Consider the following 144,179-nt stretch of genomic DNA (forward strand, 5'->3'; position numbering starts at 1 on the left):
AGGGGATGTCCTAACACTATGGAATCACTTTGTCGGATTGCTAAGGCTGTTGCTGCAACTGATTTTAAGCACGCAGGCAGAGCCTGGGCTACTGGGTCTAATGTACTCGAAAAATAAGCACATGGCTTATGTGAACCTGCTTGGTCTTGTGTGAGGACAGATAATGCTGTGCCATCACGTTCGGTAACAAAAAGTGTAAAAGCCTGTGTGTGTTCCAGAGTCCAAGGGAGGACAGTCGAAGTCGCTGCCTCCTGTGTTGTCAACTGTATAAGTGGCTTGGCTAAAAATGCGTCCTGGGGAATCCATTGCCTGCAGTAGGAGGTGAGGCCAATGAAGGCCCGCACTTCCTTTTGTGTCGTGGGGTGCAGTAAGTGTGCAATTAACTCGATGCGGTCAGGTGTTAGCTGTCTTCCCCTCTTGGACAGCAAGTGCCCAAGGTACACCACTTGCTGAACACAGAATTGTAACTTTGAAGGGGACACCTTGTGTCCCTTGTCAGCTAAGAAATGTAAAACCGTCAGTGATGCATGTTCACATTCAGGTTCGCTACGAGCGGTGATCAGCAGATCATCGACGTACTGCAGCAGGGCAGTGTTAACTGGCATGAGAATACTGTCAAGTTGTCTTTTCAATGCTTGGCTGTAGATGCTGGGGCTTTCTGTGAATCCTTGAGGTGCGTGTGCAAATTTGAAGCTTCGGCCATTTAAACAGAATCCGAAAAGGTATTGGCTCTCCGGATCAATGGGGACACTGAAGAAGGCGTTCTTGAGGTCAATTACAGTAAATAACGTCGCCTCTGAATCAATAGCAGTCAATAAGGATGAGATGTCGGGGACCACAGGGTACTGTGGCACAATGCATTTATTTAATTCTCGCAGATCAATCACCAACCGATAGACTGGTGGTGCATTTGGGTCAGTACGTTTAAGAATCGGAATGATAGGGGAATTACATAGATTGGAGTCGGTTTCTACAACCACTCCCTGTGCAATGAGCTCTTCAATGATTTCCAGTAAAGCCACTACAGCATCGGGTGGTAACTTGTATTGTCGGATTCGGGGCAGTACAACTCCTGGCTTGAGTGTCACTCGGTATGGTGTAATGCGCATACAACCTACATCAGTTGGGCCTTTCGCCCACAAATGTTCTGGTACATTTTTCAATCTGTCATCAAAATCTCGTAATACATAGTGACCTTTGAAGTCACGTAAAAACAGTCTAACTCCTTCCGGAGAACAACATATTACAGCTCCTAGAGCCTTCAGTGTCTTGATGCCTAACAGGTTTTCTGGACATGACTTCGTGAGTAATAGGTCTGTAGTACGTGACAATGGACCAACTGCTAGGGGAACAGGTTTCGATACTTCATTAACAATAGGCTGTCCTGAAAATCCAAGGGAAACATTCTGTGAGCCTGAGAGGGGTGCCCCTGGAACCTCATCGTGACTTATTGTTGTTCGACTTGCCCCTGTGTCAATCAAAAACTTTCTATCCTTTCCTAATACTTGGCTATGTACATAAGGACCCTCTTCATCTACAGGAACCTCAATGAGAGGCAAGCCAACCTCCCTCTCTAGGCTGTTTCATGAGTATCGCTGATAATCGGGGTAATCAGATTGTGCATACTGGTACATCTGCTGTGAAACTTGCTGTGTCGCGGCAATGGGCTGTGGACGTGGTACCGCTACTGTCTGTCCTGTCTGTTGTGGAGCAGGCATTGGCTGGGCGTTCTGTGGAATATGTTGCTGAACTTGGTGTTGGACCTGGTCCTGTCTAGGCTGACGTGGTCTCTCTTTAGTTTTTCCTGTTGCTATATTGTATTTCAAAACCGTACATTCATTCACATAGTGACCTGGCTGTTTACAATAGTTGCATGTCCCTTTAACGGGAGCCGCCGTATTATTTGACTGTGTCATACCCTTTTTCTGACCGTCAGCTGGAACTGACTGAGCAACTAACATTTTCATTTTCGTATCTTTCATACGCCTCTGTTCGTGGTCCTGTTCTTCCCTAATTCTATTCTGGTGGTACTGTAACATTTGTAACATTTGGGATGGCGTATTTGCTTGCCATGTGCTTTCGACTTTATATACACGGTTCTTAACCTGTGGCAGGGAATTCTCGACTAATTTGGTTACAAAAAGGTGCGGGTATGACTCGCTACTTGGTTTCAGGCCACTATTAATAATAAAACATTTCTCGAATCTAGAATAAAAATCACTAGTGTCTTCATCGTGTTTCTGTTTACAGGCTGAGATTGCATCCCAGTCTTCCTTTTTCGTTGTCAATAATCTTGGCAAAACCTGTACAATTAATCCTGGTAATGCTTTAGCTTTTGGCCCAAGGCCTAACCCTGGAGTACGTCCATTTTCCTCGTCTTCTATTTCGGTCCAATTAATCTTTTTTTCTCCCACCTCCCATTCTTTCTCTTTGAGTTTCTCGTAAATGCCAGCAGGCAACAGTACTTTTAACATTTTCATAATATCTGAGTACGTGTAGTCACCCATGAGTAGCATATCTTTAATTTCTCGGTGAAAACCTGCAGGGTCTTTATCGTGACAGGGTACTAGTTTCTTCATTTCTAGCAATTCTATTTTAGTGAGGGGTGTATATACAAATACACGTTCTAATGTGTTATCGTCTTTTCTGACCGGATGTACTTCCCGTAAGGGATTCTGTCTATCAAAGTAAAACATTTTTCTTTCTGAAGGTGGTGGAACTGACATAAACTGTGGTTGCAGAAAAGCACTATACTTGTGTCTATGTTCTAGAATTTCTTTAATTAAATCAGTACCTAGGCCTCTCCATCTATTAGAGAGCAGTTCTACCAATATGTCCGGTAAGGGACCTGGATCAGAATGTTGGCTCTTAAACAACGTAATGAGATGCTGAATCATGTATACACTAGCTAATTTTTGTTCCTCAGGGGAAAGGTTCAAAAACGTCTGAGCTACTGCATCATCATTATATGTACTGGAATTGTCAGCCCATTGTACGGCGGACCGGGCTAGTTCTTGTTCATCCATGGAATTGAGTACATGGTACCCCATTCGATCTTGAAGTATTTTATCGGTAGCCTGAAACATATGTTCAGGAGAACTCGGATTTGATATGGCAGAGAGAAAAAGTCTCTTGCTTTCTGGCCGTATCGGACGTATTGTATTATTAAAGGGTCTTCCCTTACCTACATATGCTATCATGTCTCTAGCTGGTAATTGCGATGTTTCTGCTGTGGTCTCTGGTTGTTCGTCCTCCTCCGAGGATTCATTCTTGTCTGTATCTATTTCTCTTCCAGGCTTCCTTCTTTCATGTATTTGTATTACTGCTTTTCGGATCCTTCTATACATGTTGTCTATACAACTCTGTTTATCATGCTTTCCGTCTGCTATATTCTGACCCCACTTGGTTAGTGCATCCATCTCTTCCTTGTCTACACCTGGCCTATCTTGTTCTCTTATTAAGCAGTTTATGAAGAAGCGCAATATACAACCTTGAGTGTCAACTTTCTGGTATGCCATGGCCTCGCCAATGCTTTCCGGACCTTCCCCCGTTTGGACAAAATGATATATTCTGTCTAGATGTTCAATCATTCCTGGTAATAACATTAAATAGTTTGCAACTCGTCGTAAACGTACTGATGCTAGCATCATCCTATCGTTTTTACCGGGTACTGGATCATATCTGCAGTCTGTGAGGGGCTCTTTAAGTAATTCAGAACTCGCTGTTTGAGGTGTACGTTGCTTTGCTAAATCCCTGAAAGTCAGTCTATGAGTTGGCGGCGGGGTCCTAAAAATACCTCCTGTCGCACCTCCTGAGGTGCCAGGTCCAAAAGGATTTAGTGGATGAATGCCAGGAAGAACGAGAGGGGAAGTAACAATAGGTGCGGGAAGTGTTGGGGGAACAGGCGTAGGACGTTGAATGGGTGGAGTTTGTTGTTGCGGACCTGGGGGTAGATTATCAGGGGGTAGGTTGCCGTCAGTAGGTGGTACATGGACGCGTGCATCTGTATATGCGGGAGCTACATCGTCTAAATAGGAAGAAAGGAATATGTCCTTTGCGGTCTTGTGACGTAATTTAGTCGGAACCAATGGAGGGGGCAGATCTTTCGGTATTTCCGGGGTGGCCTTAGGTAAACCCTCGGCCAAAAGAGGATACATACCATTCGCAAGAGTATTTCGTTGTCGGTCTACTTGTTCTGCTCTAACTCGTATACCTTCTTCAATTAATTCAGTTTCTCGGGCTTTTTCTGAATCTTCTCTATGTTTTTCTGCTTTTCTGAATTCTTTTTCTGTTCGTTTATGCGATTCTTTACGCCACAATTCTATGGCGTCTTTCTGAGATTGTCTGGCTTTCTTTTTCCATAGCGCTTCTTCTACTCTCATGATGCAATCTGCATCCCATGTCCCTGTAACGGGCCATCTGTATTTCTCTTCTAGGTTCTTAGTATAATCGGCCCATAAATCTAGGTACAGTATGGCATCTAAGCCGTGCTTATGGTACATAAAATTTCCAGGAGTGTCCCTGGGTGGGACAGGAATTGCTTCCTCTAGTATCCCTTTCCTTGTTCCTAGCTGTTTTAATTTGGAGAACAGTGGCATCTTGATATTCGGTACTTGATACTTACTTGAACCTGAACACACTTTTGACACAGAAACACAGTAATGTATATCAAACAGTCACTCATACCACAACATTAATCACATAGAAACATTTTGAACACATTTTGACTAAGCTTGAATTCTATAACGAAAACAAAAATTGAACTGTTGAAAACACTAGTTACTTGATATACTGCTAAACTGTACAGATACACCGCTAAAACAGTGCAGACCGAGTCTGTGTACCCAAACCCGTCTTGACCGGATGCATAGTAATGCACCCGTCTAGATGCGTCCCCAGCAACGGTACTCACCGGGAAGCACGGAACGGAAGGCCTCGGAAAACTCGTCTGGACTGGACCGGCCTGTACTCGACTCGTGACGTCACAGGCACGTCGGAACTGGTGGGCCTCTAAACACCTCGGATCTTGCTCTCTTGGCTAGGCTCTGGTCGGGATCCTCCGCACTCCTTACCGCCTCGTCTGGGTGTCGATCGCAGTCTCAGTCACCTCCGTTGGCCAGAGGGAGATACAGGAAATCCTGCGGGTACGCGTAATTGTCCGTCTTGGCTGTGGCAGGGGGCTAGGTTTGCAACGCACCGCCGGCGCGTAAGGTGGGGGAGGGGTCCCTGTTCGGGCGCCAAATTAATGTGGTAAATAAATATTTACCGTCTGAATTTCTATGCAGTAAAGTTCAATAAAATAACTCAGTCGAAAATAAGAGGCAAAATCCGTGATATCGGAGTTTCAAAATGGTTTTTATTCCATAAAATGGAATGGTTCGAACCAGGGTATCATGTTCCTTTCACCATAAAGGATCAGGAAGGGATAGAGCATACTTTATTGACAGAATACATAATTTATAGTAAATGCATATAATGGTGATGAATACAGAAGGCGTAACAGCTGAGAGAAACGAGATAAGAACACATGTGCGTAACAGAAAGGCGTGCTCGAGGGCGTACACAGGGGTGTGTGCTAGAAACGTCACATGAAAGTGTCACAAGTGGGTGGATACATAGTGGAATCTTGCAGTGTCAGCAGAAATCTGTAGCAAGGATGCGCGCGCAGCAGCATGACGTGTGACTGACGTGATGTTGGAGGGTGCAGGGGACTTGACATTTAGCACTAGAGGAAAAAGACAGAAGTCTGGCATGTCAGATCGACTCGTTCCTAAATCATATCTGATATCTTGTGTTTGGGGAACTATATTATCTAGAAGGAAAAGGTCTCTCAGGCAGAGGCTACTCTATACTGACTATTAATGCGTGCATATGTGACTACGTGTCTGCGTGTAATGCGAGGGGCCATGGACCTACCATGGTAACAGGAGCAATGAATTACTTGCATGGAGACAGAGAGGCCGGGCCCTTTGCTCTGCAGCCGGGGAAATGTTTATCTATTCTGCTAGACTGGAATGTGCTTTCGAGGAGCTGAGCTCAGCTATACTGATAACTTGAAGGCAAAATACTGTCTTTGGCAGGCAAGCAGGCCGAGCCGGGCACCGCTCGCCGCGCAGGGAGTAGGACAGAGGTCAGGGAGGCATCCCACGTTGCAGCTTTTCAGGAGGCAGAGAACAGAAAGGGCTCGATGGCAGAAATCAGGGCCTAGCTCTGCAGGGCTAGGAAAAACGTGAAAGTGCACCATGAAAAGACGTTGGCAAGGCATACTTAGGAACAGAATTATCGATCCATTCATGGTGGATCTGAAAGAGGACATGTTAACGTTGGACGCAAATGTATTTGCGTCTTCATAGCAGGTCGAGGAGGGAAGTTACATGCACTTTAAGCTCGTACATGGAGACGGTGGGGTTCACGTTAGGGGATACAATTGACTATAAAAATTTATATTACCTCAAGAGTTACCATTAGCTAGTTAGTGTAAGAGTTTACGTTAGATATTTACTGTAAGTGTTCGCGTTAGATAGTTAGTGTAAGAGTTATGGTTAGAGAGTTAGTGTAAGAGTTAGCATTACATACTTAGTGTAAGAATTAGTGTTAGTTACTGTAAGAGTTTGCGTTAGCGTTAGTGTAAGAGTTAGGGTTAGAAAGATAGTGTAAGAGTTAGGGTTAGAAAGATAGTGTAAGAGGTAGTGTCAGATAGTGTAAGTTAGCTTTAGATAGTTAGTGTAAGAGTTAGAGTTAGATAGTGTAAGAGTTAGGGTTAGATAGTTAGAGTAAGTTAGCGTTAATCAATCAATCAGCGTTTTGTAAAGCGTGTTACTCACCTGAGAAGGACTCAAGGCGAAGGGAGGGGGATGCAGCTCCGGATCAGTTGAAAAGCCAGGTTTTGAGGCTCTTCCTGAAGGTGTGCAGAGTAGGGGACCGTCTGATGTTGACTGGGAGCTCTTTCCAGGTCTTTGCAGCGTCGTAGAAGGCTCTTCTACCTCCTTGGGTTCTGCGGATGCGTGGAGTCACTGTCAGGGCGAGGTTAGCGGAGTGGAGGTTCCTTTTGGGTACGTGGAAGGCGACTCTCTCGTTGAGGTATTTGGTCCGATGTTGTTGAGGGATTTGTAAGCGTGGGTGAGTAGTTTTTTTTATTTTTTTTAAATATTTTTATTTGCAGTTTCATGAAACAAACAAAACAGGCATGTCACATACAATCACCCTCCACTTCCCTCCCACCATCCACCCTCCTCCCCCCTCCCACCTGCACACGATCTCCTCTTCATCTTGACAGGTCTATACCTTGTTTGTGCACAAATCCCTAAAGTGTGGAAATAAAAACCCCCTTCCAATTCCGCCCGTCCTCAGCCAGTGTAGCCAGGTGCCTCGCCCAGCTTAGTTTACAGACCCCCATCCAGCCCATGGTATCGGCGTCATTTCCCCCAAACTCTGTTGAATTTCTTGGGGCATTGTACGTGACTCTCTCCGCCGCCATGTACAGATCCATGGCCCTTCTCCAGTCATCTAGACTCGGCGGCATGGGGGCCACATCCCTCTTAGCCACCACTAATGCCAAAACTACAAATATGAGAAGTGGGCGACCCAAGTCCACGCCATTTGTTACTCCCAGCAGCACTAATTTGGGGTCCAACGGCAAATCGACCTCCAGCACTTCTCCCAGCTCCCCCAGAACCTCGGCCCAGTATGCCTGTATTATGGGACATGTCCAAACAGTATGGTAGAAGTCTACCTGCCCGAGCCCATCTTAAACAGTTGGTGTCTCTAGCCCGGCCCATGCGATGTAGCCGCACCCTGTCATAGTACACCCTGTGTAGAATTGTGTGGGTGAGTAGTTTTTAGGTTAATCTCTTCTCAACGGGGAGACAATGGAGGTCTCGTAAGTGCTGGGTCATGTGCTCGTGTCAAGGGGTTCAGAGGACGAGTCTGGATGTGGTATTTTGGATGGTTTGGAGCTTGTGAAGCAGGGTTCTGTTTCTTCCAGCATAGAGGGAATTGCCGAAGTTCAGTCTTCTATTTACAATTTCATGGGTGACTGTCTTTCTGCTTTCGAGGGGGATCCACTTGAAGGTCTTGCGGAGTATGCGGAGGGAGTTGAAGCAGGTGGAGGTGACGGCATTGATCTGGTGGGTCATGGAGAGGGAAGAGTCTAGGATGATGCAGAGGTTACAGGCATGGTCTGACGGAGTGGGTGGGTTTCCGAGGGTGGGAGGCCACCAGGTGTTGTCCCAGGCGGTGGAGGAGGGTCCAAGGACAAGGACCTCTGTCCTCTCCGAGTTGAGCTTTAGGCAGCTGTTGTTCATCCAGGCTGCGATGTCTTTCATTCCTTCCTGGAGCCTCAGTCTGGATACTATGCTGAGTCCATGCTGTCTGATGATGGAGGCGAGGAGGGCCATGTAAATGTTGAAGACCGTAGGGATGAGCGAGGATCCTTGTGGCACTCTGCAGTTGATCTCTGTGGGTTCAGAGAGGAAGGGTGGGAGTCTGATCCTTTGGGTTCTACTGGAGAGAAAGGAGCGGATCCAGTTGAGGGTGGTTCTTTGTATACCCGCCTCGTGGAGTCTGGTTGCGAGTGCGGTGAGTGATGGTGTCAAAGCCTGTGGAGAGGTCTAGTAGGATGAGGGCCGCAGTGTGGCATGCGGATGTTGCCGGTGGTGGCAAAGAGGGTGGTCTCGTGCTGTGGTTGCTGCGAAATCCGGACTGGGAGGAGTCGGGGATGGCGTTTTCTTCGATTAAGGTGGTCAGTTGGGCATTGATGAATATCTCAGTGATTTTGGCTGCGTAGGGAAGGAGAGAGGGCCGTAGTTCATTAGGTCCGCCGGGTCGGCGAGGGTTTCTTGAGGAGGGGCTTGTCCTCTGCCTGCTTCCAGATGTTGGGGAAGATGCTAGATTCGAAGGAGGCATTAAAGGTCCGGCCTAGCTCGGGGGCTATGGTGGCGGCGGCTCTGTGGTAGATATTCAATAGGTAGGGGAAGTCGGGGCTCCTGAGTAGGTGTTCTTCATGGTCATGGCGGTGTCTTCGGTGGTGGCAGGTGTTCAGGTGGTGATGGTGGGCTGGTTGTTGGTGGTGGGGAGGGGGTTGGTGTCTGGAGTGTGTTTGCTGATGTTGTCATAGAGGGCCTTGATTCAGGTGGAAGTAGGAGCTGAGCTTGTTGCAGAGGTCCTGGGATGGTGCGAAGTCCATGGCTTCGCTGGAGGGTTTGGTGAATTGCTGTATGACGTTGAAGAGTTCTTTTGAGTTACTGGTGTTGGTGTGGATTTTGTTCTTGATGAAGGTCCGCTTGGTGGCTCTTATGCGCTGGTGGTATTCAGTCATGGCTTTCCTGTAGGTGTTCTGATCTTAGTGGTTTTCCTGTTCCTCCATAGGTTCTCGAGGCATCCTCAGGAGCGCCTGGCTTTTTGGAGGTGGAAGGTGAACCAGGCAGGTTGGCGGAGGGGTGTGAGCTTGACTGCGCAGCTGGAGATCCAACTGTGTAGTTCTTTGGCTGTGGAGTTGGCGTCGCTTGTGGCAGAGGGGGGTCATGGAGGAGGGTGTGCTGGCGTGTTCCTCTGTGATCTTACTCCAGTTCCTTCATGGCAGGCACAGGGCGGGTTTAGGTGCGGTGATGGTGTTGAAGTTTAAGTGTACACAGTGGTGGTCTGCCCGGAGAGGCTGTGTGGCGTGGCTGAAGTGGATGTTTGTCCCTGCTGCAAAGATGGGGTCGAGGATGTGTCCATCTCTGTGGGTGGGGGTGGTGACGAGCTGTTTCAGTCTGAGGTTGGCAAGGTTGTCAAGGAGGGTGGTGGAATCAAGGTTGCTGTGGTTGTCGAGGTGGAAGTTTCGGATGTCCGATGAGCATGTAGTCCGTGTAGGCCATGGCGTGGGGTGCAACAAGGTCGGCAATGGTGGTGGCGGAGGAGGCACGAGGCCCGGGAGAGTCTGTAGACGAGGGTCCCGCGCAGTATGGTTCTGGGGCTGGTCTGGAAGTGGAGGTGCTCTTTGTTGGAGAGGGGGGTACTTGTGCTGGAGATAAAGAGTCAGAGGGAGCTCCTGTGCTCGAGGGCGAGTCCTCCTCCTTGGCGGTGGGGGAGGTCCTTACTCTGGATCTTGTATCTGTCGGGGATGGCAGTGGCGATGTCAGGAGCAGAGGAGACATTGGTCAATGTTTTGGTGAAGAAGGCGATATCTGGCGAGAGGGTGTTGAGCAGGTTCCAGTTCTCTATGGCGTGTCTGTGTATGGAGTGCAGTTAGTGTAAGAGTTAGGGTTAGAGAGTTAGTGTAAGAGTTAGGGTTAGATAGTTAGTGCAAGAGTTAGGGTTAGATAGTTAGTGTAAGTAAGCGTTATATAGTGTAAGAGTTAGTGTTTGAAATGTTCTAAAATTATAATTTGGCACCTCAGAGCAATATTCTATGTGAGGCCGGGAGGCTCAGATTATGCTTCTCTACCAAAGAGCTATTCTGCATCATGAAGGAACTCTCCAACCACAGCGCCAATGACATCCCACCCTCACAAGATCTGTGCGACTCACTGGACACCACCTTCCATCGCAAGATCACGGACATCCACGACAGCTTCAACATCACGACCGCCCCGACCACGGCAGACCTCGCCCCACCACGAACACCACCTGCACCAACCGCCTGACCTCCTGGTCCCACGTCAATGACGACGAGACACGCAAGATCATGAACTCTATCCACTCAGGATCACCATCTGACCCCGCCCACACCACGTATTCAACAAAGCCAACACAACCATCGCACCCCAACTACGGAAGATCATCAACATCTCCTTCGGGACAGCGACATTCCCAGAAAGATGGAAACATGCATGAATCAACGCCCTCCTCAAGAAGCCCAAGGCGGACCCCAAGGACCTCAAGAACTTCCGTCCCATCTCTCTGCTCCCCTTCCCGGCGAAGGTCATCGAGAAAATCGCCAACATGCAACTAGCCCACCATCTCGAGGACAACAACATCTTAGACCCGTCACAGTCCGGATTCAGACATAACCACAGCACCAAAACCGCTCTCATCGCCGCCACAGACGACATCAGGCACCAACTAGACAACGACGAAACTTCAGCCCTCATCCTCCTGGACCTATCAGCCGCCTTCGACATGGTCTGCCACCGCACACTAAAGACATGCCTCCAAGAAGTCGGAATCCAGGAAAAGGCCCTGGACTGGACCACATCCTTCCTCTCCGGCAGAACACAGAGAGTCCGCCTTCCACCCTTCCGATCCGTAGCCACCAACATCATCTGTGGCGTACTCGAGGGCTCATCTCTCAGCCCGACCCTGTTCAACGTCTACATGGCCCCGTCGCACAAGTAGCCCGCCAGCATGACATGAAGATCATCTCCTACGCCGACGACACCCAGCTCATCCTCTCCCTCACCAATGACCCGCACACCGCCAAAACAAACCTCCACGCGGGAATGAAGGCTGTTGCCGAATGGATGAAGAGCACCGTCTGAAACTCAACTCTGACAAGACGGAGGTCCGTATCCTTGAACTAACCCCCTCTGCCTGGGACGACTCCTGCTGGCCGACCACACTGGGAATGGCACCGTCACCCACGGACCACGCAGGCAACCTAGGATTCATCCTCGACTCCTCCCTCTCCATGTCGTAGCAGGTCAACACCATCTCCTCCTCCTGCTACAATACCCTCCACATGCTCCGCAGGGTCTACAAGTGGATCCCGTCCGAAACCAGAACAGTGACCCAAGCCCTCGTCAGCAGCAGGCTAGACTACGGCAAAATGCAGGAATCCCAGCCAAACACCTACAATGACTGCAACGCATCCAAAACGCAATCGCCAGCCTGATCCTAAAAATCCCTTGTCGCAGCCACATCACCCCCCACCTACGAAACCTGCACTGGCTCCCCGTTGACAAAAGAATCACCTTTAAGTTCCTCACCCACGCACACAAAGCACTCCACAACACCGGACTAACCTACCTGAACAGCAGACTCAGCTTCTACACCCCCACCCGCCAGCCTCGCCCTCGCCGCCAAACACCCGCATCCAACGAACAACTTCTGGTGTCAGATCCTTCTCCTTCCTCGCCGCCAAGACCTGGAACACCCTCCTGGCCCAGCTTCGGCAGACCCAAGACCTGCTCACCTTCAGAAAGCTCCTCAAGACCTGGCTCTTCGAGCTGTAGCAGCTCCCCTTCCCCTCAGCGCCTTGAGACCCTCACGGGTAAGTAGTGCGCTTTACAAGTATTCTGATTGATTGATTGATCTTTTTCTTTTTTTTACTGAATTTTCACAGCTGACAATCATAATGCAGTAATCTCAAAAGACAGATTTATATACTATATATTAGTAACCACAGCCACCAATCACTGCCCTTTATTCTCCTCAAATATGGCCGGAACCATCTTCACTGCCTCTTTTTCGCTACTCAGCAGCCAAAATGAATGCAGAAGTATTTTATTGCAGAAGTTAATGTAGGAATACGCCCCTTTTTGACATGGTCACCCCTACTTTCTCTAGTATTTGATGCGATTTTGACTGGAAGTGCATTGGGTTCCTGCTAACCAGGTTCCCATTGCCAGATCCCTTTCCCAAAACTGTTCTCACAAATGGCAATACCTTTAGCACCCTCTGTAAGTCCTTAGTAAATGGTACCCCAGGTACCTAGGGCAAGGAGGCTGAAGAGGGTACCTAAGGGCTGCAGCATATATTTTGCCACCATAAGGGACCCCTCAGCAAAAACATACATACTGCCACTGCAGGCTGCAAGTCTTGGTGCAGACAAAAGTGAAAACACCACTTCGCTCACCTCCCTGTGTGCCAAGCCAGCATACACTGCATGCAGTGTGGATAAGTCAACCCTACAGCAGGACTTACAGCCCTAAGGCAGGGAGCACTAAGGGCCACATGTATCAAGGTACCCATTTGCGATTCTGAAATAGCGATTTTTAAGAAATCGCTATTTCAGAATCGCAAATTGGTATGTATGTATAAATTTGCGAATTCTTAGTATTCCTTAATTGCGATTAGCAAATTGCGAATCGCAATTAAGGAATACTTTCCCATTCATTTCTATGGGCCAGGAGGCCCATAGGAATGTTTGGGAAGGTATTCTCAATTTTGGAATTTGCAATTTGAAAATCGCAAATTGAGAATAATTTCAAGGGTGCAGGGGTGTCCAAAGGAAACCCTGTTGCACCCCTGAAATAACCATGGGTGCACATGTGGCGCACATACATGCCCTAAGGGCATGTGGCGCACATACATGCCCCAAGGGCATGTATGTGCGCCACATGGCACTTTGAAAAATGCAAAAATTTGCATTTTAAGGAATTCGCAAATTACCACCAACTTGAAGTTGGTGGTAATTTGCGATTCCTTAAGGACAATTTGCTATTTTTTTCTGCTTCATACATTGCATTTAAGGAATCGCAAAATTTGCGATTCCTTATTTTGCACCAGATTTTCCTTTATACATACCATTTTGCAAATTCGCATTCGCAAACACCGAAATTCTGCGTTGGTCAATTCCATTACTGCCAGTAAAAGTGAATAGGGAAGCCGTTTTAAGTACATGTGCAGAACACTGGTGAAAACAAGTTCCCCAACTACATGATGGTATCAAACATCTCGTATTAATACGCCCACGCTGATTCCAGTGGTGATTTATTAATACATGCACCCAGAGGGCACCTTAGAAAACCTACCAACTACCAGTGTGCTACGCGGACTGGTCCTAGCCAGCCTGCCACCACAGACAAGGTTCTGGCACCCAAGGGTGACGGCCTTTCTCTTAGTAGGACTGAAACAAAGCCCGCTCAGGCAGAGGGTGTTTACAACCCCTCCCACAGGATGACCTGTGAATTAGCATTCCAAGGCAGGGAGCTTCAAAGAGCCCACCGCCTCTGGGAACCTGGCTTCGCTCCCAGGAGAGGATGCTGATCCCCCTTGGCCAGGGTCTGCTCGGCACCTGGACAAGGTGGGAAAATTAGTAGTCAGAAAGGTTTGTTCACCTTCAGGATAGTTCCGCCCCTAAGATGGGCTACCTGAGTGAACGTGAAATCTCAGAGTCATCTTTGTGATGACAGAATTAGGAACTCTGGGTCAGGGTAATGCCCACTTCCGTCAGGACTCTTTGGCTACTACCCATCACTCCCCTAAAACCAGTATTTAGGGGAGCCCCCGGCACCATGAAATGAGATCCTGATGACCTGAAACAAGAAGACGGTTGTGAAGATTCGCAAGAAGGAACAGAAGACACTAACTGACTTGGTGCCAACCGGGTTGCTGTCCTTGACGACTGCGACAAAGACCACTTGTCCTGCAGTTCCTGTGGCTCCAGAAGCCTGAGAGAAGTGCCAGCACTTCACCCACAAACCAGGATCGCCCATGGAGCAGCAGAGCTGCTTCCCTGCATCCTGCAGGCACCCAAGCAGGACTGAGAGGACTCCGGACACCAAAAACCCAACACGGCATGCACCGTTGGCGAAGAGGACCAAAGGTGTCCTTGAGCATCATAAGAGCCGAGTCCACCTTCTGATTCAGCCTGACTGGCCTCCCAGTCCAAACCCGAAGCCTTTTTTCAACCAGACCGATCCCCGTAGATTAACATTGGGCACCAGATGCTGTATTGCACCACTGCACCCGGCCGTCCTAGTGCCCCTGGGGGTGACCGGTTGGTGCGGCCTTGGACCTTGCCCCATACTCACCTTAAGTCCAAGGGAGTGATCAGGTGATTTGCTGTAAGGAACTTGTATGCAGCATTTGTTTTTCCTCCATAGGATAGCATTGACACTTATGAAAATTGCACAGTTACCTGATCGTATTGATTCTGGTGCCTAAATATATATCAAGATATGTGTTATTTTTATAAATTGGTGTGGCTCTCCTTATTGAGTCGTGTGTACCATTTATTGACTCTGTGCGTGGATCGCAGATGTCCGACACGCCTCTCTGCCAAGCCTAAAGCTGCTCGACCTCACTACTCCAACTTGAGATTGCTAAAGCAAACCCCATCCACTCATGACCATGCACAGTAGACCTCTTTTTGGTATACTATATAAAGAGCCAGTTTCCCACAGTTAGCATTCATATATCTATTTGTGGTCAGATCTTCTTATATACGCTTATGTACAGTGTATTTGCTTCTTGATTGATTCTTTTATTTGATTGTTAATGTAATTGAAAGAGAAGCTGCTACACTTGTCTGCCGAGCGATGCGATCAGTGGGAAATTGCCACAGCGTTTTCATCTGTGGAGCAGTAGATTGGGTCAGACTGCACCCTCTCTGATCGGAGGAGCGTACCCACTACTGTCTGCTTTGATGCACGCGCCCCAGTGTGCCCTCTCTGATCGGAGGAGCGTATCCACTACTGTCTGCTTTGATGCACGCGCCCCAGTACTCACTACTCCAACTTGAGATTGCTAAAGAAAACCCCGTCCACTCATAAGGGAACCCCTGGGCTCCATGCACAGTAGACCTCTTTTTGGTATACTTTATAAAGAGCCAGTTTCCCACAGTTAGCATTCATATATATGGTTGTGGTGATATCTTCTTATATACGCTTATGTACGGTGTATTTGCTTCTTGATTGATTCTTTTATTCGATTGTTAATGTAATTGAAAGAGAAGCTGCTACACTTGTCTGCCGAGCGATGCAATCGGTGGGTAATTGCCACAGCGTTTTCATCTGTGGAGCAGTAGATTTGGGTCAGACTGCACCCTCTCTGATCGGAGGAGCGCAGTCTTCTACTGCCTGCTTTGATACACGCGCCCCAGTGTGCCCTCTCTGATCGGAAGAGCGCAGTCTTCTACTGCCTGCTTTGATGCACGCGGCCCAGTGTGCCCTCTCTGATCGGAGGAGCGCACCCTCTACTGCCTGCTTTGATGCACGCGCCCCAGTGTGCCCTCTCTGATCGGAGGAGCGCACCCTCTACTGCCTGCTTTGATGCACGCGCCCCAGTGTGCCCTCTCTGATCGGAGGAGCGTACCCTCTACTGCCTGCTTTGATGCACGCGCCCCAGTGTGCCCTCTCTGGTCGGAGGAGCGTACCCTCTACTGCCTGCTTTGATGCACGCGCTCCAGTGTGCCCACTCCGCTTTGCACGAGCGATAAGCCCATGGCCGAGCTGTGATAATTAGACCAACAAGAAACGTTCAATACCACCTCATACACTGAACGGGGAACACTGAGGGCCTCATTTACCAAGAATTGGCATCCAGCAGCATTGCGAGTCTTTTTTGTTGCCCTGCTCTGCACCAATCGAAAGGGCAGGAATGCACCGTACAGGACACAGTGCATTACTGGCCTTTCAGGCGCACATTTTGCAGCCGAGCGCCAACACAGACACCCTTGCACCATGGTGCACTGGGGTCTATGTCGGCTGAAGAACGTGGCACACAGGGAAAGAGGAATAAAAGAGGAGAAATGAAAACATTTCTCCTCGTTATGCCTGCTTTGGGGAGGTGTAAGGTTTTGGCATTGCCCCAGGTTTACTTGAGTGTCTAAATCTGGGGCGGTGTCAAAATAAATGGGTGTTTCGTGGGAAAACCCACAGCAACACCCATGGAACGCCTCCTTGATGCAGAGTAAGCCAACGCAGCGCTTTGGGCAGCCAAGCCTCACTCCATATCTATGAAGCGTTTTGCGCGGCCTAGCCTTACTCCATATCCATGAAGCGTTTTGCGCTGCCTAGCCTTACTCCATATCTATGAAGCATTTTGCGTCGCCTAGCCTTACTCCATATCTATGAAGCGTTTTGCGCTGCCTAGCCTTACTCCATATCTATGAAGCGCTTTGCGTCGCTTAGCCTTACTCCATATCTATGAAGCGCTTTGCGCTGCCTAGCCTTACTCCATATCCATGAAGAGCTTTGCGCTGCCTAGCCTTACTCCATATCTATGAAGCGTTTTGCGTCGCCTTGTAGATATGATTCAGAGACCTGCACCACCCGAGCTTTAAAAGAAAAAGTGACGCTCCGGCTGGGCAGGGCTCTTGTAAATGAGTCATCAATAAATCAATGGGAGAGCTAGGGTTTGTAGGGCGCGTCCTGTCCCCAAGGATAATCTGAAAAAACAATGTGGACTAGCCCACTATGTGTATGCGTTTTTGCAATTAGTCACCCCTGATGGTGGCCTGAATGTTGGACCCATAAGGTGTTGTTAAAAGACCCCTCACACACCAACCTGGTTGGTGTCATGCTTCATCATCGGTGTCCCAACCAGGCGGCCGAGTGCCACCTGGTTGTGCTTCAACGCCTGACTACAGCGGAGCGGGTGTTGTGCAACAGTGTGGTGTGAGTGAAGGTGAGTTTTATTAAAAAATACCTCTGCCTAGTATTTTATTGTTGGCGACCCAGGGTATTGTTCTAAAATATGTGATGCAACTAGTTCTAGGAGTAATTATCCTCTTAGTTGTCTGAAGTGATGCGGTCTACATGTTTCAGCCCCCTCAAGGTAGTTACTGGGGCTTTCGTCAGGACCAAAAGTGAAAAGGTGAATGGCAAAAATGTGGCTACGTGATAGTGTTTTTTCTTACACACGCACTAAGGTGTGTAATAAAACTATTTGAAAATATTTAAAAAGAGGGCAGTGCCGGCGTACTTACAGACACTGTTCTGTAGCGAAAAAATTCCTGTAAGGAAGAGAAAGATAGTACACAACATGCATGATAACGCAACCTAAAATGCAAACTTTTGGCATATTTAGGTGTCATGCAGTGGTTTAATGGGCCCTTCAAGTGACTATTGTATCCGGCTGGACAGCATGCAAGAAAAGAACGGCATGCTGTTGCCGAGGTGATTGGCAGCACTAACGGTGGCGCTGCGTAATATGGAGCTCTGAGTGCTGCGTGGCGAAACGTTACGCAATAATGAGCTCGGAGTGCACTCGTGAGTGCAGTTAGTCATGTAGCACAAAGGCGTGCTGCTGGTACGCTGGGGAGAGAACCCAGCAGTCCATGGCGCGCTGCATGCAATTTTATGAAAACATGCGTTGGATGTGAAATTACTGCTAATTGTGTGCGATGTAACAGAGGTTACCATGCGAATTTAGCGTTAGTACTTACATTAAAAGAAACAAAGTTTTTTAAAAAATGCACCAATAATTACAATGCTACGATGGAATTTGGCAGTTTTTTCGGGGGTCGGGGAGGGGACATAGCGTGTTACCGATCTGCAATGAAAGGAAGAATGGAGGCACTCAAATAAATTGCGAAAGGTAGCCGGTAGGCAGTGTTTGCGATAGTATTTCCATTGCCCCGAGGCATTACTTGGTTGTACTGTGTCCTCCACGGTAAACCTGATTCTGGTCCTCCGGCGTCCCGGCTGGTGGGTGGGTGGGTGCCGGGACCGGCCGGTTAAGTAGCGTGTGTTGGCGTGCACCGCTTCCTGGTTTGCGTGCGGAATGCGCATGCGTGAACGGTGCACATGCATGTCACTTCAATGAGTCAAGAAGGCTGCCATCTTACAGTGGTTTAAGGTGCCGAGAGAATGAAGAAAGGCTCTTGTAAATGAGGCCAGAGTTTGCACCAGCAAGATAAAAACTATTTGTCTACAGAGAGTATTTGTCAAGTACTAGGGTACTCAACCCCTGAAGCCCTTACCACTGAGAAGGACTACAATAATTCAATTAAGGGGGGACCGCCCAGAGCGACACATCCCTCCATGCTTATTTTTCAGGGTATAGATCATTCCATGTCAAATAACATTTGGATGGGGGGAAAAGTGAGGTATTTCTTTAACAACTGAAACATGTGGTCTCAAGACACCTGGATACTAGACAAGGTAACAGACTTCAAGCTGGAGCTTTACAGGTCTTCAGCTGAGTGATGTTTATACAACTATTGCAGTGTTCCAGGTTAGACAAAGAAGTTAATCCCATCTAGGACCCGGATATTGTGGTTGAACTGTTTGAAACTGAGCATACTCAAAGACGAAGCAGTAAGATGGTGCTGACCATACCTGAGCATAATGGGCAGTGATTTTTGGACTGTGGTTACTGACATCATGGGAAATGTAGTTTTTAAGTGTACTGTTGGTTGGTTGCTGTGCAAATTCAGTAATAGAAAAGAAGCATTATTCCCACCAATATGTGCTTAATAAATTTTTTAATTCTTGACGTGATAGCTCAAATAAAATTTCTCTCAACACTAATACACAGATACATGAACATTAGGTCTGGGCGGTGAACTCCTCTCCGTTCATGGACTTTGTGGAGTTTTTCGCACTCCGCAGAGCACTCGAAGTTCAGAAAAACATTTCCTTGCGTTTGCTCACCAACGTTAAATTGAAGAGCGTGAGCAAGGAAAATCCAGCACCAGACCATCTCCCAGCCAGATTTCTCAACGCGGCTGCCCGGGGATGGGCACTCGCACTCATGTCGAGAAACCTTCCATTCACGTTGAGGAAGCTATCGCTCTAGTAGAACTTCTACTCAAGCGACGGAAAGATGCAGCGCCCTCGTGCACTGTGCGTGGTGCTGTTCGCACTGATTTTACTGCACGGGACAAACATCTGTCACCAAAAAATAACAGGCTTTTAGTACATGAATTTTGAGTCTACTATGCTAGTAACTTGTACTTTTAGAGCCTGTGTAAGCCGAATAAAGTTTTATGTCTGGCTGATATGCCGTAAATGTGCCAACGCAGCTGTAACAATCTTGTGACCCGCTGGCTTGCTCTTGACAATAATCCAGTATCACAGCTTCAGCTGAGGCCCCCAATTCCTAGTCTCATCATTCTCTTAGCATCCAGGGCATCTCATCATTACACACACATACATGCCACCATTGCGACTTAGTTCATTCCTAGAGATCCACACGTCCCTGCAGATCCAGGGATTGCGACCAGCCACAGCAAGCTCCAGCACTTGCCCAAATAGGATAGGATAGGATATATGTTTATAGAGCGCTAGATTGCTGTGGCGTCTTGGCGCTAGTGTATGTAGAATGGAAGTATGGCCTGTGTTACCGGGGCACTATGTGGAAGTGAACAGCCATGCTTTCAAGTCATTTCTGAAGACCTGCTGATTAGATTGAAATTTCATGGCCATAGACATTTTGTTCCAAAACTTTGATGCACAACTTGATAAAGTCCTGCCATCCCATCTTGCCCGTCTGATCTTAGCAATCTGGATAAGGCCTAAATTAGCAGATCTAAGGGCACTTGGGGGGTATAACATAGGAATTGTTTTGGGAGATCCTCAGCATCGCCACCATAAAGGGCTTTGTGCACCAGGCATAAGGCCTTAAATTCCACCCGCTGCTGCATGGGAAGCCAGTGCAGTGACTTAATTCCTGCCGAGGTTGATTGTCCTTTAGGAATGTTTAGAAGTAATCTTGCTGCAGTGTTCTGTAGAGACTGCAGTTCTCAGCTGGGTCTTATCAATGCCCAAAAAAGGGCATTGCAATAGTCCAGTTTAGACAGGAAGAGCGCCACCACCAGCGTCTTTTGCAATTCTTGTGAGAAAAAAGTGAAGATTTTGCTCAAGGTTTTTAGTAAAAAGAAGCAGGAGGAAGTGAGACTGTGTACCTGGGCAGAAAAATTAAACTGGTCAACGAAGATGACTCCGAGGTTCCTGACCTTGGGGACAGGACACGGGCATTCCCCGGCCTCAACCGGCCACTAGGAGTCATTCCAAAGGCACCGGCCAGGGCCAAACGCTATCACCTCTGTTTTGTCAGTGTTCATTTTCAGGAAGCTATGGTTCATCCAGGTCATGATCTCAGTGAGACAAGCATGAAACCTGGCGGCTGTGGTCTCAGGCTGATTGAAGATAAAGATAACAAGCTGAGAATCATCAGCATATGAGACCAGGGCAAATCCATGCCTCCTGATAAGTCTGGCCCAAGGAGAGACGTAGATATTAAACATTGTCGGGGATAGGGGTGGCGACATGGGCACTGGTATCTTAGTGACCCTAGAGCAGCCTCGCACCAGGCATCTGTCTGTCTCTTGCTTCATGGTCACTGATGACCACGGGTGGATCTTGTGGGGGGGACACAACATTCACCAGGATGATTCAAGACTTCATACACTAGTGCTGTTGCTTCCATATATTAGTTTGGAGGCAAGCCTTGTGCGCTCACAGATGGCACAGTGTCCAGAGTAATCAGACTATTTTAAGCCAACCAATATGCTCAGTGAAGGAAAAGGTCCAAGGGACAAAGCTGTTCCCAAAGCAATTACACTACGTTGACTTCTGAAACATCAACAGTGCAAATTGTACTTGTAACGCTTGCTCTACTCTAATAAACACAGTGATTGAGCAAACTATACACTGAAATGCCTCACAACTGAGGGGCTGGTGGTGGAAGGGCTGCAGGGGGGGATGTTAGTTCCTCCCCACCCTCTTCCGTGACAAACTAATCACCAAAATAGAAAACAGACACTCATAACGTACCGATAAGTTTGAAGTATCTCCAGTCTCATCACCACATGGAATAGGCAGGCAGATTGGTTTATAGCAAAGTTTTATTGCGTAAAATAAGACATTCTTGGCAAACAGCTCACTGTGGATTTGTCCTTTGTCTAGTTATCAATCTCACGCCTCACACTAGAACAGGACCACAACTGACCTCACAAAACACATCACAGCATGCAATGAAATACTCCTTACAGTGTCTTTATTAGACAATCTGCTTTGTTTTGTAAAGTATGTGAACGTTAGTTTTTGGGTATTTAATTCTCACCAAAATAGAGACCAAACTCCAGCCGACTTCTACCATATGGTCTGGCTTTGCCCAGGCCTTTACCCCTTTTGGTCCGAGGTGGAATCTGAGCTCACACAGGCCTTGGGTTGGCAGGTTCCACACGATCCCTTACATCTTCACCTGGGTGTATTTGAAGGTTTGGACGGCTCTAGAGCGGACAAACATTTTCTGGGAACGGCGGTCGCTGTGGCTAAATGAGATATTGCAGCGGCTTGGGCTCAGCCCAACCCCCCTACCCTGCGAAAGTGGCACCAGGGAGTGGATTGGTGCGTGGCCCAGGAGGAACATGGTTGTCCCACGAGGAGCCATAGGGTTTGGGGAAAATGGCTGAACCTACTGTTTTAAATTGCCAGCTTTGTCTCTCCCATGTAACAGGGTGCTGCTTTCCAGCTTGGGTGGCTTGCATAAATACTCCTGCCCTAACAGTGGGGTTTTTTACTGTCTGTTGGAGATGGAATTGGCTTTACTGTGTAAGATGTATGCTGTCTTTTGTTTTCTAATCAAAATGATAATAAAATTGATTATAAAAAAAAAAGAAGATTCTCACCAGAATAAACCATCTCAAAACATTATGAATTGTGTCGCAGTCTCGGCAGTTGAAACTGCAGAATTATATGGTTGGTGCCACCTTTGCAAGTTGTTAGAATCTAGACAGCCATGAATCCTCTTTTGATCTCTCAGCCTGGATGGGTTGTACAGAATATTTACACAGCCGGTCTGAAGATACTGATAGGGAGTAGATGTTCCTGCCTTAGTGATGAAAGGAGTTTATATTTTGTGTCCACAAGCGGTAATTGATTCAGATTTCTTCTCCTAGTTTCTTTTTCCCATGTGCTCAGGTCTTTCAATAATTTTTTGTTGAATCCCAGAAGTTATGTCTATCAGGATAGTTTATGATCCACACTTGGTAACATGTCCTCAACACTGCACACATTTCATGAGAGTCTGACAGGTTTAATTCGCAGTGAAGCAGCCTCTGTGAAGTTCGTTGCTTGGTGAAGTGACGTTAGTGACGTTGAAGAACCTACATTCTGTTTCGAGACGCTGCACACGTTTAAGTGTGTCCTTTAACTCAAAGCTCTTCTGACATTCAGAGGAATGGAAGGATCACAGCCCGGAAGGATTGTTAGAAGTCATAAGAGGTCCAACTTTAGCTGTAGATTCTTAGATGATGTAAAAGATCAGAATTCTTTTTTAAAATGAAGGTTTTTTGGCAGTGCTTCGAGAAGGCTTCCATCTTGTATGTGTTACTTGAGGTTGCTGAGCACCACCTTTTGTTTACAGCAGTTTCCATATCCTGTACGGCGTCATGGCCGTCGCCTGTGTGTTTTTTGATGGCATACAAGGCTTGCCTTAAGATCAAAGCTCTTGCTACACACAGTGCAGTGATAAAGCCTCTGGCCTGTGTGTACGCTTTGATGCCGTACAAGGTTCGCCTTCCGAGAAAACCTCTTGGAACACACAGTGCAGTGATAAGGCCTCTCTCCTGTGTGTATGCGTTGATGGCGTACAAGGGCTGCCTTAAGAGTAAAGCCCTTGGAACACACAGTGCACTGATAAGGCCTCTCTCCTGTGTGTATTCTTTGATGCTGTACAAGGGTCGCCTTTTGAGAAAACCTCTTGGAACACACAGTGCAGTGATAAGGCCTCTCTCCGGTGTGAGTTCTTTGATGCCGTACAAGGGTCGCCTTCTGAGAAAAGGGTTTGGAACACACAGTGCAGTGATAAGGCTTCTCTCCTGTGTGTACGCTTTGATGTTGTAGAAGATTTCGATTCTGAGTAAAACTTTTCTCACAGATATTGCAGTGAAAGGGCCGCTCTCCTTTGTGAGTTTTTTCACGTGTTGCCTTATCAGCAAACCTCATTTCATGCTCAGTGTAGGGATACCGATCTATGTGTGTTTGTTTGTGCAGTAAAAGACGCGTCTTTCTAGTAAATGTTTTCTTACACTCAGCACAGGCATAAGCTCTTAGGCCGGTGTTTATTCTTTTCTGCCTTGCAAGTAGTCTTTTATTGTTAAAATTCTCCCTCCTCTGCATTCCTTGGTGTTTTCCTTCATTCATTTTATAAGCAAAATTCTTCCTTCCTCCAGATGCTTTACGTTTCTCTTTCCCATTCATACTTTCTGTCGTCGGCTTCTGTGCTGCAGAATGAAATGAACACTGAGAATTATACATGAGAAATATTTCTTGAAAGAAATGCATGGTTATAATATGAGAAAGGCAGACAGTAATATCTAGGAAGGAAGGAAATGTTACTACCTTTAAACAATCATTTGCTGCTTGTAGTTCTACGGTTCCCATATGGTGACCTCTCATGGGTTGGGTTCCGACTACTAAAAATAATTAATTTAAGATTGAGTTTTGATCTGGAGAACGACTCGTAATCCCATACCAGAAAGGCATAATGCATCAGCGCGCAGACTCCAATTAAAATCAGTGTTGTTTTCTCCATCGGAGTACAATTGCTTATATGAGTAAAATAAAAAAAAAATAAACTGCTTAATCTGAGCAACCTATATACTTTCCAACCATACAGCAAGTGGGTGATGCATGTGAGCCTGCAACATGACAAGCTGACATATTTGCAAGAGAGTAACATTTTCCATTTTCAGCAAGCTGTGGCACATCACAGGTTGTGCCAGAACTTAAAAGAACCGGTAAGGTCCGGAACGCCGTAGCCAGGCTCATTCTAGGGACACCACGCCACAAACATATGACCCAACACCTACGAAGCCTCCACTTGCTCCCCGTCGAGAAGAGAATCACCTTCAAACTCCTCACCCACGCCTACAAATCCCTCAACAACATCGGACCCACATACCTCAACGACCGAATATGTTGATGTCACCAGAGAAATATTTTATGAAAGGATGCACAGAACCAAATGTTTCTGCTTTACAAATTATCTACTAGAGGTATGTTGGGTAGAAAAACCATGGTTGCATCTTTATCACACGTGGACTCAGCCTGTGGTATTTCTATGTGGTGTCTCCGCTAGGCCTGGGGGTTACTTCAGTTCCACTTGCGGAATTTGTGGAATTTGTGTAATTTCACATTCCGCGGAGAAAGTGGAATTGCAAAACCTCCGCGATCCGCGGCTTCGTAGAATTTTATGCTTGTTCACGCTTTCAAAATGTGGTTTCGCAAGATATTTCCCCCCGAGCTCGCGAACAGCGTTCGCGAACAGGAAAAAAGCATTGTGAACGGGTGAAGAATCAATTCCGTGTGTTTGCAGAATTCTGCGTGCTCGCGAAAAAATTTTACGCTGAGCTTTGCGTAACATGATTACGCAAATTCCGCCCACCCCTAGTCTCTGCACGAGTAGAAAACCATATGCCAAATTGTGCCGGTGCAAAAAAAGGTCTTATTTTTCATACATTTTCAATTCTGATAATGTAGAGCATGAGTGCATGTTTAACGCTGGATCCATATTTACCTTTGTTTTTGTAAACTTGCAGGAACTGTTAATCTACTAATGGGTCATGTAGTTTGCTAACTGTTTGAGGAAGTGACTGCTACTAGGGTACACAAATATCTACATTAAGGCTTGCAGGGGGCGTGGCCGAGTGGCACCGAAGATGGCCGCACTCTAACGCGGCTCCTGCGGGGAACTGCCTAAGTCCCCAAAAATCCGGCCATAATCCTGCAGCCACACTGCCCCGGAGTTCAGGCTTGGAGGCACAGAGAGCTCCGGTGCCCCGGGGTGTTTTCCCAGGCTCTATACTCGGCGCGGGTGCTCCGCGCTGCCTGACAACAGCTTTGGGCCTGTCCACGGCCTATTTCACCAACGGAGGCCGCAGCCTCGAGTACTTCCACGGGCCGGACCAGGGAATGTGATGCCAGCACGGATCGTCGGTCAGGAGCTGGATCCTGCGCTGCTTCTTGGGCGCAGCGCGACCACCACCGGCGAGGGAATGATCCCCCCCTCCCACCCCCCCACGGGCTAAGACGGGTGAGGCCGGGAAAGTCTGAGGAGACGGAAAGACCTGGGGCTATTGTCAGACAAAGCGCCGGGCACGCAGGGGGGTCCCTCTGTGCTTGTGAGGAGGCAGACCCCTCCAGAGTTCGCCCGGCAGGCATCCTGGTCCTGGCCATTGGTGAGACCCTGGGTGCGGTGGTTGTCCGGTGGCAGCGGAGGGCGTTGTGCAAGTGGCGCAAAGCTGGTCAGTGGGCGCGCAGGTGCTGGGAATGCAGATCACACAGCGGACCAAGGGGACCCCATGAACTCTGCAAGGTGACAATCGGCTTGGTGTGGTTCCTCTGATAGGGGGGTGTGGACGTGGTGCCCACTTCCAGTGGGTTGAAGAGCGCGACTTCGGGGCCACTGACTCGAGGGTGCAGTATCCTCAGGGAGCGAGGGCCAGGTGAGGAGCTGGTGCAGACTAAACTACCCCCCATCGTGTGGAACCAGACGGCTGGGCGACGCTGCGACCTTAAGGGCGCCCTCTCCCCTGTGTCCGCGGGTGGGTCCGGGGCCGGTGGCCGCTGTCATGAGACCCAAAAAATCCACGACGACTCAGACTAACACAATGGACAACTACACGGCCGCGACGGGCGGTGGAACCGAGGCGCAGGCTGGCTCCCTGACGGGCACGCCAGAACCGTCGTTACAATTGATACTGCAGGCCATACAAACGCTGGGTACCACGCTGGAGTCAAAGATAGACAAGGTCTCCATAGAAATGACACTGCTGAGGGCAGACTTAAATAAAACATCTGCGAAGGCCACCCAAAATACGGCGGACATTGCGGAGCTCCTAAACACCACGAAACAACTGCAGCAACAGGTTCAACGGCTCTCGCACAAGCAGAAGGTGGTGGTGGCGGCCCGCCTGGAGGACCAGGAAGGGAGGGCCCGCCACAATAATATACGCGTGGTGGGGGTGCCGGAGAAGATGGAGGGGCCGAGCGTGGACTTGTTTCTGGAGGACCTCATCCTAAAGCATCTGCAGCCCAGACGCCTCTCAAAGTTTTCCGCCGTCGAGCGATCCCATAGGGCTCCGGTCCCCCCCGCCGCGCCCAGGGGCCCCGCCGTGAACGATAATCGCAAGGATCCTCAATTACACAGACCGTGACGACATTCTGCAGGCAGCCCGCCAACATGGGGATCTTCATCTGAACAATGCAGTCATTAGGTTCTTCCCAGACTTTACGCTGAAGGTGCAGCAGGAGCGCCGGTCACTTGATGGGGTCAAAAAAGTGCTTCGAGAAAAGGGCATCAAGTACATGATGTTCTTTACGGCAAAACTCAAGCTCCTGGTAGATGAAAAATCCTGGTTCTTCACCTCTCCGGAAGATGTTCATTCCTGGCAGAAAACGCGTGTGGGCGAGGCGAGCTCTGGACATGGGGGCAACTGGAGGAACACGGCGCCTCGGTTGCCAGCATCATCGGCTGGCTCCCAGAGGGGTGGAAGTCGGCGCCGGCGGACATCTCTGCCCCTTCGTCGGAATCGGGCCCGGAGCCTGTCGCCTCGCCGGACATGGGGTGAAGGGGCCAGGACTGAGTTGCACTACGAAGGACAGCTGGCGTACACGTGATGTATACTGACAATTCCTGTTTCTCTGTATTGCCTGACTTCGGAGGGGGTCCTGGATAATGCCCTGGGGTTTGCTTAATAAACGTTGAATAACTGACTGAAGAGGCCCGGTGGAAGGGGAGGCCCTGGTGAGCCGGGGGTTTTTATGTATGTTTGTCTAATTATGGGTTGCTTGGTATGGGTGGCTGTTTGGGGGGAGAAGTGAGGCCTGGGACTGACTTGCCCACAACTATGGTACTCAGGACCCAACTGAGCAGGCCGAGGCAGGGTACAGATTACGAAGCGGGGTCAAGGGTAGTCCTCAGGTTGCAGGTTTTGGTAGCAGCTCTCACTCCCTTAGTTTTCGTTTACAAGGGCTACAGGCGCTCTGCTTGTTGGGGGATGCCTGACCAGGTTGGCGGGCGTGGCAGGGTAGCAGGGAGAGGGGATTGTTCTAAGGGTCGGGGATGTCGGGTGTGGGATTGTTCATTTTGTGTTGCTGTGTTTTTACTGGTTTTGATTTGGCTCCTTTGGCACGATTGGCGAGCGAGTGGGAAGTGGGGGGTGGGAGGGGTAGGCGCTTGCCTCCCTGGCTGTTAGAGGTAATTACCCATAATGCGTACACCACTCACCAGTCACATTAGTATACTCTCCTGGAACGTTAATGGCCTACAAAACAAGATTAAGCGCACCATGGTACTCCAGTATTTACATAGACATGCACCAGATATAGTCCTGCTTCAGGAGACGCACCTGCTGGGAACCACTGCAAGGCCCTTAATAGATTTGGCTATACGATGCGGGCACATGTTGGTTTAACCACTGGCTCGAGGGGAGCGGGAATCCTCATCAGGAACACCTTACCTCTGGTGATCGGAAAACAATGGCTAGACCCCCTAGGGAGGTATGCAGCGCTTGCTGCTCAATGGGAGGGTAAGGCATCTAATATCTGATCCTTGTATCCTTGCATAGGCAGCGACTCCTTGCGAAGGAGATTAGAGATGTCCTCACTGACCAGGCGAGATCTCATGCCCTGGCAATCCAGAGAGGGGTGTACGACCTTGGAGACAAGGCAAACAAGATGATAGCCTGACTGGAGAGACGGGACCGAGACCGTAACTGGATCCCGGGAATTCAAAGACCGGATGGAACCATGCAAGTAACGGGGCAGGAGATAGCGGCGGAATTCGCACATTACTACGAGGCGGTTTACCGGTCTCACGTTGTTCGACAGGAACAAGACTACCACGACTTCCTGGCTCCCTTGCAGCTGCCTGCCTTGGAACAAGCTGATAAAGATATCCTAGACTCACCCATAACGGTCTAGGAGGTGGAGGACGCAATGGGAGACTTGCAGGTGGGGAAGACGCCTGGGCCCAATGAGTTCCCGGCAGAAGCGTTTGGGTGCGTGTCCAGCCGCCTGGCACCTCACATGCCGAGTATGTTCAATGAAGCCAAGCAGGTGGGGGTACTTCCCAAAGACTTACGGTCGGCAACGATCATAGTGATACATAAGGCCGGTAAACCGCAGGAGCTGTGTAGCTCCTACAGGCCCATCTCCTTGCTGAACTTCGAGACCAAGGTCGTCGGTAAGATTCTGACCACGAGACTGGGGGCAGTTATACAGCACCTGATACACCCGGACCAGTCGGGCTTTATGCCTCACAGAAGCACTCGTCTCAATCTCCGGCGTTTGTTTGGGGTCTTGCAGGGGATCTCCGCGAGACCAGAGGTGCTGGCAGCCCTGCTGTCTATCGACGCTCATATGGCGTTTGATAGTATAGAATGCAGTATCTCTACGCAGATCTGGAGAAATTGGGCTTTGGCAAACACTTCCGAGCATGGGTGCGGCTGCTGTACACTTCGCCGCTGGCGAGAGTCCGGGCGAATGGAGTGCTGTCGCGAGAATTCTGCCTTGGTCGGGGCACGCATCAGGGCTGCCCCATCTCACCCACCTTGTTCGTACTGGCGGTGGAACCACTGGCGCACTGGATCCGAACGGATCCGCTGGTGTGGGGCATCGATCTGGGAGGGGGCTGGGAGGAGCGTATTTCTTTATACGCTGACGACATCCTCCTGTATGTGCAGAGGACGGCGGCGTCCATTCAGAGGCTGATGGGCATAATAGGAGAGTTCGGTAGGTATTCTGGATACCGCATAAATTGGAGTAAGTCCCTGGGGCATGTGTTGGCGGGGCCACAACCCCAGTTGCTGGCGGATTGTGGAATGATCGCCTGGAAGGATGTTTTCAAATACTTGGGGATTTGGATCACGCACTCTGAGTCGGAATTCCTGCGTCTGATGTTTCGGCGCAGCTGGAGCGGCTGCGCAGAGACGTGGAGCATTGGAGGTCCCTCCCGCTTTCGCTGATGGGGCGGGCCGTCCTATTTAAAATGATGGCCTTCCCTCACTTGCTTTATGCTTTACAATGCGCTCCCTTCCTGGTCCCGGACTAGGTGTTTAGGGCAATTGAGTCTGAACAGCGTTCCTTGCTGTGGAGTGGCGGACGTCCTCTGATAGCTCTCAAGAAAGTGCAAAGGGGCCCATATGAGGGAGGGCTGGCGGTACCAGACATCCGTCTCTAATATTGGGCGACACAGCTCATCAATGTGAATGGATGGGTGTTCTACCCTCTGGAGGAGCCAGCCTACAGGGTGGACAGACTGGCTTTTGGCAGCGACACGTACTTAGCAGCGCTATATACTAGAGCAGAGGTCTTCAAAGTGTGGGGCACGCCCCCCTGGGGGTCCGTGGCGGAAGTCCCAGGGGGGCGCAAAAGCCTCATTAAGTTCTCAACAATGAAGATGGCCTGGAAGAGCAAGTTTGTTTATTTTGCGCGTTTCCAGGCCTTCTTCATTTACATGACTGTTGAAGTGTCGAGAAAAGTAAGGCAGCTGGGATCCCGAATCTTGGGGTCCCGAAGGCAAAAGCTAGGCTAAAAGAAAAAAACTATTTTGTAAGTATTTTATTGTATTTACAAGTTCAGCAGCTGCATTTAAAATAATGCTCACGCCAACAAGTGAGAAACGAAAGGTGTTAAATAAATTGATGGGACCTGCACATATTATGAAACTAGTTTATTTTGATCCGCGAAGATATCTGTATGAGAACTGAGTAAAAAACCTGAATGCAGGATGGTGCCGCGCATAATAGCGACAAGTATTAATGTTTTACGGTCCCAGCATGTAACAGAAAGCAATGTGAATATGTAGGGCATTATTCTACAATTATATTAAACACTGTATAAGATAGGCTGCCACACAATGATTTTGTCTATGTCATCAGGGCCAATGAAATTATGTGGCAGTTGAGCACCGTAGACAAATTATGCAGTTTAATGCGGCACATTTTTACTAGTATTACATAATTATTTTTACCTTTTTTTTTTTACTTAGTAGTACTGTCTGGGCAAAGATTTCACCTCATTAGTACCAATTTAACAGCAAATACAGAAATAAGCCACTGAAAGTTGTCCAGTCACCCTTTGAAGAGGGCTTCCAATGTGTGCCAACACGTCTCCATGTTCTTAGTAACTTTTGATCCATTTGATCTTCAAACAAATATTTTAAAATCTGCATGTAATACTGCAGGTGGTGGATTATGTGGCAAATCTGCAAACCCATAAATATGCGAAAAATGTCACAGCTGCAGAATCGCATAATTCCAGCGCCCTGTATAAGATAAAACAAGTGCTTTCAAAAAATACATATTAGTAATAGCTAACCAGACTGTACCTATAGCAGGAATCATTTTTATAAGTCCATTAAAAGTACACTTTTCAAAACTCAACATCCTTACATTGCCTCTAAAAAAGATTTCTTTTTTTGTCATCATGATGCTTCAAGTTATTTCATAAATTAAATCACATTAGACACCCTCCTTGAACTCTCACGTAGAGGTACCTCCAGGTCCCCATTAACACATCTGGGATCGTTGTTTTTAACAAAGGTTATGGGAAGTCTTTGCAAAATTCAAAACAAATGGGCACCTTAGTCCTCGTACCCCTGCCAACTTTGGCCTCTGTTCACATGCAGATGTCCTTGCAGGTGAGTTGAGAGGATACAAGGGAAGAGCCAAAGGGGTCATATTCAGAGGCCCAATCGCCCGAACATCTGTGGTTTCTGGGTAATGACCCAGGAGAAAGAGTAAAGGAGTGAAATCCATGGATAGCATCAAAAGAGATGGCCCAGAAGGGGACACGCTATGTGGAACTGATTTTTTTCATTTATGAATGAGACAGCTTCCCCCATCCTCAGAGAGATGCCTGAAGAAGGTGTTCAGAATGAATATGCTACTTACCAGTATGCATCTGTTCTTGGCATGTAGGGCTGCTAACATTCATATCTAGTGCATAGATCGCCGCCTAGTGTTGGGTCCGGATGATTGCACCTTGTTGTCCTGGAAGAGTCTTCAAAGTATCACAAGATAGGTGGCTCCTCCCCTGGACTACAGTGCGCATGGGCATCGACTCCATCCCCAGATTGTGTTTAGCCATTGTGTTAGAGATGGAGTGAAATAGTGTAAATGATGTCCATGCTAATGATTGAATGCAAGAAATTACCTGCAGCCGCTACGGGCGCCGGGGAGGAGGGCGGGCGATATGAATGTTAGCAGCCCTACATGCCAAGAACAGATGCATACTGGTAAGTAGCATATTCAGTTTGAGGCATGTGGGCTGCTAAATTCATATCTAGTGCATAGAATACATAGCAGTCCCTCCATTAACGGCGGCCGCCCGTGCCAGCTGCAGAAGTCTGAAAAAGAGTTTTAAGAACAGCCTGACCTACAGCTGCCTGCTGTTTGGAATGCACATCTACACAATAATGTTTAGCAAACGTATGTGGTGTAATCCATGTGGCTGCTCTACAAATATCCTCCAAAGGGATATTACCTACGAAAGCCATGGAGGCCCCTAACTTGCGTGTGGAGTGGGCCCTGGGGGGGGGACCGTTAAAGTGCGCTTAGCCTTGTGGTAGCAAATTTGAATACACTTAACGATCCACCTGGCTATTCCTGCCTTGGAAATGGGGTTGCCTTTGTGCTGGGCTGAGAAGGCAACAAATAGCTGTTGTGTCTTCCTAAAGCTTTTGGTCCTGTCAATGTAGTACAGTAATGCTCGTTTGACCAAGCGTGTGGAGCATTCTTTCTGCTACTGTTTCAGGGTTCTGAAAGAATGTGGGTAGTTCAATGGTTTGATTGACATGAAACTGCGACACCACCTTAGGAAGAAACTTAGGGTTAGTGCGCAGCACTACCCTGTTAGGATGAATTTGAATAAATGGCTCTTGTACCGTGAGTGCTTGTAGCTCACTAACACGTCGTAGAGACGTGATGGCAATGAGAAAAGCCACTTTCCATGTCAAGAACTGAATCTCACAGGAGTGTAGAGGCTCAAACGGTGGTCCCATCAATCTGGTGAGGACCACATTGAGGTTCCAAACAGGAGCCGGTGGGGTCCTGGGGGGGGATGACTCGTTTCAGCCCTTCCAGGAATGCTTTGATGGCAGGCACCCTGAAAACCGAGAGGTGCTGTCTGTTTTGGAGATAAGCCGCTATGGCGGATAAGTGTATCCGAATGGAAGCATACGCCAGATTACATTTGTAAAGATGTAACAAATAGCAGATGATATTAGGAATGGATGCATCTAGCGGGTTGATATGATTTTCTGTACAGTAAATGACAAACCGCTTCCATTTTGCTGCATAGCAAGCTCTGGTAGTGGGCTTTCTTGCCTCCCGGATGATGTCCATGCATTCCGGGGACAAATCAAGGTAGCCAAACTCTAAGACCTCAGGAGCCAGATCGCCAGGTTCAGCGGTTGCGGATCTGGGTGCTGAATGTCGCCATGGTTCTGCGTCAAGAGCCTGGGTGTGAGGCGCAGCCTTCGATGCGGAACCACGGAGAGTTCCAGAAACGTGGTGTACCATGGCTGGCGTGCCCACGTTGGAGCAACCAGGATGAGTGTCATCGAGTGTTGCAGCAGCTTTCGTGCCACCAGCGGTATGAGAGGTGCTGGGGGAAAAGCGTACGCAAATTTGCCTGACCAGTTCATCCATATCGCATTGCCCTGCGACTGTGGGTGTGGGAACCTGGCGGCGAAGCTTGGGCATTTTGCGTTCTACCTTGTGGCAAACAGGTCTATCTCTGGATGACCCCACTGCTGGAAGTACGGGTGGAGTACTGATGGATGTAACTCCCACTCGTGCATTTGGTGGCTGTACCTGCTGAGCAGATCCGCCATCCGATTGTCCACGCCCGGGAGGTGTTCTGCCATGAGGAAGATGTTCCTCTGAATGGCCCACTTCCACATGCCCTGAGCCAGATGAGACAACTGTGGAGAGTGTGTGCCCCCCTGCTTTTGGATATAGTACATTGCCGTCATGTTGTCCGTCCGGATCAACACAACCTTGTTGCACAGATGTACTTTGAAGGACTTTAGTGCCATGAAGATTGCCATCAGTTCTAAGTAGTTGATGTGCATCTTCTTCTGCTGTGTCGACCATAGACCCTGCACTGTGTAGTGGAGGATGTGCGCTCCCCAACCCTGGAGAGATGCGTCCGTCGTCAGGATAATTTGTGGCACAGGCTCCTGGAACGGTCGGCCCTTGCAAAGGTTGTGTGGAGTCCACCAATGCAGAGAGTTGTATGCCCGACCAGTTACCAACACTAGGTCTTTCAACTGCCCTTGAGCCTGAGTCCATTGGTGTGCCAAACATTCCTGGAGCGGACGCATATGCAACCTCGCGTGTGGGACTATGAAGATGCAGGAGGCGATCATGCCTATCAACTGCATAAACACTCTCGCAGGGAGTGAGCGTTGCGGTCTGAACCTCTGTATCAGTGACTGGATGTTGTTGATCCTCGCTGGGTTTGGCTGAGCTGTAGCAGCCAGAGTATTTATCGTCGCGCCCAAATACTGCCGCACATGGGCTGGCTGAAGGTGCGACTTTGGATAGTTTAGCGAAAACCCCAGACTGTGAAGAAGGTGAATGGTGCGGGACATGTCTGCGGCGCACTGCTGTGCCGACTTGGCTTGAACGAGCCAGTCGTCCAGGTAAGGGTAGACATGTATGTTCTGTCTCCTGAGGTGCGCCGCTACCGTCGCCAGACACTTTGTGAACACTCTGGGAGCAGTGGTCACTCCGAAGGGTAGGACCCTGAACTGGTAATGCCTGTTTAGAATGGTGAACCGGAGGTATTTTTTGTGGGATGGATGGAGTGGTACGTGAAAATAAGCATCCTTGAGGTCCAAGGTTGCGAGGAAGTCTCCCTGGTTTAACAGTGGAAGAACCTGCTGCCGAGTTAACATGTGGAAGTGTTCTGAAAGAATATACCGGTTGAGGGGGCGTAGGTCCAGAATGGGTCTGAGTGAGCCGTCCTTCTTTGGGATTAAGAAGTACAGGGAATAAACCCCTGTGCCTTGTTCCTCCAGTGGCACGAGCTCTATGGCGCCTTTTTGCAGCATCACAAGAACCTCTTGCTGCAATAAGTGCAAGTGCTCTGCCGACATAGGACATTGTCTTGGGGGTATGTTGCGTGGAGTGGACGTTAACTCCAAACAATAGCCGAACTGGATAAGTTTCCTTACCCACCTGTCTGTGGTGATGGACTTCCAGACTGGCAGGAACTGTTGGAGTCTCCCCCCGACAGGTGTTGGATGGTCGGGGGCAGTGACAGGAAGTCACTGTTTGTTGGCAGTAGAGGAACGGGAACTGTTGTTGCCTCTGCCCCTGCCCTTGGCGTTGTTTCCTCTGTAACCTCCTCTACCCTGTTTGGGGTACGAGGACTGCACCCCACTTTTACTGAACTGCGCCTGTTGTGCCAAGTGTCCTCTGGTAACACCCCGAGTGCCTGAGCGACGAAAAGTGCTCCCTCTGAATTGCTGAGACTGAAGTGCACCCATGGATTTGGCCGTTTCAGTATCTTTTTAATTTTTTCGAGGGTTGTGTCCACCTCAGGGCCAAATAGTCTGTCTGGATTAACAGGCTGGTTGAGGATAGTAGTCTGTATCTCTGGCTTGAACCCTGAGATGCGTAGCCATGCTTGCCGCCGTAACATTACACTAGTGTTTATCGCTCTTGCTGCCGTATCCGCAACGTCGAGCGCACATCTAATCGCAGCGTTGGAGATGAGCTTGCCTTCCTGGATAAGCATCTCAGCTCCTTCTTTAAACTCTTTGGAAGGTGTTGTAAAAGCTGCTCTAAGGTGTCATAGTGTGCCCTGTCGTATCTGGCCAACAGAGCTTGTGTGTTGGATATGCGCCAGATGTTGGCTGCCTGCGCTGCCACCCTTTTCCCCGACGCCTCCAGCACTTTAGACTCTTTGTCCGGGGGAGGAGCTTCACCCGTCTGTGAGTTCGCCCTCTTGCGAGCATTAGAGACCACCAAAGAGTCCAGAGGCAACTGGCCCCTTATATAAGTTGGGTCCCCAGGTGCCGGTCTGTATTTTTTCTCTATTCTAGGGTCGACAACTCGTGCCCTTGTAGTTTCCTTGAAAATGTCCGTGGCATGCTTAAGAACACCCTTAAGCATTGGAAGTGTTTTTACAGTTTTCTCGGCAGCAGAGAACGTGTCAAATAAAAAGTCAATGTCCACAGGGTCAGCATGCATTTCCACCTTATGGTTTGCAGCCGCCCTTTCAATTAAGGCATTGAATGCCGCAGAATCTTCGGTTAGAGAAGTCTTTGCGCCAAAAGCTTGTGGGTCATGGACAGCTTGTTGGTCCCCCTGATCACCTGAGGCTAACCACGAGTCCTGTTGCTCATCAGGGTCTGTGTTCTCGGGAAAAGTATACTCCTCGTCCTGTTCACCCTGATCTCCATCTGAGCAAGTGGGTGAAGGCGATGGGCTTCTCCCAGGATGCGGAGGAATGTGCTCAACAAGTTCTGGCATCTCTGGCGCTGGCCTTTTCTTTTTCAGAGGGATTACAAACTACTCCAAAGGCTGTGATGTAATCTTCCTCTTGTAGAGCGTTAATTCTCCCGTGTCGGCGGCGATATACTGTTCCGACTGCTTTTCTAATAAGGGTTGTCGACTCAAACTTCCACTCAGTTGAGTTTGCCTCACCCCTTCTGAGTCCTTAGGCACCGACCGAGGTGCAAAGGCCTTTGGCACCACCTTGGGTGGTAGAGTAAAGAGGAGCGGCACGGAGGTCTTCTTCGGTGATGCTACCGGAGTAGGTACCGAGGGTGTCTCCAGCACCGACGTCAACTCTTTCTACCGAATCCGTTTGAGGGAGTCTGCCACTTGCTTGGTAAAAGAAGCGGACGGTCTCGTCGACCCGACAGAGGACCTCGATCCACCCCCAGGGGAAGACTGGAGCGTTGATGAATCCACGTTCCTTGCTGGAGGCGCAGACGTACTCTCGACAACTGCGCGTCCGCCACCATCCACGGCCCCATGCGTCAACGTCAATGGCTTCGGATCGGCAGACTTTCCCTTTGGCGTTGTGGCTCCAGACTTTGGCTCGGTGCCCTTTGCCGATTTGGCCTCGACGGCCTGTTTGCCTGTAGATGCGGTAGGCATGACAGTAGACGGCTCGACGGCCGACTTCGACTCGACCACTTTACTCGAGTGCTGGACGACTGCTTTCGAGCTTGGCTCTTTGACCACCTTAGGCACTTTAGCCTGTTCGACAGCCTTCTTCGGCTTCGAGGGCTCCGACGACGGCGTCGTCAATGGCGTCTTCGGTTTTGGCGGTGTGTCGGCCATCTTTGATTTGGTCGATCCCGAAGGTTTCACTTTTGGTTTCGATTTAGGCAATGGCGGCTCCGTAGAGGTGTCCGTAGCCGGGCCAGGAGGCGGGGCCGAGGAGCGAGGTGTAGGGTCGTGGGTAAGGCCTTGTGGCGATCCCGTGACCTGAGCCTTTGTAATAGTTTGTACGGGGCATAGCTCATCCTCTGAGCTATCTTCCACGGCCCCAAAAGGTTCTTCGTCGTCCCCTACCTCCTCGACGTCTTCCTCGAGGTCTTGGTCCTCTCCGTAGTCGGCCTCGACCTCCGCCGATGGAGGTGAAATCTGCAGGTGAAGTTCTTGCTCGCCTGCGTCGGGGCTGTCGAAGATGTCCACTGGTGCCGGGGCCGATCGCTGGGCCTCGAGGTGCGCCACGCGCCGAAGCTTGATCGTCTTCTTCGATCGAAATCTTGAACAGGCCATACAGCTGGCCTCGTCGTGGTCCGGCGATAGGCACTTGTTGCACACAGGGTGCACGTCGATGTGTGGGTACTTCAAACCACACACGGGGCTGTACTTGAAAGGACTCCGTTCCATTGTAGAATCGTCAGGGTTTTGCTGCGTCGACAGGGCCTCGATGACCGAAGAGTCACCCGACTCCTCCGATATCCGACTCGACGAGCCGGAGTATACTCGAGACCGAACGCGAACAATACCGACGAAGTAAGGAAAGCCTTTTGGCCTTTAAGAAGTTGTTTTATCGATTCCGAACAGGAGACGTCGAAATCACATCCGAACCCAATGGCGGAAAAAAACAATCTGGGGATGGAGTCGATGCCCATGCGCACTGTAGTCCAGGGGAGGAGCGACCTATCTCGTGATACTTCGAAGACTCTTCCAGGACAACAAGGTGCAATCATCCGGACCCAACACTAGGTGCCGATCTATGCACTAGAGATGAATTTAGCAGCCCACATGCCTCGAACATGCAGGTTCATATTTCTTTTTTTGGCCACCACTACTATTAGTACAGTAGCTGCATTGGCACTGCGACAAACGTGCGAGGGGCCAATGCACACCAATAAGAGCATGGAGCTAGCACAAAGGTGGGGAGCCATTTTGCTTGTTAGAATTATGGTCCAGATTACAAGCTACGGGGGGGGGGGAAATGTGTATATTTTCCGCCTTTTTTCAAAACAAAGGGGCAGACAGTCTGCTTTGGGTTTCAGGCCTGGAAATAATGGCCAGTGGAATGGGCAGAAGAGTAAGTATCATTGGTGCTGCAGTGGTACTAGGACCCAGGAGTGTGAGGACCCAACTAAACCATAATCATTGCTGCTTTACTCATTCCTTTCTTGCATTAGGCGTCAGTCCACCCTTGCTGTGCCCGTGTTTGCTCCATCAGACCAATGGCCCAAGAGAGAGAATAATTGGAGCAGTCGACACACCTTAGCTTTAGGCTTCAGGGAGATGGCAGAAAGGAGGATGGGAGGAGGACTTTAACATGGGGTAGAGAAGACTTACTGCTTCGCAAGGCAGTAGGTCTCATTAGTAAAGCAAGGAAAGTGGCATTGGGGCCCAGGAGTGTGAAGGGCCCACTGCATTACAATTAAGACGGTCTTATACTTTACAACAAGACATTAAGAGAGCATTAGGGATGAGGTGGTTCACACATGGGCGCTCATTTTTTCTGTAAGGGACAGAGAATCTGTTCCAAGAATGGAGTATGGAGCAGATGTGGTGGGTAAGGGGTGAAAGACAGAGTGAATCACCTATTATTCATGGCTACAGCGACCATTAGTGCAGAAGGCGAAAATGCATTGGGACCCAAGAGCATGAGGACCTCAATTAATGGGAGCAGTGTTTTTATGTAGTTCAGTTTGTATGGGTTTGCTCTTTTATACATCTAACATTTAGTGGGAAGTATGAGCTACTCAAAAAGTGCCCCTGATATTATCCCTTAAGCCCCACTCCTTGCACTCAGCCCTAACCCTCACAATTACCCAAGACTTTCCATAACGTTTTGGAGGGGGGCCCCGACTTCAAAATATTTTGGGTAAGGGGGGCTCAGAGCAAAAAAGTTTGAAGACCTCTGCCTTAATGGATCTTTTAAAAATAAAAATTCTTTAAAAATAAGGGTAAAGTGTACTTATAGTTAAAACTTAAAACTGATCAAACCACTGCAATATGGTAGTTATAGTTAGAACCACAATCCATAACTCGCACTATGGTGTGCAAACCCTAACTCAGTATGTTACGTGTGATGATGCGATGACATTTTACATAGTTAAAGAGTTTACTAAAGCAGGATGCTGCTGTAGGGAGATCATGGCTACTTTTATCTTCCCTTAAAGCCATTCATAGCACACTTGGGACTGAGTTACAATTCGGGTGGGTGAACTCACAAGTCACATACAACGAATCACGTAGTGTATCTGTCTTTCACAACGAGGCGGTGTGCACTCTTGGAGAACCCTGCAGTGGCAAGAACATCCCTGGTCGGCCCTGCTGTTGAGGCCGAATACATACTAGGATTTTTATATCAGGAACAGGAGACGACTGCGACTTACCAATGTAACTGTGCAACTGGAAGGAATATGCTACTTACCAGTATGCATCTGTTTTTGACATGTAGGGCTGCTGACATTCATATCTGTGCATAGATCGCCACCTAGTGTCGAGTCCGGATGATTGCACATTGTTGTCCTGGAAGAGTCTTCGAAGTATCACGAGATAGGTGGCTCCTCCCTCGGACTACAGTGCGCATGGGCATCCTCTCCATCCCCAGATTGTTTTTCGCCATTGTGGCAGAGATGGAGTATAGAACAGTAAGAGATGTCCATGCAAAGAATGAATGCTGCAGCTGCGACAGGCACTGGGGAGGCAGGTGGGCGATATGAATGTCAGCAGCCCTACATGCCAAGAACAGATGCATACTGGTAAGTAGCATATTCCGTTCGAGGCGTGTGGGCTGCTGAATTCATATCTGTGCTGCATAGAATGTATAGCAGTATCTCCCTTAGCGGTGGTTACCTGTGTCAGCTGCAGCAGTCTGGAAAAGAGTTTTGAGAACAGCCTGTCCTACAGCAGCTTGCTGTTTTGAATGTACATCTACACAATAGTGTTTTGTAAATGTATGTTTGGTTGACCATGTGGCTGCTCTGCAGATTTCGTGTAAAGGAATATTTCCTAGGAAAGCCATGGATGCCCTTAGCTTGCGTGTGGAATGCGCTCTATGGGGGACTGTTAAGGTGCGTTTTGCCTTTATATAACATATTTGTATGCACTTAACTATTCATCTGGCTATAACTGATTTTGAGATAGGGTTACCTTTGTGTTGAGGTGAGAAGGCAACAAACAATTGTTTTGTCTTTCGAAATGTTTTTGTTCTGTCTATGTAATATAGCAAAGCTCTTTTGACGTCAAGGGTATGCAAGGCCCTTTCAACTACTGTTTGTGGGTTCTGAAAGAACACTGGCAATTCTATAGTTTGATTTATATGGAAATGGGATACCACCTTTGGCATGAACTTAGGGTTTGTTCTAAGAACTACTCTATTTGCATGTACCTGAATGAATGGCTCTTGAATAGTTAGGGCTTGCAGCTCACTAACTCTTCGAAGCGAAGTAATGGCAATAAGGAAAGCCACTTTCCAAGTAAGAAATTGTAGTTCTCATGAGTGCAGTGGCTCAAATGGGTGGTCCCATTAGTCTAGTTAAAACAACGTTTAGATTCCAGACTGGTGATGGTGGGTGCCTTAGAGGAATTACGCGTTTATGACCTTCCATAAACGCTTTAATTGCTGGCACCCTGAATAGTGAAAGGTGTTGCCTGTTTTGCAAATATGCTGCTAATGCAACTAGGTGTATTCTGATGGAAGAAAAAGCTAAATTGCACCTTTGGAGGTGCAATAGGTAGCAAATGATGTTTTGAGTGGAAGCATCAAGCGGGTTAATGTCGTTGTTACTACAGTAAATGACGAAACGTTTCCACTTTGCTGCATAGCATGCTCTGGTAGTGGGTTTTCTTGCCTCTTTGATAATATTCATGCAGTCTGGAGGCAAGTTGAGGTACCCAAATTCTAGGATTTCAGGAGCCAGATCGCTAGGTTCAGCTGTTGGGGATCTGAGTGTTGGATTTCGCCATGGTTCTGCGTTAGAAGACTGGGTGTTAGTTGCAGTCTTTGATGAGGCACCACTGACAGTTCTAGGAACGTCGTGTACCATGGTTGCCTCGCCCACGTGGGAGCAACTAGGATTAGCGGCAGCGAATGTTGGCGCATTTTGCGTGCCAACAGCGGTATTAGTGGAGCTGGGGGAAAAGCGTACGCACATTTGCCTGACCAGTTCATCCATATCGCATTGCCTTGCGACTGCGGATGTGGGAACCTGGCCGCAAAGTACTGCCATTTTGCGTTTTCGCTTGTGGCAAATAGATCTATTTCCGGATGTCCCCATTTCCGGAAGAATGGTTGGAGCACTTTGGGGTGAATTTCCCATTCGTGCATCTGTTGGCTGCGCCTGCTTAGCAGGTCGGCCACTTGGTTGTCCTTGCCTGGGAGGTTTTCTGCCATGAGAAAGATGTTCCTTTGAATGGCCCATTTCCACATTGCTTGAGCTAGGTGCGACAGCTGTGTCGAGTGTGTTCCTCCCTGTTTTTTAATGTAATACATAGCTGTCATGTTGTCTGTCCGGATCAACACAGCTTTGTTGCGTAAGTGTTTCGCGAAAGCTTTTAGGGCTAGAAAGATGGCCATCAATTCTAGGAGATTATTATTGTATTTCTTATTATTGTATTTCTTATATAGCGCCAGAATCGACCCCCGAAGGGGTATCTCCGCGCTTGCCTTGGGAACCCGTCCTGGTTTTTCCCTGTGAGATAGCCCCTACAGGGCATCCCCAAGGTGAAAGCCAGGCATCCCGCCGCGGGGGGCCGTTGTGGAGATTAAGCAAGCTTAATGCCCAGAGTTGCAGAGTGTGAACCCATGATTAGGTCAGGCACCAAAGCGAGAATTATCGAGTCCGTGGACATTTGAGCTCAACACCCTCCCGCGTCGGGAATTGAACCCTGGTCCCGGGTCTGACCACTGCTTCAGGGTCTGCCTGCTCTAACCAGTGAGCCACACTTCTCCACATTGACATGCATTTTCTTTTGCTGTATAGTCCAGAGTCCCTGCACCGTGTAGTGTAGGACATGGGCTCCCCATCCTAGTAGGGATGCGTCCGCTGTTAACACTATTTGTGGGACAGGCTCTTGGAACAGTCGACCTTTGCAAAGGTTTTGTGGGTTCCACCAATGCAGAGAGTTGTATGCACGACTGGTCACCAACACTAGGTCTTTTAATTGCCCGTGAGCCTGGTTCCACTGCCTTGCTAGGCATTCTTGTAGCGGACGCATATGTAGCCTGGCGTGAGGGACTATGAATATGCACGAGGCCATCATGCCTATTAGCTGCATAAACACTCGAGCTGGTAGTGAGTGTTGAGGTCTGAACTTTTGTATTAGGGTCTGCATTCCCTGGACCCGTGCTGTGTTGGGATATGCTTTTGCTGACAGTGTATCTATTGTCGCTCCCAGGTACTGTTGGACGTGGGAGGGTTGTAGGTGTGACTTTGGGTAGTTTAGTGAGAATCCTAAACTGTGCAGTAGGTGTATGGTCTTTGACATGTTGTCGGCACATTGCTGGGCTGTTGGCGTGTGTATTAGCCAGTCGTCCAGATAAGGGTACACGTGTATGAGTTGCCTTCTGAGATGTGCTGCTACTGTAGCTAGACATCTGGTGAACGCTCTTGGTGCTGTTGTCACCCCAAATGGCAGGACCTTGAATTGGTAGTGTTGCCCTTGAATGGTGAACCTCAAATACTTTCTGTGAGCAGGGTGTATTGGTATATGAAAGTATGCATCTTTGAGGTCTAAAGTTGCTAGGAAGTCTCCCTGGCGAAGCAATGGTAAGACTTGCTGAAGATTGAGCATGTGAAAATGCTCTGACAGAATGTAGAGGTTGAGGGGCCTGAGGTCCAATATTGGTCTGAGAGACCCGTCCTTCTTTGGAATTAGGAAGTATAGGGAGTATACTCCTGTTCCCTGATGTTGCAGTGGGACTGGTTCTATGGCCCCCTTTTGCAGCATACTGATGACCTCTTGCTGAAGTAATGTTATATGTTCTTGTGACATAGGGCGTTGCACGGGTGGTATGTTGGGTGGAGTTGAGGTGAGCTCTAGGCAATAGCCATGTTGGATAATTTGCCTGACCCACTTGTCTGTGGTGATATTTAACCAGACTTGTTGCAATTGTTGTATTCTTCCCCCGACTGGTGTTATGTGGTCTGGAGGGGAGTGTCAAGAAGTCACTGCTTTGTGTTAGTGGAGGATCTATTTGCATTGCCTCCACGACCTCTGCCTTTGGTATTGTTTCCTCTATAACCACCCCTGCTGGTGTTCTTGTTAAATGTGGATTGTGTGTTAGTTTTGTAGTTGGAGGATTGCTGTGATGTTCCTCGCGCTCCTCCTCTATAATTGGAGCGACGAAAGGAGCACCGGTGTTGTTGGGACTGAAGTGCTCCCGTAGATTTTGCAGTTTCTGCATCCTTTTTCATTTTGTCCAGAATTGAATCAACAGCTGGACCAAATAAAAAGTCTGGGTTAATTGGTTGATTAAGAATTGTAGATTGGACTTCATTCTTAAAGCCTGATATACGAAACCATGCGTGTCGCCTTATTAGCACGCTGGTATTTTAATGGATCTGGCAGCTGTGTCTGCTGCGTCTAGTGCACACTTAATGGATGCATTAGTGATGAGCTTTCCCTCTTGTATGAGTTCATCTGCCTGCTGTTTGTAGGGATCAGGCAAGTGTTGGAGAATTTCTTCCAAACTGTCGTAGTGCGCCCTATCATATCTGGCCAGCAAGGCCTGTGTATTGGCTATTCTCCAGGAGTTTGCTGCCTGAGCCGCCACTCTTTTGCCTGATGCCTCAAATATTTTAGATTCCTTGTCTGGAGGTGTAGCCTCACCAGTAGTTTGTGAGTTTGCACGCTTACGTGCGTTTGACACCACTAAGGAATCTAGGGGTAGCTGTCCTTTGATGTATGTAGGATCTATAGGTGCAGCTCTGTATTTTTTCTCGATTCTAGGGTTTATGACCCGGGCTCTAGCAGTGTCCTTAAAAATGTCACCTGCGTGTTTTAACACCCCTTTTAGCATTGGGAGTGTTTTAACGTGTCTTTCAGATGTTGTAAGTGTATCAAATAGGAAGTCTTCCTCAATAGCATCAGAGTGCATCTCTACATTGTGGTAGGTTGCTGCTCTATCTAACAGAGAATTAAATGCAACTGTATCCTCTGTTGGTGATGGCTTAGTAGGGTATACTGCAGGGTCTGTAATGGGCAGAATCCCTTCATTGTCTGGTTCCCCTCCTGCACCCCATGGCTGTGTGTCTGGCTCTGTATCTGGGTTTTGTGGGTAACTAAAACCTACATCTGCGTCCTGATCTTCATCAGGGTTGTAGTCAGAGCGTGTTGGTGAGGTTGGTGTATAAGGAGTAGTAGGCATAGCAGGAGTGATAGGTTGAAAGAGGATAGGAGAGGAAGCACAGTCTCTCTTTTTCTTTAGGTGGATCTTGGAAAAGTCTTCAGTTGGTAGAGGCCTTTTCTTTTTAGTATAGACAGTCACTTTACCAGTTTTTGGATCAATGTAGATTTTTGACTTGCTATCTGTGGAGGGATCTGGGTGAAGAAGCTCCTCTTCCACAGTTTTTGTTTTTGGTGTTACAACCTTTGCTTTTTGTTTTTTCGGGTCGATGGTTTTTGGTACCTCGACCGTTTTAGGTGTTTGTATCGCTTTCGGTTGTTTTTCAACAGGTCTTGTTGGTTGAACGTCCTTTGCTGGCTTCACAACTTTTTCGAACCGAGCGGTGTTGTCGGTTCGATAGTCTCTTTATGTTGTTTTGGAGCCTGCTGTTTCGGGTCGACGCCCTTTTTTGGGTCGATGGGCTTCGGCTCAACCGATTTCTTTTCGTCCACCTTTGGTTTCGGTTCGACGCTAGTTTTGGGCGTAGGCCTTGTTCTGTCGTCGACTGGTTTGTTCCCCTTGTCGATACTTGAGGCTGATTTGCTCGATTCGACGGGCCTTTTGGGGGTCGATTCTACGGGTTTTTGTTTTGGTGTCGAATCGACGTTTTTTGGCTTCGAAGTTGACTCGACGGCCTCTGACTTGGAGCTCAACTCGACTGCTTTTGTCTTCGATGTCGGCTCGCCGGTTTTTGGTTTCGAGGGTAATGTGGCCTTTGGGTCGACGCCTTTAGGCTTTGATACCTTCGGTTCGACGTAATTCGGTCCGAAGACTCTATTCTCGACAAGTTTCGGTTTCGATGGAACCGATGTTGTGTGACGTGTCTCAGAGGGCTCTTTCGATATGTTCTTAGCCGGGCGATATGGCGGGGCTGTAAAACGAGGTAGTTGGGTCTTGGCTAAGGCCTGCTGGCGATGCCTTGGCCAGAGTCTCTGATAGAGGTATAGTGTCTATATGGGGCGGTGTACTCACGGTTCGCCCCTCGCCGTCATCGGAGTCGTCTTTAACTGCTACAATGTCCTGATCATAGTCTTCGAGATCGACGATTAGTTCTTCCTCTTTGGGGTAATATTCGGAGTCGGGCTCCGAGTATTGTCTGTCGTTAAGGCCTGAGTCTTCGCCGCTGTCTAGATCTTCTTCGTCCCCGAAGATGTTATCGGGCTCCGGCGCCGATCGTTGCATTTCTAGACTTGCCGCCGGTCGATTCCGAATAGTCTTTTTTGATCGGAACTGGGCACAGGTCAGGCAACTATCTTCGTTATGATCTGGAGACAGACATTTGTTGCACACTGGATGCTTGTCTGTGTGCGGGAACTTTGAGTTGCACTGAGGGCAGTACTTGAACGGACTTCGTTCCATCGACGGTCGGTCCACGTGGTGTCGAGAAGGCCTTACGGCCCGACGACTGGAGTGCAACCGAGATGTAAAAAGTGTATCGGCACCGAGCGCTTAACAATACCGACGGTATCCGAAGGCCTTTTGGCCCTTTAAGAAGTTTTCTTGATTCCGAACTTGGAGAGTAGGAAAGTACAGCCGAACCCAATGGCGGAGAAAAACAATCTGGGGATGGAGAGGATGCCCATGCGCACTGTAGTCTGATGGAGGAGCCACCTATCTCGTGATACTTCGAAAACTCTTCCAGGACAACAATGTGCAATCATCCGGACCCAACACTAGTCGGCGGTCTATGCACAGATATGAATTCAGCAGCCCACATGCCTCGAACACACAGTTCCCTCTCTAGACTGTGCATGTCTACTATCCTCAATAAACGCCACATTACTTGTATCAGACTATTACATGTGATTCTGGCCAGTAATTCCTCCCATGAATTGCACGATTTCCAGTTCCTCAGCCTGGAATAGGAAAAGGAAAGGAAGGACGAGAGCTACTGGCCTATTTGTCTCATGAGGAGTCCCATAACCAGGCCTGTTTCTGCACAGGAAGGATGCAGTCCTGTGTGGATACAGAGGAGAGTGCAGGGACACATCTGCACCCAGTGTACTCTGGGGGTCATTATCTCTCAGGTGGTTCCTCCCAAACCATATTAATCCCCTCGGAGACTTACTAAAATATGCACATATGCATTCTAAAGAGGTTACATGTGTTAGTGCACTCAGTGTGTCCATTTATAGCAAAACACATACCTAGTGTGGCTCTGGACGGCAATAAAGGTGACTGTGTTGGTCCTGTCTCCATTGAGTCTGAGGGGGCATCTTCATCTGCAGTAATTGTTTCCATTTCTAAGCATGATGGGGGCACAGGCTGACCCCGCTCTTCAGGACAGAGCAGTTTTGCATTGCAGTTCTGATGTTGATGCTGTGATTCAGGGTGCAGTGGTTTGAGTATGTAGCTCTGATCTGAACCCTGTGCATCAGTACAATATTGTTCTAGCGTGTACTTCAGATTTGAATCCTGCTCCTCTAGCTGTAGTGGTTCCACCGTATTGTTCTGATCTGTTTTTTGTGCTTCAGGAAGCACAGATTCTCTCTCTCGATCCAGTGCAGTAATGTGCAGTGGTTCCACAGTGTTGTTCTGATCTGTTTTTTGTGCTTCAGGAAGCACCGATTCTCTCTCTCGATCCAGTGCAGCAGTGTGCAGTGGTTCCGCCGTGTTGTTCTGATCTGTTTTTTGTGCTTCAGGAAGCACCGATTCTCTCTCTCGATCCAGTGCAGCAGTGTGCAGTGGTTCCACCGTGTTGTTCTGATCTGTTTTTTGTGCTTCAGGAAGCACCGATTCTCTCTCTCGATCCGGTGCAGCAGTGTGCAGTGGTTCCACCGTGTTGTTCTGATCTGTTTTTTGTGCTTCAGGAAGCACCGATTCTCTCTCTCGATCCAGTGCAGCAGTGTGCAGTGGTTCCACCGTGTTGTTCTGATCTGTTTTTTGTGCTTCAGGAAGCACAGATTCTCTCTCTCGATCCAGTGCAGCAGTGTGCAGTGGTTCCACAGTTTTGTTTTGATCTGTTTTTTGTGCTTCAGGAAGCACTGATTCTCTCTCTCGATCCAGTGCAGCAGTGTGCAGTGGTTCCTCCGTGTTGTTCTGATCTGTTTTTTGTGCTTCAGAAAGCACTGATTCGCTCTCTTGATCCAGTGCAGCAGTGTGTAGTTGGTCCACCGTATTGTTCTGATCTGAACCCGGTGCATCTGAACAGGTCTGTTCTAGCTTGTCTTTCTGCTCTGGTTCCTGTGCTTCAGGGCGCATTGATTCTAGCTCGAAGTTCATGTTTGGATCCTGTGCATAAGGAAGTTCCTGCTTCAAGCATAGGTGTTGCTGTAGGCACTGGGTTTGTTGTGACCCCAACTCATCAAAGGACAATAGCCCAGACTCTAAGTGTTCGTCTGATGACATCCCATCAGGTGACACAGGTTGTAGGCTGCGGTTCTCCTGGGGATCTTGGAAATCAAAACACATCAATTCTTCCTCCAAGGGATCATCAGGTCCCTTCCCATTTGATAGCATAGTTTCTACACCATGGTTTTGCTGTGGTTTGTGTCCTTCAGGAAATAGTGGGTGTGGGCAGAGGTTCTGTTGCTGTTCCCAGCTATTAGTAGACAATGGGGATGGTTCTTGCTTCAGGTGCTCATCTGGTTCCCTCTTTTCTAGGAACGTTGACTGTATGCTCTGGTCTTGCTCTGGTGTCTGGCCAACAACAAATTCTGGGGGAAGATATAGGTTTGCCCCCAGTGATCTGCCTGGAGGATCTGTATGAGGGTACCTGGATAGAGTACAATCCTGCTGTAGTCCATTTCCATTTGGAAACCCAGGTTGCAAGCACTGGTCCTCCCATGGGTGACGTCGATCTGGAAACACTGGCTGTAGACAAAGGTTTGGCTCCTCTGGGTACACTTGAATATCGGTCGGAGAAGAGAGCGTACACTCCTGCTTTGGTGCATGCCGATCAGAAAACACTGTCTGAAGACACAAGCTCGGATCCCCTGGCCTGTCCAGTTGAGGTGTCGCAGGCGAACGGCTAACAGCACAATTTCTAATGCTCACTGGACAGACCACCTCCAAAGTCACTCCAGAATTATCTAGGGAACCTTGATCCTTTTCTATCCGTATTTTCTTAATCAGCCCAGCGACTCTAGAAGGTACGTCCTTCACAGTATTCAGCAAGTTATCCAGTTTGGCTTCCAACTCCTCCAGCATGGATAAAAGGATAATGTGGGGCAGTTTCTCCGAAAGCGGTTCCAGGTCCTGGTCCCTCTGAGCATCATTTCGGGATCTTGAAACTGAGACGTCATGAAGAGGTAAAGATGGGACTGTGGCTCTTATGGATTCACGTGAACACTGCGCATTCGCTTTCTTTGCTGGAGCCCGTCTTCTGCCCATTCTGGTACTTTGATTTTCAAGTCTCAAGTGTCTGCGGAGAAGAGGAAAAGAGACAAGACAACACATTATCACAGGACAGCTGGGTCAAAATACTCCTGATCAGAGAGAATTGCGAACTTCTAAAGCCTGAAAAAAATTAAATCATTAAAATTTAACAATACCCACAACGTAGTTCATATATTATGAAAGGCACAGATTTGAAATGTGTTTCCAACGCTATGTCTGTTTCTTGGTCTGCTCAAATTTCACAGTTACGAAAAAAATAGAATATTGTAACAGCTTTGCAGCAATCAAAGGTTTATAGTACCCTAGCAGACAAGACTGCAATATCATCCTCACTTGCACTGTACACCTCTCTTCTGCAATAATCGGGGAAGTGACTGAAGCACGCGCCAACATACCAAACCTCTACAGGATCTACAAAATGCTTGTTATGTCATTGCACATAAAGAGAGCATGTTCAACCTGGGGTTTCTTGGCACTGAATCAGAAATACATAAAAGAGGAGAAAACAAACCCTAACGGGGAAGAATCTAGTCTGAATAGGTTTGTGGGTTGTCAGATTTCTAGGAAAACACTTGGAGTTAGATTCAAATGGATTTCGCCGGGAGAGAGATCCGAATGGAAGGAGCTTATACCAAAGCTGCGTCCACCTGATCTGATACTCTGTAATTTTGTAATAGAAACTAAATTCAAGTGAGGCGATCTCTGGTTTTGTATGGGTGTATGCATTTCCACCAGGTTTGCAATGAAGTGAGGGGCTAGACCTCTCGACCCTTTAGGGCGGAGGCAGAGGGTCTTAGAGGGGATATGCTATTTCAATATAGGTGTGGCGCGAGCCCACCTCAGAAGATGATGTAGTAAACAAGCTGCGTCGCTGTGAATTACTTGCAGTCTATGAATGATGATACTGGGTATTCTTACATATACTCGGTTGGCATAATGTGATCTAGACAGGACTGCGGCCACCACTATTGATTTTTTTGTCTAAAGTGGGAGGAGTGGGGTTAGTTTCTGAAGCAGTTTCAGCATAAATCTGCATTTAGATCCTACTGCTCCAGCAGCTGGTTCTTGCTAAGATTACAATTGATTATCACTCAGAGGCTTTTAGCTGTGGGTTTAGGCTTCGGTAACAATCTCATTTTTGTTGGAGAGTAAAGTTGGTTCCAAAGATTGGTCTTATTCTTTAGAATTACAATCTCGGTTTTGTCCACATACGGTTTTAGCTGATTCAAACTCATCGAGTAATTATCAAATTGCATCATTAATAATTCCATTGATAAGAATTAGCAACTGAGAGCTGGTGTTGTTTTAAAGCCTGGAACCTCTTGACAGTTCTCTGATCAATAGTTTTTGCAGGTTAAGGGAGAAGAGGTATTGACCTATAATTCTTGGTTATATCCGGAACTTCTCCCTGGTTTTCAGCAACGTGAGTTCTACAGCATTTTGAAACGCGCTTGGAGCGACAGCTTGATGAAAATGCCCTGCAGGGGATTGCTCAAGACCTGGCTTTTCGACGGAGACGCAGCACCCTCAGCGCCCAGATATCCTTGGGGTACGCTTTATAAATGCTGATTGATTGATTGATGAGGTCAGAGATTCTATGACTGCTGGGCGGCAAGGGTCAGTTGGTGACCCGGATTTGACCTTGATCATAAATTCATGGATCTTATTTGTTCAAACTGGGATAGGGTGGTAGTGATCTTTCATACTTACCTTAAGAACTACTGCTGCTGTAATGGTTTATACTATCTTTAAATAACTTTTTTGTTAACCCCTTCCATGCGTTCGTTGGCCACCGGCCGTCACAAGCACTATCTCCGTAGTGCTGCCCACGTCGGTAGGCCGCGGCGGCCCTGCCCACTCCACTAAACGGCCGCACCACGGTGGAATTCCCGCTGCAGTTAAGCGGTTAAGTATTTAAATTGTCACAGAATGCCTCGATAGGAGTCAGGGAAGTTCTCATTTCATCTGGGGGCGACAAATCATTCAGGATATTAAAAAAGTATTTGTATTATTTGCCTATTAAAAGGACTTTGCATGGAACGGGTTTCCCTTTATAGTCTATAAGCTCATCCCTTTCCCGCCAGTGTCGACGCAATGCAGGCTTCGCCTCCTTTAAATCTGGCTTGTACCAGGACACTGGTCTGGTGCGGTTTATAACACGCTGTTGGATTTGCGGGGTGTAGGCCACTAGCATGTCTGAGCCACACAGTGAATTATTTTTCTTTTGAGAGAATATCTTCAATTGATGGTAAGGGGGGGAGGTGTTTGAAAGTGTTGATAACACTGGCTCTGAATTAATGTATCGCCATGTGTGTATGGTTTCATTTCCTGCCTGTGGATCAAGTTAGAAAAATCTACCGGAATACAAATGCTGATCAAATAATGATTGGACCACATGCAAGGAAGGATGATTATATTGATCAATTCAAATTATACGCCCAGATCAGATCCAATGGATTTAGTTTTATGTGACCTGAGCATGTGATGTGCTGGTGTAAATTCAACATAATTTTCTCAGCCAATTCATTATCTTTAGAGTCTCAGTTCAGGTCATCAATTCCAAAACTGAAAAGGGAAGTCGATCTACACCTTCAGTTTGAGTAATTTGTTTCAGAGATGTGTGGATCCACTGGTGAATAATTGCTGCTATCTCACCTCCTATCTCTGAGCTTGTTCTCTTTTGGTCATCTTTGGGTATAGCTTCTGGAGATCTGGAGAAGGTCCCTCTGACAACCAGGTTTCAGTTAAGAACAGGATATCTGGCTTAGAAGATTCTAATAATTTGAGTATTTCCACTTTATCTTTGCCTAGGGAGGGGTACTAAAATCTGTGTACCTGAAAGACAATAGATCTTATGCTGAATATGAGAAATATTGAGGATACTACCTGACTCTAATAATAATTCATTTTATTCTTTAGTTAATAATAACCATAACAAATTTATTTACAGCGTTTGACCAATGTTAGCTTAAAACAAAAAAAAAACGAAAGCAGTAAACATAAAATTTCAGTAAAATTACTTTCAATCGTTATCTTTCCTAAAACCTTAAAAAAACTATCATTAGTTTGTATTTACATATGTAAATGAGAGACTTCCTTCAGGCTTAGTCCGCAGTGCTAAAGGGGCTTAATAATATTAATTTGTTATGGAAGTGCTTGCTTTCAAGCGTTTTTCAAAAGCTAGCAAAAACTTTATTATTTTGCAGTTCATTTGGGGATCAGTTGGATCCAGGCCCCCAATAATAGCAGTCCTGCACGTACGTATTCTCTTTTCCAGAAAGGCTTTCTTCAACAAAGTTACTCGCTCCCTGTACAGCTTCTTACAATGGCATATTATATGGAATACATTTTCTTTTATGTTTCCAAAGAGACGGCAATCTTTTGACTCAATGTGCCTCCAAGATGGTTCGTCGGCTAAAGTAGGAAGTTTGCCAAAACGCAAGGCCATTAGTCGTTTTTTAATGTAAATGGGAAACGTTGTGTCCAAGTAAGCCGCCGGTTTAAGGGTTTTATAATTGTTGCACTGTCCAAGAGTGGGAGTGATGAGGAAAAAATACCTTTATCTGTTAGCAACGAGTGAAGTTTGGCAGCTCTATTTAGCGCCTGCTTGAATTATATGAAAGGCAAATTTTTATTCCAGAGGTTAGAAGAACATGTTGTCTCCAGTGCACAGGTCAAGAATTTGTTGGTCTGCGATTGTTTGCGTTTCTAGTTCCTGCCATAGAAATTTGTTGAGATTGTTTTCACTAGCACTTTGCTTAATTCGATACCACACCTTTATGTAAGTATAAAGTCTGCCCAGTGATTCGTTCATTAGACCGAATTCTAATCGCATTTGCGCTGGTGAGGCTGAACTGGGAAGTTGAAGAACCTTTTTATAGAGTTTTGTTATTAGGTTATTAAGGATATCAGAATCTTTGCCATGCATTGCGACGCTGGCATAAGATAAGGTGGGCAGAGCTTTGCTAGCAATCACAGTCAGGAGAGGCCTCAGTGATGGTCCTTCCAACTTTTTTGCCAATGAGCTAAATGCAAATATTAAGGCCCCCGCTCTCTGTGTCATGTAATTTTTCTGATCTTTTAAGGATAACTTGTCGTCTATGTAGTATCCCAAGTATTTATAGTAGGATACTTTTTCCAGTAGTTTGCTTTCTAGCCAGATGTTATGATGTGCGGTTCGTCGATTAGTAAGTAACATTGTTTTTGTTTTTGTTGAGTTAAGGTCCAACTTGTTTGTAAACAGGAAATCTGAAAGTTCTGTTAGAAGCCTCGACAATCCAACTTTTGTTAAGCTCAATAGCACAATGTCGTCTGCATACGCTAGGTGAGTAAGTTTTAGCTTGCCTAGTTTCGGGGAGTGAGTATTGCTGTTATCTAATTTTCCGGAGAGATCTGATATGAACAGATTAAATAAATGTGGTGCCAGGACGCAACCCTGTTTTAGTCCGATAGTAGTTTACATTTTTCTCGATAGGCAGGTACCGTCCCCAAGTTTTACTTGTGTCCAGGTGTCAGAGTAAAATAATAACAAACCCCTCAGTATACGCTCTGGTATTCCCCATGCTTTTAAATTTGCCCACAGCTGATTCCGGTCCACACTGTCAAAGGCCGCTTTTAGGTCTATAAAACACAGGCGCATGTCCTGTTTCTCACGCTGGCATTTTTCGGCAACCATTATAATAGATAGGATGTTGGAAGTTGTTCCAATCCCTTCTCTGAATCCAGTTTGATTAATTGGAATCAGGTTTCTTTCTCTGGACCAGTTTACCAGGTCTTTCAGAAGTAATGATGCAAAGTATTTAGCTTCAACGTCCTGCAATGCAATTAATCTGTAATTAAGTGGGTTTGTTCTTTCTCCACCTTTATATATGGTTATTATTATCGAGCCTTGCCAGCTGTCCGGTACTTGGTTATTGATCTGCACATCGGCAAAGAGTTTCTCGAAGTGAGAGCTCCAGTATTTTGGTGCGTGTTTATAAATCGCTTGAGGAATGCCGTTCGGCCCTGGAGCCCCATTACTTACTTTTACCCTTTTAAATTATTTTTGCTATCTCCTCTGCCGAGTAGATGACATGATTTACTACTGGTGTGGATGTTTTGTGTAGGTCCATTGTTAAGGACTGACTGCGACTTTCTTCGTCCGAGTTCATTTTTTTCAGATATTCTGAAATGGATTGTTTCCATGGGGCTTTTGGTAAGTTTTCTCTAAATTTTTGAGAAAGGAAGCTGACCCATTCCGTTTCCTGCACATTCGGTGTTAAGGTGTTTCGATGTCTAGTCAATTGATTTATTATCTTCCAAAATGTATTTGAGTTTGGATGCTAAATACTAAATAGCAATTTAGACCAAAAGCTCTCAGTTTTCCTTTTTTTGAATTCCCAGACCTTCTTTTTGTATTCTTTTCTTTGTAGGAGAAATGTCTCCAATAGTCGTCCTTCTGTGTTATTTAATTGTAGCTTGTTTTGTGTTCTTCGTAAGGCCTTTCTTAGATCTTGCGCCTCTTTCGGGAGTTTACTATTTGGACAGGGTCTTTTGTCCTTCATATTTGGGACTTTCATTTTCGTCTTTAGTTTCCCTAAGAAGAGAGACCAGGCTTGAATCTTATTCGTTGAAGCGTTTCCTGATTCAGCCAGGATATCCTTTATTATCGAAAACCACTCAATTTTATTTGTATTTGTTCAATTTATACATTTTTGATTAATTGTGTCTATTTGACCCTCCGGTATGCGAGATGGTTGAAATCTTTCCATGCAGAAATTAAATTTGATGTGTTGAAACGCATGTTCACTCAAGGGGGTATAATCTATATGAAAACTGACTTGTAATGGGATTAGCGAAAGACTTACAATTGTAAAGTCAAGTGTTGATACTACCCGACTCCTCGTCCCAGCGGATGCGGCCAGGCATGCCTAGGGGCAGACAGGCTTGTCTTTGTCAAAAATTTTGCAACACGCACACAAAGAAATTGCTCTTTAAAAACTCCATTCAACTGTATACTCACAGATGTGACACAAACTCCAACTCTCACTTGTAAAGCCTCACACCTCATTTATAAATGGATAAATGTAACAAACCAGGTATCTCTTAACCACATCTTCAAACACACGTGAAACACACATGTGTAACACAATTCATCCCCAGGCACAAAGACCTACACACTGGAAGGAATATGCTACTTACCAGTATGCATCTGTTCTTGGCATGTAGGGCTGCTGACATTCATATCTGTGCATAGATCGCCGCCTAGTGTTGGGTCCGGATGATTGCACATTGTTGTCCTGGAAGAGTCTTCGAAGTATCACAAGATAGGTGGCTCCTCCCTCGGACTACAGTGCGCATGGGCATCCTCTCCATCCTCAGATTGTTTTTCGCCATTGTGGCAGAGATGGAGTATAGTACAGTAAGATGTCCATGCAAAGAGTGAATGCTGCAGCTGCGACAGGCACTGGGGAGGTGGGTGGGCGATATGAATGTCAGCAGCCCTACATGCCAAGTGTGGTAAATATTTAATTACCGTCCTAATTTCTATGCAGGTAAGTACTTAAAAAAAAAATAACTCAATCGGAAAGAAAGACGCAGAGTCCGTGGTGTTAGAGTTCTTAGGGGTTTTATTCCTTAAAAAGGAATGGTTCTTGAACCGGATATCGGATTCCTGACACCACTGGGGTTCAGGAAGGGATAGAGCATACTTTATTGACAATACATAACTTTTATACTTAATGCACATAATGAAAACCAATGCAGAAGGCGTAACAGCTGAGAGAAACAAGATAAAAACACACATGTGTTAGCAATACGTAATCAGAAGGCGTGAACTAGGGCGTGTACAGAGGTGTGTGCTAGAAACGTCATATGAAAGTGTCACAAGTGGGTGGGTACATGGCAGAATCTTGCAATGTCAGCAGAAATCTGAGGTCTGGATGCGCGCGCAGCTGCATGACGTGTGATTGACGTAAAGCTGGAGGGTGCAGGGGACTTGACATTTACACTAGAGGAAAGAGACAGAAGTCTGGCATGTCAGATCAACTCGTTCCTATATCATATCGGATATCTGATGTTTGGGAACCATATTATCTAGAAGGAAAGGTCTCTTGGGCAGAGGCTATCCTATACTGACTATGATTGCGTGCATATGTGCCTGTGTATAAAGCGAGGGGGCCATGGGCCTACCATGGTAACGGGAGCTACGAATTACTTGCATGGAGACAGAGAGGCCGGGCCCTTTGCTCTGCAGCCGGGGATTGTTTATCTATTCTACTGGACTGGAATGTGTTTTCGGGAAGCTGAGCTTGGCTATACTGATAACGTGAAGGTAAAATACTGTCTTTGGCAGGCAGGCAGGCCGAGCCAGGCTCCGCTCGCCTCGCAGGGAGTAGGACAGAGTTCACGGGGGGGGGCATCCCACGTTGCAGTTTCAGGAGGCAGAGATGACTTTGAAAAGAGGCTCGGTGACAGAAACCAGGGCCTAACTCGCACAGAGCCAGGAATACGTGAAAGTGCACCATACAAAGACGGTGGCAAGGCATATTTAGGAACGGAATATCCGACCCATTCAGGGTGGATCTGAAAGAGGACATGTTAACGTTGGACGCAAATGTATTTGCGTCTTTATAGCTGGCACAGGAGGGAAGTTACATGCACTTTAAGCTCGTACATGGAGACGGTGGGGTACACGTTAGGGAACATTTCTTGACCATAAAATTTATATTTCCTCATTCCCTCCTTGTTCCCTACGGACCCTTCATGATATATCAATCTTCATTAATCCATTTATTTCATTTTCTAGATCAGTCCCTGTCCTTCTGGGAAGTCCCTCTTTGTCAGGATAACACATTTTATGCAGAACTGTGTTCAGGTTTCCCCATACCCAGTTTCCCTGATAAACTACGGAATTTGAATCTAAGGCATTAATCAAACTAAACCAGGCTCCACATGAACCATTGTGTGTGAACGGGTACGGGAAGAGGGGCAGAACTCCCCTGTATTTCTGGTAGGGAGGGAGTCGGCCACATATCCAACAATTTGTAGCGTTGCTGGTCTGATGAGAGTGATGTAACATACTAATGAATGTATTGTTGCGCAGCGCAAGTCGGTAAGACAACTCGTGAGGGGGTAACTCACTAAAAGAATGCTCGGCAGTATTATTAGAATGTGCACGTGTAGCAATAGGAAAATAGATATGCAAAATTATACTTGTGACAATAATCGTAAGACTTAAAGAAAACATAATCCATAAGGTAACAATACAGTAACTTTTGAGAGATTTGCAATATCGTTGCTTCTTGATCTGTTTCTCTCTATCTCTCTCTCTATTGGGGTCTAGGGGATACATGTCAGAAACTATTTAACCGATTCACCTAGGGGAGGACTTAAACAATTAAACTGTCTGACTTGCTAGACCGCAATTTTAATTTATACTCCTCTTGCGGAGTTTTCTCTACCATGGGAAGCTTAGAGTCACTAGAATCGGGGCAGTCCTTTGAGGGGGTGGAAGAGTCAGTCTCTGGCAACAGTTCATTACATTTTTTAATATGACTCGTATGGATCCACCCCTTGCGGCCCTCGACCTTGATTGCAGTCCTCGTGGTCAGAAGGACGAGCTTCGGCTCCTGCCAACGGGGCTCCAGCGGACTCCTCCTGTCAAAATTACGTATCAGGACAGTATCTCCGGGACGGACATCGTGTGGCTTCACGTCAGTGTTGTCGGGAAAAGCTGCGGCAACCTGTGAACGACATGATTGGAGTGCAGACATCAAGGAGGCAAGGTAATCTGTCAGCATATTACAGTCGACATCGGTTATTTTCTTAGGCATGGGCGTCCCCCACATATTTGGTGGCCGGCCAAAGACCACCTCATACGGGGATAGCCCTGATCTCGAATGTGGGACCATTCTCATATAGAATAGTGCAACTGGCAGGGCGACTATCCAGTCGACCCCTTTCTCTTTACATATTTTTGCAAGACGGGTTTTCAGTGTCTGGTTGTGCCTCTCTACAAGGCCAGCGGCCTCGGGATGTCGGACGCAATGGAATTTCCACTGATATCCTAGCAGGAGTGAAACCTGCTTCATGAGCTCGGATGAGAATGGCTGTCCGTTATCTGAGTACACGATACGAGGCAAGCCGTACCGTGGGAAGAATTCTCGAACCCGCTGCTTGGCAGTGGTCGGGGCAGTGTAATCTGGGACTGGATATGCTTCGGTCCAACGGGAAAGTGCACAAACAACTACGAGGACGTACTTGAATCCTCGACAACGTTCCATCTGGATATAATCCATCTGGAGGACTTCAAAAGGGTGATCGGGAGGATGAAATCCACCTTGCTCTACAGGGACGCTTTTACCTGGATTGAACTGACAACAGATCATGCAAGTACGCACTTTCTGTTTTGCTGCTGCTCGTAAATGTTTGTTGAACCAGAGATTCTGTAAACTGTCTAACATAGCTTTTTCTCCCAGGTGTGCTGGGCTATGTGCTGTATTTATTATGACTTGAACCATAGAGTCGGGGAGAAACCATGTAGATTTTCCCTTCGTCATCCATCCCTGATCTGTCTGGACCCCTCCTAGTTCAGTCCATTTCTTGATTTCGTCTGGAGTAGCATGTGTCTGAATATCAATTACATCTAGTGTGGGATCCCTAACTGTCATACAATGTGTCGGTACTATTGTCTTTGTCACATCAGTTGTCTGGGTGTGAGTCAATGCGGTATGTTTTGCTGTTTGGTCTGCCAGGTCGTTACCCTGGGAAATAGAGTCTGTAACTTTAGTATGTGCTTTACACTTCATGATGGATATGCCTGAAGGCAGATGTATTGCTTCTAACAGTGCTTGAATGAGGGGACCGTGTTGGATCTTGGCACCGTGAGAGGTCAAGAAACCTCGTTCTTGCCATAATGTTCCGAAGTCGTGTACAACTCCGAAAGCATAACGTGAATCTGTGTATATGTTAACATTTCTGTTTTTGGCTAGTATACAGGCTCGGGTCAGAGCGATAAGCTCTGCTGCTTGAGCGGACAGTATATCAATACGGTGTGTTTCTTTGACTTCAGTTTCGGTGGTCACTGCTTATGCGGCCACTAGTTCTCCTGTGCTTGTTCTCATACATGAACCGTCCACGTAAAGTGTCAGGTCTGGGTTGGTCAGTGCAACATCTGTTAAGTCTCGTCGGGGCTTTGTTGCTGCATTAATGATCTCTATACAATCATGCGGGGCTGACTCTGTCATAACCGAGGGTAACAATGTGGCAGGATTTAGAATGTTACAGCGTCTGATTTCTATGTGTGGCTGGAATAGTGTCAATTCATAACCTGTCAGTCGTGCTATAGTCAGGTGTTGAGTCTGTGTTCGGTTTAGAAGGACTTCTACAGAATGTGGAACTTGTACTGTTAACTGGTGTCCTAATACTATTGAATCGCTTTGTCTGATTGCTAAGGCTGTCGCTGCAACTGATTTTAAGCACGCAGGCAGAGCCTGGGCCACTGGATCCAATGTACTTGAAAAATAAGCGCAAGGCTTATGTGAACCTGCTTGATCTTGTGTGAGGACAGACAACGCTGTACCATCACGTTCTGTAACAAAAAGTGTAAAAGGTTTGCTGTAACATGGTGTCGCTAGAACTGGTGCTTGACATAAAGCTTTCTTTAATTCCTCAAAAGCCTGTGTATGTTCCTGAGTCCAAGGGAGGACAGTTGCTGCCTCCTGTGTTGTCAACTGTATCAGTGGTTTAGCTAGAAATGCATACTGAGGAATCCATTGTCTGCAGTACGAGGTGAGGCCTATAAAGGCCCGCGGTACACCACTTGCTGAACACAGAATTGCAGCTTCGAAGGAGACACCTTGTGTCCCTTGTCGGCCAGAAAATGTAAAACTGTCAGTGATGCTTGTTCACATTCAGGTTCGCTTCGTGCGGTGATCAGCAGATCATCGACGTACTGGAGTAAGGCAGTGTTAACTGGCATTTGGATACAGTCAAGTTGTCTTTTTAGCACTTGGCTATAGATGCTGGGGCTTTCTGTGAATCCTTGAGGTGCGCGTGAAAATTTGAAGCTTCGGCCATTTAAACTGAAACCGAAGAGATATTGTCTCTCTGGATCAATGGGTACACCGAAGAAGGCGTTCTTGAGGTCAATTACAGTAAAGAACGTCGCTTCTGAATCAATAGCAGTCAATAAGGATGAGATGTCGGGAACCACAGGATACTGTGGTACAATGCATTTGTTCAGTTCTCGTAAATCAATCACCAGCCGATATACTGGCGGTGCATTGGGATCAGTACGTTTAAGAATCGGAATGATAGGGGAATTACAGATATTGGAGTGTAGGAAATGGGACCCCCGGCCGGCCAGGGCTTGCGCCACAGCCAGTCAGAGACCACCACTCCTATGTAAAGTCGACCCCTGCTCGCCCTCTAGGTAACGCGGCGCGGGCAGTCAGGCCTATCTCGGAGGACGTGTGAAGCATTTGCGCACGCACCCAACAGCAACATCCCAGGCCTCCCACAAAAGGAACTCCACGCAAAGTATATATAAAAATAGTCTTTGTATTAAGCAGGGCACATAGGATCACACATTGTACAAGGTGCCAGGGGCACGGGCAGGGGTTACAGGGAAGGAGGTACAGAGCAGAGCCAAGGGACCACTGCCAGGAAGATGCACATGATGGAGTTAGCATCTAGAACATAGAACAACTGGGAGCTACCTCGGACTAGGACTAGAACACATAATCACCAGGAGCTTAGCATTAGGATACGTCACGCCCCGGGGTCTCATAGGACTAGCAATAGAACTCACTCTAACCAGTATAGACATACATGAGGCAAGGTTATGCAGGGGGGAAGGAATGGCAAGGTACATCATACAACAGAGGCCCCCATCAGCAGGGCAACACATAATCATTCTCAGCAACACATTGATAATAGTCATTAGCGCCCCCTAGGCCAGATGGCCGTCCTGGGGCGAGGGCGCCTTAGAGTCTCGGTGTCCTGAGTGGGCTGCAAGGGGCCCAAGGCCAACCTAAACGTGGCGGCTGCCCACGAAGTGCTGGGCAACCGGGGATGAGGGGGACATCATGTAGGAGCCTCGCAGGCTCGAGACGGCAAGGGACAATGGGGGGGGAACCCCTCGGGGCTCAAGGAGGAAGGGGCCACGTGGGAGCCTCTCGGGGCTCTTAGGACAGGGTAGTGGCGGAGCCTCGCAGGCTCGTAGGGACTGGGGCCAACAGTGGAGCCTCTCGGGGCTCGAGGACAATGGTGGAGCCTCTCAGGGCTCGAGAACAATGGTGGAGCCTCTCAGGGCTCGAGACCGCTGGGCGGAGCCTCGCGGGGCTCAGGGACAAGATTGCGGGCAGGTGGGGTCCCCCCTCGGGGAACCCGGCATCACTGGAGGGCCCGCGGGTCTCCAGGCACATGTGGGCTCGCGCTGGAGGGGAGGGGCGAGCACCGACAATGTGCTCCGATGCCCCGCCTCCCCTCCGGCGCACTCACCGCTCATCTGCCAGTTGCGCCGGTCTCTCCCGCTCTCCGGGCCACCCTCTCGCTCCTGGGGGGCCCCGGGGGGGAAGCGGCAGTCTCCTTGGTGGGACGCAGGGGCGCGGAGTAGGCTCCCGCCGACCCCTGCCTTCTCGGCTCTCTCCGGTCGTCCTTTCAGCTCCCCGGGCTGCCGGCCAATCAGTGCGCGGCCCGGGGAAACGTCATCAGCCCAGCCCGGGCCGCCAGCCAATCAGAGCGCGGCCCGGAGGCGGGCCTCGCGAGGGGTCCCGGGCTGCGGCGGTGAATACCAGGGGGATTAACGAGGAGCCTCGAGGCTCGCTCGATAAATACAGCGAGGGGGGGGGCAAGCGAGGTAGGCACTCGCTGGGGGCTCGGGCCCCTCACACGAACAGGGCCATTGCCGGGTGGCACCGGCTGGTGGAGAATGGCGCTCCCAGCGCTAGGATCAGAACGGCAGTGCCTCGAGGCGCTAGGACAGCCGGATGGCGCTAGCAGCCGGGAGGAAGCGCCTCAAGGAGCTAAGACAACAGGAAAACGCTCCCCAAGCGCTTAGAAGCAGGAATGAGCGCCCCCAGGGCGCTGGGATAGCAGGAAGACGCTCTCAAGCGCTAGGGCCATAGAAATCAGGGTCCATAGGAAGTCCAGGAGTTCAGGGGGAGCACATCAGCTCCTAGAAGGGAAAGGGGAACATCAGCAGGTCAGGAGCAGGGCAGGGCCCAGGGAGGCCAGCCAACCCTGAGCCCACGCAGCAGCACGACCCAGGTAGGGACCCAAGCAGGAAGGAGAAGAGAGAGAGAAGAGGGCCCACCCCCCTTTTATACAGGAGCTCCCTTTGTCTCCAAAAGGGGCAGGCAGGGAGAGAACCAGCCAGAACTGGTTATAAGGAATTTCATGCTACTGGCCAGGCCAGGGGCACTGGACGCACCCTAGGGGGTGGAGCCAGCCTGGTGGGGAAGGCCCAGCCGGCTTCAGCCAATCATACACCAGCACACCTACTGCACACAGGCACCAAAGTCTAGAAGTGGCACTTCCCTTCTAGTCACACACATGCGGCATACATCATCTTGTAGCATTCAACCTCACGAGCGCACACATACCAAACACGACCCGGCACGCCCCCACGCATCAGGAACTACCAGAGCCACATACATTCCCCATGCATTCCTATGGGAGGCAGGTCTCTCTCACCACACACACACTCAGAGGGGGAATCACCATTCCCCGGACACATATACTAAGCACCAAACTTCAGGGGCGGACCTACCAGACGGGCCAAGTCCAACACATGCCCCTCCCAGCCCAAACGCAGGGCAGACCAATCACTACCGTGATGGACTTCCCTGCTGCAGGGCGATAGAATTTGGACGCGGCCCGCACCGCCGGACCGATAGACATACACAGACTAAAAATAATAAAAGTTAAAAAAAGAAATTAACAAAACAAAACAAAAAAAAATGAAGACATAGGCCCAACCAGGCTACCCACCTGGTACTCCTGAGTTGTCCATGACTAGGACCAGGCCCTAAGCCATCCAGATACCACTGGTCCCTGCTAATCCGAAGTGGGGGGTGGTAACCCCGGGCCCACAATAGCCCTTCTCCACTCCCTTTCTCAGGGTAGCCACGACTACCACTGTGCCTTCCACCTAGGGTCCGCACCCTCAGGCTTGCCAGAGGTCACGGGCAAGAATGCCCCACCCTACCTCTACTTCTGAGGTTCCGCGTTCTCCCAGGAGAAACACCCTCAGAACACACTTTCCTACCAGTCTTGGAACTTCCTCCCTCCACTGGTCTTCCACCTGGGAACTAAGCGTTCAGCTCTCCCCAAGGCAAGCCGCGGCCGCGCCAGCAGGTCTTCCTTGTCCGGGATACAACTTAACATACATTCAGCCAGGGCGACACCTGACGCCTAAAACACAACAGGGATACCACTTAAGATAAATTCAGCCAGGGCGACACCTGACGCCTAAAACGCAACAAGAGGAGTCTCAGTGTTCAGCTCTCCCCAAGGCAAGCCGCGGCCGCGCCAGCAGGTCTTCCTTGTCCGGGATACAACTTAACATACATTCAGCCAGGGCGACACCTGACGCCTAGAACACAACAGGGATACCACCTAAGATAAATTCAGCCAGGGCGACACCTGACGCCTAAAACGCAACAAGAGGAGTCTCAGTGTTCAGCTCTCCCCAAGGCAAGCCGCGGCAGCGCCAGCAGGTCTTCCTTGTCCGGGATACAACTTAACATAAATTCAGCCAGGGCGACACCTGACGCCTAAAACGCATCCAGCGGGATACGGAACACATGACGCGTCAACCACATTCAACGGGGTAAGGAAGGACAGGATTATCGTTGTTTCAGCAAGCTCCCCATCCCAGCGGACTTACACTCCATTACTCAGCGCACCTCAACATTCATCCACACACCGTCCCCTAGACTGGTAAGACAGTTTTCCACCGCCCCTGATTCCTCAACCCGACCCTCGGGGCACAGGTACCATTACTCTAGGGACAAGGACCCTTCACATTTGAACACAATTACACAACCACCACTGGATCCCACCCTCCTGGTGAATCCAGAAAACCAAATTACACTAGGGAGATGATTTACCCTCCCAAGCTAGGGGCACCTAACTCACAGTGCATACGCACACATTTTTCCACAGAACGGACATTTAAGTAACCTTAAAAAACTCTCCACAGAACGGGTATTTCTATTAATCATTAAACATTTCCACAGAACAGACATTTTCAGCAACCTGACCCGACCCATGTGGCACAGGTATCATTACTCCAGGGAAGGGACAGGGACCATGCACATTGAACACAATTACGCTGCCACCACTGGATCCCACCCTTCTGGTGAATCCAGAAAAACCCATTGCACTAGGGAGTTGATCTACCCTCCCGAGCTAGGGCCACCTAACCCATAGCGTACCAGAATACATTTTTCACAGAACAGACATTTAAGTAACCTCTTAAAAGCAATAATCTCCTTTCTTTGCGACCATTTACAATGCAGAGTTTTGTAGGGAGGCCAGTTATCGTTGTGGTACTGCGCAAACACAAGTCCGGATCCCACCGCTAGCCACCAGTGTAGGAAATGGGACCCCCGGCCGGCCAGGGCTTGCGCCACAGCCAGTCAGAGACCACCACTCCTATGTAAAGTCGACCCCTGCTCGCCCTCTAGGTAACGCGGCGCGGGCAGTCAGGCCTATCTCGGAGGACGTGTGAAGCATTTGCGCACGCACCCACCAACAGCAACATCCCAGGCCTCCCACAAAAGGAACTCCACGCAAAGTATATATAAAAATAGTCTTTGTATTAAGCAGGGCACATAGGATCACACATTGTACAAGGTGCCAGGGGCACGGGCAGGGGTTACAGGGAAGGAGGTACAGAGCAGAGCCAAGGGACCACTGCCAGGAAGATGCACATGATGGAGTTAGCATCTAGAACATAGAACAACTGGGAGCTACCTCGGACTAGGACTAGAACACATAATCACCAGGAGCTTAGCATTAGGATACGTCACGCCCCGGGGTCTCATAGGACTAGCAATAGAACTCACTCTAACCAGTATAGACATACATGAGGCAAGGTTATGCAGGGGGGAAGGAATGGCAAGGTACATCATACAACAGAGGCCCCCATCAGCAGGGCAACACATAATCATTCTCAGCAACACATTGATAATAGTCATTAGCGCCCCCTAGGCCAGATGGCCGTCCTGGGGCGAGGGCGCCTTAGAGTCTCGGTGTCCTGAGTGGGCTGCAAGGGGCCCAAGGCCAACCTAAACGTGGCGGCTGCCCACGAAGTGCTGGGCAACCGGGGATGAGGGGGACATCATGTAGGAGCCTCGCAGGCTCGAGACGGCAAGGGACAATGGGGGGGGAACCCCTCGGGGCTCAAGGAGGAAGGGGCCACGTGGGAGCCTCTCGGGGCTCTTAGGACAGGGTAGTGGCGGAGCCTCGCAGGCTCGTAGGGACTGGGGCCAACAGTGGAGCCTCTCGGGGCTCGAGGACAATGGTGGAGCCTCTCAGGGCTCGAGAACAATGGTGGAGCCTCTCAGGGCTCGAGACCGCTGGGCGGAGCCTCGCGGGGCTCAGGGACAAGATTGCGGGCAGGTGGGGTCCCCCCTCGGGGAACCCGGCATCACTGGAGGGCCCGCGGGTCTCCAGGCACATGTGGGCTCGCGCTGGAGGGGAGGGGCGAGCACCGACAATGTGCTCCGATGCCCCGCCTCCCCTCCGGCGCACTCACCGCTCATCTGCCAGTTGCGCCGGTCTCTCCCGCTCTCCGGGCCACCCTCTCGCTCCTGGGGGGCCCCGGGGGGGAAGCGGCAGTCTCCTTGGTGGGACGCAGGGGCGCGGAGTAGGCTCCCGCCGACCCCTGCCTTCTCGGCTCTCTCCGGTCGTCCTTTCAGCTCCCCGGGCTGCCGGCCAATCAGTGCGCGGCCCGGGGAAACGTCATCAGCCCAGCCCGGGCCGCCAGCCAATCAGAGCGCGGCCCGGAGGCGGGCCTCGCGAGGGGTCCCGGGCTGCGGCGGTGAATACCAGGGGGATTAACGAGGAGCCTCGAGGCTCGCTCGATAAATACAGCGAGGGGGGGGGGCAAGCGAGGTAGGCACTCGCTGGGGGCTCGGGCCCCTCACACGAACAGGGCCATTGCCGGGTGGCACCGGCTGGTGGAGAATGGCGCTCCCAGCGCTAGGATCAGAACGGCAGTGCCTCGAGGCGCTAGGACAGCCGGATGGCGCTAGCAGCCGGGAGGAAGCGCCTCAAGGAGCTAAGACAACAGGAAAACGCTCCCCAAGCGCTTAGAAGCAGGAATGAGCGCCCCCAGGGCGCTGGGATAGCAGGAAGACGCTCTCAAGCGCTAGGGCCATAGAAATCAGGGTCCATAGGAAGTCCAGGAGTTCAGGGGGAGCACATCAGCTCCTAGAAGGGAAAGGGGAACATCAGCAGGTCAGGAGCAGGGCAGGGCCCAGGGAGGCCAGCCAACCCTGAGCCCACGCAGCAGCACGACCCAGGTAGGGACCCAAGCAGGAAGGAGAAGAGAGAGAGAAGAGGGCCCACCCCCCTTTTATACAGGAGCTCCCTTTGTCTCCAAAAGGGGCAGGCAGGGAGAGAACCAGCCAGAACTGGTTATAAGGAATTTCATGCTACTGGCCAGGCCAGGGGCACTGGACGCACCCTAGGGGGTGGAGCCAGCCTGGTGGGGAAGGCCCAGCCGGCTTCAGCCAATCATACACCAGCACACCTACTGCACACAGGCACCAAAGTCTAGAAGTGGCACTTCCCTTCTAGTCACACACATGCGGCATACATCATCTTGTAGCATTCAACCTCACGAGCGCACACATACCAAACACGACCCGGCACGCCCCCACGCATCAGGAACTACCAGAGCCACATACATTCCCCATGCATTCCTATGGGAGGCAGGTCTCTCTCACCACACACACACTCAGAGGGGGAATCACCATTCCCCGGACACATATACTAAGCACCAAACTTCAGGGGCGGACCTACCAGACGGGCCAAGTCCAACATGGAGTCTGTTTCTACGACCACTCCTTGGACAATGAGCTCTTCAATGATTTCCAGTAAAGCCACTACAGCATCAGGTGGTAATTTGTATTGTCTGATTCGGGGTAAAACAACTCCTTGTTTGAGTGTAACACGGTATGGTGTAATGTGCATACAACCCACATCGGTTGGGCCTTGGGCCCACAGGTGTTTCGGTACATTTTTCAATCTGACATCAAACTCTCGTAATACATAGTGACCCTTAAAGTCACGTAGAAAAAGTCTGACTCCTTCCGGAGAACAACATATCACTGCTCCTAGAGCCTTCAGTGTCTTGATACCTAACAAGTTTTCTGGACATGATTTTGTGAGTAACAGGTCTGTAACACGTGATAATGGACCTACTGCTAGGGGGACAGGTTCTGATACTTCATTTACAATTGGCTGTCCTGAAAAACCAAGGGAAACATTCTGTGAGCCTGAGAGGGGTGCCCCTGGAACTTCGTCGTGACTGATCGTGGTGCGACTTGCCCCTGTGTCAATTAGAAACTTTCTGTCTTTTCCTAATACTTGACTATGCACATAAGGACCCTCTTGATCTACAGGTATCTCAATAAGAGGCAAGCCAACCTCCCTCTCTAGGCTATTTCATGTGTATCGCTGATAATCGGGATAATCAGATTGGGCATACTGGTACATCTGCTGCGAAACTTGCTGGGTCGCGGCAATGGGCTGTGGCTGTGATACCGCTACGGTCTGCGCTGTATGTGGGGAAGCATGCATAGGCTGTATATTCTGTGAAGTCTGTTGCTGGACCTGGTCTTGTCTAGGCTGACGCGGTCTTTCTTTAGTTTTACCTGTTGATATATTGTGTTTCAGGACTGGACATTCGTTTACGTAGTGACCTGGTTGTTTGCAATAGTTGCATGTCCCTTTTACAGGAGCTGCTGAATTACTTGTCTGGGTCACACCCTTTTTCTGACCGTCGGCTGAAACCGACTGGGCCACTAACATTTTCATTTTCGTGTCTTTCATACGTCTCTGTTCATGATCTTGTTCTTCTCTAATTCTGTTCTGATGATATTGTAACATTTGTAACATCTGGGATGGCGTATTTGCTTGCCATGTACTTTCGACTTTATATACACGGTTCTTAACTTGTGTCAGGGAATTCTCGACTAATTTTGTTACAAAAAGGTGCGGGTATGACTCGCTACCTGGTTTCAGACCACTATTAATAATGAAACATTTCTCGAATCTTGAATAGAAGTCACTAGTATCTTCATCGTGTTTCTGTTTACAAGCTGAGATTGCGTCCCAATCTTCCTTTTTAGTTGTCAGTAATCTTGGCAGAACCTGTACTATTAAACCTGGTAATGCTTTAGCTTTGTCCCCAAGGCCTAGCCCTGGAGTACGACCTTTTTCTTCGTCTTCTATTTCCATCCATATAATCTTTTTGTCTCCCACCTCCCATTCTTTTTCCTTTAGTTTCTCGTAAATACCCGTGGGCAGCAGTACTTTTAACAATTTCATAATATCCGTATACGTGTAATCTCCCATGAGTAACATGTCCTTAAGTTCTCGGTGAAAACCTGCAGGGTCTTTATCGTGACAGGGCACTAGTTTCTTCATTTCTAACAATTCCAACTTTGTTAAAGGTGTGTACACAAACACACGTCGTAGGGTATTATCAGTATTCATAACTGGGTGTACTTCTCGTAAAGGATTCTGCCTGTCAAAATGAAACATTTTCCTTTCTGGGGGCGGAGCTGGAACATATTGTGGGCCTAAGAAAGCATTATATCTGTGCCGTTGTTCTAGAATTATTTGAATTAACCTGGTACTTAGGCCTCTCCATCTATTCATAAGTAGTGCTTCTAATGTATCAGGTAAAGGACCTGGATCAGACTGTTGATGTCTGTATAACGTGATGAGATGCTGAATCATGTATATACCAGCTAATTTCTGCTCGTCTGGGGAAAGGTTCAAAAATGTCTGTGCTACTGTATCATCATTATATGTGCTAGGATTGTCAGCCCATAGTACTGCTGACCGGGCTAGTTCTTGTTCATCCATAGAATTGAGTACATGGTACCCCATTCGTTCTTGAAGAATTTTATCGGTAACCTGAAACAGATATTCAGGAGAACTCGTTTTCGAGATGCCAGAGAGAAATACTCTCTTGCTTTCTGGACGAATGCCTTTCTTAAGGTAATTTCCCTTACCTACATATGCTATTATTTCTTTAGCAGAGTCTTGTTCCTCTGGTTCGTCCTCCTCGGAGGAGTTATTCCTGTCGCTATCTCCATCCTTTTCTTGTTCCTTTCTTTCGTGCATTTCTATTACTTCTTTCCTGATTCTTTTATACATACTTGCTATACAACTCTGTTTATCGTGTTTTCCATCGGCTATATTCTGACCCCACTTGTTTAGTGCGTCCATCTCGTCCTTGTCTACTCCAGGCCTGTCTCGTTCTCTTATTAAACAATTTATGAAGAAGCGTAATATACAACCTTGAGTGTCAGCTTTCTGGTGAGCCAGGGCCTCTTTAATACTTTCAGGATCTTCCCCAGTCTGGATAAAATGATATATTCTATCTAGGTATTCAGTCATTCCTGGGAATAACACTAAATAATCTGTAACTTTTCGTAAGCGTAGAGATGCTAACAACATCCTATCGTCTTTACCGGGTACTGGATCGTATCTGCAAATTGGAAGGGGTTCTTTAAGCATGTCGTAACTTGGTGTTCGGGGTGTACGGTTCTTTAATATGTCCCTAATGTTTAACCTATGTGTTTGTGGCGGGGTCTGGTGACCTCCTGTCGCACCTCCTGAGGCGGAGGCTTGAGCATGACTTGTCTGTGGAGTCTGTGTAAGTAACTGAACTGGTGTTTTACCAGGATCAGGCCCAAACGGATTCAGTGTATTCATCTTAGGTGTAGGAAGTGGTGGAGGAACAGGTGGAACAGGATTTCGAACAGGTGAACTCTGTTGCGGTACGGGCTGGGCATCGTCTTGGAGTGGGTTTCCACCACCGTCACCGTCAGTAGGCGGTACGTTAGTACGTGAATTGGTGTAAGCGGGAGCTACATCGTCTAGATAGGAGGCAAGGAATATGTCTTTGGTGGTCCTGTGACTTACTTTAGTCGGAACCAATGGTGGCGGCAGATCTTTCGGTATTTCTGGAGTGGCCTTAGGCGAACCCTCGGCCACTAAATACATGCCATTGGCAAGAGTGTTTCGCATGCGGTCTACTTGTTCTGCTTTTACTCGGATACCTTCAATAACTAATTCGTTTTCTCGGACTTCATCTGACTCTTCTCTATGTTTCTCAGCTTTTCGGAGTGCTTTTTCTGTACGCTTATGCGATTCTTTACGCCACAATTCTATGGCATCTTTCTGGGACTGTCTGGCTTTCTTTTTCCATAGCGCTTCCTCTACTCTCATGATGCACTCGGCATCCCATGTTCCTGTAGCAGGCCACCTGTGTCTCTCTTCTAGGTGCTTGGTATAATCGGCCCATAAATCTAGATACAGTATGGCATCTAAGCCATGCTTATGGTACATAAAATTTCCAGGAGTGTCCCTAGGGGGGACAGGAATTTCTTCCTCTAGTATCCCTTTCCTAGTTCCTATCTGTCTTAATTTATTGAGAAACGGCATCTTGTTACGTGGTTCTGGTCCCTCGATACTTGTTACTTACTCTGAACACAGCTAGTTACACAAAAACACAGTAATGTACATCAAACAGTCACTCATACCACGACATTTATCACATAAAACATTTTGAACACATATGAACTACCCTTGGATTCCAGAAAACGAGAACAAAAATCGAAACCTTGAATACTTTATATACTGCTAAACAGTACAGATACACTGCCAAGAACAGTGCAAGGACTTGAATGCCTGATGTACTGCTAAACAGCACAGATACACTGTCTAAAACAGTGCAGACCGTGTTTGTGTACCCAAACCCGTCTTTACCGGATACATAATAATGCACCCGTCTAGATGCGTCCCCAGCAACGGTACTCACCGGGAAGCACGGAAAAGAAGGCCTCGGAAAACTCGACTGGACTGGACCGGACTGGACTCGACTTGACTCGATACGTGAATACTTCGGATCTGGTGGGCCTCTTGACACCTCGGACCTTGCTTCTTTCGGCTAGGCTCTGGTCGGGATCCTCCGCACTCCTCACCGCCTCGTCTGGGTGCTGATCGCAGTCTCCGTCACCTCCGTAGGTCTGAGGGAGATACAGGAAATCCTGCGGGTACGCGTAGTTGTCCGTCTCGACTGTGGCAGGGGGCACAGGCTGCAACGCACCAACCGGCGCGTGGGGTGGGGGAGGGGTCCCTATTCGGGCGCCAAATTAATGCGGTAAATATTTAATTACCGTCCTAATTTCTATGCAGGTAAGTACTTAAAAAAAAAATAACTCAATCGGAAAGAAAGACGCAGAGTCCGTGGTGTTAGAGTTCTTAGGGGTTTTATTCCTTAACAAGCATTTGCAATGCAATGGTCTCGGCATCATTAAAGGTAGAGCAATTGGCATTGCTCATGACATTTCTTTTTTTTCTTTAAATCATAAATAAATGGCATTGTCATTTACATTGCCAATACACACTACTCTGCACTCACTACTCTGCACTCACTACTCTGCACTCTGCACTCACTACTCTGCACTCTGCACTCACTACTCTGCACTCTGCACTCACTACTCTGCACTCTGCACTCACTACTCTGCACTCTGCACTCACTACTCTGCACTCTGCACTCACTACTCTGCACTCTGCACTCACTACTCTGCACTCTGCACTCACTACTCTGCACTCTGCACTCACTACTCTGCACTCTGCACTCACTACTCTGCACTCACTACTCTGCACTCACTACTCTGCACTCACTACTCTGCACTCACTACTCTGCACTCACTACTCTGCACTCTGCACTCACTACTCTGCACTCACTACTCTGCACTCTGCACTCACTACTCTGCACTCTGCACTCACTACTCTGCACTCACTACTCTGCACTCACTACTCTGCACTCACTACTCTGCACTCACTACTCTGCACTCTGCACTCACTACTCTGCACTCACTACTCTGCATTACCACTCTGCACTCACTACTCTGCATTACCACTCTGCACTCACTACTCTGCACTCACTACTCTGCACTCACTACTCTGCACTCACTACTCTGCACTCACTACTCTGCACTCACTACTCTGCACTCACTACTCTGCACTCACTACTCTGCACTCACTACTCTGCACTCACTACTCTGCACTCACTGCTCTGCACTCACTGCTCTGGTCTCACTGCTCTGCACTCACTGCTCTGCACTCACTGCTCTGCACTCACTACTCTGCACTCACTACTCTGCACTCACTACTCTGCATTACCACTCTGCACTCACTACTCACTACTCTGCATTACCAGTTGGCTTAAGTTCACTTAAGTTATTAAAGATGAGCAAACAGGAAAGGAAATACCTAGGTACTTCTCATGGTGGCAGCGTGGTGGGGACGCTTGATCAGTTTATTCTTAGGGGACCTCACTACTCTGCACTCTGCACTCACTACTCTGCACTCTGCACTCACTACTCTGCACTCTGCACTCACTACTCTGCACTCACTACTCTGCACTCACTACTCTGCACTCACTACTCTGCACTCACTACTCTGCACTCACTACTCTGCACTCTGCACTCACTACTCTGCACTCTGCACTCACTACTCTGCACTCTGCACTCACTACTCTGCACTCTGCACTCACTACTCTGCACTCTGCACTCACTACTCTGCACTCTGCACTCACTACTCTGCACTCTGCACTCACTACTCTGCACTCACTACTCTGCACTCACTACTCTGCACTCACTACTCTGCACTCACTACTCTGCACTCACTACTCTGCACTCACTACTCTGCACTCTGCACTCACTACTCTGCACTCTGCACTCACTACTCTGCACTCTGCACTCACTACTCTGCACTCTGCACTCACTACTCTGCACTCTGCACTCACTACTCTGCACTCACTACTCTGCACTCACTACTCTGCACTCACTACTCTGCACTCACTACTCTGCACTCACTACTCTGCACTCTGCACTCACTACTCTGCACTCTGCACTCACTACTCTGCACTCTGCACTCACTACTCTGCACTCACTACTCTGCATTACCACTCTGCACTCACTACTCTGCACTCACTACTCTGCACTCACTACTCTGCACTCACTACTCTGCACTCACTACTCTGCACTCACTACTCTGCACTCACTACTCTGCACTCACTACTCTGCACTCACTACTCTGCACTCACTGCTCTGCACTCACTACTCTGCACTCACTACTCTGCACTCACTACTCTGCACTCACTACTCTGCACTCACTACTCTGCACTCACTACTCTGCACTCACTACTCTGCATTACCACTCTGCACTCACTACTCACTACTCTGCATTACCAGTGGGCTTAAGTTCACTTAAGTTATTAAAGATGAGCAAACAGGAAAGGAAATACCTAGGTACTTCTCATGGTGGCAGCGTGGTGGGGACGCTTGATCAGTTTATTCTTAGGGGACCTCTGTACCGAGCATCTGTTGTCTCTGGTCCAGTTATTAAATAGGAGATCTTCCCTAGGGACTATAGCTACAGCTCGCTCGCCAGCTCATCAAGATGTAATCATTATTATACCATCGACTAATATTGAGGTTGGCGTTGAAGTTCCATATCCCCTTGGAACACTAGAGGATTCCCCAAAATCGCCACTGACCCAAAGTAACATTACAGCCAGCGTCTCTACACGTGCATCTGCCACATCCCCAAATAAAAAAACCTCTACCAAATGATTAACTCTGGAACCGGCAGTAAAAAGGAAGCGGGGAGGAGGACCACAAAGGCCTTGTAGAGCCTTGTACAGCAAAAGTGGCAAGGTCGAACAAAACCCGTGACAGTGTCTCACCCGAGGAGGGCAGTCCTATAATTAATGCCGATTTGGTTGATGGTGATACCAATTATGCAGCGGGAAATGGTATTAACTCGAACTGTGATTTAGAACAGTGGAAGACATTTGAGAGTATTTTAACTACCTTGCTATCTCCTATTACACAAAAACTAACCAAGATAGAGGAATGTTTGGACAATTACGAATCTCTGGTGAGGTCAAGGTTTGTTGTAAAAAGGGATAACATCTGCAATACACACACACTTGGATCGACAAGCTTTTATACCCAACGAGCTGCAAGCGAAACCTAACGTGGGGCGGGACTGAGAAAACGAAACCTATCGTGGGGCGGGACTTCCGTTTTGTGAAGCCCGCGCCCACGGAGTGCCTGGAGGAGCACCGAGGGAGAGCCCCGCGGTCGGAGGGCCTTTGACCGGTGAGCGGAGCGGGGGGGGGGGGAGAGAATGCCTGTATGTCTGCGTGTGTGTGTGCGCGACGGCGGAGGGGTGGGGGGCGGGGTGCGACGGCGGAGGGGAGGGGTGCGACAACGGAGGGGTGGGGGGGGATGCTCGGTGCACGTGTGTGTGTGTGTGTGTATGCATGCGACGCTGGGTTCGCTGTATGTGTGGGTGCGTGCGTGCATGAGCGCTCGTGTGTGTCTGTCGCTGTTTCTGCGCATGCGCGTGTGGTGTAGCTGCTTCCCAGGAGACAGCAGCTGAGCGCGTTCGCGAGCGCGTGGCCAGCGGAAATCGCCTCCTTGAGGCAATGCGCGTGACCAAGGCTGTCTCCTGGGAAGCATCGTCCCTGACATAAGATCTCGGCGGAGACGCGCTTACGCGCGTCTTTTAGCCGAGACCTAAAAAGGAATGGTTCTTGAACCGGATATCGGATTCCTGACACCACTGGGGTTCAGGAAGGGATAGAGCATACTTTATTGACAATACATAACTTTTATACTTAATGCACATAATGAAAACCAATGCAGAAGGCGTAACAGCTGAGAGAAACAAGATAAAAACACACATGTGTTAGCAATACGTAATCAGAAGGCGTGAACTAGGGCGTGTACAGAGGTGTGTGCTAGAAACGTCATATGAAAGTGTCACAAGTGGGTGGGTACATGGCAGAATCTTGCAATGTCAGCAGAAATCTGAGGTCTGGATGCGCGCGCAGCTGCAGGACGTGTGATTGACGTAAAGCTGGAGGGTGCAGGGGACTTGACATTTACACTAGAGGAAAGAGACAGAAGTCTGGCATGTCAGATCAACTCGTTCCTATATCATATCTGATATCTGATGTTTGGGAACCATATTATCTAGAAGGAAAGGTCTCTTGGGCAGAGGCTATCCTATACTGACTATGATTGCGTGCATATGTGCCTGTGTATAAAGCGAGGGGGCCATGGGCCTACCATGGTAACGGGAGCTACGAATTACTTGCATGGAGACAGAGAGGCCGGGCTCTTTGCTCTGCAGCCGGGGATTGTTTATCTATTCTACTGGACTGGAATGTGTTTTCGGGAAGCTGAGCTTGGCTATACTGATAACGTGAAGGTAAAATACTGTCTTTGGCAGGCAGGCCGAGCCAGGCTCCGCTCGCCTCGCAGGGAGTAGGACAGAGTTCACGGGGGGGGCATCCCACGTTGCAGTTTCAGGAGGCAGAGATGACTTTGAAAAGAGGCTCGGTGACAGAAACCAGGGCCTAACTCGCACAGAGCCAGGAATACGTGAAAGTGCACCATACAAAGACGGTGGCAAGGCATATTTAGGAACGGAATATCCGACCCATTCAGGGTGGATCTGAAAGAGGACATGTTAACGTTGGACGCAAATGTATTTGCGTCTTTATAGCTGGCACAGGAGGGAAGTTACATGCACTTTAAGCTCGTACATGGAGACGGTGGGGTACACGTTAGGGAACATTTCTTGACCATAAAATTTATATTTCCTCACAAGAACAGATGCATACTGGTAAGTAGCATATTCCGTTCGAGGCATGTGGGCTGCTGAATTCATATCTGTGCATAGAATGTATAGCAGTATCTCCCTTAGCGGTGGCTACCTGTGTCTGCTGCAGCAGTCTGGAAAAGAGTTTTGAGAACAGCCTGTCCTACAGCAGCTTGCTGTTTTGAATGTACATCTACACAATAGTGTTTTGTAAATGTATGTGTGGTTGACCATGTGGCTGCTCTACAGATTTCGTGTAAAGGAATGTTACAGAGGAAAGCCATGGATGCCCCTAGCTTGCGTGTGGAATGCGCCCTAGGGGGAACTGTTAAGGTGCGTTTTGCTTTTAAATAACATATTTGTATGCACTTAACGATCCATCTGGCTATACCTCATTTAGAAATAGAGTTACCTTTGTGTTGCGGTGAGAAAGCAACAAACAACTGTTTTGTTTTTCGAAATGCTTTAGTTCTATCTATGTAGTATAGCAGGGCTCTTTTGACATCAAGAGTATGCAAGGCCCTTTCAGCTACTGTCTGTGAGTTTTGAAAGAATACTGGCAGTTCTATTGATTGATTTATATGAAAATGGGATACCACCTTTGGCATGAATTTAGGGTTTGTTCTGAGAACTACTCTATTTGCATGTACTTGAATGAATGGCTCTTGAATAGTTAGGGCTTGCAGCTCACTAACTCTTCTCAGTGAAGTAATGGCAATGAGGAAAGCCACCTTCCAAGTAAGAAATTGTAGTTTGCATGAGTGTAGTGGCTCAAAAGGTGGTCCCATAAGTCTGGTTAAGACGACATTTAGATTCCAGACTGGTGAAGGTGGGTGTCTTGGAGGAATTACGCATTTAAGTCCCTCCATAAACGCTTTAATTGCTGGCACCCTAAAAAGTGAAAGTTGTTGCCTGTTTTGCAGATATGCTGCTAACGCAGCTAAATGTATCCTGATGGATGAATAGGCTAAATTGCAGCGTTGTAGGTGCAAGAGATAGCAAATGATATTTTGAGTAGAAGCCTCAAGTGGGTTAATGTCATTGTTATTACAGTAAATGACGAAACGCTTCCACTTTGCTGCATAACAAGCTCTGGTAGTGGGTTTTCTTGCCTCTTTGATAATATTCATGCAGTCTGGGGGCAAGTTTAGGTATCCAAATTCTAGGACTTCAGGAGCTAGATCGCCAGGTTCAGCTGTTGCGGGTCTGGGTGTTGGATTTCTCCATGGCTCGGAGTTAGAAGATTGGGTGTGAGTCGCAGTCTTTGATGAGGCACCACTGACAGTTCTAGGAACGTTGTGTACCACGGTTGCCTTGCCCATGTGGGAGCAACTAGGATTAGTGTCAGCGAATGTTGTCGCATTTTGCGTGCCACCAGTGGTATTAATGGAGCTGGGGGAAAAGCGTACGCAAATTTGCCTGACCAGTTCATCCATATCGCATTGCCCTGCGACTGCGGATGTGGGAACCTGGCGGCAAAGTACTGGCATTTTGCGTTTTCGCTTGTGGCAAAGAGATCCATCTCTGGGTGTCCCCATTTGCGGAAGAATGGTTGGAGCACTTTAGGGTGAATTTTCCATTCGGGCATCTGTTGGCTCTGCCCGCTGAGCAGGTCGGCTACCTGATTGTCCTTGCCTGGGAGGTGTTCACCCATTAGAAACATGTTCCTTTGAATGGCCCACTTCCACATTGCTTGAGCTAGGTGCGACAGCTGTGGTGAGTGTGTTCCTCCCTGTTTTTGAATATAATACATAGCTGTCATGTTGTCCGTCCGGATCAACACAGCTTTGTTGCTTAAGTGTGTCTTGAAAGCTTTTAGGGCTAGAAAGACCGCCATCAACTCTAGAAGGTTGATATACATTTTCTTTTGCTGTACAGTCCAGAGTCCCTGTACTGTGTAGTGTAGGACATGGGCTCCCCATCCTACTAGGGATGCATCTGCGGTTAACACTATTTGTGGGACAGGCTCTTGGAACAGTCGTCCCTTGCAAAGGTTTTGTGGATTCCAGCAATGCAGAGAGTTGTATGCCCGACTGGTCACCAACACTAGGTCTTTTAATTGCCCGTGAGCCTGGTTCCACTGCCTTGCTAGGCATTCTTAGAGCGGACGCATATGTAGCCTGGCATGAGGGACTATAAATATGCACAAGGCCATCATGCCTATTAGCTGCATAAACACTTGAGCTGGTAGTGAGTGTTGGGGTCTGAATTTTTGTATCAACGTTTGCATTCCCTTGATCCGTGCTGTGTTGGGATATGCCTTTGCTGCCAGTGTATCTATTGTTGCTCCAAGGTACTGTTGGATGTGGGAGGGTTGTAGATGTGATTTTGGGTAGTTTAGTGAGAATCCTAAACTGTGCAGGAGATGTATGGTCTTTGACATGTGGTTGGCACATTGCTGGGCTGTTGGCGCGTGTATTAGCCAGTCGTCCAGATAAGGGTACACATGGATGTGTTGCCTTCTAAGATGTGCTGCCACTGTAGCTAGACATTTGGTGAACACTCTCGGAGCTGTCGTGACACCAAATGGTAGGACTTTGAACTGGTAGTGTTGTCCCTGAATGGTGAACCTTAAATACTTTCTGTGAGCAGGGTGTATTGGTATATGAAAGTATGCGTCTTTGAGGTCTAAGGTTGCTAGGAAGTCTCCCTGGCGAAGCAATGATAAGACTTGCTGAAGAGTGAGCATGTGGAAATGCTCCGACAAAATGTACAGGTTGAGGGGCCTGAGGTCCAGTATTGGCCTGAGAGACCGGCCCTTTTTTGGAATGAGGAAGTATAAAGAGTATACTCCTGTTCCCTGATGTTGTATTGGGACTGGTTCTATGGCCCCCTTTTGCAGCATACTGATGACCTCTTGCTGTAGTAGCGTTATATGTTCCTGTGACTTTGGACGGTGCACGGGTGGGTATGTTGGGTGGTGGTGAGGTGAGTTCGAGGCAATAGCCATATTCGATCATTTGCCTGACCTACTTGTCTGTGGTGATATTTAACCAAACTGGCAGAAATTGTTGTATTCTTCCCCCGACTGGTGTTATGTGGTCTGGGAGTAGTTGTAAGAAGTCACTGCTTGGTGTTAGTGGAGGATCTATTTGCATTGCCTCCACAACCTCTTCCCTTGGTATTGTTTCCTCTGTATCCACCCCTGTTGGTGTTTTTGTTCTAAGTGGATTGTGTGTTACTTTTGTAGTTGGAGGATTGCTGTGAAGTATTACTTCGCGCTCCTCCTCTATAATTGGAGCGACGAAAGGAGCCCCGGTGTTGTTGGGACTGGAGAGCTCCCATAGACTTCGCAGTTTCCGCATCCTTTTTCATTTTGTCCAGAATTGAATCAACTGCTGGACCAAATAAAAAGTCTGGGTTGATTGGCTGATTAAGAATTGTGGATTGGACTTCATTCTTAAAGCCCGATATGCGAAGCCATACGTGGCGCCTTAGCAGCACGCCTGTATTGATGGATCTGGCAGCTGTGTCTGCTGCGTTTAGGGCACATTTAATTGAGGCATTGGTGATGAGCTTTCCCTCTTGTATAAGTTCATCCGCCTGCTGTTTGTAAGGATCAGGTAAGTGTTGGAGAATTTCTTCTAAACAGTCGTTGTGCGCCCTGTCATATCTGGCCAACAAGGCCTGTGTATTGGCTATTCTCCATGAGTTTGCTGCTTGAGCTGCCACTCTCTTGCCTGACACCTCAAAGATTTTTGACTCTTTGTCTGGAGGAGCTGCCTCTCCAGTAGTCTGGGAATTTGCACGTTTACGTGCGTTGGATTCTACTAGGGAATCTAGGGGTAGCTGCCCCCTGATGTATGTAGGATCTATTGGTGCAGCCCTATATTTCTTTTCAAATCTAGGGTTTGTGACCCTTGCTCTAGCAGTGTCCTTAACCACATGGCTGCTGGGCGTTTCCCCCCCCCTGTGCTGGAAAATGCCATTTTAGTGGCACCATGACGAGCTCAGCTCGTCATCAGCACACGACACCCGTGGGTGATGACGAGCTGAGCTCGTCATCAGCATCGAAAGGGTTAAAAATGTCACTAGCAGGTTTTAATACACCTTTCAACATTGGGAGTGTTTTAACGTGCCTCTCAGATGTTGTTAATGTATCGAAGAGGAAGTCTTCCTCAATAGCATCAGAGTGCATATCTACATTATGGTAGGTTGCTGCTATATCTAGTAGTGCATTAAAGGCTACTGTATCTTCTGTGGGTGATGGCTTAGTTGGGTATACTGCAGGGTCTGTAATGGGCAGAATTCCTTCAGTGTCTGGTTCTCCTTCCCCACCCCATGGCTGTGAGTTTGGCTCTGTAGTATGGTTTTGTGGATAACCAAACCCTACATCTGCGTCCTGATTTTCATCAGGGTTATAGTCAGAGCGTGCAGGTGAGGTTGGGGCATATGGAGTAGTAGGCATAGCTGGACTGATAGGTTCAAAGAATATAGAAGAGGTGGCACAGTCTCTTTTTCTTTAGGGGAATTCTAGAAAAGTCTTCAGTTGGCAGAGGTCTTTTCTTTTTTGCATAAACAGTCACTTTACCAGTCTGTGGGTCAATATACAGTTTTGACTGGTCTTCTGTGGAGGGATCTAGGTGAAGAAGCTCTTCTTCCACAGTTTTTTGTTTTGGTGCTGTAGCCTTTGGTTTGTCTTGTTTTGGGTCAACGCCTTTTTTGGGTTCGACCGCTTTCGGTGTTTTTATCGGTCTTTGATGTTTTTCGACAGGTTTTGTCGGTTGAGCGTCTTTGGCTGGCTTCACCACCTTTTTCGGACCGAGCGGTTTTGTCGGTTCGACAGTGTTCTTCGGTATTTTTAGAGCCTGTGTTTTTGGCTCGATGCCCTTTTTCGGATCGATGGGCTTCGGCTCGACCGATTTACTTTGGTCCACCTTCAGTTTCGCTTTCCGTTCGACGGTAGGTTTGGGCGCAGGCCTTGTGCTTTCGCCGACCGGTTGTTTCCCCTTGTCGATACCTGAGGCTGCTTTGCTCGATTCAACGTGTTTTTTGGGGGTCGACTCGACATGCTTTTGTTTTTGTGTCGATTCGCCGTGTTTTGGCTTAGAGGTTGACTCGACGGCTTTCGACTTCGAGCTCGACTCGACAGCTTTGGTCTTCGATGTCGACTCGACGGTCTTTGGCTTCGAAGGTTGTATTGGTACTGTGGCCTTCGGGTCGACGCCCTTCGGCTCAGTCACCTTCAGGTCGACGTAATTCGGTCCGAAGACGGTATTGTCGACGAGTTTCGGTTTCGATGGAACCGATGTTGTATGTCGTGTCTCAGAGGACTCTTTGTGTGTGTTCTTAGCCGGGCGGTGTGGTGGGGCTGTAGAACGAGGTTGTTGATCTCGGCTAAGGCCTGCTGGCAATGCCTCGACCTGAGTCTCTGATAGAGGTGTAGTGTCTATATGGGGCGGTGTACTCACGGTTCGCCCCTCTTCGTCATCGGAGTCGTCTTCAACCGCTACGATGTCCTGATGTCCTGATCATATTCCTCGAGATCGACGATTAGTTCTCACTCTTCGGGGTAATAATCGGAGTCGGGCTCAGAGTATTGTCTTTCGTCTTGATCCGAGTCGTTGGCGCTCGCTAGATCTTCCTTATCATCGAAGATGTTCTCGGGCTCTGGGGCCGACCGTTGCATTTCATGCCTTGCCGCTCGACGATTCCGGATAGTCTTTTTCGATCGGAACTGGGCACAGGCTAGGCAACTATCTTCATTGTGATCTGGAGATAGGCATTTGTTGCACACTAGATGCTTATCTGTGTGCGGGAACTTGGAGTTGCACTGCGGGCTAACCTTGAATGGACTTCGTTCCATCGACGGTCGGTCCACATGGTGTCGAGAAGGCCTCATGGCCCGATTCGACGACGGGAGTTCAACAAAGTTGTAAAAAGTGTATCGGTACCGAACGCTGAACAATACCGACGGATCCGAAGGCCTTTTGAAAAGTTTTTCTTGATTCCGAACTTGGAGTAGGAAAGTACATCCGAACCCAATGGCAGAGAAAAACAATCTGAGGATGGAGAGGATGCCCATGCGCACTGTAGTCCGAGGGAGGAGCCACCTATCTTGTGATACTTTGAGGACTCTTCCAGGACAACAATGTGCAATCATCCGGACCCAACACTAGGCGGCGATCTATGCACAGATATGAATTCAGCAGACCACATGCCTCGAACATAAGTAATCAGACTGATCAGTCGCTTACACGCTCATGTATAGTGTATCCACCCAAGACGACCAACCACAAACAAGCACATACGCACTGTCTCGCACACACAAATCACTTCCATACATTTTGTAGTGAAAGGTTACGCTTCATCCAGGCCATTCACGGGCATCAACTACTCCAAGAGACCTTCACGCAGGGTGGGCACAGGGTGGGCACAGATCTGCACAATCACATGTAACACCTCAAATAATCACGGGTCACTCTTCACACAAAGTTCTTGCAGTCTCTTCAACAGAGCTGTGACATCCCAGAGTCTCTGAGGGAACACCCAATGTGCAATACTGTTGAGGGAGTTGGAAGGTGTCTGTATCTGAGGAGGGAGCAGATCTGTGGGTGGAGCATTCTGTAAGAAATAAACTCCTCCTTTATCACTTCCAGATGTTCTTCCCCGAACAGAAACAATAACTCTAGAGAAGCATTCCGACACACAGCGTTCCCATGAACTCTAAATTCGGCCTTCAGTTTTGAACAACAAAAACTGCTAAAAGCGTTGGAACTCTATTTCCCCGTTCAAGCAATAATTCTTTTGAATTGAACACTTTTTAATAATTCTTTGCTTAAAGTAAAACTATTCATAGAGAACAGAAGCTTCAAACTTCTATTTCTATATACATCTAGAGACATAATAACTTTACACCAGCCTCTAGCACATTTTTATTGCAATGCATTTATATGTGATGAAATTATCTCGCCCTTCTTCTGTTTCAGAGATATTTCATGTGTAATTCTTTTGCATAATCGTTCATTGATTTCATATGCTATAATTTTTGAATGATTTCTATGCTTTAAAAACGTACACAATTTTCACGTATTACAAATACGCCTATTTCAAATGCATATATGTATTTTGGGGTGGGCAATGTTACACATGCATCTTATTGCTCTAGTTTTAGTAATTTGATGGACATGAATTCGTGGAGTGGGTGTAGCGTTCTAATCTAGGATCCTGATCGATACTGTGACCTTATGCCCCATACGGCTATAAATCCATTTATTCCCTATATTGGCATAACCGTTCAAATGCAATATTCAGAAACTCGTCTCTGGCCTCACACGAACAGAGCCACATTTCAGAATAGTTTTCTCTGCCACTTCCTTTGCAGCCAATTAGTGCAATGACATAGCAGAAGTTACTATCTGAGATTCCTAGATTAACACTCTGAGTTCTTCAACAAGATAAAAACTCAGCAACCTGGGAAAACCCCGCTTGCTATGTTTTGATTAGTAATAGAACTCGAATGAGCACTGATAGACGATCACTTCCTAGTGACATCTTTATTGACGTCTTATGTCCAACAACTTACGTCAAACAAGGCACCTTTCAGGTATAAATATTACCAACGTTGCCTTAAGCAAACGCTAGCTGCCTCAATGCCATCGCTGTCGTTAGCTGCAAGCTGCCAGCTATCTCGCTGCTGCTGAAGAAGCTATCATGCTGATGATACCATAGCTGCTATCGCTACTGCTATCGCTGCTAACTAGCGAACGATGGTGTGGTGAACTTAGGAGCTGAACAGCCGTCCCCTACAAGAGCCCAGCAGATGCAAGCTGCCTGTGGACGCTGCCCCTCCTCCTCCTCCTCGACGCGCTGAGAAGAGACGCCGTCTTTCTCCTGCAGAGAAATCCAGCTCCGGCGTTTCCAAGCCACTCTTGCGAGTGACTGGGATATCGAGTTCCCTGAAGGAGATACCAGACCTCCATCATTCTATTCCAGAGGTATGGTGTTGACTAAACCCTTAGAGAGAATTCTTGAAGCAAACCTTGGCAAAACCAACTTAACTTAAAGCTACTTACTTACTCCCCTTCCACGTGTTAGGCTTAGGTCAGGCACACTGGGGTAGGCGTAGTTAGAAGCACCAGTTGAGTATTTTAGCCTAATGTATATATGACTGTATATATGTTTTATTCATTTTAAACCATTGTATGGCTAAGAAACCATATCAATGCTTTTACAGTATTATTTCACAATACTTATCTTACTGTACGTACTTTTTATAATAACAAGTCTTGCAATTGTGGCAATTCATTTCTCTTGTACGAGAAGAAAGACTGTTCAATAAATGTTACCCTTTATTGACAAACGCCCGTCTCTCTATTCTCTACATATTGTGAAAGTAATCTGCACCAACCTGACTGAGTAAAATAACTGTCTATTGTTTCACACGACCCTAGAGATCGACTCTTGATCTGAGGAGCAAAGTTGTCATGTTGCACGGTTGTTGGAAAACTGAATCCCTTCTTGTCTGTACCAGGGAAGCTGATCACTTCCTATTCAGAGAAGAAAGTTTCCAGTGACCTCTGAGCTAGTTGGTAACAACCCCAATTAAGTTTAGCATAGTCAGTAGAGACCTGGAAGACCCGCACTTCTACGTCGATACTACTGTTTATGTTATTCCAATGCGCAGGGCCTATTGGGAAAATAGGAACTACACTACACCACCAGAAACAACAACGTCCAGGAAGATGAGAAGAGGTGTGGCAGGTCAACCCACACACCAGAAGAGGAGGTGACACGCGCCACAACATCGAGCACAGTGACATACATGTCCAGGAGAACATAGGTGGCATGAGGAGAAGAACAGGCATCTACTTACAAGTCCTCTGACAACCTGTCGGCTGCAGGAATGAACAGGCTGGACCACTGACAACACCCACCTTTGGGATTTAGCAGAATTCTGGATGGGGAGAGCGCCCAGATGTCCTGGCAGAAGGAGAACTGACCACTCCACACCAGCCGGTGGATATCCAAGGGGCAAAGGCCTCAGGGACACCAGTGGCAGAGGGTCCTGGGTCCGGGACTGGAACAATAAGCAAGTAACACAGCAGGACGGGCAGCAGGCTTGAAAGTGTAAGGAACACCACCAAGACAGCACTGGGGGGTACGGTAGCAAGCGTATGCACCACTGCTGCCAGGCGCATTGCCATAAGTGGGGGTTTTAAGAGCTACCATGGGCGGGAGATGGTAGGTTAACAGACAGGGTGTGGCGTATGTTGCAGGTTGGCCGACTTTGGCAACAGGGGAATATGGTGTCCAGCGTCAGAGTTGGCTTGTCATTGGGCCGGATTGTTCGCTGCAAGGTGCTACCAAGATAGTGCCCCTTTATCCAGACCATGGGAGAGCACATGCTGGGTCACAGATGCCGTGCTAGCGCCAATTCACCATAACAGATGCGAATATGCAGTAAGGACACACCGCAGTGGATGGGATCTGAGGTAGTTGAAGTGAGTCTGTGGTGGCTCGCAGGCACACATGTCCTGAAAAGGAGGATCAAGTGTAGGTATGGTAGGTATGGACCTACTACGACGCAAACGCACAGTGGGGGCCAACGGCAGATGGGAAAAAAAAAAAAAAGAAGAGGGAAATATAAGCAGCGAAAAATTTCAATGGTATGGCTAAATACTGGTGCTTCCAAAACAAAAGGCACCAATGTGTATACAACAGAAGCAATTTCACATGGATGGAGTGTCGAGTTGACAATGTGGTAATCAAAAAGGGCAAAAATGATAGCTGAGTACATGTTAAGCAGAAATAGTTTTCTCTACAGGTTCTTTAATGTTCACATGTAAAAAAATAAATTTTAAAAAAACAACGATTTAGCCTCTATTGTGTAGGGAAAGAAAGGGCATGCAGCCCGGAGGCAATTAGCTGCTACCCGGCGAAAAGTGTGAACAGCTGAAGCATGAATTAATTGGTATGGAAAGTAATTAATTCGGACCACACCACATAGCCTTTTCATTAAGCCATAAAAAAGAGATCAAATTAGCAGGTAACACTGAATAACTGTATATAGCGTACTTGTAGATGGCCAGCATTGCCCAGTTAGGCTCATGGCTGGGTACAGGTAATAACAGGCGGAAGTCCTTTACTAGAATACATCCTAACCCTGAAATATGGGATGCCAGAAGCTCAAGGGAAACATTGTGTGGACATCGGTGCAAGAAGTCTTGAAAACATGTCATGCTTAAGCGGTATAGGAAAGTGTCATGGGTGCATATGCTGCTGTAGGCTGAGTTTCCCCTGTAAGCTGAGTTCTCCCTTATTGCATACTATGTCTGTGTAACCCAACAATTGAGTATAGCATTGTTTGTTGTTTAGCATTGCAGGTTTATTTCTTTTGCAAATAGCAAGGCTTGTTTGTATCCTTGGGTTTGCAATTAGCAATGCTTGTTTGTATCTGGGATTGTTCTATCGGCCCTGCCTCACGTTCGAGGCTGACAATAACGTTTTTTCCATTACACATGCAAAGAAGCCTACGCCCAGACAGAGACTATATAAACAGTGCCCTCACATGCGGTGACGCTTCGCTTTTTGTTCCAGCGTCACCGCGAGCGTTCCTTCTCTGCTGCTGTGGCCCGCCCGGATACCCCGCCTTTCTCCTTCTTCGCTCCCGCTAGCCTGCTTCAACTCCCGGTCCCCAGAATTGGATTCCGCCTACCTGTCCTGGCCTTCTCCGCCGGTTCCAGAGTATCTTTCACTTCTTCCCGGACACCAGCATCTTTTGTCTTGATTTTCGGTTTGGCTTCTTCCACGGACTTCCGCCCCCTGCAAAACAGTAATAAACAAGTTACTTAGCAACAAAGCACAACAACATTAAGCATTAGTAAAGACAATTCCGATTTTTGGAACAGTACAGCAATGACATTGTAGTTTGTTGTTTTGCCACGAATAAGATTCAAACATGGTTGTTAAATACAAAATATGTTAAGAAAGTATTGAAATTGTTTGTAAATGTAAAGAAAACATTATAATTGTCGATGAGACTGTGTAATGAAACAAATGCTCAAGGATAACACAGCAGTGACTGAAACTGCTATAGAAGGTCTTAGTGCACCGGTCAGCGTTTAGTACACAGAAACCAAGTAATTAGACGCTAACTAGATATGTACAGGAGAATGTGCATTATGGTTTAGATTAGATTTAGTGTTTAGTACCTTCGACGTCGAGTCGTCACGTCGTCTCGACCCGGAGCCCCGGGGAGAAGGGGAGCACACCGCCGTCATCCCTCTTGACGTCGTCGATGCCATCGACGTCGATGGAGACCGGGACCGCCGGCTGGACTTCCTGCCCCTGGGGAGCCCCCCAGAGGCCTCAGCAGAGGCAGAGGGAACCTTCCCAGACTGCCCAGACCCACCTGCAGCCTGCAGACGCCTCTCCTCAAGGCCAGAAAGCCTGATCTTCACTCTGTCCCTCAGAGTCCGAGCAGTAAACTGATGGCAGATGTCACAGTCCTCAGGGACATGATCTTCAGGGAGGCAGACAATGCAGACATCATGGGGATCACTCTTGGCCTTCTTCCTCCCACATGCTGGACACTTATCAAAGAGTCCAGGCATTTTAGAGCCCTAAAATACCTGAATCAGCACACAGAAGAGAAAGAGAACACCAAGAAAGTAAACTTTAACACTTTTAAAACACAAAAGTGCCAAAATATGCAATAAACCCTTGAAACAAGGGAGAGCTCAATGCCAGGGTCCTGTAAGCAGGAGCCGGAAAAAAGAACTGAAAGTAAGTTGGACCTGCTATGCATTCTGGGATACTGGGAGAAGCTTCTGGAAGGTTTCCTTAAAGGCACAGTATCCTGTTTAAGCCACATAATGGCAGCCTATGGGGCTTGTCTGTCCATGCCTTCCTCTCTATCATTCCAGAGTCTTTTTAATGGTAGAGGCAAGTTTCTCTTGGTAGAAACTGGGCTGTCTGTCTTATGTGTGGTGTTATTTGGTGGAATTTCTAGTTGAAGCACTGGACAGTGTAGCCTGTGGATATAGGCTGCATTATTTGTCTTTAAATTCTCCCTTAAGTGTCTTTGCAGTTTCTGCATGATTTTGACAACTTAAGAGATTATTTTTGATTGCTGGGGTCCACGCACATGGGCGGGACTATTCACTAGATTAGGACTATACACAGAGATCCCCTACTACAGAATACAAGTTACAATTGCAAGGTAGGATTTGTTTGATGATTTGATTTGATTTTGATATTTTTAAAGCGCGAACAAAGGCCCGTGGGCGTCTCGGCGCTGAGTATCTGTAGTATTTAACCTAGGAGGAGGAAGCGAGATCTATTGATTAAAAAGCCAGGTCTTGAGTTGCTTACGAAACGACCAGAGAGAAGGGCTGGCTTTGATCAAGTGGGGCAGAGTGTTCCACAGCTTTGGAGCTGACACCAGAAATCTTCTCTCACCCCATGAGACAGTTTTAGTGCGGGGAACCACAAGATCGATTAGACTTGAGGAACGTAATGTTCTGGACGGACAATAAGGAATCAGATTGTGGACGAGATAGGCTGGTCCTAGATTATGCAAAGCCTTGTACACAATGCATAGAGTCTTAAACTTTATTCTGTTTCTGATGGATAGCCAGTGTAACTCTTTGATGGTGTTCGAGGCAGATTGATGTTTGGGAATTTTTCCCAGAAGCCTGGCAGCTGAGTTCTGTATTATTTGCAATTTATTTAAGACTCCCTCTTGTGCATTGAGGAACAATGCATTGCAATAGTCCAAGGTGGGCAGCACAAGGGAAGTGACCAGGGTTTTACCAGCTGTGTGAAGAAAAGGGAGAATTTTTTTAATAAGTCTCAATTTATAGAAGGCTGAGGAGGTGATCTGGTGGCGTGTGGGTGAAAAGTAAGACGGTCATCAAAAATGACACCCAAATTCCTCACCTTGCTAACAGGCTCGGGAGGGGGGCCTAGTGACGATGGCCACCAATTGGACGACCACTCAGGAGTTAGTGGTCCTAAGATGAATACTTCCGTCTTATCGGAATTTAACTTTAAACAATTGGAGGCCATCCAACTCCCAATTGCTACCATGCCTGATTTAAGATCTTCCGCTATTTTGTGGCCGTTGTTCTTAATAGCTAGGACCAGCTGTGTGTCATCTGCATAGGAGGTAAGGCTCATCCCATAAGCCCGAATGACATTGGCTAAGTCCGACACATAGATGTTGAAAAGTGTCGGACTTAGGGATGAGCCTTGAGGTACTCCACATGGCAGAGACAGGGTGGACGAGTGAAAAGGGCCCATTGTGACCACCTGGGTTCTATCAGTCAGAAAAGAAGCCAGAAGTTTGCTGGCATTCCTCTGGACACCCATGTTTTTGACACGGTCGATCAAAGTAACATGATCGACCGTGTCGAAGGCCGCCGACAAATCAAGCAGTACCAAGACTGCTGTGCCCCCAGCATCTCGGATGGATCTGACGTCATCCGCTGCCTTAATCAGAGCAGTCTCCGTCCCATGCAATTGGCGGAAGCCAAACTGGGATTCATCAAGTAAATGATGTTGCTCTAAAAAGGCGGAGAGCTGTTGATTCAGAGCTTTCTCTGCTATCTTAGCCAGCACTGGTAGGCTGGCAATAGGCCGGTAACTCTTAGGTTCGTCCATATCAAGGTGTGGTTTCTTTAAAAGTGGTTTAATGAGAGTTTTTTTTAAGATATCAGGGTAAATACCTGTATTAAACATAGCATTGCAGATGGAGGATATAGCAGGAAGAACCACTTCAATAACCGGAAGTAGTACTTTGAAAGGACAGGGATGTGTGATATTTTATCATAACTCGCCACTAATCACTAACCAGTTTATTATATAGTACTTTTTGAAGTTCTTGGCTGACTTGATCTTGTGTTTGTTCTTAAAGGAAACAGTTTGAAACAGTTTGAACAAAAGTGCCTGGCAATTGTAGAAGTGTTTGAAAGGGCTTTAACAGAAATGGTATGTACAGTTAATGTTTAAGTAAAATGAGTAATGATCTGATACAAGGTACATTCCTATTCATGTAAGCCTCCTGTTTATTCAGCGACGGTACATTAGAGTACCTGCGACCATTCAGAAGCCCAGAACACTTCAGGAGAAAACGTAGCTGACATCTCAGGAAGAGATCCGGTGTTTTGTCTTGTTTTCTCTGTCCACTTGCCCTTTCCCTTGGGGATTAACCAGTTTTGTCAAGCGCTTTCATCCTTGCTAACTGGTTAGTCCACAAAGGATTTGGGAGTTTGCGGCGCCAAGAAGGAAACAACAGGAACCTCGTGAGCAATCGCATAACAGAAAGCGAAGCCACACACTCCCTTGTTTCCTCTTGGTGGTGCAACTGGTGATGGATCCATCCACTATGGATGTTTCTCAGTTAGTACATAAATTGAATGAAGAAATGCAGGAGTTACGCCAAGAAAATCAGTCCCTTAGACACGAGTTGGATAAAACTAGAACAGGGTTTACAACATGGCGAGAAACAGCTGAAGACAGGCGTCCCATCCTGACTCCTCCTAAGTTTGGTGTTTCTAATTTCCCATCGCAGACCTCATCAGGACATGCCACTGATCAACCAGTACGTGTTACCGTTGTAACACCTAGTCCTATTCCTATTCCCTTGGCCAACCCTGAGAGGTTCACAGGAGACAGTAATCGCTACACAACGTTCATGAGCCAATGTCAGTTACACTTTATGTGTAAACCACAAGTTTTTAATTCAGATACCTCTAAAGTGGCCTTCATTATTTCCTATCTAGGTAGAGTGGCAGCTAATTGGGCCATGCCTTTGGTCGACAGGAATGACCCTGTGTTACATAATTTAAACAATTTCAAAACAGCTATGTCCAGTCTTTTTGCCAAGCATGTTTTTCTACAAGCATCTGACAATGAGCTCCTAAGCCTTCGTCAAAGCTCTAAGGATTTAATAACATACGTCACTAGTTTTAATAGATTACTTGCTGAAACCCAGTGGCCGGAGGATAAACGAGTATCCTTGTTTTACCGAGGCCTTAGAGATTACTTAAAAGATTCTCTAGCTCACATAGTCAACTTACCAGACGACTTTACTGAATTCCAGGATCTAGTGGTAACATTAGATCATAGATTAGGAGAACGGAAAAGTGAAAGACCTAGAGGCGACATTAGGAATTTACACTTCAAAGCTGAGCGTAAGGACAATGAAGATAAAAATGCCCAGGTAGAACCCATGCAAATTGGAGGAATTAAAGGACCTCTATCACAGGAAGAAAAAGAGCGAAGACGAAAAGGAAACTTATGCTTGTATTGTGGCAAATCTGGTCATTTCGCCAGAGATTGTCCTATAAAACCAATCAAAAAGAAGGCTTTGGTAATTGTGTCAGAGTCCTCTCAGATATCGGAAAACTAACTGTCTCGGGGAATGAGGAGGTCGGTTCCTCGGGATACGTTTGCCAAAAGATCTCACAGTATGCAACCAGTGTGACTAACCACATACCCAGACATTTCACAGTGAGAATAATTTTGATTTTATCAAACCATCAAAGACATAGTATTCCTGTACTCATAGATTCTGGGGCTACGGGTAACTTTTTTGATTTGGAGTTGGCTCGGAAATTGAATTTGACTCCGGTACCCAAAAAAGAACCTGAGCCTGTGCGAGCCGTTGATGGTTCTGCACTCTCTTCAGGTTTAATACGCTTCCATATGACACCTTTGATTTTAGTTACTGACAATGGCCATACTGAACATACCACATTTGATCTCATTGATACACCCACTTTTGGGGTCATTTTAGGGATCCCATGGCTTGAACTCCACAACCCAAGGATTGATTGGGTAAAACTTACAGTAACCTTAGATTCCTCCTATTGCAAGCTTCATTGCTATCAAGAGACTAAAGATCCGGTCATGCCTATTTTTTGTGCTGCGTTACACTCTGAGCACTGTACCATTCCCAGAGACTATCAAGACTATGCTGATGTGTTTGATCCAGTTAAAGCAACGAAGTTACAGGATCTATGATTGCCGAATAGACCTAATCCCTGGAGCCCTTGTAGTAGGATATATGCATTAACGGAACCAGAAAAACAGTACTTACGTTCCGATTTGGATGAACTATTAGAGTTAGGTTTCATTCGTCACTCCACCTCTCCAGTCTCCTCTCCTCTCTTTTTCGTAGCGAAGAAGATGGGTGATTTGAGAGCATGCATCGACTATCGCGTGGTCAATAAAGCAACGATTAAAAACTGGTATCCCTTGCCTTTGATCCCTGTATTACTTAACCAAGTTAAAGGCTCAAGTATTTACACGAAATTAGATCTACGCGGAGCATACCACATAATCCGCGTCAAAGGAGGGGATGAATGGAACACTGCCTTCCGTACAAAATTCGGCTTATTCGAGTATACCGTAATGCCATTCGGTCTTTGCAACGCGCCAGCAGCGTTTCAGTACTTCATTAATGAAGTCCTGCATGATCTGTTAGACATCTGCGTCATTGTATACATTGATTACATCTTAATTTATTCAAAGAATCCAGAAGAACATGCAGAACATGTTCGAGCAGTTCTCCAAAGACTCAGAGACAATTTTTTGTTCGTGAAATTAAGAGAAATGCGTCTTCAACACCTCAAAGGTGGAATTCCTGGGGTACTGGTTATCTCCTGAAAGAATTACAATGAACCCAAAAAAGGTAGAGGCAATTTTGAATTGGCCTGCTCCAACTTCAGTCAAAGAAATACAACGGGTCCTAGGATTCGCAAATTTTTACTGACGCTTCATTTCTAAATTTTCTAAAATAGTTGTACCAATTACGCAACTACTGCAAAAAGGAAAGAAGTTCCATTGGAGTATTGAAGCAGAAGCAGCTTTTCAAACCTTGAAGAGAGCTTTAACCTCAGCACCTATTTTGGTGCAACCGGACCCAGATAGACCGTTTTTAGGTCTCGCCTAGACGAAAGCAAAAGCGAAGCTTTTGCTGTCTATGCGAGACAACTTATGTTGCCACTTTTCTGGGAATATTGTGGACATCAGACTGTTACGAGCTTTTTCTGCTGTAGTCAGGCTGTCACGAGCTTCTCCTTTGGAGATTTGACCTCGTGAGCGCGCCTTGACTGCATCTAATGGGCCGTGCGCTTCCTTTAGTCAGTTTCACTTTGTTTCATTTCAAAGTGCAGGCGTCAATGTGTCTGGTAGTTGTTCATGTGGAGTGCCTTCTGAGTTCGTTAGCGCGCCTTGACTGCATCTAATGTGTGTGGCTTTTTTTTTCAACGTGGCCCGGGCGCTTGCTTCAGTCAGTTTCGCTTTTAAGGTGCAGGCGTCAATGGGTCTGTTACTTGTTTTTCAACGTGGCCCTGGCGCTTGCTTCAGTCAGTTTCACTTTTAAGGTGCAGGCGTCAATGGGTCTGGTACTTGTTTTATTTCCATTTAATGCTCTTTGGAACAACAATTTTATATTACTTGTGTGTATTACCACTGGCCAGAATTTCAAAGACTTATATTCACGCAGGTGAAATAATACTATTGTGATTAGGGCCGATTTTTGGAGTCTGACCGTTCAGAGTGCAGAGTGGAGCTTCAGAGTGGAGCTTCAGAGTGCAGAGTGGAGCTTCAGAGTGGAGCTTCAGAGTGCAGAGTGGAGCTTCAGAGTGCAGCTTCAGAGTGGAGCTTCAGAGTGGAGCTTCAGAGTGGAGCTTCAGAGTGGAGCTTCAGAGTGGAGCTTCAGAGTGGAGCTTCAGAGTGCAGAGTGGAGCTTCAGAGTGGAGCTTCAGAGTGGAGCTTCAGAGTGGAGCTTCAGAGTGGAGCTTCAGAGTGGAGCTTCAGAGTGGAGCTTCAGAGTGCAGAGTGGAGCTTCAGAGTGGAGCTTCAGAGTGCAGAGTGGAGCTTCAGAGTGCAGAGTGGAGCTTCAGAGTGCAGAGTGGAGCTTCCGAGTGGAGCTTCCGAGTGGAGCTTCAGAGTGCAGAGTGGAGCTTCAGAGTGGAGCTTCAGAGTGCAGAGTGGAGCTTCAGAGTAGAGCTTCAGAGTGGAGCTTCAGAGTGCAGAGTGGAGCTTCAGAGTAGAGCTTCAGAGTGCAGAGTGGAGCTTCAGAGTGGAGCTTCAGAGTGGAGCTTCAGAGAGGAGCTTCAGAGAGGAGCTTCAGAGAGGAGCTTCAGAGAGGAGCTTCAGAGAGGAGCTTCAGAGTGGAGCTTCAGAGTGCAGAGTGGAGCTTCAGAGTGCAGAGTGGAGCTTCCGAGTGGAGCTTCCGAGTGGAGCTTCCGAGTGGAGCTTCCGAGTGGAGATTCAGAGTGGAGATTCAGAGTGCAGATTCAGAGTGCAGATTCAGAGTGCAGATTCAGAGTGCAGATTCAGAGTGCAGATTCAGAGTGCAGATTCAGAGTGCAGATTCAGAGTGGAGCTTCAGAGTGGAGCTTCAGAGTGCAGAGTGGAGCTTCAGAGTGGAGCTTCAGAGTGGAGCTTCAGAGTGGAGCTTCAGAGTGGAGCTTCAGAGTGGAGCTTCAGAGTGGAGCTTCAGAGTGGAGCTTCAGAGTGGAGCTTCAGAGTGCAGAGTGGAGCTTCAGAGTGGAGCTTCCGAGTGGAGCTTCCGAGTGGAGCTTCAGAGTGGAGCTTCAGAGTGGAGCTTCAGAGTGGAGCTTCCGAGTGGAGCTTCCGAGTGGAGCTTCCGAGTGGAGCTTCCGAGTGGAGCTTCCGAGTGCAGATTCAGAGTGCAGATTCAGAGTGCAGATTCAGAGTGGAGCTTCAGAGTGGAGCTTCAGAGTGGAGCTTCCGAGTGGAGCTTCAGAGTGGAGCTTCAGAGTGGAGCTTCCGAGTGGAGCTTCCGAGTGGAGCTTCCGAGTGGAGCTTCAGAGTGGAGCTTCAGAGTGGAGCTTCAGAGTGGAGCTTCAGAGTGGAGCTTCAGAGTGGAGAGTGGAGCTTCCGAGTGGAGCTTCCGAGTGGAGCTTCCGAGTGGAGCTTCCAAGTGGAGCTTCCGAGTGCAGAGTGGAGCTTCAGAGTGGAGCTTCAGAGTGGAGCTTCAGAGTGGAGCTTCAGAGTGGAGCTTCAGAGTGGAGCTTCAGAGTGGAGCTTCAGAGTGGAGCTTCAGAGTAGAGCTTCAGAGTGGAGCTTCAGAGTGGAGCTTCAGAGTGCAGAGTAGAGCTTCAGAGTGGAGCTTCAGAGTGGAGCTTCAGAGTGGAGCTTCAGAGTGGAGCTTCAGAGTGCAGAGTAGAGCTGCAGAGTGGAGCTTCAGAGTGGAGCTTCAGAGTGGAGCTTCAGAGTGGAGCTTCCGAGTGGAGCTTCAGAGTGGAGCTTCAGAGTGCAGAGTAGAGCTTCAGAGTGGAGCTTCAGAGTGGAGCTTCAGAGTGGAGCTTCAGAGTGGAGCTTCCGAGTGGAGCTTCCGAGTGGAGCTTCCGAGTGGAGCTTCCGAGTGGAGCTTCAGAGTGGAGCTTCAGAGTGCAGATTCAGAGTGGAGCTTCAGAGTGGAGCTTCAGAGTGGAGCTTCAGAGTGGAGCTTCAGAGTGCAGAGTGGAGCTTCAGAGTGGAGCTTCAGAGTGGAGCTTCAGAGTGGAGCTTCAGAGTGGAGCTTCAGAGTGGAGCTTCAGAGTGGAGCTTCAGAGTGCAGAGTGGAGCTTCAGAGTGGAGCTTCAGAGTGGAGCTTCAGAGTGGAGCTTCAGAGTGGAGCTTCAGAGTGGAGCTTCAGAGTGGAGCTTCAGAGTGGAGCTTCAGAGTAGAGCTTCAGAGTGGAGCTTCAGAGTGGAGCTTCAGAGTGCAGAGTAGAGCTTCAGAGTGGAGCTTCAGAGTGGAGCTTCAGAGTGCAGAGTGGAGCTTCAGAGTGGAGCTTCAGAGTGGAGCTTCAGAGTGGAGCTTCAGAGTGGAGCTTCAGAGTGGAGCTTCAGAGTGGAGCTTCAGAGTGGAGCTTCAGAGTAGAGCTTCAGAGTGGAGCTTCAGAGTGGAGCTTCAGAGTGGAGCTTCAGAGTAGAGCTTCAGAGTAGAGCTTCAGAGTGGAGCTTCAGAGTGCAGAGTAGAGCTTCAGAGTGGAGCTTCAGAGTGGAGGTGCAGAGTGGAGCTTCAGAGTGGAGCTTCAGAGTGGAGCTTCAGAGTGGAGCTTCAGAGTGGAGCTTCAGAGTGGAGCTTCAGAGTGGAGCTTCAGAGTGCAGAGTGGAGCTTCAGAGTGGAGCTTCAGAGTGGAGCTTCAGAGTGGAGCTTCAGAGTGGAGCTTCAGAGTGCAGAGTAGAGCTTCAGAGTGGAGCTTCAGAGTGGAGCTTCAGAGTGCAGAGTGGAGCTTCAGAGTGCAGCTTCAGAGTGCAGCTTCAGAGTGCAGCTTCAGAGTGCAGCTTCAGAGTGCAGCTTCAGAGTGCAGCTTCAGAGTGCAGCTTCAGAGTGCAGCTTCAGAGTGCAGCTTCAGAGAGGAGCTTCAGAGTGCAGCTTCAGAGTGGAGCTTCAGAGTGGAGCTTCAGAGTGCAGCTTCAGAGTGCAGCTTCAGAGTGCAGCTTCAGAGTGGAGCTTCAGAGTGCAGCTTCAGAGTGCAGCTTCAGAGTGCAGCTTCAGAGTGGAGCTTCAGAGTGGAGCTTCAGAGTGCAGCTTCAGAGTGGAGCTTCAGAGTGGAGCTTCAGAGTGGAGCTTCAGAGTGCAGAGTGGAGCTTCAGAGTGGAGCTTCAGAGTGGAGCTTCAGAGTGGAGCTTCAGAGTGGAGCTTCAGAGTGGAGCTTCAGAGTGGAGCTTCAGAGTGCAGAGTGGAGCTTCAGAGTGGAGCTTCAGAGTGGAGCTTCAGAGTGCAGAGTGGAGCTTCAGAGTGGAGCTTCAGAGTGGAGCTTCAGAGTGGAGCTTCAGAGTGGAGCTTCAGAGTGCAGAGTGGAGCTTCAGAGTGGAGCTTCAGAGTGCAGAGTGGAGCTGCAGAGTGGAGCTTCAGAGTGGAGCTTCAGAGTGGAGCTTCAGAGTGGAGCTTCAGAGTGGAGCTTCAGAGTGGAGCTTCAGAGTGCAGAGTGGAGCTTCAGAGTGGAGCTTCAGAGTGGAGCTTCAGAGTGGAGCTTCAGAGTGGAGCTTCAGAGCGGAGCTTCAGAGCGGAGCTTCAGAGCGGAGCTTCAGAGTGCAGAGTGGAGCTTCAGAGTGGAGCTTCAGAGTGGAGCTTCAGAGTGGAGCTTCAGAGTGGAGCTTCAGAGTGGAGCTTCAGAGTGGAGCTTCAGAGTGCAGAGTGGAGCTTCAGAGTGGAGCTTCAGAGTGCAGAGTGGAGCTTCAGAGTGGAGCTTCAGAGTGGAGCTTCAGAGTGGAGCTTCAGAGTGGAGCTTCAGAGTGCAGAGTAGAGCTTCAGAGTGGAGCTTCAGAGTGGAGCTTCAGAGTGGAGCTTCAGAGTGGAGCTTCAGAGTGGAGCTTCAGAGTGGAGCTTCAGAGTGGAGCTTCAGAGTGCAGAGTAGAGCTTCAGAGTGGAGCTTCAGAGTGGAGCTTCAGAGTGCAGAGTGGAGCTTCCGAGTGGAGCTTCAGAGTGGAGCTTCAGAGTGCAGAGTGGAGCTTCCGAGTGGAGCTTCCGAGTGGAGCTTCCGAGTGGAGCTTCAGAGTGCAGAGTGGAGCTTCAGAGTGGAGCTTCAGAGTGCAGAGTGGAGCTTCAGAGTGGAGCTTCAGAGTGGAGCTTCAGAGTGGAGCTTCAGAGTGGAGCTTCAGAGTGGAGCTTCAGAGTGCAGAGTAGAGCTTCAGAGTGGAGCTTCAGAGTGCAGCTTCAGAGTGGAGCTTCAGAGTGCAGAGTGGAGCTTCAGAGTGGAGCTTCAGAGTGCAGCTTCAGAGTGGAGCTTCAGAGTGCAGAGTGGAGCTTCAGAGTGGAGCTTCAGAGTGGAGCTTCAGAGTGGAGCTTCAGAGTGGAGCTTCAGAGTGGAGCTTCAGAGTGCAGAGTACAGCTTCAGAGTGGAGCTTCAGAGTGGAGCTTCAGAGTGGAGCTTCAGAGTGGAGCTTCAGAGTGGAGCTTCAGAGTGGAGCTTCAGAGTGCAGAGTGGAGCTTCAGAGTGGAGCTTCAGAGTGCAGATTCAGAGTGCAGATTCAGAGTGCAGATTCAGAGTGCAGATTCAGAGTGCAGATTCAGAGTGCAGATTCAGAGTGCAGATTCAGAGTGCAGATTCAGAGTGGAGCTTCAGAGTGGAGCTTCAGAGTGCAGAGTGGAGCTTCAGAGTGCAGAGTGGAGCTTCAGAGTGGAGCTTCAGAGTGCAGAGTGGAGCTTCAGAGTGCAGAGTGGAGCTTCAGAGTGGAGCTTCAGAGTGGAGCTTCAGAGCGGAGCTTCAGAGCGGAGCTTCAGAGTGGAGCTTCAGAGTGGAGCTTCAGAGTGGAGCTTCAGAGTGGAGCTTCAGAGTGGAGCTTCAGAGTGCAGAGTGGAGCTTCAGAGTGGAGCTTCAGAGTGCAGAGTGGAGCTTCAGAGTGGAGCTTCAGAGTGGAGCTTCAGAGTGCAGATTCAGAGTGCAGATTCAGAGTGCAGATTCAGAGTGCAGATTCAGAGTGCAGATTCAGAGTGCAGATTCAGAGTGCAGAGTGGAGCTTCAGAGTGCAGAGTGGAGATTCAGAGTGCAGAGTGGAGATTCAGAGTGCAGATTCAGAGTGCAGAGTGGAGCTTCAGAATGGAGCTTCAGAGTGGAGCTTCAGAGTGGAGCTTCAGAGTGGAGCTTCAGAGTGGAGCTTCAGAGTGGAGCTTCAGAGTGGAGCTTCAGAGTGGAGATTCAGAGTGCAGATTCAGAGTGCAGATTCAGAGTGCAGATTCAGAGTGCAGATTCAGAGTGCAGATTCAGAGTGGAGAGTGGAGCTTCAGAGTGCAGATTCAGAGTGCAGAGTGGAGCTTCAGAGTGCAGATTCAGAGTGTGGAGTGGAGCTTCAGAGTGGAGCTTCAGAGTGGAGTGGAGCTTCAGAGTGGAGATTCAGAGTGGAGATTCAGAGTGGAGCTTCAGAGTGGAGCTTCAGAGTGGAGATTCAGAGTGGAGATTCAGAGTGGAGATTCAGAGTGGAGATTCAGAGTGGAGATTCAGAGTGGAGATTCAGAGTGGAGCTTCAGAGTGGAGATTCAGAGTGGAGATTCAGAGTGGAGATTCAGAGTGGAGGTGGAGAGTGGAGCTTCAGAGTTGAGATTCAGAGTGCAGAGTGGAGCTTCAGAGTGCAGAGTGGAGCTTCAGAGTGCAGAGTGGAGCTTCAGAGTGCAGAGTGGAGCTTCAGAGTGCAGAGTGGAGCTTCAGAGTGCAGAGTGGAGCTTCAGAGTGCAGAGTGGAGATTCAGAGTGGAGCTTCAGAGTGCAGAGTGGAGATTCAGAGTGGAGCTTCAGAGTGCAGAGTGGAGCTTCAGAGTGGAGCTTCAGAGTGGAGATTCAGAGTGCAGATTCAGAGTGCAGAGTGCAGATTCAGAGTGGAGCTTCAGAGTTCAGATTCAGAGTGGAGCTTCAGAGTGTAGAGTGGAGCTTCAGAGTGCAGATTCAGAGTGGAGCTTCAGCGTTCAGATTCAGAGTGGAGCTTCAGAGTGCAGAGTGGAGCTTCAGAGTGCAGCTTCAGAGTGGAGCTTCAGAGTGCAGAGTGGAGCGTCAGAGTGGAGCTTCAGAGTGGAGCTTCAGAGTGGAGCTTCAGAGTGCAGAGTGGAGCTTCAGAGTGCAGAGTGGAGCTTCAGAGTGCAGAGTGGAGCTTCAGAGTGCAGAGTGGAGCTTCAGAGTGTCAAGAGCAATGCCAATAGCTCTAACTTTAACAAAGGCAAAACCATTGCATTGTAAATGCTTGTTATTTTACCGAATCACATGCTCATGCTGCTGCCTGGTTTGTCTACATGCACACAGGCAGAATCACTCGGTACAAAATGGCTCCTGTTCACTCGTCAGTACGGTCTTGCGCCGCCCCACCTTCCCCCTGCCAAATACATTCATTCCAAATACTGCTTATTTTCATATCAGACTGACTTCTCACATCTGGGATAGCAGGGGCACCTTCCACAGTGATTAGTGCTTCACAAAAAATAATTCTCGGCTAGCGCTCAGAAGCCTTGAAGCTTTGATTGAATGACACTGCAGTTTGATGCCCCGCTCGTTTTTTCATGCTATGCGTTCCAGACACTGATTTTATTAAGACTCACTTGGAGCTCTAAACTGTCACTTGATCTTTCTTTGGGTCATTTCGTTTGCCCGGAAGGACTAACATATCTGTGAAACCCTCTTCTTTTATAGTTTGAGCATCGTCTTCGTTTAGCAGGATAACATTATACATTTGAAAATACAAATATCCGGGAAGAGCAGAGAGCAAATCTCCGCGATGTTGGGCATTCTCCTATCATAAAGGAAGCGTGTTGGTGGGACCTGTGGCATCTAACGCATCATTTAACCCTATATGCGTGGGCACCTACCACAATAATGTATAGGATGAGTTTGTTCCGTTCCCGTTTTTAATTTGATGTAAAACTCAAATCACTGCACACTCTCTACTACACACTCTCTACTACACACTCTCTACTACAGTCACTACTCTCTACTACACACTCCCTACTACAGTCACTACTCTCTACTACACATTCTGCTACACACTCTCTACTACAGTCACTACTCTCTGCTACGCACTCTACTCTCTACTACACTCTACTACACACTCTCTACTACACACTCTACTACACACTCTCTACTACAGTCACTACTCTCTGCTACGCACTCTACTCTCTACTACACACTCTACTACACACTCTCTACTACACACTCTACTACACACTCTACTACACACTCTCTACTACAGTCGCTACTCTCTACTACACACTGTACTACACACTCTACTACAGTCGCTACTCTCTACTACACACTACTACACACTCTCTACTACAGTCACTACTCTCTACTACACACTCACTACTACAGCCACTACTCTCTTCGACACACTCTATACTAGACACTCTCTACTACACACTATCTACTACAGTCACTACTCTCTACTACACACTGTACTACACACTCTCTACTACAGTCACTACTCTCTACTACACACTACTACACACTCTCTACTACAGTCACTACTCTCTACTACACACTCTACTACACACTCACTACACACTCACTACTACAGCCACTACTCTCTTCGACACACTCTATACTAGACACTCTCTACTACACACTATCTACTACAGTCACTACTTACTACACACTCTACTACACACTCTACATTACACACTCTACACTACACACTCTACACTACACACTCTACACTACACACTCTACACTACACACTCTACTCTACTACACTCTACTACACTACACTCTACTACACTACACACTCTACACTACACACTCTACACTACACACTCTACACTACACACTCTACACTACACACTCTACACTACACACTCTACACTACACACTCTACACTACACACTCTACACTACACACTCTACACTACACACTCTACTACACTCTACTACACACACACTCTACACTACACACTCTACACTACACACTCTACACTACACACTCTACACTACACACTCTACACTACACACTCTACACTACACACTCTACTACACTCTACTACACACACGCTCTACTACACACTCTACTACACACCCTCTACTACTCTCTACTACTCTACTACACATTCTCTACTACTCTACTACACACTCACTACTTTCTACTACACTCTACTACAGACTCTCCACTCTCTACTCCACACTCTCTACTCCACACTCTCTACTTCAATCTCTCTACCTCAATCTCTCTACCTCAATCTCTCTAATTCAATCTCTCTAATTCAATCTCTCTAATTCAATCTCTCTAATTCAATCTCTCTACCTCAATCTCTCTACTTCAATCTCTCTACTTCAATCTCTCTACTTCAATCTCTCTACTTCAATCTCTCTACTTCACATTCTGTATTACACACTCTCTACTACACACTCACTACTCTCTACTACACACTCTACTACACTCCCTACTACACATTCTCCTACACACTCTACTACACACTCTACTACACACTCACCACTCTACTACACACTCACCACTCTACTACACACTCACTAGTCTCTACTGCTCACTCTCTACTACACACTCTCTACTACACACTCTCTACTACACACTCTCTACTACACACTCTCTACTACACACTCTCTACTACACACTCTACTACACACTCTACTACACACTCACTACTCTCTACTACACACTCACTACTCTCTACTACACACTCACTACTCTCTACTACACACTCACTACTCTCTACTACACACTCTACTACTCACTTACTACTCTCTACTCACTCTCTACTACTCTCTCTACTACTCTCTCTACTACTCTCTCTCTACTACTCACTCTCTACTGCTCATGACAATGCCATTTATTTATCTGTTTCCAAAACCAACACATAAATAAAACATTTGTCATTTACAATGCCAAAAGCGCTAACTTTTGCAAAGGCGAGACCGTTGCATTGTAAATGCTTGTTTGTAGATGCAGACGCTTCGCAAACAGCCATTGGTGGAGTTTTGCTGCAAAAAGATGTCACTACAGGTCATTTACATCCAATAGCTTTCTTTTCCCGAAAGTTATTACCCGCAGAACAAAATTACACCATAGCTGAGCGTGAGTTACTAGCGATCAAGGCAGTTTTCCAGGAATGGAGACATTATCTTCTGGGGGCTAAACACACTATCACCATCTTTTCTGATCATGAGAATCTACAGTTTTATTCGACTATAAAAGCATTTACTCCCAGACAAATACGTTGGTTGCAATTCTTTAGTGAGTTTGACTTTGTAATCACCTATCGTCCTGGCACTAAGCAATTATTGTCTGACACTCTTTCACGCTTGGTTTGTGATAAGGATAAAGATCTACCAAAAGAATTGCAGAGTATTATACCTGCTGAGAAGGTGTGTGCTGAAATCTCCTCTGATGATTTTTTGACACTGCTGAAGAGTAAAACACAAAAGCTGGATCAACAACAATGGCTTTCACAACTTCAATCCAAGACGTTTTTTTCTTTCATAAGAATAAATTGTTTATTCCAGAAAAAGAACTGAGGGAACAAATCATGAAATGGAATCATGATCTAGCCATTGCAGCTCACCCAGGAATTAATAAAACGCTAGAACTATGCCAAAGACATTTCTGGTGGAAAAACATGAGCATAGACGTACACCAATATGTTTATACCTGTCCAGTATGTGCACGACAGAAATCTTTACATCCAATGGGTTTGTTACAACCATTGGCGATTCCACCGTTTCCCTGGCATACTATTAGTTTGGACTTTGTCACAGATCTACCCAAGTCCCATGGTTTAACCACGATCTTAGTAGTGGTGGACCTTCTATCAAAGATGGGACATTTCATTCCTCTACCCAAACTGCCATCCGCAAACTGAGTTGATTAGCATCTTCTTAGCTAATATAATCAAGCTTCATGGATGGCCACAAAAAATCATTTCAGGCAGAGGTCCCCAATTCCTTTCTAAGTTTTGGAAACAGCTTAACAGTCAGTTGGGCATTGAAATAGCTCTATCGTCCGCCTTCCATCCCCAAACTGACGGCCAAACTGAAAAAGTAAATCAGTACCTCGAACAAAGTCTGCGCTGTTTGACTACAACATTGTCTTCCAATTGGGATGAGGCATTACCTTTAGCAGAGTTCGCTTATAATAACTCAGTGCATTCGGCTTTAGGATGTTCGCCCTTCTTTTTTCTCACTGGTCATCATCCCCGAACACTACCAATAATATTTCCGGACAAAACACATAACATGCCCGCTGTCACTGAAAGGTTAACCAATTTGCAAACATTTCAGGAACACATTAGGAAGAGGTTAACCAAAAACAAAGAAAAAATGAAGGAAGCAGCTGATCTCCATAGGATACCAACCCCACAGTACAAGCCAGGAGACATGGTTTGGTTGGCGACCAAAAATATCCAAATAGAAGGACCTAAGAAACTAAAACCCTGATTCATTGGCCCCTTTCCTGTAGATAAAATTGTGAATCCAGTATCCATTAAATTGGTTCTTCCTCAAGATTATGCAATCCATCCTGTTGTTCATGTCTCCCTTCTGAAACCTTACGATCCAAATACCCGACCTGATAATCCTCCTCCCCCTGTAGTAGTAGGAGACCATGTAGAATATGAGGTTAAAAAGATTAAGGATGCAAAACCCATTCGAGGTCGTCTGTTTTACCTGATTGCTTGGAAGGGATATGATCCCTCGGAAAGATCGTGGGAGCCCGAAACTAATGTGCATGCTCCTCGGTTGATTCGCTCGTTTCATGCTCTCCACCCACAGAAACGATCTGTTAGACGGCCTTTGGGGGGGGGGGAGAACGGTCATGGGTGCATATGCTGCTGTAGGCTGAGTTTCCCCTGTAAGCTGAGTTCCCCCTTATTGCATACTATGTCTGTTTTACCTAACAATTGGGTATAGCATTGTTTGTTGTTTAGCATTGCAGGTTTATATCTTTTGCAAATAGCAATGCTTGTTTGTATCCTTAGGTTTGCAATTAGCAATGCTTGTTTGTATCTGGGATTGTTCTATCGGCCCTGCCTCACGTTCGAGGCTGACAATAACGGTTTTTCCATTACACGTGCGAAGGAGCCTACGCCCAGACAGAGACTATATAAATAGTGCCCTCACATGCGGTGACGCTTCGCTTCTTGTTCCATCGTCACCGCGAGCGTTCCTTCTCTGCTGCTGTGGCCCGCCCGGATACCCCGCCTTTCTCCTTCTTCCCCACTCCCGCTAGCCTGCTTCAACTCCCGGTCCCCAGAATTGGATTCCGCCTACCTGTCCTTCCCTTCTCCGCCGGTTCCCGAGTATCTTTCACTTCTTCCCGGACACCAGCATCTTTCGTCTTGATTTCCGGTTTGGCTTCTTCCACGGACTTCTGCCCCCTGAAAAACAGTAAGAAACAAGTTACTTAGCAACAAAGCACAACAACATCAAGCATTAGTAAAGACAATTCCGATTTTTGGAACAGTACAGCAATGACATTGTAGTTTGTTGTTTTGCCACGAATAAGATTCAAACATGGATGTTAAATACAAAATATGTTAAGAAAGTATTGAAATTGTTTGTAAATGTAAAGAAAACATTATATTTGTCGATGAGACTGTGTAATGAAACAAATGCTCAAGGATAACACAGCAGTGACTGAAACTGCTATAGAAGGTCTTAGTGCACCGGTCAGCGTTTAGTACACAGAAACCAAGTAATTAGACGCTAACTAGATATGTACAGGAGAATGTGCATTAGTGTTTAGATTCAGAACTCCCCGAGATCGGAATTTGTATGTTTTTTCTTTCTTTATTTCTCATTGCATTACAGAACCCATTTTAAGGATTACAAGTTACAATTGCAAGGTAGGATTTGTTTGATGTGTGATATTTTATCATAACTCACCACTAATCACTAACCAGTTTATTATATAGTACTTTTTTAAGTTCTTGGTTGACTTGATCTTGTGTTTGTTCTTAAAGGCAACAGTTTGAACAAAAGCGCCTGGCAATTGTAGAAGTGTTTGAAAGGGCTTTAACAGAAATGGTATGTACAGTTAATGTTTAAGTAAAATGAGTAATGATATGATACAAGGTACATTCCTATTCATGTAAGCCTCCTGTTTATTCAGTGACGGTACATTAGAGTACCTGCGACCATTCAGAAGCCCAGAACACTTCAGGAGAAAACTTAGCTGACCGGTGTTTTGTCTTGTTTTCTCTGTCCACTTCCCCTTTCCCCTGGGGATTAACCAGTTTTGTCAAGGGCTTCCATCCTTGCTAACTGGTTAGTCCACGAAGGATTTGGGAGTTTGCGGCGCCAAGAAGGAAACAACAGGAACCTCGTGAGCAATCGCATAACAGAAAAGTAATTCCTAAGAGATTATTAGTCACCATTGCTGTGTTTTTGTTCTACTTCACAGAGTGCAGAGCGGTGTTGGGCGATCAAGTACTGTGACCTTTCCAGGGCTACAGACAGAGCTGGCAGCAATAAAGGGGGAATTCAGCATTGCTCTTCAACGGTCAAAGAAGCACGGCCTAAAGATTAAAAAATGCTGCAACTAGTCAACACATGCCAATGTTGTGATTATTGACTTCAGTAGAAATAACTTCCCATATATAGGAAGGTGCAACTTCTTTCTCGTTATAAAGAAATACATCCGAACTAGGAAGGAGCATGTATTACACTAAGTGGGGTACTCTGAGATTATTCCCTGGAGGTCTCTGGCAGGGGCTCCATCCCAAGGAGGAGCCATACGGTGGTCAGTTACAACGATAAAATGAAATAAGGCCAAATGTTCTACTGAACATATAGGCAATATTTAATACAAACTGTGGTAGGTGTATTAGAAGAATTCCGCACCTGTGCGAAGGACCCGAGGATTTTTATAATTCACCTAAGGGGAAATGACCTTCCAGGGATGGGGCGGGGGAACTACTTCACATATTAAGGAGGGATCTCACCAATCTAGCTGGGATCATGGACACCACTGAAGTTGTATGGTCCGAAATAATAGAAGGGTATGGGCTGGTGCGCGCTCCCAAGACGGCATGGAGTTGTCAAGGAAGAGGCTAAACAGCCTCATGGCGCAAAAAAAAAAAAAGAAAACATTTTTTGAAGGGGGTAGGTTTTGGTAGCATCAGGCACACCCTAATTAACTTGCGGCAGCCGCACTATTACAGAGTAGATGGTGTGTACCTATCGGACACGAGAACAGATGTCCTGCTACGGAATATGCTAGCAGCATTGAATGCAAGGGGCTGTTAGTTTTCAGATAACAGAACCCCACAAGAAGGAAGGCACACTACGCGATCGCGGACTGCTGGCGGTCTCGCGTTTTAGGCGTTAGCTTCGTCGAAAAAGAGAAGCTTGCATCAACTCAACGCCGACCCATGCACATATATTTTAAGACAGACGGCAAGCTGTCTTCAACTTTACAAAAAATTCAATCTGCTAAGCACCGAGAGACGAAATATATAACAAAGTCCTCATGGGCGATAGCACTGGGCTGTGTATTTAATCACTTCCTACCTTGTGACATAATATTGGAAGGACCTAAACTGGCCTGTGGCTACCAACTTTATAAGATGTTTCTTATATTGTGGGAATTTTAAAATTTCATCCTGATGAAGGTGTTGGCTTGGAAATTTAATTTGCCAAAACCGAAACGCGTCGATGCCCTTGTGTATTGGGATACACCAAATCATTGGATTGTACAACTTTTCCAATTGGATAGATATAAATTACAAAATTGGAACATGATTTACTGAAATTATATCATAGTATCCCTGTTTTACGTTTTAACAATTGTGTTGTTTTTGTTCCCACTGTGTGATCATTATCTGCATATACTGTATCAGAATATATGGTTTATCCTTTTTTAATGTAAATGTGTTTTTTTTTTAAATATTAAATTGTGTACTTTTTATGATTTCTGACTATTTTCGCATCATCTTTTAGTATTGCTCAAATTTGGATGAATGTACCAATTAGTAAGGCGCTATGTTAAGTGTGTCTGACTGCTTATAATTGTTCCAAAGGGGACTTTATTCTGTGACAGATTGTCTTCTGGAACCCTACCCCTTTGGTATTTGGGGTCCCTCTCTTTAATTAGAGATGCTGTTGTTAGTTCGCAAGAATGGGGCCGCAGTAATGGCATGGGGGGGCCTCTCTGGCAGCGATGGCTCCCAGCGAGGCATGGCGGTACTTACAAAGCGATCCAAGAGGAATACAAAAGAAGGTTGCGAAGCGGACACAGACCGCAAACGGGGCAGTCAGGACCCAGGGGGTCACTTGCAAGCTCCCCGAGCCCCCCTGGGTTTAGGTGAACCGGAAGTAAACAATTAATTACACAACAGAGGGCAGAGCCTGTGGCATGGAGGAAGTCGGGATACCGGTTACTGGGTCACCTTGCAGAGATGGGTGGGGGAACAGTAAATAAGGTTTGACAGGCGGGAAGCACATCAGCTTGCCCAGGTAACAAAGAGGGTACACACCGGAAGTGAAGAGGAGCCGGGCGGGGATGGGAACAAACGCTTACCTGGAAGGAAATGTGTGGACACCGGAAGTGAAAGGTCACCCGGCCGGGTGGGAACCCGATGGTTACCCGGGAGTGAGTGGCTACCGGAAGCAAAAGGGCCGTCCGGTTGGGTTAAAGCAGACGCTTACCAAAGGAGTGCGTGGCAACTGGAGGTAAAAGGTTACACGGTCAGGCTGGAAGCAGAAGCTTGCCCGGAGTAAAAGGAAAGGGTGCGTCCACAGGTGATGGGTTACCTGGGCAAAGATAGCTGCACTGAATGTAGGGCACAGTGCAGAGCAAATGGGGGTTAAGGACGGTGATAGGTCACCTTGGCAAAGATAGCTGCACTGGATGTAGGGCACAGTGCAGAGTTGATGGGATAAGGACACAGGCTCGCCAGACAAATAATGGTGTGTAAAGGATCGCTTGTAAGTTGGAAATGCCTAATAAAATGCGACCTCAATTCTTCCATAAAACAGAAACTTGTGTGGTCGGAAGTTATTGGGATTCGGGTGGTGCGACCATGTGGGGGGTGCCTCTGCTGAGCAGCAGACTCGACATGAAGGTATTTTTCAGTGACACGAAGAGGGAGTGTTTCTGTGCTCTTATGTCATTAGGAGTCAAGCTGAGCTCGAAGATTCATAGGAGCAGGATCCCAGAAAAGCAACCGGCTCATCCTAAACACCCCAGGGGTTGGCGGGGACAAGAAGCAATAGCAACATAAGTGCATACATTTAATGACCAATGGAGGTAGGCTTACTCTTGTTGACTTGCTCTGCGCAGCTGGTAAGATTACCAGCAGTGCCATTAACAAAAAAAGATCTATCAACATTAAGTGTCACTACGTGAGTAATAAAATAAAGTGCCTGGCAGTAAGTACCCCCTGAAACCAAGGAAATAACATGAACAAAATATGTCCAATTCACCCAGCCCCGCCAACACGGGCCTCACTCACTAAAGCCGCTCTGTAATGGAGAAGCCTTTTGTGATGTGCCCCACAGTCGTGCCCACCACTGACGAATTTTCCTGCCTGCTTCTTGTTACTGCCATTCAGGGCTTTTTCGTAGTCTCTTCTCTCGAGTTACGATAGATAGATCCCGCCTCGACTCGTGCACAGGCCAGCCTGCATAGGAGAAAAGAAGTAAACATATTCGGTCCCCTCCTAAAATACAGGGGTCGTTTAAGGAACCCGAACAAATGCACCAACTGCAGTGGCAAACTTTTGCTTGCTGACCGTGACCGAATTTGGGGTGGCAGCTGCATAAATAAAACGGCCATAATGACATTTACCTGTATTTTTAAACCCTCATTCCTACAGCTGTTCCCGCACCACAATGCCACATGCCAGATGCCAGGGAGAGCATCTGGCAGAAGCAGAAATCTTCACCAAGCTGGAAGTGTCTTTGCACTTACGCCATCTCCAGTGGTTTTTACACCGTGCTCCCCATGCTGGAAAACATGCATAGCTGATGCTTTTTTGTGTTGGACTGTAATACAGACTTGTCTATCAGGAAGCACCCCTTGGAAATTAGCAATGTTATTTAGAAATATGCAAAAATGTCTGCCTTGTACCCAAGAAATACATAATCTCAGAAAAAATACAAAGAAAACCATAACCGTGTTTTTTATGGTTGGCGGGTGGAAAGAATCGGATTTAATTTACACAAGTATGTGGATAGCAGACAGAGGTGAGTTCAGGAGATTTTCTTGATTAACTAAAAGGAACTACGGTGAGAAACTTGATATAAATATTGGAGTAATGGTTTCTGAGCATTTGGATCGATGTAAAGTGTTTCTACGTAATGAGTTTCTATATTCTTACATTGATCAATAGTGTTGATGCTTGTGAATTTTGGGGTTATTGGCTAGACAACACCGTTATCTCAAGTTCAGCATTTATCCACAGTTAAGAGTCTGGTGGCAAGTAAAAACTGGTCAAATAGTACAGAAATATCATAGTATGCGCACAACGTGACATTCCCTCCTCCCCAACTTTTGTCACCTTACCGCCCGCTACGCCCAAAGAACTCTCAGAATTCAGGGTATGTTGTCCACGGCATAGCCTTTTATTTACATCAAACCAAGTAATTTACCACAGACCATTACCAAAGAAAAGTATCCTTCTTGGATATATAAGAATTATTCACAGCATCACACTTTAGCTGCATCAACATTTCAACGGCAGTAAGGGAATTAGGCATGACATTACACTTTAATTTTAACTCGGCCGTACACTAGAACTTGGCCGTACATTTGAACTTGGCCTTCTCGGCCACCAATGTTCTACTCTGCTGCGCACCAAACTCTTAACTGCTACACAAGCATATGGACAGATCGCATGTCAACCATGCGTAGAAATGAAGCAGGTGAAGAAGACGCGCCCTGCAGGCCTCTCACACCAAACTCCCAACTGCTACACAAGCATATGGACAGATCGCATGTCAACCATGCGTAGAAATGAAGCAGGTGAAGAAGACGCGCCCTGCAGGCCTCTCACACCAAACTCCTAACTGCTACACAAGCATATGGACAGATCGCATGTCAACCATGCGTAGAAATAAAGCAGGTGAAGGAGACGCGCCCTGCAGGCCTCTCACACCAAACTCCTAACTGCTACACAAGCATATGGACAGATCGCATGTCAACCATGCGTAGAAATGAAGCAGGTGAAGAAGACGCGCCCTGCAGGCCTCTCACACCAAACTCCTAACTGCTACAGAAGCATATGGACAGATCGCATGTCAACCATGCGTAGAAATAAAGCAGGTGATGAAGACGCGCCCTGCAGGCCTCTCACACCAAAACACTAACTGCTACACAAGCATATGGACAGATCGCATGTCAACCATGCTTAGAAATAAAGCAGGTGATGAAGATGCGCCCTGCTGGCCTCTCACACCAAACTCCTAACTGCTACACAAGCATATGGACAGATCGCATGTCAACCATGCGTAGAAATAAAGCAGGTGAAAAAGACGCGCCCTGCAGGCCTCTCACACCAAACTCCTAACTGCTACAGAAGCATATGGACAGATCGCATGTCAACCATGCGTAGAAATGAAGCAGGTGAAGAAGACGCGCCCTGCAGGCCTCTTCCACCAAACTCCTAACTGCTACACAAGCATATGGACAGATCGCAAGTCAATCATGCGTAGAAATGAAGCAGGTGAAGAAGACGCGCCCTGCAGGCCTCTCACACCAAACTCCCAACTGCTACACAAGCATATGGACAGATCGCATGTCAACCATGCGTGGAAATGAAGCAGGTGAAGAAGACACGCCCTGCAGGCCTCTTCCACCAAACTCCTAACTGCTACACAAGCATATGGACAGATCGCATGTCAACCATGCGTAGAAATGAAGCAGGTGAAGAAGACGCACCCTGCAGGCCTCTCACACCAAACTCCTAACTGCTACACAAGCATATGGACAGATCGCATGTCAACCATGCATAGAAATGAAGCAGGTGAAGAAAACGCGCCCTGCAGGCCTATCACACCAAACTTCCTAACTGCTACACAAGCATATGGACAGATCGCATGTCAACCATGCGTAGAAATGAAGCAGGTGAAGAAGATGCGCCCTGCAGGCCTCTCACACCAAACTCCTAACTGCTACACAAGCATATGGACAGATCGCATGTCAACCATGCGTAGAAATAAAGCAGGTGAAAAAGACGCGCCCTGCAGGCCTCTCACACCAAACTCCTAACTGCTACAGAAGCATATGGACAGATCGCAGGTCAACCATGCGTAGAAATAAAGCAGGTGAAGAAGACGCGCCCTGCAGGCCTCTCGCACCAAACTCCTAACTGCTACAGAAGCATATGGACAGATCGCAAGTCAACCATGTGTAGAAATGAAGCAGGTGAAGAAGACGCGCCCTGCAGGCCTCTCACACCAAAGTCCTAACTGCTACACAAGCATATGGACAGATTGCATGTCAACCATGCGTAGAAATGAAGCAGGTGAAGAAGACGCGCCCTGCAGGCCTCTCACACCAAAGTCCTAACTGCTACAGAAGCATATGGACAGATCGCATGTCAACCATGCGTAGAAATGAAGCAGGTGAAGAAGACGCGCCCTGCAGGCCTCTTCCACCAAACTCCTAACTGCTACACAAGCATATGGACAGATCGCAAGTCAATCATGCGTAGAAATGAAGCAGGTGAAGAAGACGCGCCCTGCAGGCCTCTCACACCAAACTCCCAACTGCTACACAAGCATATGGACAGATCGCATGTCAACCATGCGTGGAAATGAAGCAGGTGAAGAAGACACGCCCTGCAGGCCTCTTCCACCAAACTCCTAACTGCTACACAAGCATATGGACAGATCGCATGTCAACCATGCGTAGAAATGAAGCAGGTGAAGAAGACGCACCCTGCAGGCCTCTCACACCAAACTCCTAACTGCTACACAAGCATATGGACAGATCGCATGTCAACCATGCATAGAAATGAAGCAGGTGAAGAAAACGCGCCCTGCAGGCCTATCACACCAAACTTCCTAACTGCTACACAAGCATATGGACAGATCGCATGTCAACCATGCGTAGAAATGAAGCAGGTGAAGAAGATGCGCCCTGCAGGCCTCTCACACCAAACTCCTAACTGCTACAGAAGCATATGGACAGATCGCATGTCAACCATGCGTAGAAATGAAGCAGGTGAAGAGGACGCGCCCTGCAGGCATCTTCCACCAAACTCCTAACAGCTACACAAGCATATGGACAGATCGCAAGTCAATCATGCGTAGAAATGAAGCAGGTGAAGAAGACGCACCCTGCAGGCCTCTCACACCAAACTCCCAACTGCTACACAAGCATATGGACAGATCGCATGTCAACCATGCGTAGAAATGAAGCAGGTGAAGAAGACGCCCCCTGCAGGCCACTTCCACCAAACTCCTAACTGCTACACAAGCATATGGACAGATCGCAAGTCAATCATGCGTAGAAATAAAGCAGGTGAAGAAGACGCACCCTGCAGGCCTCGCACACCAAACTCCTAACTGCTACACAAGCATATGGACAGATCGCATGTCAACCATGTGTAGAAATGAAGCAGGTGAAGAAGACGCACCCTGCAGGCCTCGCACACCAAACTCCTAACTGCTACACAAGCATATGGACAGATCGCAAGTCAACCATGCGTAGAAATAAAGCAGGTGAAGAAGACGCACCCTGCAGGCCTCTCACACCAAACTCCTAACTGCTACACAAGCATATGGACAGATCGCATGTCAACCATGCATAGAAATGAAGCAGGTAAAGAAGACGCACCCTGCAGGCCTCTCACACCAAACTCCTAACTGCTACACAAGCATATGGACAGATCGCATGTCAACCATGCGTAGAAATAAAGCAGGTGAAGAAGACGCGCCCTGCAGGCCTCTCACACCAAACTCCTAACTGCTACACAAGCATATGGACAGATCGCATGTCAACCATGCGTAGAAATGAAGCAGGTGAAGAAGACGCACCCTGCAGCCCTCTCACACCACACTCCTAACTGCTACACAAGCATATGGGCAGATCGCAGGTGCATGACACCATTTATAAGCGCTTTTTCGCACCAATCCGTCGCACAGCATTACCAAGCCTCTTCTGGCCATTAATCCATCATTTTTTTCTTTTTTTCATCTAATCATCGTTGTCACTTAGTCCATTCATTCTGTTTTCATGTATTAACATATTACTCAAACGGGATGTTTATGCCATTTTCCAGGTTTCTCATGTTGCCACCGTGTCCATCCGGACCTCTTAGTAAATACACAAATAAAGCATTCTTCGGTCAGGGCAGAGTTTATTTGTAAAAAACCCAATGCATTTCATGCATTATATGCACTTCTTCAGGGGTCACTATAGAAGAAATAGTAAACAATCATCAAATTGTGAGTTTTCATAAATTTACATATATGCATAAAAACTAGCACCTACTACCAATGCGTAATTCTGGACTTCTATCATGATGTCACTGTTTTCTCTTCATGCTAGAACTACAAGTTAACTATCCTTAAAAGCTGATATTAATGTCTTATAGTATGGGCTTGCTAATCACATTTAAAAAATTGTATATAAAAAAAACGTTGCCAAGGACCTGGCACTCGAGACTCCAAACTACCGCTTAACCTCACCCCTCTTCCTAACTTAATCGGAGGACTAACATTCTGCCTCTCTTGCTTTTAAACTATCTTCGCAAATCATTCAGTACTTGGTGTTATAAGCGCAAATGCCAAATGTTTAACCTTACTCATTTACATCAATACAATGATCATAGCGTTCTGCTTACATACCTGCGCTGAACTGTTTAAAAACTCTGTTCCTCTTTCTAACGGCTGCAGCTCTTCACGTTAACCCTCCCTTAGTGTCACTGAAATAAAGCAGGTGAAGACGACGTACCCTGCAGGCCTCTCACACCAAACTCCTAACTGCTACACAAGCATATGGACAGATCGCATGTCAACCATGCGTAGAAATGAAGCAGGTGAAGAAGACGCGCTCTGCAGGCCTCTCACACCAAACTCCTAACTGGTACCCAAGCATATGGACAGATCGCAAGTCAACCATGCGTAGAAATAAAGCAGGTGAAGTTGACGCACCCTGCAGGCCTCTCACACCAAACTCCTAACTGCTACACAAGCATATGGACAGATCGCAAGTCAACCATGCGTAGAAGTTAAGCAGGTGAAGAAGACGCGCCCTGCAGGCCTCTCACACCAAACTCCTAACTGCTACACAAGCATATGGACAGATCGCATGTCAACCATGTGTAGAAATGAAGCAGGTGAAGAAGACGCGCCCTGCAGGCCTCTCACACCAAACTCCTAACTGCTACACAAGCATATGGACAGATAGCATGTCAACCATGCGTAGAAATGAAGCAGGTGAAGAAGACGCGCCCTGCAGGCCTCTCACACCAAACTCCTAACTGCTACACAAGCATATGGACAGATCGCAAGTCAACCATGCGTAGAAATTAAGCAGGTGAAGAAGACGCGCCCTGCAGGCCTCTCACACCAAACTCCCAACTGCTACACAAGCATATGGACAGATCGCATGTCAACCATGCGTAGAAATGAAATAGGTGAAGAAGACGCGCCCTGCAGGCCTCTCCCACCAAACTCCCAACTGCTACACAAGCATATGGGCAGATCGCAGGTGCAAACACATCAAGCCCTTATACAGGCACACTAAATGCTTGGTGCAGACGCCTGTATAGAGCGGGCTCCCACAAACGTGCCGCATTCTGTTGCAAGGGCCTTGAGACTGAAGGCGCTTTGCTGCGCGAGGCGCAGCACGGCAGACTCGTCCTTACACCAACGCCTTGTAAGTGCACAGTCAGGTGCAGGGTGTTAACTCAGGCAAGTGGCATTGATATGTGATTTTGCACATCGGAACGACTATGTGACCGCCTCTGTGCTCTATATACGCCTCAGCAATGAACACAAGATACAACAGCCACTGAGCGCTTTCTACTCGCTGGAAGTAGCAAGGCCCTCAACCCCGGGCCCAGCTCTTGCCGCCTGGGGCCCTCAAACCCAGGCCCAGCTCTTGCCGCCTGGCCACACCCTGCGTTTAGGGTGACCAACCGTCCGTAAATTTCACGGACAGTCCGTAATTGGGACCTCACGTCCGCTGTCCGTGAGGATCCCTTTTACGGACGCATTTTGTCCGTAATTTTGGCCATCACAGACAGTAGCTCTGCTCCCTGTGAGGCCTCACCCCCCTGATGGGGCCACCTCGCGCTCCTCCTGGGAGCACATGAGCAGCCCCTCCCGCCCATTGTCATTCTGAATGCGGCTGATGATTGCCACATACAGAATGACAATGGGGCAGTCTGGGGTGTAACTGCATGTGGTGAGCCTCCTCCAGCCTCGGGCATCCTGTCAGAAGGAAGTGATGTAGGAAAACGCCCATGCAGCTACGAGAGAATACAATTCCTCAAAATAAGGAGGTGAAAGAACTTAGAAAAAGGTTTATATTTCTTTCTCAGTACCATCATTTTAGAAATGATACAATTTAAATATTATATTAAAGGAAGCCATTGTTTCTGCTTTTTTTATTTTATGAAACTAAAAATAATTGACAAAGCCAGTAGTCCTGGCTTGTTGTAGGTGTGATTTATTATATATCTGGATGCAATAACAGACATGGCAGAAAACCAGTCGGACGGCACACAATGCTAAGCACAGATTTTTAGCTTAGGTGCTTTAAGCTACTCCCTTAATTACATCATACACCCCCTTTGGAGGGACCCCACAGTTTTGTGATCCCACGTAAAACCCTGGAAACAACACCATGCCACAGTCACCTCACATCCTAGCACTGTGCATCAAGCACAACTTCCCAGGTTTCAGACTGACAGGGGAACCTTGAACCCCTCCCTTTGCTTTAGGAACCGCAGCGAGGGGTGAGTTCCTGATGGGTCTCTTCTATTCTGCAGACGAAGGCGAAGGCTCAGCTCACAGTTAATGTGAAAAGGTGGATGAGAGAGTAATTCAAGTGATGGCTGGATGGCTGTAATGGATCAGTGAAAGGGTGAATGGATGAATGAAATAGTGAATGGATGGACGATGAGAGAAATGTCTGAATGGAGGAGTGAAATGATGGATGGATTGATGAATTGATAAGTGAAAGGGTAAGTGGATGTACAGATGTGTGAAAGGGTGGATGTACGGATGGATGAGTGAATGCAGGGGAGGGTGCATGGGCAAAAGGTTAGATAAATGAGTGAAGGAGTGAAAGGATGAGAGAAAAGATGGATGGATGATTTAAAGGATGGATAAGTGATAGGGTCAATGGATGAGTTCAGGAGTGGATGAGTAGATGGATGGTTGGGTGGATGGAAGGAAGGGTGGATGACTAAGTGAAACGGTCAATGGAGAGAGAAATGGAGGATGGATGTGTGGATGACTGAAAGGGTGAATGTGTGGACGGGTGAGTTACTGGGTGGATGGGTGAATAAGTGAATGGGTGGCTGGATGGATGAAAGGGTAAATGACTGGATGGATGAGTGAATGCATGGATGGGTGGGTGGAAGAGTGGATAGATGAGTGTGCAGATAGATAGGGTTAAAGGGTGGATGGATGGATAATGGATGGATGAGTAAAGGGGTGGATGGATGAGTGAAATGATGGATGCAAGGATACATGATGGATAGGTTTGCAAATGGTTGAATATGTTTGCACTCCACCCCCCCCCCCACCCACTATCACATATATGTTTACATGTTTGTAGTATCGGACCCCTGCTCACGGACGGTGGCCTCTCTGCCCCCTCGTGTTGAAGTGGGCAGGAGCCGCTGACGGCACTACGGATGGCGACTGCAGGCGTGGACGCTGATAGCCACACCGGCAGCGAGGCTCCTCCACCTGAATGCCACATGCTCCACTAACAAGGCCGGCGACCGATGGCACATCATGGCCCGCAGGGGCTATCCCACTCCAAGTTCAGGCACACTTGCGCGCGCACACCTCTGACCTCCAGTTGCACTGTAACAGCATCGGCAAACAACACACCGTACAGAGGTGGCACCTACTAACACCGTGCCTGTGGGACAGACTTCGAGTGGGGAAGCCGCGATAGGAACATTGGGACGCACCGATACGAACTGTTTTGTTTAGTTTGCCAATTTTATGGCTCAGTTCTAGGAAAAATGAAAAATGAGGCGTCATTTATGGACTTTCCCTTTCTTGACCTAAGAAATTGTGATTATCTTCTCCATGTCCTAGCACACCGGGGACACAAGGGACGCAATGACATGCCCTTTTTGTGATGGCCCACACACCCACGATTTACCGTTCATTTGCAGCCGGCCCGCAGGGTTGTAGGCTTTGCTATGTGTACTGTACCTTTGAACATTAATAAACGTCTTCAAAAAAAAAAAAAAAAAAAAAAAAAAAATGGTTGAATATGTTTGGATCTGGATTAGCTGCATGGTATGCTTGCCACTTTACATTTTACAATATCTATCTGAGCAGATCTTCCTGACCATTTTTCTCACCAAACATGCTTGCTCAGGACCATGAATTGTAAACGAAATAGGAGACTGGACAATCCAGTGCTGTAACCATATATATAGATTATTATCATATGAAATACCACAAAAAGGCGTGCATAGTTGATCAAAGCTGTGTGTATACAGGCCCGGACTGGCCGTAGCGGGCACCGGGCAATCCCCCGGTGCGCCGCATGGGTGGGGGTCGATTTTGGGCCCCTGGGGGCCGATTTTGTTACAGCGCCGATTTTGCAGCCATTCTGAGGGGGGGGCGGCGTGGGCCGGCCGAGCACTTTGCCAGGGCCGGTTTTGGTTCCCAATCCAGCCCTGCGTGTATACTGAAAAACCATGAAGTACAAGATTGTTTCAACCTAATATAAACTTATTTTGACTGGTGCTTAAATGGTTGTCTATTTACTTACTTACATACTATTGCGCAACTTATTCTGATGGGTCTGTAAAACTTACCTTTTGTCCAGAAGTTTTGTCCTGAATTTTGACCTCCTGTCCTGAATTTTTGTCCTGAATTTTGACCCTTTGTCCTGAATTTTTACACTCACCATCCTGAATTTGCACTCATGCCAGTTGGTCACCCTACCTGCGTTCCACATTGTAAGCCGTCATTAATGCCGCGGCTCTGGGGACAGATGCTTTGTAATACACTTCCTGCGTGGATGATGGGACTGGCGGACTTTGAACCTGGTTGCTGGTCGGGAGGGGTTGTGTAGCCTCGTCAGCGATACTGGGTCCTTCTATTGCATTCATCTGTTCGGGCAGCTCCTGTGCAAATTAAACAGGAGCCCCGCATTTCTAGTTCACCCAGGATGGAACAAGTTTCTAAACTCGGGCCGCCCTGCCTCTTTTCCCCTCCAGTGAGCCAATTCATAAAATAACCTCCCACCCACGCAGACACTTCCCACGCGCACCACTTACTTAAATATATGTATTCATCAATAACCCCGGATCTTTCACTCCCGTCTAAAGTGGCGCTCGAACCCGGGTCTCCGGGTCCAAAGGCGACCGCTCAGAACAATGGAGCCACACTCCTTCGAGCCGTAGATGATAACCTTGAATAGCAGCACACTACGCTACGGCCCCACAACCCACCGTGCCACCATCCGCCCATCGACAACTGGAAACCTCGCTGCTGTCGACGACGCTCCTGTGTCCAGGCAAAGAGGGTGAAACTTCCAAGGCCCAGCCTTCAATACTCGGGCTAACTTTCGTTTCTGCTAAGTTTCGTTTCTGCTAACTTTCGCTTTCACCGCGCCTCCAATGACATCCCCTCCTCGTCCATGGGCCCCTTAAAGGTTCAGCCCCGTGGCCCCTCCCCTGTTCAGTTATAGAGTGTATCCCCATTCAGGATCCGTGGCGAGTCGAACCTAGTCCGACAGTCCAGTCATCTCAATTCCAGAGCTCACGCCAGCCAGGGACCGCAGCCAGGGCCCAGTGACCGCAGCTAGGGCCCAGTGACCGCAGCCAGGGCCCAGTGACTGCAGCCAGGGCCCAGTGACCGCAGCCAGGGCCCAGTGACCGCAGCCAGGTCCCAGTGACCGCAGCCAGGGCCCAGTGACCGCAGCCAGGGCCCAGTGACCGCAGCCAGGGCCAAGTGACCGCAGCCAGGGCCAAGTGACCGCAGCTAGGGCCCAGGGACAGTGATAGCTGTCAAGGTTTCAGACATTGTCATTGTGTGACATTTTGATAATTTCAGTGTAATTCTGAGTGACATTTCAATGGCTATGAGTGACACTTTCTCACAAGCAAAATCAAGCAAAGAAGACAAGGGAAACATATATATCCCAGAAATTACACCTCTGTATGAACGGATCAAAGTGTGCTGAGAAGCCCCGGCACGAACCAACACAAACAGTGTATCCACCTCCTGTACCAAGTGACACTCAAAGAAAGCCATCTTCTGACACAAATGTCACTTCATTAGGAGGGTTTGTGTAGTGTGTATTTGTTATGACAGAAAAGAGAGCCTGACCTTTCCTATACATCTGCAGAGCTACCACTACCGTGGAAACAGAGTGCAGTTGTAAGGAGCCAAAGTAAAATTACATACCCAAAGCATTAGGACTAAAAGATATTACCTTGAAATAAATGCTTTTAAATATTTCTTTTTTTCGAAAATAATGCATTTTTAAAACAAATACTTAAAAACAACGATAATTCTAAATATGTTTTGCCGTATTGTCAGTTGAATTTACCTTGCTTTTCATCCTGGAAACATGTCATTTTGTTTGTATTCTGTTTCAATTATAAACATTGATAGTTTTTATGTTGATAGACAAGTTGAGAACATAGAAAGTGAAATGAAGTGTTTGCTTTTTAATTGGATATTTATGACTGTGTGTATGGGAATACATTCCAAAAAGACGATATATGGAAGGTCACAGGATTATCTCCACTGGAGTCTTTTTCTGACTGCTTTACGTGAAGACAGTGCACTCAAGGCAATGTCTGCGCATGCGCTGCATGCAAGTGCCCTCGCAGATTGCGAACCTGTAAACAGGAAGACGTGCACACAGAGCTGTGCAGACTCACTTTATAGAAATAATTGTCATTATGACCACTTTGGTCTTGCTCCTTACAAACAGTGATTCAAGTCAAAAGATGCTACAAGGGATTTATTTCTAAAATATTCAGTTTGAATTGTGAGTTGTACCACAGTAACACACTCAATGGTATCCACAGGATAACAATCTTATTGTATACTGATAAATTAATTAGTGGAAGGTTGAAGGAAACACAGAGCAAAGGGAATTATATTTCAAACAAAGTTTTTACTAGGAACAAGTTTCGGGAGATAGATACAGACAAATCAATTGTAGCAAAAAATCATGAACAAAGATAGGCAAAGTTTTCTCTATAGTTCATGACTCAACACATCAACTCCTAATTAATGAAAAAAACAACCCAAATTAATTAATAAAAAGTGGTTGTAAGTTCGTGTTACAAAACAACATTAAAGGAGATGATGAAATGTCGACGTTTCGGTCTTGGCTGCAGACGTCAAAAAGACCATCATCAGGACGATGTTTATCCAAATGCTGAAAAAGGACTCCCTATATAAAACAATAAATTTGTATTATAAACAAAATACATTACTAAAATTATTTAATACACATAAAAGCTCTGTGAATGTTTGAGGACACATTGAATATTCATAAGGTCATACCCCTTCCTGGTATTTCCCATGGGAGACTTAAAAAAAGTACCAATGAGTCAATATGACTCAATTCCATTTCAATGGGTATTTAACGTGTTAATAACATAATACCTAAAGAAATACTTTTTAAAATGTAAGAAAGAATATATCTTTTATGAATCATTATGAAAAACAAAATTCAATCATTTATCAATGCATAGTAACTTATTTGAATAGGCACTTGGATCACAAAGGATAAGGAAAGTATATCCACTTTTACATCTAGTTCGTTAGAAGGCTGTCTGAAAAAAGCATTTCATACAATCGAGAAAACACCAATGTTTAACAAAACAATCTCATATATTGATTTAGGTTCAATAACACAGGTTTAGGAAGAGAACCTAGATAGACAATAATTAATATGGTCGACTTGTCATCATGAATAACCATTGGAATGACTAAAGGGTATGGGACACACTGGGGGCTCAGTGTTAATGCCAACGAAGAGGGACTAGTATACCTGCTTTTATTTAATAGTGAGTCTCTGGGAAATAGACCACTAAGAACAGAGTTCCTACCTTAGGGTTTGAAAGTTTAGACCTCCTCCGTGGGTCTGCGAGAATCTGGTTGACATCAAATAAATTCTGGGAAGAGAATGGAGGGAGGGGCCACGTTATTTTCGATAACTTAGGGTACGATCTGGTACATTATCTCTGAGAGTCATGCCTACCTTAACAATAAGGAGATGAAACCACCTCAGTTGATCATAAAAAAGAAAACCACTGTGTACTTGAATCGAGGTTGTAATCCGGTCGTTCTGTAAAACATTAATGGATTATTTAGATTGACCGACAGATGAAAATTCAGCATTATTTAGTGCAGATGTTATCATACTACGAGTTTCTAGTTCACTAAACAGGAACTAATGGTGAGAGAATCTCGTTACACGAACAATGAGGACGGCTGTAAGCTAGAAGTTAATGTTAGCACACTAAACTCGCTGTAATTGGGGTATGAATGAAAGTGACCTATTGAAGTTGACTACGTTCGAATGTTACTTAAAAACACGAATAATAAGGGCGGCTGTAGGCTGAAAGTCAATGTTAACCCAATGCACTCGCTGCAATTACGATACGAGTGAAAGTGCCCTAATACAATTAACTAAGTCGCAATGTTAGTTAAAAAACAAGACGGCGAGCCTTAAGCAACTTCAAGACAACGAAGTTTATGGATGAAAGTTGCTAATGACACTTACTTGTAGAAGCAGCTCGGTCGGCAAACAGTGTATCCTGACCCGTTCGTCTGTTGAACTGACAGGACTGATTGTTACGGGTTTTAAAGCCGGTGACCCGGAACTGGTCCGATGTTCGATTTTTGACTCAGTCCGAACTTGGTTAGAATATTGTTGACATGAATAAACTCATTGCTTAATGCAAGCATCGACGGTCGCCGGACACATTAAAACTTTAAATGATATTAAACTCGAGAATTGGAAAGAAAATTTTTTTGATCCTTAACCCGGATGTATTTAATTTCTCGTTTCTGGGAGAAACGGCGGCCATATTGGGTGAGGACCCGAATTATAAGATAATGATGACTATTCAATTTCAATTTTCAAAAGCTTTTATTCGATTTGTAAACAAATCATACAAGCAAAACATGAGATCAATTCATTGCATTAAAAGATTGTTATAAAATACGAAATTTATACAGGGGAATCCAAAATATTTCATAAGGGAATAGGACACATACTGACAGGCGTTTAAACATTGGATCATAATTGAAAACATAAAGGTGACCAAAAGGTACGGAAGTTAAAATCGTACAGACAGGAATAAATATATTGTCACAAAATGCTTATCCTGGCAGCTGTACGTTGAATAACAAGCCCCTGCCTAAGTCATGGGATATGTAAATTTTTTAGTTTAAAATGTAAGTACAGACAGGAAAGTATAGGAATATAACAGCACTAAACATTTCCTGGCAGCTGTACCATAAAGATATGAAAGATCAAAAGAAAGAAACATGTACAGACAGGATTGAGGATAAGTTATCACTGCTAAAAGATGCTCACCCTGGCAGCTGTACATTTTATGAAGGTACAGACAGGAATATGGAAATCATAGCAATACAATACTTTTCCTGGCAGCTGTACATTTCAAAATGAAAGTGGCAACAAAAAAGCAAATGTCCACATTTTCTAAAGCTAATAGTAACACAGGGCATTCTTAAAAGACCGTATATTATATGTAATAAGGTTTTAAATACCTTAATCTTAAAAAGTGATAACATTTGCAAAAAAGTAAGAAATGGCAGCAACTCTGGCGTGAAACGTTGTCACAAGGGCAGGGGGTTTCAGATTTCTGTTTCTGCATCTTTTGACTTGAATCGCACATTGCCCAAGCCTACAAGGGTTTATTGGGTTTCCCCTGCTTATAACCTTGGCGTCACTAGGGGGGTGCGGACCGCACCGGGGCTCGCTGACGGTCTCGGCAGGCATGGGGAAGGCCAGGATAAGGCCAGGGGGGTGTGCGCAATCGTCTCCCCTTCATCCGGTCATTTGGGACTGACTGGGGTCCGGAGGCCGAGGTGAGAAATATATCATTTATATGATGAAGTTTAGAGATGTCGTGGCAGGCTGTTTTCAGTTTCAAATGCTGCTGCAGCCAGCCCAGGCCGTCTAGAGTTGCTGCGGCCGTAAATGAGAGGGAAAAGAGTGTCCGCCTCGGCACGTGCGGCCCTCCCAAGCCTGTGTTCAGTAATGGTGAGACAGAGGAGGTGCCGAGGGCCAAAGGCTTGTCTGCCTCGGCACGCACTGCCTTCCCAAGCTCGTGTGTGGGGGCGGGGTTCAGTAATGGTGAGACAGAAGAGGTGGCGAGGGCCAGAGTGTCCGCCTCGGCACGTGCGGCCTCCCAAGCCTGTGTTCAGTAATGGTGAGACAGAAGAGGTGGCAAGGTCCAGAGTGTCCGCCTCGGCATGCGCGGCCTTCCAAGCTCGTGTGTGGGGGCGGGGTTCAGTAATGGTGAGACAGAGGAGGTGCCGAAGGCCAAAGGCTTGTCTGCCTCGGCACGCGCTGCCTTCCCAAGCTCGTGTGTGGGGGCGGGGTTCAGTAATGGTGAGACAGAGGAGGTGGCGAGGGCCTGAGTGTCCGCCTCGGCACGTGCGGCCTCCCAAGCCTGTGTTCAGTGATGGTGAGACAGAGGATGTGGCAAGGGCCAGAGTGTCCGCCTCGGCACGTGCGGCCTCCCAAGCCTGTGTTCAGTAATGGTGAGACAGAGGAGGTGGCGAGGGCCAGAGTGTCCGCCTCGGCACGCGCGGCCTCCCAAGCCTGTGTTCAGTAATGGTGAGACAGAAGAGGTGGCAAGGGCCAGAGTGTCCGCCTCGGCACGTGCGGCCTTCCAAGCTCGTGTGTGTGGGGGCGGGGTTCAGTAATGGTGAGACAGAGGAGGTGGCGAGGGCCAGAGTGTCCGCCTCGGCACGCGCGGCCTCCCAAGCCTGTGTGTGGGGGCGGTGTTCAGTAATGGTGAGACAGAAGAGGTGCCGAGGGCCAAAGGCTTTGAAGACTGCGCGCCACGCCCTTTTCAAAGGTGCTGACTGCATCCAAGGCATATTCATTTATTCAGACTGGTTACTATCATCTGCCTTCCTTTCTTCGCACTCTCCGCTGCACTCACTCCCAGAAACAGCTCCTCTCTGGTGATGCCAGGGAGCGCGGGTCTGGCCTCTTCTTAAACTCCCGGCCCCTCTCTTTGTGCATTAGACTAAACTCGCAGTGACCCTGGTCTACATTCAGCATTGGAAATCAGAGACAGTTTTTCTGGAGGGAAGTGATGGCCTGAGTGTAGGCACCTCAAAGCAGGAAATGTTGTTCTTAACCCACCACCACCTCCTGACTGAAGCTCGGCTGATCATGGGTCTGCTCTCCGATCTGACCTGATGGACCTTCTTGTTCTGCAGGAAAATAAAGCACATGGCTGAACTCTAACATATGCTCCTCAGCTTGATCAGACTTATGTGCTTACTTTTACATCCAAGTGCATTGATCAGATATAGATTGAGGTATTTTTCTAAGTCCACCTCAGATATGGTACTTGACATCAGCAGCCGGAGGAAGGGGCTGCCAGGGTAATTGATGGAGAGGCTGACTTCCATAAGCCGCCAAAAGAGGCCCTGGGAGAGCCTTCTGTGGCTTTGTTTCTATAAATGCACCCAGGACTGCGCTCCACAGAAACTATCGAGCTGGTATGATGCCCCTATTCAAAAGCAGATGAAGGTTGCCCTAAAGCAGGGGCATAGCTGGAGCTTGTGGCGCCCGGGGCTACCCCTCAGATTGCCGCCCCATTGGCGGTCATGAAGCCAAATGAAAAAGTGTCCAACAAACCAAAGGTGCAGTGAAAAGGGTGCAGAACGTGAGAAACATTATTCAAAAAGTGAAGATAAAAATCAATAGGTTTGCACGCTATTCACACTTTTATTCTTTCTTTGCGTGCAACCTATCCAATTAAGGCTGGCTGCTAAACATGCATACATTGGTTCATCATGGTAATGGTATGCGTGTTTAGCTTTTTAATTGGATAGGTTGCAAGCAAAGAAAGAATAAAAGTGTGCATAGCGTGCAAACCTATTTTTATCTTCTTCATTTTTTTCACTCACAGTGTGAATGTTATTGGAGTGGACGCATTATAACTGGATATATACGCCATTTTTTCTGTGCAGTTACATAGACTGTCGTAATTGGGATGGATATTTTATAAAATAGGCAAATGAATGTGATACGCTCTACCCCAAACACATAAAGGATAGGGGAGAAAGTTGCCAGCCCTTACTCCACCTGTCGTCCTCGCCATGTGGGGCAACTGAAGCCTAGGTCGTCATGGTGTGGAGAGGAAGGAGCTGCGCCATACGTGAAGCACAAGCGAGGGGTATATCTTGGCCCCGCAAGGTGAAGAGATGCGCCACCACAGCTGCAGGAGCCCCCTGGTGTGCAAAGAGCCACGAGAGCTCCCATGACCGACCACAAAGGGCGACAACGACACTGCTCCACTGATGATGCAGCCAATGTGAAGACTCTGAATGGCTGGCTGAAACCCTGCAGCGATGACAGTGTGAAGAGCTCTATGGGAATGGGATCACTTCCAGGAGCGCGAGGCAAGGCAGTAACACCACCGTGGGCAGAAGAGAGCCATGCTTCCATATGCCCTCTAGCGAGGGCCTGCATGCACATTTTAAATACTGGCGTGGTGCATGGCAGCAGCTGCTAGCACATGTGCATGCATGGCATATAAGGAAGTCAGTTGCAGGAGGCCAAAAAAAGAGCAGCAGGGCAGGCTCTGGACACTCATGTGAATTGAACCACAGTGACCGTCCACCCTCCTACTGAAAGAGCGCCTTAGCTGCCTGTCCCATCGGCCATCGCCATCCAGCCTAAAGCACGGCCCATCAGCTACACCATGTTACTCCCCCCACCCCCACCCGAGAGAAAAGGTACTGCACTGTCTAGTCTTTCATTTTGTTAACAGACAGCTATACAAAAGGAGGGGGCACCCGCACACGAGCAGCTCCTAGGCCATGATCATCACCTACTCTCAACTTCTTCAGCGTTGACAAAGAGCACATGGCTTTGTTAGTTACAAAAGGGGCAGAAAAGAAAGCATAGACTGCATGTAAATCCCCAACAAGTTATTTCTAGAAGGGCCCACCTTACTGCATTGTTTTCGTTTCTAACCAAGTTACTTGTAACCTTGACACTGTTTTATTTGCTCGGTAGTTTCACACCTGGCATTGTTGCGTTTTATTTTCCTTCTCAAATGCAAACCATTCCCTCCTTGAATAATCAGTCTACATAGATCTATCTTGTACCTGTTGCATTGCCTGACAAAAGACAATTCAACCTCTTTTGTCTGCTTCCCACAAATTGTATTTTGCCCATTATTGTACTAATAATGCCGCATGTGCTACGTTGAAATGACGCACAATGTACAGAGCTCTCAAGTCTCCCAGATCCATATGTGAGTAGCTCCTCCAGTCATGGTTTATGCTTTGCATTCTTGGACTTGTGGTGCTGACTTTACAATGAGCTAAACAGGACTACAATCCTGTAGACCGAACGTCCATCAGACTTGAGTGTTTTCCATAACATCATGGCTGAAAACTATATTGAATAACCTTATTGGTCTTCATAATGCAAAATCCGTAAGAGTTTGTTTCTTAATCAAATTTGAAGACAAATCCAATAAATAAACTACGAACTGCCAAAATTCACTTTCATTATAGACAGTCAAAAATGTCTAATTCTCAAAAAGTTTCCTATGAGTAAGTATTGCCTTTTCCTGGTAATTCAGAAGTTAGACCTAAATCAATAGTAAAACACAACTGCTCACTGAAAAAGCTACGCAAATTATGCCCAATGTAATTAAATGTTGATCTTTGCAAAGGTATCACCGGATACCGAGTTCCACTAATTGTCAGCTCGTTTTCCAATTTGATAGAGATCAGTTCATCACAGCGCAGGTTAGATCTTGGCTGGTTTTTTCTTTTGAAAAAGCTCAAAATATAATCTGTAATATCTTCAGGTTCGATATTTTATTCTAAAGGAAACTAGGCAAAATTGTTAAGGAGCAGATTTCAAGTAGCGGAAGTCACTGCGCTCTCACTGAGGGCAAGTGCAACATCCTGACTGTGCATGCTTGCATGGTTAGATGAGATTCGTTTTGATTAGATTATTTGTTCTCTTCTTTCAGTGCTTGATCTTAATCCACACAAGTTCGAGTGGGATAACATAAAATTAAAAACAATGTGGGATTCTGTTTCGGTGCAAATGATACACAGCCCTGAGCACAGAGAGTCTGTTAACCTCAGCGCGGGCTGCAGGCCTCGTCAGCCTGAGACCGTGAGCTCCGGCAGTCAGAGCATTGAATGTGCAGACAGATCCATCATGGAGGAATCTGGTGCTGGCTGCGGCGCAATCATCGTCCGTCCACCTGAATGATTACAATCATTGTAATCCTTCAGGTGGACCGCGTGGACCGGACGGTGGGACGGACGGTTCTTTATTTCATTTCATTCTTCTCTCTCTCACCTGCTGACTTTATTCGTTGCGTGCCACTGCCGCTCGGCGCCCGGCGCAGCCACAGGCTCTGGCTGCAGCAGGGCCAGGCACGAGGCACAACAATGACGGCGGTCAGTGGCCTCGGTCTCTCCACGCGCTCCGTCTCAGACAGCAGGACGACGGGAGGGGCGGGGCGATGAGCGCGCACTTGCGCTGCCCGTAACGCGCCGTCCCACTGGCTGGCTACGGTGCGCGAGGGCTGGCCCGACAGTCCTTACAGGGCCGTCATTGGTTGCGCTCGTGCGCACCACGCACGCTGATTGACGGCCCTTAGAGGACTAGTGTAGTGTGTGTGCTGTGTGTGCACTCGAGGCTGGGAGGAGGCGGGGCCCCAACAACGGTCGGTGACGTCGGTCGAACCGATTATTTAATTCCAGGCTGCTGCGTCATTCAATTGTATTTCAAGCGCCGCCACAGTGGCCACAGTCACAGGGCCCAGGGCCACCGCGGCCGCAACGGGCCTCAGCTCGGCCCCCGCTCCAGTCACAGGGCCCAGGGCCACCGCGGCCGCAACGGGCCTCAGCTCGGCCCCGCTCCAGTCACAGTGACAATGACAGTATGTGTGTGTCGAGCCGGCCCGCGCCGCGCGTTGCTTTTAATTCAATACAGTAAAGATCTCCTTTTATCACGCTGTATGTTCTTTATTGGGTCCGTCATTAGAGTCATTTTTGCGCTACAGTTTTCTTTCCAATAACACTACATTCCTGTAAAGGACATTTGGCGCACTAAATGCCTCGGTACTTCGCCAGGATTGGAACCAGCGAATGCGGGTAACAGAATTCAGAGGCCTGACAGCAACAGGTGCCCAGGCGAGGGCGGGGCCCACTGGCACTGGGACTTTGAATGGAGATATGCGGCCGCGGCCGTCTCAAGAAAGGGGGCCGCATGGGCCCCCCCTAGGTACGCACGCTGCCCTAAAGTCAAAACAGCCTTAAAAGGAGAGGAGGCTCAATGGTGGCTCCTTGATAATGGATGAATATGACGAAAAATAAGTCCAGACCCCAAAAGAGCCTTGTCATCATTTGCCTGGCTCGGCTCTATGCCGTCAGTCAGAGGGGGCTTCATTCCAGTTCTGCACACCTCTTATTGGCTGTGATATAATCCTAAATAATTTTTTCCTTACAAGTTAAAAAAAAATTATAGCAATTATTAAACCATCCTAATCTTACTCCCGTGAGACTGGGCATTCCTTTGCACTATGCTTCTGCAATAAAGATTTTCCAGTCTGACAGTGTTTCTGGTTATTTTACACAGCGGGGTAGGCTTTTTTGGTTGTCATTCAGAGAGAGAACGGTGTGGCGGGTAGAGGGCGGGCCCTGCGAGAAGCGCGTGCCGTGGGGGGGTTTGTTAATAATAAAAAAAATTAAAGAAGACTTACCTAGTGCTGATGGCTGCCTCGGACTCGTCTGTTCCTGGTCCCAGTAGTCACTGGGACATCATCAGGATCTCCCTCCAATCCCCTCGCTGCTCTCAAACATGAGATCAACTTGGGGATTGGCCTGAGCGGGCTGGATCAACGCTTGCTCAGGCACAGGGAGCCTGTGCTGTTCTTTCCAACCCAGCTGTACAATACAGCTGGGTTGGAGAAATCCAAGTGCACATGTCAGTTTATCTCGCCTTCAACGGCCAGCCAAACTGACACGTGCACTTAAAAGTGCACATTTAACATTCCTCCACCCACCTCCCGTGGCCTGGTCCCGCCCCTCCCTGCACACGCTGGCTCAGAGGCAACAGCTAAAAAATAAAACAATAGTAAAATATCGTTTTATTTTTCAGCTGCTGTCTCTGAGCCAGTGGGGCTACACTTCTCCGCCATTGCACAGGAGCCGACGCTCTAGTCAAGAGCCGTTCATAACTACCCTGTGGGTCTGAGCCTTTGTAAAGCAGCCACCTGTATGCAAGCTATAAAAATACAAGCCAAGTACACTTGAACACAGTTTTGCTCTCCCTCACTTATAGTGGTTTGCAAATCCTGCATTGCAAGTAAAGGTGTGAAAATTGCTGCTCTTACAAATGTGACTTTAAAATGTTCACAGGGAGACTGAGCGCAAGCATTCCCTCCTAAGGAGGCCCTGCACCCTCATGTGCGTTCCCATCGGTCCCAGTACAGTCGGCACACATTCTCTTCTGCCAAGTATGCTTGGAGCGTGTTTGTGCTTAACAAGGAGATCATTGGATGGGAATGGCAAAGCAGAGAAAGGACACAATCAATAAAATGGTATTTGTTCCTTATTTTATTCTCCTGCATAACGATTTCAGGTCTTCATTCCCCACTCCACCCCAAAAAGGCTGAGAGGGGGAGACAGACAACGCCAAATTAATTAGGCTTCAAGGCAAACAACTTGTACCCAACTTCTGCATCTTTGCAGCAAGACGCCTTCAATGAGTACGGCTTACTAAAGGCCTGTGCGTAGCCCAGGGGGCTGTCTTTGAAATGTCCTCAATATGCGCGTCTTTGGCTCTGGCGCATGGGCTCATAGCAGGTTATGTCGTCTTGTATGGATGTTTTGGATATACACAACCATCTATATGCAGTAGCTTTTGCAACTTTATTCCCTAGATGTAGACCCTCATAAGTGATCTGACTTCCTAATGATAGTTCTTTTCAAGTAGAATGTAAGAACCTTAAAAACATCCAGGTTTTGTGGAGATTCCTCAGAATAGGAAAGATTAGTTCTCAGGTGGAATTATAATAATAATAATAAAGATCTTTATTCGGCTTATTCACAATGGAAAAACCATAAAAGAGACAGATAATATCATACATTGCATTTTTGCTTATTAAAAAAGTACACGCATTTCATAACATTTCATACGAGAATAGCTGATACATTAAAAAAGAGTTAGTTAAAATATAGGAAACCGCTCAAGGTGATCTTAATGAGGACTTTTACAGGTTCTTTCTATGTTTCATAATGCATTTTAAAAAATTGCTAACAAAATAACAGACATTTTCAGTTTCCAACATTTGGAGTCTTAAGAGGGCGGGTCTGCATTGTCTCAACCCCCAGGACCTTAGTATTGGTAGTAGCCAAATCTTTCTATGGGCTTGATGGAATTTACAGAGCATGATCACATGCAAGTTGGATTGTGTTGATAAACCATCACACGGGCAGGGCGGAAGAGTAGCATTCCAACAGTTTTTCAGTGGGAATGTGACCAGTCTAAAAAAAGTATTTAGCCTAAATCTTGTTATTAGCATTCTTTCGTAACTTGATATTTGTAGTGTCAGGTACAGATGAATGCCATAGGCTATTTGGATCATGTTAGCATGTGCAACTGCTGTTTTAGTTGAATTAGATGCAAGTCTTAAGGATTCCAAATGACTTAGTGCTGATTGTTTAAGATCTCTTTTAGAAATGTCTGTTATAGATTTTGGATCCAAGTAATAGTTCTCAAATCCTAGATCTTTAAAAAAATTCCTTACATAGAGGAGCCACTTTATTTTTGATGATTTGTCCAGGTTCATGGAATCAGCAACAATGGATTGAGTCAGTGCGTTTTTCTCGGATTTCCAGATACGGCGCCACAACATCACTGGTTCTATTTTGATTAGGTCCTCTATATAGGGTATACCTAATTCTAAATGCATTGCATATGTTGAGGTACCTTTAGGAGTAGCTAATAAGAATCTCAAAAAAACGTTTTCCGCCTTCTGAATAGAGCTAGTGTCAGTGTAACCCCAGACTCCCGCACCGTATAATGCGATAGCCTGGCATTTGGCATTGTAGATCTTTAATAGCTCCACTGGGGGCCTTTTTCCTAGTCTCTGATCTCTTGAATAGGTGTGCCCTTGTGTTCACTGCTGGCTTCCAGGTCAGTTGATCATCTATCATAACACCCAGATATGGCTATTGAGGGGTGGCTTCAAGCTTTTGATTATCAAGGTGAATGGGTTTTATTCTTTTTTGCCCCCTACCTGCCGTCATTATGAACGTTTTCTTCACGTTCACCCTTAGATCAAGGTTGCCCATAAAGGTCGTATACCTGTTCAATGATTGCTGGAGCTCACGGGGAGTTCGTGCGAGGATGACGGGGTCGTCCGCGTAGAGCAGGGCGGGGATCAGGCGTCGATTTATGCGCGGGAGGTCCTGAGCCCCCCTCAACATCTCCCTCTCCAGACCGTTAGTGTAGAGTGAGAAGAGGAAGGGGGCCAGGACACAACCCTGCCTGACTCCACGCCCTACTCCAAACGGAGACGTCAGCTCTCCGTTTAGGCCAAAACGCACTCTGGCCGTTGCCCCGGTGTAGAGCTCTCTCAGAAAGTCCAAAAGAGGGAGGTCTACTCCCAATTGGGCTAGGACTTTCCACAGCCTCGCGTGCGAAACGCAGTCAAAAGCTGCAGATAGGTCGACAAAGACCATATAGATTTTAGTTGGGATGGCCTGCGTATATTTGCCCATTATTAGGGTAAGATTGAGGACCTGCTCTAATGTACCAAAGCCCTCACGGAAACCAAATTGAATATCAGAGATAATGCCTCGGTCCTCACTCCACTGCTGGAGAAGCTCTAGGATGACTCTCCCCACTACTTTCCCCAGCGAGTCCAGCAGTGAGATTGGCCGATAACATTTCACGTCTTGACGGTCCCCGTTTTTGAAGATGGGGACCATTATTGATTTAGTCCAAGAGCTTAGGATTCCCTCATTCGCAGCCGCTGTACAGACTCTCGTTAGAATGGGGGCCCAGAGATCTAGGTTGTTTTTAAAAAAGTCCACTGGGACCCCATCAGGGCCTGGAGCTTTACCTGATTTACTTTTCTGCAATGCCTCCAAGAGGTCTGGAATATCAAAAAGAAGTGGGATGGGGTACTGGGCTTTTAAGGGCAACTGGTCTGTGGGTGAAGTGTTTTTAAAGATCTCCGAGAAATGTGTAACCCAGGTGTTCTCATCAATAGCGACTTCTATTTTAGGGATGCCAGTTTCTGAGAGATAAGGAGTTCTGACTGTGCGCCAAAAAAGCTCACTATTTTTTGAGACGGCACCCTTATGGAGGTCGTCCCAAAGTTTCTGCTTGAGTTGGGCAGTTCTCAATTTCCGTTCCCCTATGTATTGGCGCCTTAAAAGTTGAATTTGGGCTGCGTCTCGCGGTTTATTATGGAGGGCTAGTTTAAGTTTGGTTAGTGCAGCTGTGCAGTTATGATTGAACCATTTCTGTTTTGCAGTGTGATTTGGTTTAGGTTTTGAGGTAAGTAAGTCCTTTATGAAAACCAGAATTTGTTTAAAGTTTGTTAGGACTTCCTTATGGCTTGATGAAAGGTCCAGACATTTTAAAATATTTGGATAAGCCAAAGTTATAAATTTTTTTGTGGTTTCGGTGGGATTAATTTTTGCCCATTTAATTGTAAATCCATTGTGTTTACCAACCTCTATTTTATTCTGTGCGAGGGTGGTCGCTATATCAGAATTGTGGGTGGTGGTTGCAGACATATAAAGGTTAATCGTTAAGGCTGAATGGTCACTGAGCGGATTATCAATGACCCCGAAATCTTTAGCTATGTTTGTCAGGCCAGGGGAAAGAAATATAAAATCAACTGTTGTTTGATGGCCTCTACCCACGTAGGTCGGGCTGAATATGTTAGGATCTGCGTCATGATGATTAACAATATGCAGATCCAGATCCGAAAGGACAGCATTTAGAATATTTCCCAATTTATTATGTTCAAAGTGCGCTAACGGGGCACCGATTTCATCCGCCATCCCACAATAAAGTGGGTTAGTCATTGAACAAGGATGGAGGTTGAAATCTCCTCCCCATATTATGTGGGTTGCCCCTTTGCCAGTTCTCCATTGGTAGAATTGTTTTAAGTTCTCATGCATATTTGTGAGGAGAGTTATAAAGTTTTCTTCCGATAGGTTATTGTATACATTGGTCAGAAAAATAGTTTCTTTGTTAGAAAAGGTTAATGAGAGAATTTGATGATTAGAATCCTGGGAAACTATGACCACTTTAGTGAGGGTTAGGGTGTTGGCTATATAAGTTACTAGCCTACCTTTGGGTCTTCCCATTAAACTACTTAGTGCTGGTACAAAATAGGTTTTATAACCTTGTAAGTGTAGTTCTTCTGTTAACCAGGTCTCTTGAAGACAGATTATTTGGTAGGGTTTTAGGAAGCTTTGCGCAGACCCGTCCTCGATTTTGGATCGGAGGCCTGCGATGTTCCAATGGAGTATGGAGATTGGCGAGGGCTCATCTTTTAGTTGTTCTGTTAAAGCTATGGCTTCAACATTCATGGGTCCAGAGGAGATATTCAAGGTCTGCGGGGAAAGGGATTTCAAGGTCTGCGGGGAAAGGGATTTCAAGGTCTGCAGGGAAAGGGATTCAAGGTCTGCGGGGAAAGGGATAATCAGGTGGAATTATGCTAAAACATTAGGTGGATATATTGATCTTACGAAGAGAGAACTCTGCACATAAATCGTCCTTGCTGAGGATATACTCGCTAATATGTTTTACATGTTAAGAGGTCAATATAAAAAAATGCCATTGGTTCATATGTCTTGTACATTAAAGAGGCAAGGTCAAAATGGAGATCTCACTCTGGAGCAGAATTGATGCACCACCCACATGAGTGATCTCCTGTGAGACTATGCCTCTTAGGGCTTTGAAAAGGCAATGATAGCTGAAAAATATTTGCAGTAGTTAACCAGGATTCCTGAATTAAACGAGTATGCTGTAAATGATGACATGACAGAACCTGTACGTAGTTCAGGCCATGTTCAAGAGCACAGTGGCAAAAGTGAAGCTATGTGCTCTGACACTAATGTTTAGTGCGGTTGTTCCGGACAACTTGTGACGGAAATGTCCAGTTCTGGCAAACCCGGGTGGGCATACAGTGTTTTTTAGGGAAACAGGTTCTCAAGTTCTGCAGTGGTAGGGAGGGATTTAATGTGTGTCCGCCAGCTGTACAAGGATAGTCAGAACGCGAGAAAGCTCTAGCAAGTTAATATGGAATCAAATCTGAATCCCAAGTCTTTCTTGACCTAACTGGGGGCTCCTTGGATCGCCAGTGAAATGCTTGGCAGGGCTTATCTTTAAAAGAGAGGAGTTGGTCAAAACAAGTGTACAGGAACTAGCATGTTCATCCAAGTCGGAATTTATTTCCAAGGAGGATCCTGCCAGAGTTCTTGTAGGTGGTAAAATGCAGCCACTGGTGATTGTCGCTGTTGCATAAAGAGCTGCCTGCACAGATCATGAATCATTGAAAGAGGCCTACAAATGGGCTGCTTTACCTCTCACTGATGACTATTGAAGAACCTGCTCACAGTGTCTCCCTGAATAATTCTTCCCCTCAAGTGGAGACCACGATGAAGAGCTGGCTTAAAATGACAGGTACCTTCATCTGACTTTTACCGAGATTGAGCCGGTGCTTCCTAATTTAAAACATGGCTGCTGTGTATTAGGGTAAGGACACCTTTCCTTTTGAGAGGAGTAAGCAATGACTTTAGGCTCAGGAGGATTGTTTCCAGCTCCAGGTCATGCATGTGAAGTTCCTGCCCACAGCCCGTCAGTGTGCAGGCATGTGGAGGGAACTCATCCTTGTAGGAAGAGGATGCGGCTGAAGAAAGTGACCTTTGAGGGAACTGGAATCTTATACTCGCCAGAGAAGAGAATCCAGAGCATCTTCTTTGACTGTGGCTATAAAAGGTTGGTCCAGTTTGGGAGCCGGTTGGTGTTGCAAAGCTCAACTAAACGGAAGAGGCCCTGAGATGAAGGACCCTTTGGTAATCCCACACAGAGGCGCGTGGGTCTTGATCTAAAACGCAAGGTTGCTTGCATCAGTGGCTATAGTGTCCCCGGGTATGATTGGGACTGTCCCAGTGAAGAGTCCAGCACTGCCCGTCCAACTGAAAATATTGAGCAAGGAGCTGCCGGACACTATTGTGAACATCTGGCTCAGGGCCATCATGGATGGACACTGTTTCTATTCCTGAACTTTTCAACCACCAGCAGGATTTCTTCAATGGAACGCCTAGGACTGGAAACTGTGCCTGTGATGACATGGATGGGTTTGAGGATAACCAGAGCAGACAGTTATTGATATATGTGGGGAAACCTAAGTTGGGGTGAGTGTTGCACACGAGCTGTAGAACTTTGGCTGCGTCCTCTAGAGACTGAGGAAGGGGATTCATGAACCTACTTAAAGCCAACAAAGGGGCAGCACAACCCACTCCAAGCTTCACACCCGTGAGTCAGGGTCCGCCCCACACTCAACAGCGGCAATAAATATACTTATGCTCTGCACATCTACATGTATACTATATATGAATGCACAATGAATGTTTAGATACAAAACTTGTAAATGTTTTTAAAAAAAAACCTTTATTAATTTTTTATAATATAACATTGCAGTGATGAAAATTACATATGTAGTGTACATCAGATGGGACGCGCCGAGACTGCCCACCGCCTTACAACGAGCAATTACATGTGGAACCACGTAAAGGGTGTGGGACATTTGGTCGTCTATACTTGAGTAGGGTTTAAAATAAAAATGAATTCCCATATCATTTTCTACGATGCAGATTCTGATATGCCTCTTAACAATTCGGGTAATGTCAAAAAAAGTGTTATTTTTGTGGAATAAAATTGAGGTTTAGAAGTGCGTATATGACAAACGATGACAAAGACATTTCTTAAGAGAACTATAGGTACCCAGCCAATTTTTTCATGTAACACCATAATTTATGTGACAAAAACTAATGTAGCCACGACAATATTATTTAAGAATACAAAAACGAACATCAGGTTTAAATTTTCAGAGAGTGCAACTATAAGTCGTGTGGTATGTCCATTACATTTAACACTTACTGTGTTTATAAAACAGCAGGCTGGCACCAATTTCTGACAGCATGCTTATTGAACCAAAAAAATCTAAAATGCTTGCATTTTTGTAACTATGCCCATGGCTGTTACTGTATATTTTGTAAAGAGCAGGGGAGCCCAAGTAGTATGAGAAGGACCCAGGGTACAAGTAATTATACAGGAACAATGGTCCCTTACAACGTAGTTAAATGACAGTCATCAACACACTTCAACTTGAAAGGGAAGGGGGGTCTCCTGTACAGTGAAGCAAGAAGAGGGACAGACAGCTAAAGAAGAAACAAGTGTTCTCTCATGAAATGTAAATGTGTGTAATTGTTTAATCAGCACATCTAAAGGTTGTTTGGGAGCCAGCATAACTTTCTGTCGAATCATTTTTGAGAGGTTAATGAAAAACCTATAACAGATGGATCTATGATGATGCCCCCGGCAGAAACCATGAAGATTTGACTCACCGCGGAGACCGAACAACATGGTTGATGCCTGGTGGAGCTGTTTAGGCAGCTATAGAGGAGTTAGGCTTTGGTTCACCCCCTCTGCCGTCACCTACCCAGCCGGACATTAGACATAGTTTTTCCTCGTCTCCCCGTTGTGTTTCCTTCCCTTCCCCACCTCCTCCCTCCACGATCCTCTGGCTACCTCCCCTTTCCAACGTATGCGTTAATATCTCTTGTTATTATCTAATCACTATTTTTCTCCTTTTGTTCATTCTTGGTTCCTGTAACTGTTGTAATTTTGTAACTCGCTGATCCTCATGTAAAGCACTCTGATACCTCCGGGTCTAGCCAGCGCTATATAAAACTCATAATAACTAAATAAACTGTGGCAGCCTATCTTGTACAGTGTGAAATACATTCTAGATCTCTCCTACTGCACACCTTGTAGCGATCTGATTGCAAAAGACCTCTTATGGACCGAACCAGAAACTCACATTGGGTTTAGAGCCTGCCCATTGTTTATGAGTGGTTGATTTAATTTTTAGGTCTCGACTATTATATTCCGCAAGGAATAAATAGACGAGAGTATTGTGGGCAAACCAAGCTCTGAAACCAGCGGATTTCGGACAGTTCGTGTGGCTTACTGAAGCGGAAAGCGCGTCCACATGAAAGCCATCAGCCCCCCTCCCACAGGCATCCCCCAGCATGTGCTCGGCCTCAGGCTGTTTCACTTTCACGGCCGCGAGGCCGTGCTTCAAAGGACCCACTCCCCCGCCCCCTGCTTCACACTTTTCACGGCGGCCAGCCCGTGTCTCGCATTTCTCCTCCCTCCCTCCCCACAGCAATGCCAAGAGCTTGTTATTTTGGCTTGTGTGGGCTCTCCTTCCTCTTCTTGTGTTCCCCGGAGCATGGCCTCATTAATTGTCATTCCACTGCTTAATATTCTGGCACTACATTTTTCTTTTAGTAAATCACGCATTAGTCATTCATGTTTCCTGCTATTTCCCTTGTGTGTTTCTCTTCTTACCTGTGTAGTATTGATCTCCGTATTCTTTGCTCTCCCTGCCCCTCTCCATGTTTTGCCCTCCCGCATTTGCTCTTCTCCTGTGTTGCTTCCTCACCCGTGTGCTTTGTATCCCAGCTCCATGTTGCTCCTTGGTCGATGTAAATGTAAAAATGTAAATGTCAAGGTATTTGTAGAGCGCACTGTCACCAAGCGGTTTCCTGGCGCTATTACTCATACCGCTGTGGAACCCCTCCTGGCTTTCCCTGTGAAGTGTCCACTCCTGGGCACCCCCAGGGTGAAGCCAGGCATCCACAGCGCTGTTGGGGCCGGTGTGGAGGTTAAGCAAGCTATTGCCCAGAGTTGCAGCGTGGGACCCATGATTAGAATAGGCACCGAGGCGAGAAATCAGATCCGAGGAATTATGAGCCCAAGACCCGCTGAGGCGGGAATTGAACCCTGGTCCCGGACCAGAACTCTGCATCAGGGTCTGCCGCTCTAACCATTGAGCCACACTCCTCCACGATGTTATTCTTCCTCCCACCCCGCCAACCACAGGCACTGCAAGCTCCCCTCATCTATGTTGTGAACTCCGTTCCACCACTCTCATCCACACTTTGATCAACATCAAACTCTGAGCTGTAAATAGCTGAAAAAAGCATCTGAGCACGCCACCCGCATCCTCTTTCACCGCTACCCACCACCACAAATCCCCAGCATGCCGCCTGCAGCCTCTTTCACTTCTCTCCACCGCCACAAATCCCCAGCACGCCAACCGTAGCCTATTCCACCTCTCCCCAGTGCCACAAATCTCACCCGCCACTCGCTGCCTATTGCACCGCTCCCCACCACCACAAGCCCTCTACTACCACATATCCCCCTGCAAGCAGGCAGGCCACAAACAGAGCAGGATTTGCTGGAGGTTGCAGGGTAGAGCCGGGGCCGTTCTGTTGGCTTCTTTTGCAACTACCATGCTTGTTTCACTTAACAGCTCTCTGCTGTCGGTCTTTCACCCCCTCGAGCATTTTCAGTGCGGCACTGAGCTGCACAGACACACGCCGTTACTGCTATTGATACGTGTTCCAGCCGCTTAAGGCAAACAAAACATCCACCCGTCCTGACCCTACTGACAGTATGTCTCGCTGATATGTGTTAACATACACTGCCATATGTCTACTAACGTTATCACCTTGCACGCTTGCTTTATTAAATCCCTTGTATCACCCCGTCTACTAAAGCAAACGCCTTGCACGCTCGCTTTATTCAATCCCTTGAATCACCCCCTCCCGCTGCCATGTGTTAATGCACGCAAACGCCTCATGTTCTCGCTTTATTCATTCCCTCCAGCACTTAAAATTGTCGGCCAGGCCCGCAGTCTCTTGAGGTTGTTTAGTTTTGTAATAAGGGTGAATGTCTTACTTATTTGCTCTTTTGATGTTATTTTCTGTGCATACTTAATTTTCCGCCGGCCCCTGCAGTGCTGGCTTTATGCAAGCCTAAGTGTTCAATTAATTGAACTGTTTGGGCCTTTGTAATTGGCAGCTCACCTTTGTATATCTTCTCCTTAAAACCCGAACGCTAGATGCGTTCACATTGCTCACTGGTTGTTTTTGACTTCCTTAATTGTAGTTGCTGGACGCCTGTTATCCTTGTTATTATTGCATGTGTATTATCGGAAAAGGCTTGGAAAGAAAAAGGATAATGGAACGCAAAGATATTTAAAATTAAAACAAGGACATCGATGCTATACTTTGCTGTTGAGACTATTATATAGATCGTGTGTTCTAGTAAAAAATATGCGGGCGCTAGCGCTTTCATTGTGTACACTACTTTTATTTCGTGTGTGGGCTCTGAGGCCATCTAGGTATAACTCCCTAGCAAATTTATTACAGTAACTAAGTCCACACACCATCCTTTGTGTGTACCTGGTTCCAAAAAATAGACCAAAGTAGAAACGGTAATCAAAAGATAATAGCAGGACTTAAAAGCCAACTTTTTTTGTAAGCATGCGGTGTCTCTCCCTATGATTGGTACACTTTAAGGGTGGGCGTAGTTTGTGAAGTAGCGCTACGTGAAGTTACGCGAAGAGCACTTCGCACTACGCGAACTTCACGTAGCACTACGCGAGCTGCGTAGTAGCATGTTCGCACTGTGCAAGATGCGTTTTCAATGATTGCACAGTGCGGACATGCATCCGGCACTGTGCAATCATTGATAACGGAATCATGCACAGTGCGAGCTGTAGTTTTCTGCTGCTCGAGTAGATTTTTACTCGAGCGTCAGCTTTCTCAAGGCGAACTGGTAGTTTCTCATCGCGAGCATGCACAACCACTCGCAATGAGAAACCTTACCTCCCTGCGTTGAGAATCTCGCCTGGATGTCATTTTGCTTGCTCGCGGTCGCGAACATGACGTTGAGGATCGCGAACAAGCAAAAAAGGACAGCTGCACTACGCTACGCTGCGCTACGAGTGTTCGCACTGTGCTACGTGCAGCTCACGTAGTGCAAAGTTGCGCAAACTACGCGAGCGGAGCGTAGTGCTTCGCCCAGGGTTAGTACAAATAATATTTTGAGGACTATGGAAATAATGTATTTACTATCCACATGCGCTTCCGAACTCCATTTAGGTATTGTAAGTAAGCCTCACTGAAACAGTGTTCTTTCTTAACCCTCAACGCCCCCCCATCCCGAAAAAACTTGCAAGGGAGCTGAGCTATTGCCGTTTGCTTGGACTGCATTGCGGCCATGCAAGCCAGGCAAATCCTTAAGGAGTCTAGTCCACAGATACCTGTACACCCATCATATCGCATGTACCATTAACCATATCCCGGATAAACTGATTCATTTTACCAGGCACAAGTGACCCCAGAGTGCCTGCCATTGGAGGTTTACGGATCATGATGGAAGACTCGTTCAGAAGGGGTAAAGGTTCCACTCTGTTTATCAATAGTTTTGATTTCAATTACCGGACTACCAGGCATTGCCACCTCTTTCAAGCTATGCATCCTTCTTACTAACCTGTGGCTGCTTGCAGATTTGGTGCAAATGCAAATTCCTCTCTATAGTTTCCTCTCAATCTATTATTTCTTTTCACCTCTCTATTCTACCTTCCGTCTCTTTCCTCGCATCTCTGCCTCCCTTCTCTGTACTTTTCTCTGTTCTCTCTTTTTCTCCCACTCCACATTTCCTTGCTTCATTTCTCTGTCCGTTTGCTCTCTCACCTTCCCTATCATTAACACATAGTCAGTCCTCGGGATCTTCCCGACTCTTCAAGTCCGCACCCTTGTTAACATATGCTGTCATCTTCTCTCCTCCAAGCCCCGACCACCCCCATCGCATTTCTCTGGGCTGTTTATACGTCCTGAAAACTTGTTTACATTTCGTCCATCAATGACCTGAACCTATTTACATACCACTCGGTACAGTCGTAGGACTTATTTTTCCATACTATGTCACTAGCTACCAATGGGTAGACCAACCTTTCATCCTTCCAATGCTGGTAAAACGAGTCCTAATTCTTATGGGCAAAGGTACACTAAGTGTTTGTGGTATAGGGCTAGTTATCGGCACGTTTCAGAAATATGTAGTTGCAGAAATAATATTATTAATCTATCTACTGATGGGGCTGTTTTAGCTTGAGAAAGTAAAAATAAAAATATGTTTCTACATTTTGCCTAACAAAGGGGGTTTCTGTGTCCACCACAGCTGGAGTTAACATATGTGAGGAACGTAACCAAACACAGACACGCAGATTAACACATACTTAGTAACACACAGAAAGCACAGACACTCGCACATATAAAACCACTCATAGAAATAAGTATAGATGACGCACAAACACCGTACATACCCAAGCACCAAAGATGCACAGGCACACAATGGTATGCAATAGATTTTTATATACAATAAACATAAGTATGAAAGAACACTTATAAGCACCTATACAGACTCACAAGCATGCATACAAGACTCAGGCACGCACAAACACACACAGAACGGCACCAAAACGCAGGTCAACACACACACATGCTACCACATTCACAGTATGGGCATATAAATATTCCCCGCGTTTCTCTTTAGCACCAGGATGCACAGCACCCAAGCCTGTGCAGTGTGTATCCTTGCCCAGCTCTCTGGGTGCAGCAGGACGCACTGCATCCAAGCTAGTCCAAGCCACAACAAGCATTGGCATAGCCAATACGTCTCGCCTTTGGGACCTTATAAGTGTTTAGCCATGCAACAGTTGATGTTGCACCAAGGATATTGTGCTGCATAACTAAATACTTATAAGGTCCCAAAAGCAAGACCTATTGGCTATGCCAATGCACAACCGGTTTCTAAGCCCAAACAATCCTTGACAACTATTGACGGAGCAACCGGCAGCTCTGTTGAGTAAACACAACTATTGTTGCGTGAAGGGGCCAGTCCCCTCTAAACATTGGGCACCGCCACATCCACCACCACCGCGTCCACCACATCCACCACCACCATGTCCACCACATCCACCACCACCATGTCCACGTCCACAATCACCACCTCCACCACCACTACGTCCACACCATCATGTCCACCACCACGCACCCACCTCCACCACACCCACCTCCACCACCACCACGTCCACCACCCACCACCATGTCCACCACCACCACGTCCACCATCCACCACCATGTCCACCACCACTACCACCACCACCACTTCCACCACCACCACCTCCACCACCACCACATCCACCACCCACCACCATGTCCACCACCACCACTAAATCCACCACGTCCACCACCACCACGCCCACACCCACCACCACCACCACATCGACCACCACCACATCTACCACCACTATTTCCACCACCACCATGTCCAACACCATCACGTCCACCACCACTACTGCCACCATCATGTCCACCACCACCATGTCGACCACCACCACGTCCTCCACCACCATGTCCACCACCACCAGCATGGCCACCACCACGTCCACCACGAGGCCACCTCTCTATTTATCTATCGCCCTCACTCTATCTATCTATCGCCCTCACTCTATCTATCTGTCGCCCTCACTCTATCTATCTGTCGCCCTCACTCTGTCGCCCTCACTCTATCTATCTGTCGCCCTCACTCTATCTATCTGTCGCCCTCCCTCTATCAATCTGTCGCCCTCACTCTATCTGTCGCCCTCACTCTATCTATCTGTCACCCTCCCTCCCACTATCTATCGCCCTCCCTCTATCTATCCCCCTCCCTCTATCTATCTATTGCACTCACTCTATCGCATCACCACAGCATCACTCAGCACCACCACAGCATCACTCAGGGGCACTACAACATCACTATACGCTACCACAGAATCACTCGTCGCCACAGCATCACTCGTCGCCACCACAATATCACTCAGCGCCACTACAGCATCAATCTGTGCAACCATTCAACAACACCTGGTTCAAATATCTTCTCTTAATGTTTCAAGCTTTATTACAAATGTCACAAAAAGATGTCAATATTTCACTTCTGTTCTTGGATTTTTGTCACAATAAAATACACTGAACATAATCTTCACAACAGTTATTCACAAAAGTTTAAGCTATTGCCATTATAAATTACAATAGCTTTTATGTAAGTATTAATTATTTAAAAAAATGTAAAGCCATTGTTATTTGTAATATCAATACATCTAAGTCACGTAAATACAACACATATTGCATTACAAATGGTATAGGTGTCACATTTGCGAAAGTTAAAACTATTGGCATTGTAAATGACAAAGCTATTAATTTCGCTTTTTTCAAAACAAACACATAAATAAAAAATGTGTCATTTACAATACCAATAGCTCAAACTTTCCTAATGTGGGGCCTATTGCATTGCAAATGCTTGTTTACTCTGGTTTGATGACTTGCCCTCCTCATCTTATGCTTGTCCCTTCCCTGGGACACAGCCTCTTTTTTTATTAGCTGCCTTGTAACCTTCCACTGCTTACATGGAGGGAACTACTTTTTTCTTTCTTTCAGCAGTCCATAAGAATGCACACATTTCAAGCTCTTCTCCCCCATGTACCACCTCCATCTACAAGTCCCAGCCCTCTCA

At 47.3% G+C, this 144,179-nt stretch overlaps 1 protein-coding gene across 1 annotated transcript; it reads right to left on the reverse strand.

Annotated features, from left to right (window-relative positions):
* Nucleotides 1-22,805: 22,805 nt before the first annotated feature.
* On the reverse strand, nt 22,806-86,432 carry LOC147736765 (uncharacterized). The gene is made up of 5 exons (XM_086953471.1): nt 86,347-86,432; nt 47,547-48,795; nt 46,580-47,135; nt 23,293-23,818; nt 22,806-23,124 (listed from the first exon to the last, which is right to left on the reverse strand). Exons 2-5 carry the CDS (start codon nt 48,762-48,764, stop codon nt 22,983-22,985), a joined length of 2,442 nt encoding a protein of 813 aa, XP_086809597.1. The 5' UTR covers nt 48,765-48,795; nt 86,347-86,432; the 3' UTR covers nt 22,806-22,982.
* Between the last annotated feature and the right edge of the window lie 57,747 nt (nt 86,433-144,179).

The sequence above is a fragment of the Lissotriton vulgaris genome, chromosome 1_2 (genome assembly GCF_964263255.1).
Source record: "Lissotriton vulgaris chromosome 1_2, aLisVul1.2, whole genome shotgun sequence".
Lineage (NCBI taxonomy): Eukaryota > Metazoa > Chordata > Amphibia > Caudata > Salamandridae > Lissotriton > Lissotriton vulgaris.

What these genes read in the sequence shown, in the direction of transcription:
- LOC147736765 (XM_086953471.1), bottom strand. Translation starts at nt 48,764, where the DNA reads ATGGGCAGAAGACGGGCTCCAGCAAAGAAAGCGAATGCGCAGTGTTCA. An exon ending in GCCGTCCAGAGCCACACTAG is followed by an intron (nt 23,819 to 46,579) that starts GTATGTGTTTTG and finishes TTCATTCTGCAG; the next exon opens with CACAGAAGCCGACGACAGAA. An exon ending in TGCACTGTGTGTTCCAAGAG is followed by an intron (nt 23,125 to 23,292) that starts GTTTTCTCAAAA and finishes GTGTTCCAAGAG; the next exon opens with GTTTTCTCGGAAGGCGAACC.